Source organism: Maylandia zebra, linkage group LG23, assembly GCF_041146795.1.
Source record: "Maylandia zebra isolate NMK-2024a linkage group LG23, Mzebra_GT3a, whole genome shotgun sequence".
In the NCBI taxonomy this organism is placed as follows: Eukaryota; Metazoa; Chordata; class Actinopteri; order Cichliformes; family Cichlidae; genus Maylandia; species Maylandia zebra.
In genome coordinates this window covers 19,488,419-19,612,766 of record NC_135188.1, presented here as the reverse complement: position 1 = coordinate 19,612,766, position 124,348 = coordinate 19,488,419, and the positions used below count along the sequence as shown (strand labels likewise).

Genomic DNA, 124,348 nt, shown 5'->3' with positions numbered 1-124,348 from the left:
AGGGTCAAGGCCAGGTTTTTTTTTAAATAAAGAGCTTACAATTGCATGTTTAAAACCAAAACTGGTATTTATAATAGCAAGGACTGAGGTTCCAATTGAAGGGAAAACCTCTTTAAAGAGCCATGCAGGGATCACATTCATGGGAGAACCAGAAGGTTTAATTTGTCTAACCATCTCGTTAAGAAGTGTAATTGAGATGGGTTCAAACTGCTATAAGGCAGCTGAACAGGGACTAAACGTGGATGGGTCATATGTAGGAGGTACTATTGCTGACCTGATGGACTCAACCTTGTTTACAAAAAAAGAAAGAAACTGATTACATCTATTAGCAGAGCCTTCCAGGATGGCAGACTGGGGCACATTTAAAATAGAACTAATGGTCTTATAAAGTGCACGGGGATTATGACAATTTGATGCAATGACCTGAGAAAAATGGCTGTTTTTCTCATTTTTCACTGTATTTTGATAGCATTTCCAACAGTCCTTTAACATTTCAAAAGAAACCTGCAATTTGTCCTTCTTCCACTCTCGCTCTGCTCTCCTGCATTGACGTCTGACCACTCGGGTGGATTCATTTAACCAGGGCTGGGGAATACGTTTAGTGCACCTTGTTTTTCATGGGGTCATAATGTTTAGGGTCTCAGTACAGGTTTCTTGGAACTGCAAAAGCAGCTCATCCAGACTAAGTCCTAAAGTAATTTCAAGGTCAATAAAAGGATTTTTTTCTATAAAAGTTGAGGAGAAGAGAGCACCCAGCTTGCGCCTGGGTGGAGCGCAAGCTTTAAACTCATGCACAAGAGAAATGTCAAATAAAACAGGTTTTGATTAGAAAACACGGAATCCCCAATTTCCAAATTAAAAACAGATAAACCACATAATAACACCAGGTCAAGAGTGTGCCCCTGCTGGTGTGTAGGGCCTTGTATAGACTTTACAAAGTTAAAAGACTGAATAAGATTTAAAAACTCCTGAGCAAGCAGTCCATCAGAGCCACAGACATGAATATTAAAATCACCAACTATTAAAATCCGATCATATTTAGGCACAATGTCAGCCAAGAAAAATGAAAAGTCATTTAAAAAGTTAAACTTCGGTGGTCGGTAGATTACTGCACACACAACCGGTTGAAAATGGACCGGGCATTTATTAAAGCCATCCTCGTTGGAGCTGCAGTCTGGGTAGAAGTTGTGTATGAAGCCCAAGTTAATGGGAGCAAATTCACAAAGTTTATTCCACGACGTCCAAGACGTGAAAACCACCGGCGAGCAGGCTCACGTCCACCCGAGCCTACGACAGGTACCAGACAAGGGGCAACAGGATCCAGGAGACGCCTTGAGATACGATGGAACAGACTACACCCTGGGGCGCCTCTGTCAGTGCGCCCCAGGGCAGCTGTGGCTACAATGTAGCTTGCCATCACCAGTGTGTGAATGTGTGTGTGAATGGGTGGATGACTGGATATGTAAAGCGCTTTGGGGTCCTTAGGGACTAGTAAAGCGCTATATAAATACAGGCCATTTACCATAATCCACTGGAGCAGTCACTAGAGAAAAAGTAAGGCAAGCTTTAAGCTTCACTAGCCGACCGGCACGTTTACCGCGGCGTCTGCGACTATGCATCGGAGCAGGAGGAAGCGCTCCGCGTAGCAGGTAAGCAGGAACATCAGCCAGGGGTGGTGGATACCCTGTTGTTTGTCCTTGCTGATTAGTCAGAAAATATTGAAGATCCAAAAGTTTTTGGCATTCATATACCAGTCACAAGTTGATTTGGGTGGCGCAAATTGTAAAAAACAAAACAAACAAAAACAAAATTGACAGAGATAGACGGCAAGCCACACACACCGGCGCCATCTTCTTCAGCAAGTGTGAGCCCTATTAGAGATTTTACAGATATATTTCCAAAAGTTGATTTTGTTCATCTGGACGTAGCGTTTTCAGTGGGAGAAATGTTTCCTCACTCATCCAAGTGACTTCTTCAGTCTCAGCTGACTGCAGGTTTCCCCAATCTTATAAACAGTACATTTGCACAATGGCTGAAACTAGCACTACTGATCATCATCCACTGGAGCATAAACTGGGTGTCATCAGGACGCTACAACACAGAGCGAACACCATCCCCACAGACACAGCGGCCAGGGAAGCAGAAGAACATCCCATCAAGAAGGCCCTGAGTAAATGTGATTATCCCAGCTGGACTTTTGTCAAAGCTGAGAGGTTAAAGAAAGCTCCAGCCGATCCAGGAGAGAAGGAAAACCGCTGCCTAAGTGAAAACCTGTAGTGATCCCGTATGTGTCAGGAGTATCGGAACAGTTGAGACGCATTTTTTCTAAACACCGGGGTCAAGGAGGCCATTTATGTGAAAAGGGCAAGACCCTCTCTGAATCAAAGAGGGGGCCTAAGGGTGCAACTTTTGCCATCTTACAATGCTGTGATTGGAGCCATTCCCCAACTCTCTGTGAATGCTACTCATGGCCATTGATCAGTGGGCTTTGGTCAGTGGGCATGTAAATTTGCATAATTATGATGAAGGAACTGACCTCCCAGCCCATTGTTCCTTCAGTGGGCTGGTTTCAGTTATTATTACTCAAATGTACTAAGGTTGGGGTAACCTGCAGTCAGCTGAGACTGAAGAAGTCACTTGGATGAGTGAGGAAACCAGCGATGTGAACACGCTACGTCCAGATGAACAGAATCAACTTTTGGAGATTTACTTACCTGGATGATTGAGCATGCATCAAGATCAAGTTTGCTGACGACACTGTTGTTGTGGGCCTGATCTCCGACAACATCGAGACTGCCTACCTGGGGGAGATTAGGAACCTGGAGAACTGGTGCCAGGAGAATAACCTTCTCCTAAACGTCAGCAAGACTAAGGAGCTGATCGTGGACTTCACTACAAAGCAGGCAAGGAATTACAAGCCCCTCGTCATCAGTGGCACGCCAGTGGAGAGAGGGGACAGTTTCTGATACCTGGGTGTCCACATCACTCAGGACCGGTCATGGTCCTGTCACATCAACACCGTGGTTAAGAAAGCGTCTCTTCTTCCTTAGAAGACTTAGAGACTTCCATCTGCCACTGAAGGTGCTCAAGAACTTTTACTCCTGCACCATCGAGAGCATCCTGACGGGAAACATCTGCACATGGTTTAGGAACAGCACCAAGCAGGACAGACGAGATCTGCAAAGAGTGGTGCGCTCGGCCGAACGCATTCAATCAGAGCTCCCTGACCTGCTGTCCATCTACACCAAGCTGTGCAAGACCAAAGCTAGGAAGATTGTGATGGACCTCTCCCATCCCAACAATGGACTCTTCTCACTGTTGAGGTCTGGGAAGCGCTTCCGCTCTGTTAAGGCCAAAACAGAGAGAATGAAGAGGAGCTTCTTCCCCCAGGCTATTCGGGCCCTGAACCAGGTGTAGGACTGGACTCTCCCACACACATCACATCACCATAAGACTGGACTCTCACACACATTACATCACCACACACACTCTGGTTTTTCTTCATGCACACTTCCTGTAATTTATAATCTATTTCTGCTATTTGCACATTTTTACTCTAAATTTCTAAGTTAAATCTGTTACAAGATTACAGCTACAAGCATATCACCTCATGTCATACTGTGTATGGTTGTGTGTGTGAAAAATTGGAATTTGAAAAATGTACAGGTATATTGTTTGTACCTAGGCCAGCCCACTATCAGAACATTCTTGTTATTACTAATGTCACATCTTTTGCATGCACTATTCTCACCATGAACAGTAAAGACAGAAAAAAAAAAAAAAAAAGAATCACACACTAGCCCGTAATTTACCTTCTTTATCAAACAGTCTAATTACTACGGTGGCCCCTAGAGACAAAGCACGTACAAACTCCAAAACACTTGCAAAATCCAAAACACGTACAAACTCCAAAACACTTGCAAAATCCAAAACACGTAAAAACTCCAAAACACTTGCAAACTAAAAAACACATGCAAACTCCAAAACACGTACAAACTCCAAAACACATGCAAAATCCAAAACACGTACAAACTCCAAAACACTTGCAAAATCCAAAACACGTAAAAACTCCAAAACACTTGCAAACTAAAAAACACATGCAAACTCCAAAACACGTACAAACTCCAAAACACTTGCAAACTCCAAAACACTTACAAACTCCAAAACACTTGCAAACTCCAAAACACTTGCAAATTCCAAAACACATGCAAACTCAAAAACACTTGCAAACTAAAAAACACTTACAAACTCCAAAACACTTGCAAACTCCAAAACACATGCAAATTCCAAAACACATGCAAACTCAAAAACACTTGCAAACTAAAAAACACTTACAAACTCCAAAACACTTGCAAACTCCAAAACACTTACAAACTCCAAAACACTTGCAAACTCCAAAACACGTACAAACTCCAAAACACTTACAAACTCAAAAACACTTGCAAACTCCAAAACACTTGCAAACTCAAAAACACTTGCAAATTCCAAAACACAACGGAAGTGCTCCAGGACGCTAGGGGCAGTGTTGAGCTTTTGTTACCTAGTAACTACACAAGCCAGGAAGTACCAATGACCGGATTTGGGGTTTGCAGCCTTAAAGGCCGCATTTTAAGGCCGATTAAGTCACAGCGACAAGAGAAGGCTGTCCCAATTCAAAGGCTGCTCTACATGCGGCCCTCAAATGCGTCCTTAATTTCCCTGAATTTTAAGGATGGGTCAGTGTAGCCTTCATGGCCCAACATATCCCAGACTTCATAGTGCGGCGGTGGTGTGGATAATTTTGCAGAAAAAAAACGGTGGAAGTGGAGTGGAGGAAGAGTAAACTTTCAGAAGTAAGTACTGAATATTATGTCACTTATTTATGCACAAATATTTTTTTAATGAAGAACATTAAACCATTATTGTTGGCCACATGTCGGGAAAGTTATGTGACATTAGTCATGTCTGTACTTTCAGAATTAACTTGGTTTTAAAGCCTGTAATTTTAAATATATATATATATAGTCGACCTTATTCTTACAGAGATTGTGATGATTTTGTGGATAATTAAAGTCAGTCATATATCCACAAACACAACAAGCTGAAAGTCAGTGATGTTGCTCGGTTTGCAGTCCTGAATATCACGGCACAAGTAGGATTCACTGCACTGTTAATGTTAGCTATGTTATATTGCTGCCTCTGTTCGGTGGTGTCGAGCCAAACGGACTTTAACGTGTGTTTGAACGAGCTGACGGTTCACTCGTTACGCTGAAAGAAAGATGCTTTAATCGCAGGAGTCACACATGTGTTCACTGTACCATCTGGGAACTCTTCTTGTTTCGTAATAACACAAACACTAAATCCTCCTTCTTTTGTGCTGTTTTGTAGCAGTGTATACACCTGAGACTGTCACCTGTCTGTCTGTCCTGCATTCGCTCTCTTTTTCTTTCTCTCTGATTGTGGAATAAAAGTATGAACATGTGTTTATAAGTTACACTTGTGTTTGAATCCTGCAGCTTATCACACATTTGATTTCCATGTGTGACAACTGCAAGTGTCCAGAGTGAGGACAGACTGAGGGACCCACTGCTGCACATCATCTGTGAGGCTTTGCACCCCTGATGATCCACCAGGACAAACTCAGCAGTGTGTGAGGAAGAGGAGGAGGAAGAGACAGCAGCAGCTGACAGATGGAGAGAATAGACAGACTGTTCCCTGTTTGTGAAGGACTGCTAGAAAAGTTTAAAATAACAAATTGTCTGTCCTGAATCAGTCTTATTAGGTAATGTTCAAATAATTTTATCATTCCAGTGTTTTCAGTGTGGGAGAAAGCAAGGCTGGACTGGGACAAAAAAAATCGGCCCGGGCATTTTGACTAGAGACCGGCCCACCAGGATAAAGATTGAAAATGTGACGTCATTGAGGGGTAAACCGCAAAGGATTCTGGGAACTTGTGGCAAGAGGTACTAGCGCACGCAGGCTTTCAATTGAACTCAGTTACACAGCGATAAAAAGAAACCCAAAAAATGGCAAGAAGCCGTTGTATTATTAACTGCAATAGCCGGTCGCATGACAGCCACGGGAAGCCGACGGGTAAAGAGATCGTTTTTTTTTAATCGGATTATGTCGTTAAAGAGAAATTATTTAAGCCATGTTTCCGAAGTAAGAGCCAACGGATGGTCTGGATATACCAAATATAACGTCTCAGAACACTCCAGCTCACATGTTAGTCTGCTCCAAGCATTCCCACAAAGGTCAGAGTTTTGTAGTAGTTAATACGTCATTTTTCTTAACATAATTGGTGATATAGGTTACAAGCAAGTCTGGCGTTGAACAGAAATTGTCGCGCTATGCTCCTTAATTTATTGTGCATAAATAGTGAATTGTCCTGACACAATATTGCGTTTCGCTTCTGTTATTACCATGGTACATTTACAAAAACATATACTTTTATTCACAGGATAAAACAGTTGTTTTGTATCACTAATTGTCCAGTGCGATTACAACATACAATATTATTGTCACTGCTACATTTCTGTGATGCTACCAGAGATTATTTCCACTACTAATTAATTACTGTTGAGCTCAAAGGTTATATTAATAAACGGTTAACGAATGTGTACGAATGACGACGATTTGTGAGACTGGTAAACTTACCTTTGTTCCTACGATGGTCTTTCGTTCTACACGGTGCATTTCAAGGTCCTGTACCCATCCGTCGGTAAACTGTACCTGGGCTTGTTGCAGTGACCTGAAGTTACTAAACTTCATGAGTGTATGCACTCACTCCAAGAACCGTATAATTATAAATATGAGCGTGGTGAAAGTTGGGCAGCACGCTAACGTCTTTTGTCCCTCTGTGTGCTCGTAAGGGTCTGACCCTTTCACTCCTTTGATTTTTTTCCTCGTATCTTTTCTTTGACTTTTCATCAAGTCTGTCTTTGTATGGACCGGCATTGTTCTCCTTTTGTTTTGTACATTCCTTTTTTGTGCGGCAAAGAAAAAACAAGAAGGTATGAACGTTTTGCGGTGCTGCAAATGCTTGCATTTGATGCGGTACTTGGATTGTTTTGCCACGAGTTCCCGGCATGCAATGCGCGAAAATCACGTGATTGCTAAACAAGGGGGAGGGTGCATCCGGCCTCCTCGGCTGTAATTGGTCCAGCCCAGAGTCGATCATGACCAATTGGCCAATCCAACACCTTTCATTATATATACACCCTTCCTAAAAAAAAAATAAAAAAAATCCATCGGCCCATAAAAACAAAAAATCGCCAGCGGCCCACTGGGCAAATGCCCGGTATGCCCGATGGCCAGTCCAGCTATGGGAGAAAGTACTCAGGGCCTTCAAGTTACACACTATGAAAGGCAGCAACAAGTTTAATATTCAGAAACATAAAGTATGTATCAGCAGCAGAATGGAGCTAAAAATAAATGTTTGTTTCAGTTCTATGAAGCTTTGAGTATGTTTGGATTAGTAGCACTGCTGTGTTTGTTGCATCATATTGCTGTAATTGTTTATATTGTCATGAATCGCCGTGCGGCAGGCAGGAGTAGGACCCAAAATGCAGGACTCACAGGCACGAGGGAATAAACTCAAAAGGCAGCTTTATTGCTGAAGAGGCAGAACATAGGAAATACAAAACTAAACTGGGAAAACTACAAACTAAGAATTCACAGAGAGACACAGGGAGATCCACACACGGCATGAGGGACGACGTCACGCTGAACAGAGGGAGACGCAGACAGAAATACACAGAGGGTTAACGAGGGAAGTGGGAACACACGGGGAACACAGGTGACACTGATAATCATAACGAGACAGGGCGGGGTGAACTGAACACTGACGGGAGAGGTGAAACAGGAAGTACAGAGGTTCAGACAGGAGGAGAGAGAGCACGAGTAGAACACCAACGTAACAGGCAGGGGAGACACGGAATAAACACGAAAGGGGACGAGGGCTCATAAATACATAGAGGGGCACACATGGGGGGAGAGAGAGCACGGGGAGAACTTAGACATAAAGGGCAGGGGAAACATGGAATAAAACATGGAGAGACGAGGGCTCACAGATACACAGAGGGGCACACAGGGGGTAAAAGCCATGAAGGGAAAATACTTAGGGAACAACACAACAGGGCAACTCAGAAAACATGGTCTAAATAAGGAACAAAATACAAACATACAAGGAACCTAAGAACACTGGGCCAACATGGCCCAGGACCATGACAGTACCCCCCCCCTCAAGGGCTGGCTCCAGACAGCCCAAACACAGAAAAACAAAACCAAACAGAAAACAACCCAGGGCGGGCGGCGGGGGCTCAGGACGGAGGGCCCGGAACAGAAAACAAAAGAAGAGCACAGCAAACACCGGAGCCCAAGAAAATAACCCAAACACAGAGCAGTTCAGGGGGCCGACCGTGCGCAAGGCAACGGCGGAGACGTGGAAACAGTTCAGGAGGCCGACCGTGCGCAAGGCAACGGCGGAGACGCGGAAACAGTTCAGGAGGCCGGCCGTGCGCAAGGCAACGGCGGCGACGCGGAAACAGTTCAGGAGGCCGGCCGTGCGCAAGGCAACGGCGGCGGTGAAGGAGACGACGGAGCAGTTCAGGAGGCCGACCGCGCGGGAGGCGGCGGCGACGATGACAGCGCTGGTCCGGGGGCCGACCGTGCGGAAGGCGACGGCGGCCACCCAGGAGAAGAGGGTCCGGGGGCCGGCCGTGCGGAAGGCGACGGCGGCCACCCAGGCGAAGGCGGTGCAGTTCAGGGGGCCGGCCGCGCGGAAGGCAGCGGCGGCGGCTCTCCAGTGTCAGGTGTACTGGCCGAGGCCCGGTGGGCACAGGACCAGTCGAAGCACAGGCTGAGGCTGCAGCAGACGAAGGCTCTGAGGAGGCTGCAGCAGACGAAGGCTCTGAGGCCGGGCCAGGCGTAGCAGAAGCAGAGGCTGAGGCTGGCCCAGGCGATGACGAAGCGGTCGCAGATGGCGGCTGGACAGGCTCCTCGGGCCCTCCAGCTGATGCGGCGTGAGGCTGAACGGGCCCCTCGGACCCTCCAGCGGAGACAGGAGGCTGAACGGGCCCCTCGGACCCTCCAGCGGAGACAGGAGGCTGAACGGGCCCCTCGGACCCTCCAGCGGAGACAGGAGGCTGAACGGGCCCCTCGGACCCTCCAGCGGAGACGAGGAGGTGCTGGCCGGGCTCACTGGAACCCCCAGCGGACGAGGTAGATGGCGGCGTGGGAGCCACGGAGTCCTGGATGAGCTCATCCGAGCTTCCAGCAGGAGCTGATGTAGAGCCAGAGAGGTTTGGGACCCCTGGCTGAATGTTAAGCCGAACAGAAGACCGTATCGCTATCGGGGACTGGGCCAATGGTTCAGGTGCGAGCTGAGCTACTGGAGAGGCGGATGAGAGTGGGAGCTGAGCTACTGATGGTGGTGAAGTAGATAACTGCACGGGGGACTGAACTGAGGGCGTCTGCACTGGCACAGGGGACTGAACTGATGTCTGTTGTAACGGAGGTGGTGAGAGTGGAGTAGGCAGTGGAGTAGATGACTTCACAGGAGAATGAACCAGAGGTGAGTGCACAGGAGATTGAGCTAGAGGTGGTAGTGATAGTTGAGGGGAAAGTGGAGCTGGTGATTGAGTGGATGACTGTGCTAAGGGATGCTGCACTGGGGACACTGGAGACTGCACTGGGGACACTGGAGACTGCACTGGGGACACTGGAGACTGCACTGGGGACACTGGAGACTGCAGTGATGGTTGTAGTGGAGGTGTAACGGGTGAAGGAGTGGCTGAAGTGGCTGTGGGTCGGACGGCTAGTGGCTCAGCTACGGGGTATGGTAACGGCAGGGCTATGGGTTGAATGACTGACTGAGTAGCAGCCTGAGTGGCTGGGTGTAGTGACGGTTGTGGTGGAAGAGAAACAGGTGGTAGTGTGGATGATGGAGCTAAGGGCGACTGAGTGGCAGACCGAACTGATGACTGAAGCGATGGTAGAGGTGAAAATGGAGCTTGTGGTGGAGTTAATGGCTGAGCTAGCGGGGACACAGGAGACTGAACTGAGGGTGGCTGCGAGGGAGCTAACTGAACTGAGGGTGGCGGCGAGGGAGCTAACGGGGCTGTGAAGGGCTGCGAGGGAGCTAACGGAGCTGTGAAGGGCTGCGAGGGAGCTAACTGAGCTGTGAAGGGCTGCGAGGGAGCTAACTGAGCTGTGAAGGGCTGCGAGGGAGCTAACTGAGCTGTGAAGGGCTGCGAGGGAGCTAACTGAGCTGTGAAGGGCTGCGAGGGAGCTAACTGAGCTGTGAAGGGCTGCGAGGGAGCTAACTGAGCTGTGAAGGGCTGCGAGGGAGCTAACTGAGCTGTGAAGGGCTGCGAGGGAGCTAACTGAGCTGTCGATAAGGCTGATGATTCCTCTACCAACTGAGCTATTGATTGGGCTAAGGATTGAAATAAGGTTTGTAGTAAGTCAGGCTGTGGATGTGACTGTGCTATGGGAAGCGAGGCTGAATGTGGTGGAGGTGGCGACTGAGCTTCGGGCCGGGCGGCTAACAGAGCTTCGGGCCGGGCGGCTAACAGAGCTTCGGGCCGGGCGGCTAACAGAGCTTCGGGCCGGGCGGCTAACAGAGCTTCGGGCCGGGCGGCTAACAGAGCTTGGGGCGAAAATGGTGGTGGTGGAGTTGGTGTCTGGGCTACAGGCGGCTTCTGAGCAGGAAACACAGGACACTGAGCTACAGGTGGCTGCTGAGCAGGTGACACTGGAGACTGAGCTACAGACGGCTGCTGAGCAGGGGACTGAGCTGAAAGCGGACGGGCAGCTGACTGAATAAACATAGCTCCAGAATAAACAGTTCCAGATGAAACAGTCTTAACTCCTGGGTCCGAAGGAGCATCAGAAGCACAGTCTTTTGAACCAAAGTGGAAACGATCGCTCTCAAAATAAATACTGTCATTTTCTGGAACAGGAGGAACAGAAGATCTAGAGTTCATGAAGCCGACGTTAGCGGCCTTGGGGGAAACGGTACGTTTATCCCTCGACACAGAAGGCGAATGTAGGGGGACTTTGTCACTCACCCTAGGCGGTTGGTCGAGAAGAGTCCCAGGCTCCTGCTGTGAAGTGGAAACGCTGGGTGAGTCGGGCGGCACGATAATAATCCCTAACATCTTGTAGAAGGCTTGTGCAGGCGTGAGCTGATTGCTTGCAGGCTCGTAGTAATTAGTGATGTGACGTTCTGTATCGAGGCTTCGGAGCGTGTGTCGAGTAATGGAGGGGGCGTTTCCGCGAAGCGCGTATCGAGGCTTGCTTCATTTATGGGAGGAGCTGAAAATGATGACGTCCGAAGCCTCGCTGCCCGGCTGTACCACGTGACTGGTTCGAACTTTGCCGCGAGATATGACAGCGATATAAAGCCCTCAGACTTCATTCAAAATGTGGGTGTTTGATGGAGAGTTGCGGTTAGTGAGAGTTTGGAGACAGTTTGGAGGTTTATGAGAGTGAGGAGAGAAAGTCAGGAGAGAATGGAGCCAGCTAAGAAGAGGAGGATGTCCTCCCCTGTGTGGGAACATTTTGATCTTATTCCTCCCAACAAGGTATGTAAATTTCTACAGAAGATGTATTTTCATAATACTGATGGTGCAATACAATTTATGTTAAGCTGTCTGTACTTTTGTACAAGGTGAAGTGTTTGCTATGTGCCAGGGAGCTGGGATATAACAACAACACCTCATCCATGCTTAGGCACTACAGAGCTTTGCATGAGAATAAGGGGGACACCGATTGTGGAGCAAGACCAGGTGAGCCATCAAATGCAATGATAATATAGCATGCTGTAATGTTACTAAATGATATAACAATATTATACAACTGTTATAAGTTACGTGTGTGATATTTATATTTGTGCTTTATCTTTATTGTCTTTCCTCAGGAGAACAATCTCAAATAGATGAAGACCTGGTCAGCATGGTGATTGAGGACTCACAGCTATTTAGCATTGTGGAGGACAAAGGATTCAAAAGATTTGTTAAATCATTAAATCCCAGCTATGTTCTCCCCACTAAAAAGGCCATAAAAGCAGTGAAAATGTAGTTTTTACAGAATAAAATATGAACAAGCAGGACTGAGGCTCAAAGCCTCAGTGTGTAGCTGTCCATACCTCAACGTTACAAAAGCACAACTACTGTCCACACCCCAACCACACCTCACCTCACAGTAAATGATCATTTCCATTTCAAGCATTTCCAAATAATCATTTTCCATACTGCCACTATAAATATACACAGTATACTGCCATCACTACAATATACATGTTTTACACACTCCTTTTGTTGTTGACATTTACAGGCTGTGTGCAAAATGCCACACTCTTCAAATTCATGCCACCTATTATTTTTTACGTCCAGTAGGTGTCCTGCTAGAGCAAATGAAGCTTCATGAAGCTTCGCATTGGGGTGAACCAATTGGATGAAAAGCTTCAGTGCTTCATGGGGCTTCATCTGCCCATCACTAGTAGTAATCCTCCCGGGACCGGCTGGAGCGTTTTCTGCGAGACCTGGGCGTCCGCGGAGAGGAAGCAGGTGAGTGGACCGAAGGGTAAGCAGCTAGTGAGGAGCGGCAGCACGGAGGCCCTCCAAGCGCTAGCCGAGTCCCGTCAAAACGGGAGCTGCGCTTCCACGGTGAGTCCGCTGGATCCATTACTGGTGACGTCGTACTGTCATGAATCGCCGTGCGGCAGGCAGGAGTAGGACCCAAAATGCAGGACTCACAGGCACGAGGGAATAAACTCAAAAGGCAGCTTTATTGCTGAAGAGGCAGAACATAGGAAATACAAAACTAAACTGGGAAAACTACAAACTAAGAATTCACAGAGAGACACAGGGAGATCCACACACGGCATGAGGGACGACGTCACGCTGAACAGAGGGAGACGCAGACAGAAATACACAGAGGGTTAACGAGGGAAGTGGGAACACACGGGGAACACAGGTGACACTGATAATCATAACGAGACAGGGCGGGGTGAACTGAACACTGACGGGAGAGGTGAAACAGGAAGTACAGAGGTTCAGACAGGAGGAGAGAGAGCACGAGTAGAACACCAACGTAACAGGCAGGGGAGACACGGAATAAACACGAAAGGGGACGAGGGCTCATAAATACATAGAGGGGCACACATGGGGGGAGAGAGAGCACGGGGAGAACTTAGACATAAAGGGCAGGGGAAACATGGAATAAAACATGGAGAGACGAGGGCTCACAGATACACAGAGGGGCACACAGGGGGTAAAAGCCATGAAGGGAAAATACTTAGGGAACAACACAACAGGGCAACTCAGAAAACATGGTCTAAATAAGGAACAAAATACAAACATACAAGGAACCTAAGAACACTGGGCCAACATGGCCCAGGACCATGACATATATGCTTTATATATTCTGAGGTAAGTTGATCTATAGTGTTACATCATATTCTGTAAGGATGTTATGTGTTTGTATACTTTCTGCCCAGTTTGACCCATTTAGCAGAAGTCAGCCTGTTTAAGGCTCTGATATCTATTCTGTGTGACTTAAAGCAGTTATGACATGGTCTTATTTTCTCACCCAATAAAGGAATATTTCAAATATCAGTCTACTCTTCATTTTATCAGTAACAGTTATCACAGCTTGTACATTTTCTTTTTATAAATATATGTAAGCAATGAGCCAAATTTAGTAATGCCAACATACTGAAGGAACAACATTTGTCTCTTATATATGATACACCTATATATGCACTGTCAAAGATACTTGTCTTTGAGTGAAGATTTAAGGTGATAAGAAATATAAATAACTGCAACTTGAATCTGTACTGAAGCTCAGTATTTGACACAGAGTTCATGTTCACTGCTGTAATAGCTAATAATGATTAATATAATAACTATAATATTGGCCATATTATATTTACATTACCAAAGTGATATGACTTTAGTCTCATGAACAACATCAGCTAATTCTTATTTACTAACTAACTGTTCAGTACAGAAATGAAGCCCAAAAATCATGTTTTACTGTCCTGTGGTCTCAGCTTCAGATACTTATCAAATCACACAAAGCTCTTGTAGAAACAAACAAACAAATGAACAAAATATGTTCTCCCTCATTTCTGTCAAACCAGGTTGTATGACACGTTTCCAGCGGTTAGTATCATGGTTGCTAGGCAACCTGGGAAGCGCGACGGAGACTAGACCGTCCCATACAGACAAACTTGCCGTTTATTTTGCAAATCGAGCTCAACACTGCCCCTAGCGTCCTGGAGCACTTCCGTTGTGTTTTGGAATTTGCAAGTGTTTTGGAGTTTGCAAGTGTTTTGGAGTTTGCATGTGTTTTTTAGTTTGCAAGTGTTTTGGATTTTGCAAGTGTTTTGGAGTTTGTACGTGTTTTGGAGTTTGCATGTGTTTTTTAGTTTGCAAGTGTTTTGGATTTTGCAAGTGTTTTGGAGTTTGTACGTGCTTTGTCTCTAGGGGCCACCGTAAATTACACTGAACTGACTGACTGAGAAAGAGTTTTCCAGGCACACGATGGGGTTTTGAGTGCTCCAGTTTTTCTCTTTTCTACAAAGAGAACATTGCACAGTGAAAACATCTGTGTCTATTTTCTCAGTTCTGTGTGCACACACCGGTTGACTTTAAATTAAACACTATTTTAAAGAAAACCAATTCATCAATTTTCCAAGTACAGCAGGGGGTCACCAGCACGCTTCAAGCTGCACTCTTTACAACTTTAGAACTCTTTACAATTTGAGGACTTGGTGTAGTAGTTAGCATGCAAATAAGCTATTTTCCGTAAATCTGCCTGTGCAGACTAGAGATGGACCGATCCGATATTACGTATCGGTACCCAGCCAACATGTGTATATATATGGGCCCCACCTGGTTTTTGCTCGGGCTGGATGGGTACCATGTGAGCATGGGCTCAAACTGGGCTTTTTGTATGGGGCCTACTTGGGTTCTTCACATTAAACTTTAACATATTTGGCACAACCTCAGTCTATCACTTTTGCTACCCTTACGTACAGTCAGATGTTCTTTACCCTTCATTTTTGACCCTCTTAGTATTTAGCCTTGGCTAGCAAATGTACTCAAAGTCCACATTGAGACCTCAAGATGTTATGTGTTATCAGACACTACAACCCAGCTGTCAAGTGAGACTATAGGAACTTTGGTGTTTTTGAACATTCAATGTTACTCAAAACACTCTGCACACTATTCCAAATAACTGGTTTGAAACTGGTTACTTTTTAATTTTAGATTTCATTTTATGTACTTAATGTGAACTCTGCATGGTAGGCTGCATGGTGAAGCTCAGATAAGATAAAATAAGGATTTCATGATTCTTCTTAGGTAAATTCACTTGTCACAGCAGCAATAATAAGTGATTAAAATGGACACAAGAGTAGAAAAAAAGAAAAAATACGAATAAAAAACCTAAGATAAAAGTGAATTACACAGACAAAATCCAGATTTGGCATTTGCAAATTAAGGATTACTGGTAGTTCAAACAATTAAGACTATTTACTTGAGCAAACATGCAGTTGAGGATTTTTAGTAGATCAGACACACTCTACTGTATTAGAGAAAAGACAGTTAGCTACATGGAAGATGGATGTTTTGGTTAATCAGATCCAGTAAAGCTCCTGAAGTATATTACCGATCTGTTAAAATGTTACTCTTCAAACTTGTGCCCTCAAAGTATATAACCAGAAATAATTTATATTTTCTTTGAACTAGTGGAAAGGAGAGGGAATGGGGTCTTTCAAGCAGTCACACTTCAACTGTGAAACTCCCTTGTCCTTATGGTGTATTGACACTATTGAAACTTTTCAAAAGCAGTCTAATGTTAGAAGAGCTTTTAGGTAAACTGTTATTCTTCCTCTTATCATTATTATATTTTTATTAATTATATTTTTATTATGATGCTGATTTGGGTGACAATTTTTGATAAATATTATATATTACTTTTTAAAACATATTAACCATCCCTATGCTTAAAAAACTTTTAAAAATACAATTGTTCTTTTAAACTTGTGCATTGTTTGACTTTTAAAATATTTGTATCAGGGGTAAAACAACTTTTTAAATAAAGTTGTTTTTAATGTGAGCAGCTCCTATTGGCTCGTTTAAAAAGAGGGAGGAGCAGATTGCACCGCCTAGCGTCTAGTCTTTGCGGTCTTTCGTCTGTTGCGGCCTTTTCTCTCCCTGGTGTTTGAGATAGTGATGTGCGATACCAGTGATTTCCTTTTCGATCCGATACCAAGTAAAATTCAAGGTGGTATTGGCGATACCGATCCGATACCGATACTTTTTAACATTAAGTTTTTCTACATTGTATTTCAAATTTTAGCTTCAAATTGATTACAGAACATCAGACTACTTTTTTTTTTTACTGTTTAATAATGCAGAATTATTATATACATATAAAAAAACCTGAAGTTGTGTGCTATTTGAACACATAATTTAACATGTCATTTAACCTTTATCTTGTCTGGACATGTCAACAAAAACATTCAACATAATTTAACATGTCATTTAACGTTTATCTTGTCTGGACATGTCAACAAAAACATTCAACATAATTTAACATGTCATTTAACGTTTATCTTGTCTGGACATGTCAACAAAAACATTCAACATAATTTAACATGTCATTTAACGTTTATCTTGTCTGGACATGTCAATAAAGACATTCAACATAATTTAACATGTCATTTAACGTTTATCTTGTCTGGACATGTCAACAAAAACATTCAACATAATTTAACATGTCATTTAACGTTTAACTTGTCTGGACATGTCATCAAAAACATTTGACAGTAACACTTTCCCTTATTCACAGGTTTTTGTTTAGGAACAACAGCATATTTACAGTTTTCCCTCTAAGTCTGCTCCGTTTTTTGCTCACAACCTCTCCTGCTTTTGAAAAGATTCTCTCTGCAGGTACAGAAGAAGCAACAATTCCTAGGTATCTCACTACAAGTCTGCTTAGGGATGGGAAGGTTTGTTCATGTTCTTGCCACCAAACCAATGGATTCTTATCTCGGGGAATCAGTTTTTCCTCTGAGTACCGGCGTATTTCAATGAGTACATCACTGGAAGCTGACCGGTGATGTTGGCTTGACACAACCTGCATGTCAAAATCTGTCCATATCCCTCCTTTTGTTGCAGCTGGACCTGCGGGTGGAGGACTCGGGATAGACCCTGAAGTAGAAGGCCCTGAGGCAGAGCTAACAATAGGCGTTGAGCTTACAGTTAGAGTGGGAGCAGACTGTCCTGTCTGATAGACTTCTTGCATTTCAGTGTGGAGATGTTTCTTTAATACTTCAACATTGTCTTTGTCACGAAAACCAAGGTGTTTAAACCTAACATCCAGAAATGTACTTGCAGCTAGACAGTGAATGCTCTCAATACCCCTGAATCTGCGCTGGCATTGCTGTGCCAGCTGTGTGGCAAGGGAGCTGCCCTGATGTTCACAGGCTGCTACAGCCCTGTGAATGAGTGACACAAGTGGAATCACTTTGGAGACTGAAACATGTTTTTCAGATGAAACTTCTTGTGTTACTTCTTCAAACGGCCGTAGTACAACAACTGTTTCCTTGATCAGGGATAATTCTCCCGCATTTAAGCATAGTTGATTCTTCCCTAAAAGGCAGAGGGCTGTGGTCACGGCTTCATTTTGCTCACAGAGCCGCTCCAACATGTAAAAGACAGAGTTCCAGCGGGTATCTACTGACTGAATTAGCTTGTGCTCTGCCACTTTCAACTGTTGCTGAATATCCCTAAGCTTCTCAGTAGCCTTTGTGCTGTGGTGAAAAAAGGACACAATCGCACGGCATTTTTCCAGCACCTGCACCACTTCTGGGACAGCTTTTACACTGTCCTTTACAACTAAATTCAGTGTGTGCGCAAAACATGGAAAATGCCTCCATCCAGCTTTGTGCACTGCAGCAACCATATTTGCACCATTGTCTGTGACAACTGCAACCACCTTCTCAGTTATGCCCCATTCTTCTGTGATTTGCTTAAGTGCTGAGATGATATTATCTGCTGTATGCTGCCCATGGAAAGAGTGGGTTTCCAGGACAAATTCTCTCATTTGCCAGTTTTCAATGAGATGGCATGTTACAGTCAAATATGCCTCTGTGGACACTGAGGTCCACATATCAGTGGTGAGAACAACACTGGAAGCATTTTGCAAAGATGCTCTTACTTTGTCTTTACATTCATCAAACAAATTTACAAGATGAGTCTCAGTCAGTGATTTTCTTCCTGGGAGTTTATATTTTGAGTCAAGAGCGCTCACAAATCCCTGGAAACCCTGGTCCTCCACTATGGACAGAGGCTGGAGGTCCTTCACAATCATCTCTACAAGGCATCTTGTGAGTGTTGCTGCTCTTGGGGAATCATCTACAAAGAAAAGAAAATACAAAGGGCAAAACAAAAGATGGGGTATACTGCACTGAATGTTTAATCTTTTTAGAGTCATGTATGCAGTCTGTTAAAATAGCCTAAGGGGAAAGGAATTGATAGTTTACATATACTTGCTGTTTTACATAGAATGCTGTGTGAATGAAATTGTCAGTATAATACATAATTAAAGGAATAAATAAGTTTGTCAATACCTGCATTTTAAAATATTCAAATAACTCAGCCAAAAAAATTAAACTGAGTGAAAATAATAATAAAGCTAATAGATAATAATAGTATCTATAAAACGTTTCTCTTATCTATGAAATAATCTTCAACTGAATTTTTATGTTTTAAAGATTACAATGCCTGTTTTACTGCAAGTACTCTGTATATTTTAATGCGACCTAGCCTGTGTACCCAGCATTTTCCTCCTCTGTACCTGGATAGTGCCTGCCTGCAGCACTAAAGGACTCCGCGAGAGACGTCTGTCTCGCCCTAGCAGCACCTGTCCCTCTCCTCTCCTCCTCTTCGGTTCGCCTCAACATGACCTGATCATATTCTGTGTTATGATTAATTCTGAGGTGTTTTACGAGGTTAGTGGTGTTGCCACAACACCTCACTGTCTTGCCACATACATCACAAACCGCATCTTGGCTGTTTGTGGAGGTAAAATATGTCCACACATGACTTCGCTTGCGTTCGGCCATTGTTTTGAGTGCGCAAGTGCGCACGCCAAGGGGCTGCGAGACATTTATACAGCCGTATTTCGCACATGACTAAGAAAGGCGGAAGAGGAAGTAGTTCCTTCAAATGTAGATAATCCGAATGTTATAGTTTCTATCCACTGTGTTCCTGTTGATGATAAACTAGATATTTACCCTAAATTACTAAAATATCGATATTTTAATGGGAGAATCGATTCTAGAACATAAATGACTGGTATCGGAGGAATCGATATTTCAGGATCGATCCGCACATCACTAGTTTGAGAACGTGGAGGACAAAAGGATACCAAAGAATCGAAAACTATGACAAAGGTAAATACTTAAAGTTTGATACGTTTTCATCAATGGTTATTTTAGTAACTTTCTACAGTCGTCCTAAACGGTATAAGGGGGAGAAGCATAACATCTTTAGCTAGCAGGTAGAACTGGGTTAATTTACTGCATTGTCTTTGGCAAACATAATTTAAAGTTAATTACAAAACTCTTACTGCCTATATTCTATTCAATAAAGTTCATCTTATCTTATTCTGTTTTCATTGCACCATTCTCTCTATACAGTTTTTGAATTTACACACTATAACGTACACGGCAGTTTTTTTTTCTGTGCTTCTGCAACTGTTTCTTAGGTTTTCCTATAAGGTTTTTGTAATTAATTAAAAAAAATTTATATTATTTTTTTGGCTTTAGTGGATTCCTGCTCAGCTAACTCGGCCATTATGCACTACCCAGTAAACAAAATGGCTGTATCTTAAAGTATCTTAAATGTCTGAACATGAGCTAGTCATACCATGTTACGTAATATTCATGTGGTAATATTCATGGTTTTCTGATCTGAATACGGTAATGTTACCAGATATGCATTGTACTATAGGAAAACGGTGGTGGATCAGTGTGTAAAAAGCCCCCAAAAGAAACACACAGATTCTTTAGCTCAAACACTGTCTGATCACTCTCTTAGATACTGTGCTGTTCCATCTAGTTATTGGTTACTGAGAAATGTTAGGTCATTAATTAATTAAGAGAGTGCAGCTGTTCAGATCAGATGGTGAAGTAGGAAAATGCAGAACATGTTATTATAGCTGAATGCTGTGTAAAATACTAGTAATAAATCTAACTCCCATTTATGGCTTTTACTACTGTGGGGCTAAATAAAAAATTACAGACATAATGAAATCTGCTACAATTACATAGCTTAAGTTTAAAACAATTAGAATATATTAAGCATTTTTTTGCTCTTTTTTTTTTAAATTCTTTTTGCTAATAATGGACTCAATTTTATTATCAACTTCAAAGACCTATTAAACTTTTAAACCATTAAATCCAGGAAATTAGATGCCCGTAAATGTACGAGACCCTCTTTATGGCTAGTATCCCCAAATATTTAATAATCCTTTCTAAAAGTACACAAATTTTGTTCTTTTCAATTAAGACCTACCATAGAACCAAGTTCGCCAGAGCTTATATTATATTTTTACATGCTGTGGAGCCATTTTTGGGAGCATTTCAAGTTGCTATACATCAATACAACCATTATAGCCCAGATTTTAATAATATGTATTCATTAAGTGCATAGTAATTACATAAATTGCAAAAAAGTGCAATAAACTACAAAAAAATTGAAAATCGTTTTTGATTTTTTAACATATATTTGTAGTTAGAGAAATTTAAGAGGCTTATCCCTCAAAACTGTAAATACAAAAAAGTTGCACAAAATAGTTTCCTACCACAGGAAATTTATTTTGAGTGTCTTCATAGTTTTATTTTTGAAATACACCAATTTTTATATACTGCAGGAAAAACGAAAATAAATATTATAGTGCAAATTTGCAAAAAAGCAGCATATGCATCAAAATAAACTATTTCCAGCAGTGCAATATGAGTCCTAAGCATCCCAGAAACGACACAGAAAGTCATAAAGTCAAAGATAACTTTTAAAAGAGCAGTATAGGCCCTGAGGCCCTGATCGCAAAAAAGACTACATTTCCGCGAAAATGACGTCACTTCCGGTTTCGGGCAGGTAATGGCGGAAATGCAAAAGTTCGCGCTGACGTCTATTCCAACGTAGGAAGTGTTTTGAACAGCTGATCAGATCGGTAAAGCGTGTTTCTGGAATATTATGTTTTTGTTCCTGCAAGCGCTTTTTATGCAGTTTTTGCAAAGCTTTATGTGGAAGGAAACCGTGACCTAGGACAAGCTGATGGCATCAGATGTAAGTACAACTCCTCCGGTTTCATATGCAAAAAAAATTTTTGCGCTAGCTTACGTGGTTGCAGTGCTACTGGGATTTAAAAATAGTTACGCATAACACAGCGTTCCCGCTCCGATCGGCTCTAAAGGGTTAAATAATAATAATAATGGATTGGATTTATATAGCGCTTTTCAAGGCACCCAAAGCACTTTACAATGCCACTATTCATTCACTCTCGCATTCACACACTGGTGGAGGCAAGCTACAGTTGTAGCCACAGCTGCCGTGGGGCAGACTGACAGAAGCGAGGCTGCCATATCGCGCCAACACCAGTAGGCAAGTAGGGCAAAGTGTCTTGCCCAAGGACACAACGACCAGGACAGAGAGCCCAGGGATCGAACCGACGACCTTCCGGTTACAGATGCGATTCCCAACCCCCTGAGCCACGGTCGCCCATAGTGCATGTTTAATGCATTCTTGAGCAGGTAAAAATTCCACTAAATTAGTTTTTGCATATTTTTAAGTATAATCAAATTTTTATAGTTTGCGAGTACTTTTAATTTGGAGATTTTGCCACTTGATTTGAAGTTTGGATAGTGCTTTATAGTAATTTGTAAATGTTTTGAACTCATCTGGCTTCTTAATAATTTAATAAAAAATTAACAAGCCATGTAATAATTTGAAAACCACTAGGGACTACTTATAAAAAAGTAATTCCTTTTTTACTTAAAGGAATTTAGGATTTATGTCTGTCAAGTCATTTGTTCTGGCATAAGTCACCATTTTGATATATCTTCCTGTGACTTTAAAGTCTGTCAGCTAGTTAGATACATTTTTGCACTGCTAGTGTTTGCTGCTTGAATTAGTCAGTTTATCATATAAACACATGCAGTGCCTTTCAAACCTTTAATTACACTGTTCATTTTGTGCATTAGTAAGAGAATCTTTTATATTGAATTATCCTGGGAAAAAACAAAAATGTTTGTATTTTCTCATGCACTTTCTTTCATTTCCTTATCACGTTTAGATTCTTCAAGATCACAAGCACCATCTTTGACATGTAAGTAACTTTCATATTATTTGTATTACTTATTATTATTATTATTTTTGAAAAGTGATGGTCTTTGGGGCATCCTTTTTTTTTTTTTACTGGTATTACAGTTTTTTCTGAATGCTTAAACCCTAACTGTGATTCCTGTAGCACAATCTCTAAAACTATTCAGACTTATAGCAAAACCACTCACTGAGTTTGCGAATGTGAAAACTTTTTTAGATAATTAGTTCACTTTGCAATCAGCCTAAGCACTATAATACAGGTAAGCTGTGTGTGCGGAGTACAATGGAGGGAGCAGAAAGAGTGAGAAGTAGAGGAGGCCGAGGAAGAGGACGTGGAGGTGAAGAAGTAGGATGAAGAGGACGACAAGGACAAGGAGGAGCAAGAGGAAGACGAGGAGGGGGGAGAGGAAGGGTTTTTTTGTGCTGCTGATACAACCAAATTTCCCCTTGTGGGACAATTAAAGGATTATTATATTCTATTCTATTTTCATTGATGTCATGTCTACCCAGAAATCTCAAGTTCATCATTTTGCGCTTCCACAATTATTTGAATAAAAAATTAAAAGAGCAGGAATGTTAAAATGAATATTTATTAGATTTTCAAAACAGTTAATTATGGTACAGGGCTAGATTCTAATGAACAGTCTCTACTTTATAATAAAAAACAAACAGAATAATTATTTTATATACCTGTGTATATAAATTTACACAAAGTTCTTCATCTTAATATATACTTTATAATAAAAATAAAAGCATACACAATGGAAAATGGCAAAATTACCCTGAATTGGGCATAATGGACACCAACTAGAATTTGTAAACTGGCAAACTTTTCATTTATGTTGCTGTCACTTAAGCATTTAATAATGTGTGATTAATTAAAGATTATAAATACACAGAAAATATGAACTTCATTGTTTTTAATTTATAAAATATAACATTTTATATTTTTGAACAAACAAACAAGTAACAAACAAAGGAACAAATGAATACATTTTTTAAATTATTCACAGTGGGGTTTTTTTAATCTGCATAATTTGCTTCCCCTTAATTTGAACTTTTACCCTGACCGCTGCCTCCTCAAGTTCATTGTCAAATGGTGTCCAGAGCTCACTGTTGATGAAGAGGCTCTGCCCATCATCCAGAAGAACCTCAAGCTGGTTCGGCTCGTCACTCATGGCCACACCAACGATGAGGACCTCCTCTCTGTCCTCTACTTTTGTCTGTTGACAAAGCATAAGCACATATTTAGCCCTGCAAACATTCCCTTTTTTTTTTATCCAAAAAGAAAATCTATGGTCATCATGTGGTTTCAGTAAGTCACCAAGACATACACATTGTGTTTATACATTTATATGCATGTGTTACATTATGCATTATATGATGCATGATCAATCATGCAGGTAATTAAATCCCAAAGACGTCTTGGGATTATGTTCATCTGGACATCTATATATATGTGTGTGTGTGTGTGTGTGTATAGGATAATAAGATATATATATATATATATAATTATTTCATATTTTGACCCAGACTGAAAGAATATGTAGTTACATTTCAAAACCTAGTTCTAAACATTTGTTGATAAGACAATGCTGTGAAATATTGGTACAAAGGTTTAGCTTCTTCATACCTGAACCTTCGTATAAGTAGTGCTGTGCAGCTGTGGCCCATATGCGGTGCGGTTCAGCTTCATGTGGGAGAGGTTAATCTGGTCTCCCACATTAAAGGTGTGAATTCCTGCCTCCCTCCAGAGGCAGACTGATATGGTATAACCATCCTGAAATCACAAATATGGCAGAAAAATATATATACTTACAGTTTTTTCTGATTGCTTAAGCACATTTTTTGTAACTATTGGCTAATTTTGCAAAACTCTTCACACAAATAAGAAAACCTGTCACCCAATCATCAAAACATTGTAGTTCTCTTGCAAAAGCAAACACAGCTAGATTAACTCTTCACACCTTCGTAAAAATGGTGTTTCCGTATCAAACAGTACACACAAGCCATCATCTACTAAGCACACAATGCACCAACTGCACACTGATGGTATGAATACAAAACACATCTGGCTTTTGCTTTCTCTGTGCACAAGGTAGGCTATGTCAGTTTGAGCTCATACTTCTGTCATAGATCCATAAGCATAGAGGGATCCAAACTTCAAGTTCTGGTGTTTATTCAAACACATCAAAACAAACACAAGTGTTTATTTCCAAGTCTAGGATTATTTGCAATCGCCATAATGACTATATGGGTTACTTGGTCTGCAGTGAACATGCTTCCTCTGCCCCCAGCATCTGGTCATCTAGCAATTCTGTAAAGTAACAATTTCAGTATTTTTACATCAATGGTATTGGCGTGTTTCTCATTGGCATATGGCAGTGCTACAAATCTTTGTGACTGTACTAACCGATTCTCATTTCAAGATGTCCTTATGGTGCTTGCTACAGTGTAGCGGCTCGAGTTAGGCTGGACCCGTTGGCCAGCTACCCTCAGGGTCATTCCACGGTTGATTACATGGTCCACTATTGTAGCTCTGATGTCATCAGCAATTCTATTTCTTACTCTTCCTACCCTTCCTCTCCCCCCTCCTCATCTTCCTCTTGCTCCTCCTTGTCGTCCTCTTCATCCTACTTCTTCACCTCCACGTCCTCTTCCTCGGCCTCCTCTACTTCTCACTCTTTCTGCTCCCTCCATTGTACTCCGCACACACAGCTTACCTGTATTATAGTGCTTAGGCTGATTGCAAAGTGAACTAATTATCTAAAAAAGTTTTCACATGTGAAAGTGTGCCAGACAGTTGGCAAATTAGTGTTAATGATAGCCATACATGTGTATACTTTTGCTAGGAGTGTGTTGGAAATTTGGTAATTGAGTGTTGTGCAGTGAATTGTGCCTACAGTTTTGCATAGTGTGTGTTACAAAATTGCAAACTGAGTGCAAAGCAGTTTTTGTGCTTTTAGTTTTGCAAACTCAGTGAGTAGTTTTGCTATAAGTCTGAATAGTTTTAGAGATTGTGCTACAGGAATCACAGTTAGGGTTTAAGCATTCAGAAAAAACTGTAATTAAATAATCCCAAATCCAGTAACTAGAAAAACAAAGCCCACAGCCTCATACACTCTGCTCATGTACCAGCAATGTTAAATTTGTCACATTTGTTTAACCAATTTCAATATAAAACTAAAATTGCATCATTACCTCCTTTAGCTGGAGATTTTGCAAGGGAACGTGCTGTTTTCCTGACACTATGTCCTTTATTGCAGAAAACTGAAAAGTAAATTGAAATAGGGCTGCTCAATTAATCGAATTTTAATCTCGATTACGATCTGGGCTTTCAACGATCATTAAAAAAGACTGAGCCGATTATTAGCCCCTCCCTCATGCTTTACTCTCGCGCTGCTCCGTGTGGCAAATCGAGAGCACATGTCACAACAATTAAGAGCAGCGGTCCCCAACCTTTTTTGCGCCACGGACCTGGCAGTTTATGCCCGACAATATTTTCATGGACCGGCCTTTAAGGTGTCTCGGATAAATACAACAAAATAAAACTAGTACCAGTACCGAAAAAAAAAGATGATTTATTCATAACACATGTGAAAAGACCAAGGAAAACCGAGTAAACGATAAAAACGATAACAAAATAACGCTGAAAACCGATAAAACCCCTGAAAACACCTGAGCCTCAACTCTCGCGGCCCGGTACCAAACAACTCACGGACCGGTGCCGGTCCGAGGCCCGCGAGTTGGGGACCGTTGATTAAGAGGACCCGAGGGAAGCTCGGAAAGCTAAGCAGAAGTTATTTGGAGAGGAGAGTGACTGCCGTTGGTTGAAAAGAGAGGTAAAACAAACTTCAGTGGTGTGGAAACATTATGGGTTCGCGGAGTCAGACGTGGATCAAGCAGACATAGTGTGTAAACTTTGCTACGGTGTCGTAGCTGCACCACAGAGCAACACTGCAAAGTTCACTAAACATAGATGTTTACATTTTTAATTTATTTTTTATATTGCAAACATTTGCACTGTTATCAGTATTTGCACACTATTTTATATTATTTTTTGACAATCTTTAAAGTCATTATTCAATACATTGTTAAATAAATATCGTCAAATAATTGAGATCTCAATTTCAGTGAAAATAATCGTGATTATCATTTTTGCCATAATCGAGCAGCCCTAAATTGAAATAAAATATCAATAATAGTTAGTGTATTGATATGTGGTAGGTTTTTATTTCTTCAGTAAGATTTTTAGATTATATTATTGCTGTTATTAAGTATTCTTCATTGAACTTATCAGAAGCAGTTTATTAGGATGTTTTTCATGATTATGAAACAGCTTGAAGGAAATCTTTCTACAAACAATACATTTGTAACTTAGTTGGATTCTTAAGTGACAGCAACATAAATGAAAAGTTTGCCAGTTTACAAATTCTAGTTGGCATCCATTATGCCCAATTCAGGGTAATTTTGCCAGTTTCCATTGTATCTCCTTTTATTTTTATTATAAAGTATATATTAAGATGTCTGTGAAGGTTCTCAGTCATCCAGGTCATCGTAGTCAAAGGAGCTTGCAAAGAAAAGCGTCTGGACTTCTTCTTTAAAGAAGTCCAGACGCTTTTCTTTGCAAGCTCCTTTGACTATATATTAAGATGAAGACCTTTGTATAAATTTATATACACAGGTATATAAAATAATTATTATTCTGTTTGTTTTTTATTATCAAGTAGAGACTGTTCATTAGAATCTAGCCCTTACAATACAAATGTATGCAGACACAATGCAAATTGGCTGCATAAATACCAGAAACGGTCTTTGGAAAATATTTTTTAAAAATTGTGCTTAACAATCTTAACAGAATTTAGTCTCTGCTTGACAGCAAAAATTATTTTTAACTGTAAAAAAATACACGCAATAATGGGTTATTTGGAAACCTAAAGCCATGTAAATTCTGATGGAACCACAAATACTTACCTCCACCACCTCCCCTTGGACTGTGATGAGCCCGCCACTTGTGGAGCCCATCTTCAGAGCTGTCAGTGGAGCAGGAGGATGTAGAAGATGCTCTGCTTCGGTGAAACGATCCTCACTAACAGTTAGGTTTGCAGCCCTAAAAAATTGGGTTCGTGCAGTTATATTTATATTGTATGGTGGGGCCGTGCCCCTGAGTTCATACCCCCTCATTATGTAGCATCCCCCCCTGCTGGATTTTAGAGGAGAATTCCTCAAATATTGTGACCTTGGTCACAGTCTGGGTATCTGTGATGGCTGCCACAGTGTTCTTTTTGGTATTCAGGGGTGTAGCTGTCCCATCTTGGAAGTGCCAGCTAGTGACCCTCAGCTGGTCGCATGATCTTAACACTTTGAAGTGCAGTGGGGGTGGCCGGAAATACGGTGTGTCAGGGCGAGTATTTAGAAGCTTCATCAAAGCCATTCTGAAAAAAAGGCAACACAAAAAATATTAAGAAGTTAATACATTTCTGTTACAACCAAGGGTCATATAATATGGTAACACCTGTAGATTTTGTGCAGTCTCTTTGCTTTCTGATGTCAAACAAAAGTCAGAAATACCTTTCTGAGGTTCCCGCTTAAAAATGACAGGCCAAAAAACCCAGGCCTGTCTAAAAGTATTTTTCTGATATTAAATACAATGTTGGTTTTAAAATAAAGCTAACAGTTCTAAGATTTCATTGAATTAATGCAAATATTACAGCAAAGAGAGTTGGTCAAAGTAACTGAAGACTGAACTCATACTCATAGAACCAATGAGATGTTTTTTCTTACCAAATTTTTATTCATTTATTTTTTATATTTTCTAGCATATAATGTCCTTTGAAAATATGCTGGCAATACACTCCAGAAAATAAGGAATCATCACATGAATATTCTCTGTGCAAAGATTGATGCTGCTGAAGTGAAACACAGTGAAACAACAGTTTTAGTTTAGACAAAGCTGGGTATTCATAATTTGTGAATAGCTTCTTTGGCTCTAAATTTATGAACAAGAAATGATTTAACTTTATTTAAATGCCTAAAATGTTTGTTGGAGATCCCCCCCCACCTCCACACACACACACACACACACACACACGTAATGGACTTGCATAGTTCCTGTGGCTGTGGTTCTTTCTATTGGTCCCCTTTGTTAATCATTTGAGCCAATAGAATGACAGTAATCTAGTACGCTTTCATGTCAGTCACAACCTCTGTAACCGCACAGAAAATGGCCTTTTTTTGACGAGTAATGGCTCTGAGGCATTGTGGGAAATGAAGTTATTCAGAATATGGTTTCCATTAGGTTTTTGTTTAACTCTTTTAGCTTAATTCCTATTGGTTATTCAGTTTTTGTATAGCTTAATTGACAAAGTGCTAGAAAGTGTTGTTGCCAGGTAGGGCTGCCACAAACGATTATTTTGATAGTCGACTAGTCACCGATTATTTTTGCGATTAGTCGACTAATCAGATCATCATCCATTGGACGTAAAACGTACAGCTTATTGCACCAGCAGCATCTGCTCTTATATAACTATCATTAGCTTACAGCTTTAAGTGTTTCAGGTCTGTGCTAACTAAAAATAAAGACAAGATGATAGTTTATTAAATTTTAATGAAATCTGCAGATTGTTTTGGTGAAGTTTAATAAACTCCTTGCTATCTAAAATATAACAGGACACCGGAGTAAATTCTCGAGCATCTCACACTTCTGATAATCAGCTGTCTGCTTGACGTTTATTCAGCTGTGTAACAACAATAACTTTAATCTCAGCCAAACCGATTTACTCAGGAACAAATAAAATACTAAAAAAAGCCAAACAATAACATTTTTAAGTTATCTAAGTGACTCATATGTTTAACCTGAGTAGCGAAAGACGGCGGTGGGTTTGAAAACGATTTGGAGTCCGGTGTTCTCACGGCTCTAGTGAGCCTAGCCCCCGGCTAACTATCGAGCTAGTGGGTAACAGACGTCTCCGAAAACATCTGATCGCTTTTGAAAATATGTGGTGTCTTGATAAACTGAGCAGATATTTGAGGTTTACACAGCTACATTCTCGTAAGAAAATACGTTAAACGTTTATTTTGTGACCCAGAAAGAATAATAAGAGTAATATTAAAACTAACTAGCTGCTGTAAACTGAGCTGGGCTGCGCTATGAATTCTGGGACACTGCTTCTTCTTCGGGGTTTAATGGCAGCCGGCATCCTTGTACATGCAGTGCTGCCATCTTCTGTTTCAGTCCGTTATTACACTCTTAAATCCTTAAATCCTACTAGCTTCAAACGATGCGTCGACTATTAAATCAGTCGTCGACGATTTTGATAGTCGACGTAATTGTGACTAGTCGACTAATCGTGGCAGCCCTATTGCCAGGGCAGAGTGCCAGCCTTAAGCAAAGTTAGAGACTCACAGCTCAAACTTAACATCTTAAAGTTTATAAAACTGTTATAGATCTTGAAGATTTGTCAAATTCGTTAAGATCTTAATATTTCATATAAAAAATTAGGACTGAAATTATTTTTCATTAATACATTTAGATCTTTTTTTCAATTAAACACCCATGAGACAATAAGTTCATCAACTATGACACCCACTAATATATTACTGTCAATAGTAAATGTGAATTTATTGATAATGAATTTCTCTGCAATAGAAACGTAACATAGGAAAAAGAAAGAAAAGTCAGATTAAGTTTTGGTACTTTGACAGTCTTTATATTGACAGCAAGTTAAATGGCTAGATCTTGTGTCTTGCCCTATATTGTATTATACATATTATAAGGGTAGTAAAAAAAACACCCTCAAAATTCAATCCGGTTGTTCAGTCTTACTTCACTAGCCGTGTCTGGACCTAAACTCCATATATCAAATGATCACTGTGGCATTACTGAGAGTTGAAAAACTGTCTAAAGTCTTTCATCTTTAATAAAATGATCAGCGTTCTGCTCTACCAGGTGTAACAATTGAGTTTAACATCCAGGCATCCATGAAAACAATTTATGACATTTCATTCATTCATTTCATTTATTTATTCATTTTCAGGCACAACAAATACCTATATTGAACATAAAATACACAAAACAAAAATTGCCTGAAAAAGGAGTGGGACGAAGAAAACTTATTAAATCCCACCCCTATACTCACTCATCAACAAAAAAAACAATAAACTTCCCGCAGCTACGCCCATCATTGCATACAGACCCATCAACAGCTCCGGGCACATACAAGCATCTAAGCGGCAGCTCGCAACCAACAATTAGAGCCTTCATAACTGAATACAGAATATATAAATTATAAATTGCATTACCACAGGTAACAGGCAGTAATAACTACAAGTAACAAACACACATACATATACATACATATATATCTACACACACAAGTACATATATGTACATACATACGCACACTTTATTTTTTATTTATTTTTTTATTTTTTTTATTTTGGAATCCATACCAGCAATGGTAAGAGGACAGACATTACAGAGCACACTAAAACCCAGCATTGAGTATACTGTGACCAGACCAACTGTTTGTAGAGAAATTTAAATCTATGAATATTTTTGCATTGTTTCAATTGTAAACTCAGACTGTTCCAGATTTTCACACCACATACAGACACACAAAAGCCTTTACGGGTTGTTCGAGTTCTGGGTAATTTGAATTCTCCAAAGCCTCTCACATTATAAACCTTTTCTCGAATTTCAAATCTAGTTTGTAAATTTGCCTGTAAAAGTTTAGTAAAAGCTTTATACAAAATTATGGATGTATTGTAATTAACCAGATCCTGGAATTTAAGTAACTTTGCCTGAAGAAAGAATTTGTGAGTATGATCTAGATAACCAGCCTTGTGAATAATACGCAGTGCTCGTTTCTGTACTGTGACTAATGGATTAGTTGTATTTTTATATGTATTTCCCCACACTTCCACACAATATGTAAGATATGGAAGAACCAGGGTACAGTACAGAGTACGAAGTGCATCTTTATCAAGGAATTGTTTCACTTTGTTCAAAACTGCGAGGCTTCTAGAAATTTTGGTTTTTATGTGTCTGACGTGGGGTTTCCATGAAATTTTGTTATCAATTATAACTCCCAAAAATTTGTTTTCACTCACATTATCAATTGGTACACCTTCAATGATAATTGGTAATTCTATATTATATTTTAAATTACCAAAAAACATTGCTTTAGTTTTATTTATATTTAATGATAATTTATTTATGTCCATCCATTTTTTTATTAATTTTAGCTCCCTGTTTACGGTCATTACAAGATCAGTATAATCATCGCTACTGAAAAATATGTTGGTGTCATCTGCGAACAGTATGAGTTTAAGTACTTGAGAAACATCAAAAATATCATTTATGTATACATTGAAAAGTTTTGGTCCCAACACTGACCCTTGGGGAACACCACATGTAATACCAAGTTTCTCTGAATGGTAATGCCCTATGCTAACATATTGTTCCCGACCCGTTAGGTAACTTTTTAACCAGTTACCAGCTTTCCCTCGAATACCATATCTTTCCAATTTATCCAGTAAAATTGAGTGATTGATTGTGTCGAAGGCCTTTTTGAGATCAACAAAAATACCAACTGCATATTTATTTTTATCCAGTGTATCAGTAATTTCTTCTACTGCCTCAATTATCGCCATTGAAGTGGTTCTTTGCGTTCTGAAACCATACTGACCAACAGTATGGTCAGTATTACTTTCTTTTTAAAGTAATCGAATGGAAAAAAAAAAGAAAAGAAAAAAAGAAGACATTTAACGGAGTTAGAAGTCGGACACTTACGTTTTATGAAGTTTTTGAGAACAGTAAGAGCCGTCTGTGTCCCTCGAAGTATCTTGGAAAGATTCAGAAAGATCAAATAAGGTTCCCGGCGGTCTTTAAGTTACCACTTGTGACGTAATCTGTTGTCACCCGCCCTGATTGGCTAACTACGATTGTGTTTCGTGATTGGACTGCCTTGTGCTGATTTTATGTTATCACTGTTTTCGGGGTTTTTTGTTTGTTAACTCGTCTAATTTTAATTATGGAATTATCATTACTATTTTATAAGTCTCAAACGTAAAATTTGAGATTAATAAAATGTGTTATAGGGCTTTGGAATTGACGTCACGCCGCAATGCATTGTGGGAGCATGCCACCATTTTATCAGGCCACGAATCAAAACAAACACACTCGTTTGGACGGAAGATACAAACCGTACTTAAAAGCAGCTCAAAACAAAAAGAACTTTATAGACTCAGATTGTGTCGGATGAGAAGAGACAGTACTTGCAAAAAATAGCGTGCATTGGAAATGTGGACCCGTATGTAAAAACGGCAGTGGAGCAGAAACCCCGAAGCCTGATATATTTCCGTACCTGTGGAGTCAGCGCATACACAGCGAACCATTTCGCAATTATAAATGTCTGGAGGCGCACATCCGATTAACCAATGGTTGGTTACAAGATTTGGCTATTATTAGACTCCACGTCGTGAATACGTCATCATTCAATCAAAGGTAAGTCAGCTTGAGTACTGCCAGTAAAATGCGTTAGATTTCCCTCCAAACATTCATATTAGTGCAGCATAAATTCATTCATGAGGGGAAATTACAGTGAGAACATGTTGAGGCTCTGTTAGATGGATAACATAGTGAGTTCAGTGCACTGATATGACTGATATGTAAGCCCAGCATTACAGTGCCTCTGTGCTGGGCAGACACTGTGCGATTTTTGGCCCATTTTGAGCCGTTTTTTCAGTCGTGCGGGCGTTTTGGTGATCGGCCCGATTTTGGCCTGCATCGTGCATCGTGTAGTATACGTGGGGTAACGGGAAGCGATTAACACCTCACGACCAGCTCCCGATTATCAATCGCTTGGTCCTACCTCGGGACCGTTGTGAGGGTGTCACCGCAGCTTCTCACACTTCGCACGCGCAAACACAAATGTCAGCGAAAAAGATGGAGCAGCACGGCTGTGCAGCGTGTGATCTGGACACAAGCGATGGAGGCACAACTTGTAGAACTTTGGAAAGCTCACCCGAGCCTTTTCGATGTGGCCTCACAAAATTATCACGACCACAACAACCGTGAAAATAGTTGGATAGACATTGCTGCTCAATCACAGCTGCCTGACGTTTTTCATTAGCAATTTAGCAAAGTTGATGGCAGTGGTGTGCGTGTCTGTGTGAGTGAAAGACAGAGAGGGGGAGCGAGCGACAGAATTTCTGTTATAACCTTCATTTTATGGATGCACAGTGTGAGCACTCAGGTCGCATCAGAGCATCGGGCGGTATAGTGTGAGACCCTGCATCGTGACCTACGATCTTCTAACCCCTGCGAGTCAACCGTACAGTTTGACCAGGAGCTGAATCGCGCGACTGACAAAATCGCACAGTGTGAGCCTTGCTCTTTCTATCAGAAATGAAGCTGCAGGTTGTCTCTTCACACCTACACCGAGACAGAGCAACAGTGAGACAAACCCAAACAGCACTGAGATTCATATTCAGGCCTGACCCTTTAATGTTCTTTTCTAACCTGCAATAAATAATATGTTATATGCTTGTTTGATAAGTATTTTTTTTAAAAAAATATTTGTTATTGCTTTTTTTCAGGGGTTGGAACCAGGACCAGCTATTAAATGGTCATCACCAGACCAAGGCTCAATCGAGTCATGGAAGGAGGAATCAGGTGAGATAGTAAGCTGCTGTTATATACAATATTAGTGTACAACAGTCAGGTAACATGCTCCAAGCACAATAGAAAGTGCAATGTTTAAATATAATTAATATAATTATATATACATCCTACAGCAGCTATTCACAAAAGTAAAGACAAATAAACATAAACAGTAAAACTTGTAAACAGACCAAAAACTGTCAGACGTTGACAATCCAGTTAAAAGTGATTTAAGTGATGAATAAAGTGCTCTAACTTTAAGTGCTCAGGTGCAAAACTATTGTGTGCGGGGTAGTTTTTAAGTGTATATATTGTTGTTGTTGTTGTTGTTGTTGTTGTTATTATTATTATTATTATTATTATTATTATTATTGATATTATTATTATTATTGTCATTATTACACAGATGACTTTCACAGTGCCTCATTTTACCCTCATATTATTATGTGAGGCATTTAACAGAAATAAACTGTACAACGACTTGGCTGGTGACCCACTTCACATCTCCTTGCTAAACACTGGAGAATCATGCAAAGACTTTGGTGTAATAGATTGACCTCTAACAGCAACCATGGGCATCAGTGATGAGAAAACCTGTGTTGAGACAGCATTGGTGAGTGTGCTTTGTTACCAGCAGCCCAAATTAGCCACAACATCTGTAAACATTTACCAAGATCCTCTTCTTTACCTGCCACTGCTACTCTACACTGTGAGTACAGGCTGGACCCCATAGAGTGTGTGCATGTCTGCAGTGAGGATGAAAGCACAGACGACATGGCAAATAAGATTGAGACAGCAACAGGAGAACAGGCAGCCGACCAGGAGTGGCATCAGTTCCAGAGGCCAAGATTACATCTTCATGTTTAAGAGGTTTGTTATATGAGGGGTGAAACTGTGCAGAGAGAATCCTCAAAGGAACGAGACAGACTGCAGACGTGAGCACAGGGACAGACATGGAGTTTAACGCAGCTGGAGAAAACTGCAAATTGAAAAACTTTAACTATAGGCCTCATGGCCTCGTTGTCCACCCTGACGCTCCCTGGCTTGGTTCCTCACGAGATGGGTTGATCTTTGATCCATCTGCACAGCCACCGTTTGGACTGCTTGAGATAAAGTCTCTTTATGTGAGGAATTATGTTCACTTCAGATACCTTCAACTAAGAATGGCACCCTGTCTCTCTGTAAAAGTCACTCGTAACGACTATGTTGACACAAAGTTAACAGCAGCATCAGAGAGAGCGTGGACTGGTATTACTTTCATGTTCACACTCTGATGCACTTCTCTCTTAAAAATTATTTGATTTCTATTGTGTGGTCTTAAAAAAGTATAGGTGATTTAAAGATGCCAAGTTAAATGTTCAGTATGTTGGTCACACCAAACACATGCACTCTCCAGTTTCTTCTTCTCATCTAATGCAATCTTAATGGTAAATCAACAGGGTGCTTGGTTGCATAATTAGCTGTGCATATGTTGAAATAAATGTAGGTTTTCTTTATTCTTGGCAGGAAAAACATATATCCAAGTGTAAATCAGTGCAATTCATAAATGTGATTATATAACCATTACTAAAATAGCCAAAGCATAGTTCCAATGTTTACATTTGAGGGGCTACAATCACTAAAATCTGAATTTCATTAAAACCATTTTTTACATTTACTTGTTAAAAATTGTTGTTTGTTATCAATAATTAGAGCTCTAATCATTTACATCATATATAATCTACCTGAACCAATATAAAACTATTTACTATAAAAATAGTGCAGTTACAAGCACTGGTCTGAGAGGTGCAGCTTTCAAAACATTTTGTTGAATTCAATCAGTGGAATAAATACAAGACTACAGCTGCTGCAGAGGTCTCGTAGCTTTAGTATATGAGGTGCCCTATCTACCAGATGAGCAATCTAAATGCCAAGTGAACTGTGCAACTTCACTGACAGTGAAATCTTTAGCCAAAGTTTTAACCAGGGGTTTGTTTTGATAATACTTAGGAAGCAGACTTGTGCACTGCCAGCACCGTTCAGAGGGATAATGGTGTCAAATATTTTGATCGCCTTGATGCTTCTAATTGCTCTCTCCACATGTATTATTAGACGTGAAATCTTCTAAGTGAATAGTGTGGGGTAATAAATCTTATCATTCGATTCAGGGTAGTGTGGGATTTGTACTGATGAAAACATTTTATCCCTGTATTCAGACATGAATGTCAGAACACTGAAAATACACTTGGAATCATGGTTCCAATCATCTCAGGAGAAATGCATATCCCAATTGCATTGAGTAAGGTGCACCAATTTTATGATGATTTTTTTTTTTAAGAAAATAAATGTGTTGACATGGTTTTTCTGCCAATTTTTCACAAGTAGTTTTGAGATAACGTCATCTTGTTCTGTTTATTTATTTATTTATTTATTTTCAGTTTTGTGTCATAACTGTCATAAATGTTCACTAAGATATGACATTTTTAACTAGATATATTTTTTGCTATGATATAGTATTTGTGATTGTTATATTTCTGCTGAGTCACGCTGTTTTCTAAAGTTGTTACTTTTCTGCTAAATTATAGTATTTCTGCTACAATGTTATAGTATTGTATACCAAGTTATACTGTTAAACCAATTCTTCCAAATTGTTATGTTTGTGCTAAATATTAACATTTCAGCTGAATTACAATACTTCTGCTATTTTATACTATTTCTTAGTAAGTTACAATATTTCGGCCAAGTGTCATTTCAGCTAAGTTTTTTAATTTTTGCTAAGTTGTTATGCTTCTGCAAATTGATTAAAAGTTCAACTACTTTTCAAATATTTATTTCAGCTTCTTCAGCTGTTTTCAGCAGACAGCTTCAGCTTTACAGCATCCACACTGCATTTTCGCAGGAAATGCAAATTTTTCTAGTTGTGTGGATGCCCTCAAGGGCCACAAGATGCCACAAGAAGGATGATGAAATTCCTCATATTACCTGTGGAGTACAACATGCTTGGACGACATCGGGAAAAAAAGTTCAGAGATTTGCGTCTTTTTAATGTTGTGTATGGTAAGTTAGTTTCACTTGAGACATTTGAACTTTAGAAAACTAAACTTTTTTAATAAAGTGTTTGAAAGTGTAACTGAGATTGGTTATCATGCAATTTGTATATATTTTTTGAGGCAATAAAGTGAAATAAACATTGTTCTTTGCAAATCATCACCAAATGAAGTAAGCTAAGATTAACAGCAGCACGTTTAAGCTTGATAAGCTGTTGTTAGAATTTATTTAATATTACTTTCTACTCGAGGATCTTTTTCTACTAGCTGACGGCTGGTAACTGTGCAGGGGCGGATCTAGCAAAGTTTAGCCAGGGGGGGCGATAGGGCATTAACAGGGAAAAGGGGGCACAAAGACATACTTTTCTTTCTTATTCTCATTTAAAATGTTTAGCTTTTAATAAATAATTATCCGAATCTTACACCCAAAGTTTTAATTTGATGTAAAATGAATAGAAGTCAATTACTGTATATAGCAACACGTTCTCACTCCCAACTCGTCAAACGTGTGACGCATGGTCAGGCCCCCTCTGCTGCACATATGGACGCGCAGGGTACCCCTCTCGCGTCGGGAATTGACGAGAAGGGTCCTCCGATTGAAGAGATGTTGTCGGTATATTTAGACATTTTCCAAATCACATTGTAACGACCTATACTGAACACAATAAATTATATAATGCAGGCAACTATCTGAGAGAAAATTACTGCAGATAAAACTAATTACAGGCTGTTATTTGTGTATCGGTTCTTGCATTGACGGAGTGAGCGATGTATGCTGGGTAATGGCACAGCTAGCGATTGGGTGAATTTATTGCACCGGTTTTATAAACTGTTCTACAATCCTTTTGATATTTGGAAATCTGCCGATCATTCTGCTACAGCTGTAAGATATCTTCTCCAACTCCTCTGAATACATGCAGTCATTTTACCGTCTGCTTTGGCTAATCACGCTCTTACGTATTAAATTAAATTAAATGCCTAATAAAAAAGCTGTTCTTTTTTAGTAGGCAAAAACATTTTCGGCAAAAAAGCAGTATGCAAAAACATTTTCGGTGCTGTTAAGGAATTCACAGCGACTCACTTGTTTATTTTTGAGAAAGTTTATTTTTTTATCATATCAGATGAGCGGCAGTGACGTCAACGTACTCGATCGTTGTTCTTTTTTAGTAGGCAAAAACATTTTCGGCAAAAAAGCAGTATGCAAAAACATTTTCGGTGCTGTTAAGGAATTCACAGCGACTCACTTGTTTATTTTTGAGAAAGTTTATTTTTTTATCATATCAGATGAGCGGCAGTGACGTCAACGTACTCGATCGTACCACAGGTAAGTGCGAATCTGAATCTGTAGATTTTTTAAAATTATTTTTCTTATTTAAAACCAAAAAGAAAAACCCGAAACAGTGAGCTCACAAAGCTGCTTTTAGCAGTTCCATGGGTTAAGATTAGCAATGTCGTGGAACAGCGAATGACTTAACATTTAATAGCATATATGTTACCACACCACATGTGCTGTAAGTTAGCTAAATTCATTTCTGTTAGCCAATCAAGTTAAGCTTATCATATATCATCATCCAGGGTACAGTGATAGAGAATTGTGTGCTGACGTTTGCTGTTGTTGCCACTTTGTAAAGTTTGAGGGTTCTAATAAGGGTCAGTGTTGCCAGATTGGGTTGATGCTGAAATTGAAGATAGACGTTATCTATCAATCTAGCTCTCTCTTTATGGCTCTCTCTCTCATTCTGGCTCTCTCTCTCTCTCTCTCTCTCTCTCTCTCGATTTTAAACGTAATAACAGCATTACATAATCATTAAATAGCAGACCGATCATCTATGCTGCAAATGAAATACAAATGGACACTAAACAGGGTTTATCTAAATCGTTACAATAGTGTTTAATGTATATATTTATTTATAAGGTGCTTCTGAATTCTGAATACTTTTTTTTTTCTAAACAGGTTCTTCATCAATCAGCCTATTATTGATTGATTCCGATTCCTTCCTACATCTGCTTTTTGAAGAACTCCTAAAGGCACTTTTAAGAGCCACGTCAGTCTGTTTGTATCTGTTCTTACTGCTGTCCTTATTGGTCTGTCTCTCTGTTTCTGCCTCGCTCTGTTGGTCTCTGTCTTGTTTGATTATTCTGTTTGTGTGTGTGTGTGTGTGTGTGTGTGCGTGCGTGCGTGCGTGCGTGCTTGTTTGTTTGTTTGTTTGTTTGTTTGTTTCTGTGTTTGTTTGTTTGTTTGTTTGTTTGTTTGTTTGTTTGTTTGTTTGTTTGTTTGTTCATCTTTCTGCCATGAGTGACTCCGAAATTCAAGATCCTTTAAGGATCCTAGATAATCTGACTGATCAGCAGGAACAAATTGATGAGCTCCAACACCTCGATGACATGCTTGGTGAGCTGAAGCAAGAGGTAGCTCCTGTACCTGTGAAGCCACCTGAACTAACAGTAAAATGGAAAAAAAGAGACAAAGATGGAAACCAACTCTATGCGAGGCCAAGATCAATCCGGAGTCAATTACATAAGGGTCAGTACTCTTTCATACAAGATAATTTGAAGATATAGATTGTATGGACACAAAACCATAAATTTAACGTATTAATTAATTTAAATATTTGTAAAGACAAACAGGAAAGTAATTTGTTTGTTTTGACACAAAAGGACATTAAATAAACCACAGACTTATCTCTTAAAACTGAATGATCCCCCCCTAGCAAGTATGGCATTCATTACGTTATGTTAGTCCAGTAACAAAATGTGGCTGACAGTTACCTCCTCACAAGGATTTTGGTAAAAGATATTGGTACTTGGCAGCACAGTGGCACATCCAAAAATGTCCTGATTTCAATTCCACTATCAGACCAGGGTCTTTGCGTGTAGAGTTTGCGTGTTCTTCCCTTGTTTCTCTGCTCGCAGGTTACCTGGTTTACTCCCACAGTCCTGAGATGTGGAGTTTGGCTAATTGGTGATTCTAAATTGTTTCTGTGTTATAAATGTGGATTTGATTTGTGTTTTTGATATACTGTTGATGTTTTATACAGCTGCCCACAGTCAGAAGACCAATTCTACCACTAATAACAGTCACTGTGAGGTGGCATTTGCCCCAGAGACTGTTGGTATGTACTCCACTGTGTCTTCACTAGATCAAAGCAGTATGTTCATGTGTTTGCAGCAATTGCTAGCATATTTATAGCCATCAAGCTTTACTCTCATAGCTACTCTGTCCATTACACTTTTATAATTTAATCAATTTTAATAGAAAGTTTTTTTGTTTTTTTTAACAGAGCGCTTTCTACAAGAACTCCAGAGCTCACTGAATGATTCTTCAGACGATCACCATGAAGCACCACCACCAAAAGCTCCTCTTTTGGCTTCCTTGAACTGGAGCACAAGAAAAACTCTTTTTTCCGAGAGTTGGAGGGCCAAAAGACCCCATCTGGTGAATACCAGGGCAGCTCAAGAAAGTGTGTCGGAACATATATGCCAACAATGTGGGAGCAATCCAGCTGTGCTTCGTTGTCGTGACTGTCTACCACGCCCCCTTTTTTGTGATAAATGTGATGTTATCACGCACACCAGATATGTCCTTCACAATAGACGTGCCATGACAGCCGGATTCTTCCAGCCATTGCCTCCAACAACTTACATTGTAAATAAGACCCTTTGCCATGATGGTAAGTTCTGTGACTAAACTTATTATGTTTACTGTTTATACATTTCCCTTACGCTCTCTCTCTCTATCTCATTTTTTAAAAAAGTTGATGCTTCCTCAGCTCTCAACTACACTGTTAGCTTTGAGCTGTTAAGTTGTTTTTTTTTATTGTTTCAAGTAAGGCTCAGTTGGTCCTACCATATCTTAGTCACATTTCAACGTTTTACTTCATAGTTAATAAACTTATTTAAATCATATGTTACGCATACATGTTGACTTCTTTAGCACGACTTGTACCTGTGGAGAGCCCAGTCACAATCTGCGGCTGTCCACCAGAGTGTTTGAGGGTCAGACCAGGAAAGGTTGTTGCTGTGGTCACAATGAATGGTAAGAAGAACTTCATTTTGTCCTGACTGACAACCATCTGTAAATAATTCACCTAAAACTAAACCCTCACAAGCATTGTTGCAGTATATTCTGAGACAAAAAGAAGACCTAACCCAAAGATAATAAAATTTTACTCTGGAGTCATGAGTTTTTCACTTTTCTAGGCCGTTACAATCTCAGCATGCCAGAGCTGAGGTGTGAGACATGTGAAGCTTCTTGGACTGCTGGAGTAGATGACCTAAATCTAAGTGATTACTGGCCCGCTACCCTTCACTTTTCTACTTTGTACGCAACAGATGTCTTCTTCACATTTGAAGAAATGAAGATGGCATCACCCGGACTCTCCTGCAAAGCATTTTTAAAAATGCTTGATCAACGAACTCTCCACTTTGGCCGTGTGAGCATTTTAGTTTATGCATCCTTTACAGTATGGTTCTTCTGTGTTATTCAGGATTTAAAAGTCACTTGTAGCGTAGTTGTTTTCTGTTTATGTCTTTCATTTTAAACCAGACGGGAAAGATCTCTGCAGATGGCTTTCAGAAAAGTTTCTTTGAGTGGGAAGCTGTGCGATATGAATTAGACAAGATTTTAAAGGAGGATCCCTTCACATGTCATGCATGTGCCCCAGACATGCTTGCAATTTCAGTGGATGGAAACCGCAAGCATTACCGTTTCAAGAATGCAGCCAGGTACAGCAAAATATGTGTAATACCAACGTTTGTTTCAGACAATGTGACTATAAGGTGCACCAATTAACTTTGGACTTACTTTGTATGACACCATAAAGTATACTGTATTGCTATTTTGTTCAGATCTGAGGAACTGGGCATCTTTGAAGACGCCTTCATAGCAAAGGATGAAGATGTGGGAAGATTTGTGGACTACATACACAGCACATCCAGACATGTAAGATTGAACGCTCTAATTACATAGACATAATTATGTTAACCTTTAACACTCCGTTGAAGAGATTGTGAAAAGACATTGTCACCAGCTATTTAATGCATTTTAGGTCTCCGGACGAGGTGTTTGTGGAGGGGAGTGGTCAGCAGCCAGAGAGACCTCACATAGATCCAGCAGCAAGGTGGATGAGGAGGGACTGGAGCTTGCAGTGTGTAGGCATGGAGTGCTGCTCCGTGCTCTAAATATGTACAGGGGTGAAATTTTTGCTTATCCCTTGTACCTGCAACAAAAGCTGGCCAATAGACATATCACTTTTTTTTGTATGGATGTTACCTGCAAGTATTGGCCATATCTTGAAAGAGTAACAAAAAGCTGTCCAGAACTCCAGCACCTTCTTAGCATGAAGCCATTTCTTTCAGTCTTTCATGCTAAAGCCCACGATTTCAAATGTGAGGTATGAAATTCTGACTTTAATGACTTTATCTGAACAATTGCACATCAACATTTTGTGTAATTTTTATTTTATCTGTGTGTGTGTATGTGCATCTGTGTGTGTGTGTGTTTTTTTTCCAGGTGAAATGGAGTGGAGCATATCAAGATGGGGCTGGTTTGACTCTAGGGGAGGAGGTAGAGCAATGTAATGCCTTTTTGTCAAGGATTGCAGTTACCACAAAACATATGTCCAAAGCAGGTGAGAAGGCAAATCCTGCACTAGTTAGATTTTAAGTGTGTAATTATGATGAAAGTGGTAACACTACGTTTTCGGTGTTTGCAGGACGGAGTGACATGCTAACTCTTATGGCCATGCGCTGGAATCAACAAAAGCTAGACCAGTTGGCCACCTCTCTGACCCATCGATATCAGAAGGTAATGATATTGTTACTTTATTTTTAGATGATTACTCCTCTGTGTTCTTATTATTTGGAGTAAACATGTGTTTAGTGTTTTTTGTTTGTTTGTTTGTTTGTTTTTTAATCTCAAATTGACAATGTAGGCCACAAAAGCTCTTCTAACCCAGCTTCAGAACCTGGAGTCCTTAAAAGTCCAATTAGCAGTGACTGACAGTCAACTGGATGAGTGGGTCAGTGATGTAAAGGATTGGGCAGAAGGTGAGCAAAAACTGATTCAAAAATGTGATGCAATTGTACAATGATTTTATGTAAGTGTAGCTGTGTTATTTCTTCTAAGCAGCAACAACAAGCACAAGTGATATTGATCCCTTGGTGAGCAGAATCGAAGTGCTCGTAGCGAGCATAAAGAGACGATCCCAGCGTCTGTACAAAGACACCGATGGAAATAAAGCACGTGCCAAGATTCGTCGCAAGATCAGAGAAGAGAAAGGAATCTTGACTTCTGCTGTGGAAAAATACAACAGAATGTTTCCAGACAAAGAAACTCTGTGCTTGGAAGAAATTCTGTCTGGTGACACAAGCTGGCCGTGGCAGCGGGCACACAGCGGTAGTTGTACATATATGTTGTCTACTTTCAGCATATCTGACATATAATGAAACCCTAAGCTTCAGGTGTTGACCTAAAATCATTTATGACTTCAGACATTCTTTGTGAATTGATTTATAACTTTGTTATAAATGCATTTCAGACTCTGTCAGCCTTACAACAAAGAGAAGGGCATTTGATATCATCATGGCAATAAGAAGACTTGAGGAGGAAAAGAAGATTCTTGTTACAGAGATGGACCATCACTGGAAATCTCTTTCAAAATATGATGATATCCTGAAAGAGCTGTCCGGCCTGTTTTCCAGTGAGATATTTAAAAGTATGTATTTAAGTAATGCATACAAAACACTGACTGTTTCTTAAGGCATTAAAGCAGACTAAATTATATGTTCTATTTTTAAGGTTCGCATTGTGGCCTAAGTGAGGAGGGTTTGAGAGGTCTACAGAGCATCATCCTCAGAAAACGACAGAATGTGAAACAAAACAAGCTGCACGCAAGACAGTGTTACATGCAAGTTTTGTCAGGAGCAAAGAACATTAACCTTGATCATACTTCCGACGATGACTTTTACAGTGACTCTGAATTTTCTGATTAAAGCCGGTAATAAATATCTGTAATATATCAGTTTGTCCTCAAAGTTATATCAACTTCCTACCTTGCAGGTTTAATGCTGGGGGCCCCAATTTTTTAAAGTTGGCCATAGAACAGTCATTGACAGTGCATTCCCAAGACTTCATCACATCAATGCATATAGTTTTTTACAAAGACAGCTGGCACATTTTTATTTAATGTCATTCGTAGAGCTAAAAACTACCCTGTTACACTGTTTTTAAACATGCATTTTGGTAATACATAATAGTACACTGTTATGTATCAGAGGGAGATTTTGTACTTTTTACATTTTTGTCATGTTAAGTTACTGTAATATATTTTTGGCTCACAGAATTTACAAGACATATTGAAATGTGATTGATAGAACTTTGTAAGCAAATTTCAAGTATGCTTGTCACAGGTGAGAGTTTTCATTCTTGAGTATTTTGATGTACATGTTAAGGATATTTTCATGGTATTTATCATTCGTATCAACAGTATCAATAATGTTTGAGTGCATTACTAGTACTTGTGCTTATTTTTAAAATAATAATACTACAGTACAGTAGTCAGTTCAGCTGATTCTGTCACAACAACCCTGATCCACAAATTAACTTTTGGATATATAACTTTTTTTGTTTAGTTCCAGTTGTACAGCGATGTGCTCAACCATATTTTTTTTTAAATTTAGAGTATTAATTGATCCAGTGGTTACTAAGCCTACAGTGTCTTGGGGTGGACCAACATCATTGTCATTTTACCCCCACCAAATTTCATTAAGTTGTCTGTATCACTGTAGTTTATTTGTTTTTATATTACCAATGACCACAATCAAATAAAGTTGAAAAATAACTGTCAGTTTGATGTTTTCATGCAGTTTCAATGGATCATTTTGTCACCACAGTTAAAATTTAGCAACATTTATATTTCCATGACAAAGACATAAAACACATTTCTGTTTAATATAGTTATGACTGTAGACTTGATATGTAAAAACTGAAAATGACTGCCAATCATGTAAGTCATTTGTGAAAAAGAACTTAGAAATCTATTTCACAAACAAAAACAATTTCTTATTATGCAACCCTTTCAATACTATAGCCCACACCAGATCAAATTTAGGTATTTGTGACACATACAGCACATACATTTATTCCACAAAAGGAATAGATGGATGGCCACTATGGAGAAAGGCAGTCCTGAAACTTCATCAGGAGGACAAATCGTTGTGTGCATCAACTTCACAGTGTCTTTTGGTCTTTTATCAAAAGATATTTTCCATTTTTTAGTTTCTTTTAAAGTTCTTGGTTAGGTTTAGGGATTAAAGACCAAATCCAGATTATAATATAAAAATATTGTGACACATCATCAGTAGTGGGCCTTGGATTCATTGGGTGTTTTGGCCCTTACCAGTAGACACCCTCATAAATGGAGGCCCTGCCAGGGTTGATCAGGCCCCGGGGTGTGTCACTGGTTGATGTGAAATTGTCATTTCTCTTCTACTTTTTCCTATTTAGTTTTCTACAATTTATTTTCTTCTATCACTTCACTGCAAAACGATAAGTACTATTTAGGTCTTTAGTGCTTAAAGAGCCTCACTTCTTAAAGAGATAGAAAAGGTGAAAGAGAAAAGAGATAACATAGGAGAGAGGAGAGCCGGAACTGGGGCATGTGATCTGGCATCCCATACCTCCGCGCCCAGATCGGGCTGTACCCTCTACATCTCCACTGCCTCCCACAAACAGGAAAAAGAGCTGAGGGTAGAAGCAAAACGTTTTTTTCATTCCTGCCTTATGTTTCACTACCATGAGGTTAACTGCACAGCCCCAGGAGCCCTGAAACAGCTGTATCAGTCAACAAGGCTTCAGGTCTATCACAGTACAAATTGTAGTGTCATGTTTTCTACCCTTTTGATGCCCCCTGCTTAGGTAGCTCCACCACAGTTTGATCAATTCTGGGCATGTGTGTTGCGGATAGCTGACTGCCCAAGTGATCTCAGCCCTCTTTAACCACAGCCAGTGATTGGCCCACTCAGCAGTGTTAGCTAATTTTCTTATAACCTGCAGCAGCACCTGTCCTCTGGCTCCAATCTCTTTAAGCAGTTTTGCTATTGTACTGGCCCCTAACCATAAATAGTAGTTCAGGTCGTATCTCTCTACAGAAACAGCTTAATTCTCTTTCTCCTATGACGGCCAATATTTGTTAGTAATCTTCTAAAGCCAAAAATGACATAGTCCCAATATACAGGGTTAAGTGCTGTTAGAGCTCAGAGGGTTGACTTAAACCTCTAATAATAAATGTAGTTAAAAGACTCAAAAGAATGTTGTCAGTGGTAATGGGACAAAGCCACATTCAATGTTGATTTTAATTTGAAAATATGTGTACATAATCTAACATGCTTATTATTTGTGGGGACATCACACTTGAAATGATTACTGGAAGTGCAATTTGACATTTTCTGTGTTCTATGTATACATTATATGTGCAAAGCAGAAAAAAAAATATTTGCATAGAGAATGAAGTTATATAACAGTGTAGGTGGATCAAGGCCAAGTCAATGTTGAGCATCTAAGAAAATTATGAAAGTTGATACTGCTAGTAATGGAAACTTTCAGTCTCAACATCAAACAGTACTACAAGTTCTCACATCTCAATAGACCTTTGATTTTTTATTTTACTTTTCATTGACAGTACTCAGTACAATTTCACCAGCCTTCATACTTTAAACTAAACAGAACACCTGTTTACAATAACAACTTCATATGAGAAACAAAGGGAAACAGACTGATGGGTTTTATGGATTGAGTTGCTAGCTGCTGGTCATATTCACCATAACAATTATAACAGCCTACACTCACTTTTTAAAGAATGTAGCAAATATAAATGCTGTACAAAAACATTCAAGTTAAGAACACAGAACTACTATTGTAGTTAACAACATAATATAAAGTCTTTTTTTACGTAACACAATGCATTTTAACAAGTATAAATATTTGTCTAACATTTCTAAACAATCAAACTGCTGAAAATGAACATATCCAGTCTGTGAACAGAGAAGATCAACGTGACATCTGGATGTATGGACCTTTGGTTCCATATATTTCTGAAAGTGTTCCTTGTAGACAGTACACAACTTCATTTTTCAGACATTATATCTTACTTGTTTGTAACATGGAAAAAAAACATCACAACATCATAAAAAGACTTCCTCAGTGGCTGAAGGTGGTGGCACATCTGGCATGGCAAAGTGGTGTTGAAATTCACTGGCTGGCTCCCACGTGTCATCCCAGATTTTCCCACTGGAAAATATAATTATTGAAAGAAACAACACCAAAAACATTAATATCATGTTGGGGATTACTTCGTGCTTTTTATGTTTAACACCAGAGGTGGAACATGATAAAGACATTTCCTTAAGTACTGTACTAAAATGCAAATTGTCATTTTTATGGATATTTTCAACTTCTGCTACACTATTTGTAATTTAGATGGATTACAAACAAAACACTACTGTACAGTTACACTCGACACATATGAAAGACTTAGTTATGGTTTTTCAGTTGAACAGTTCATAATATCCTTTCTGTGAAGTGAAAATAAAAATTGTTCAAATGTGATAATTAGTTTCTTTTGGATTATTATAAAGGCTGTTGTTTACTCTTTAATTTGTAGAGATTCATTGCTGTCACACAATTGTAATGCTAGCAATACAGTATGCAAAACAACTGAAAGCTTTCACAGTGTGATATTAGTACTTCTTTGGAAAGTTCAGAATCTGAATACTCCCTCCACTGCTTAGGCGATTTATCCTTTGGCACACATAAATCTGTGTAAGACATGGACAAATTCTCTCCACTTTGTCAAAATCCTGATAGCTTTTATATATTTCTTACAATTAATGTGAGTGCTCTTATGGCCCCAGCACAGTCCAGCTGGAATTATTCCCAGTACTTTTGCATCTAAGTGAGACACTACGTGTGTTTTCTGAACAGTTTCAAATATATTTCTTATTAAATTTGTTATTTTATGATTCGACAAAGATGGCAAAAAACTTTGCAATAATCCTTAATTGATTAAATAATTGAGATAGGATAAGAAAAAAAGCGAGAAGTAAGACGTGACAAAACACCTGGTTTTCCATTTTCATTTGTGCTCCAAAAAGGTAATAGATGGAAACAGAACATTCTCAGAGAATGAAATATCAAGAGCTTCTTACCAAACAGAGCAAGGCAACCAACGCACTTTTACTTCTGTGTTCCCCTAGACAGAAGGAATCAGAGAGGCAATCGTTAAATAACATGGTTAATGGATAGGTGTCTTCATAAAGCTTGTGTGTATTCCAGTGTGCACACCTGAGACACACACAGACCCATGTAAACACACTTTGATAGATGTGTAGGTATGTGTATGTAAGGCATTTCTGTTTATAAAAAAAAAAATAATAGGATTTTGAAAAGCATGTATCCAATTGTGGCATTCACAAAAAATTATTTTGATCACAGGTTTAGTTAACTGCGTCTATCTGTTTTTGACTCTGGCTATGTTCTTTTCTTCGGAAAGTTTGACGTACTTGATACATCATACACTGACATAATCAATATCATCCCATTATGAATTATCTACTATTTATAGTGAGACAGGGCTGATCAGCATATATCAGGATCTATAAATTGTGCTTTCTATGATCCTGATTCAACAAGAACAACTGAGGATATAGGCTTACACAGAAAAAAATATGATCCTTCCTCATATACAGTCATTTCTATGTTAGCCATGTAGGTTTTTGTAGCAAGATGTAGCAGTATTCAATGTCTGTGATTAATTTTGCAGAATTGTTTAAGAACAAACACATGAAATACAATACAATCTTTTAATGTAATTCCATTAATCATTTCCCTTCACTAATCTCAAAAGTACATTTGAATTTACCCATGTAGCACAGTTCATGGCTGTAGTGCATGGATGAAAACAACTTGAGATAGGCTTACTGTAAAAAGTCTACTGAAAAGCAAATTAAAACATTTTAAGTATTACCTCATTTATCCTGCTCTCAGTGACTTCTTCAAACTGGAACACCTTCTGCCTACTACATCTTCGACAGCCTAAGAAATGAAAGTTTACATTTAAAAAAAAACATAAGACTCTGTATACACAAGAAATCAAATATGAGTTTTCACTCAACAAGTGAAAATCTGTAATATCCTCCTGATTGCCATACTCCATTTCTCCTCTGGGGTCAAAAAGTGAACCCACCTCAGTTGAGTTTTTTTTTTAAAGTACATACCATAAATTGTGAATCAATTCTGTGTAAAAACTTAGTTTCACTTAGGACCAACAAATTAACAAAAAAATTCACCCTTCATTTTGCAATTGAGTGCCACCAGACCTTGTTTATATAAATGCATACACTATTTGTTGAGAGAAACTAAAATGTTCTCTCAGTGCGTTTTAGTTTTCTCAATCCAATCAAGTTGAATTACAAAGTCCTCTTAACTAAAGTAAGGGATTGACCATATTTAATTATAGTCTTTTTATAGTGTACACCAAAATGCAGCTAAATAACTAGTGAATAATACTTTGCAATGGTTTGTTAGTTCTCTAGGACAAGATATGTATCATTTTTGGGTAAGAAACTTAAAAATCTCAAGACATAACATGCAAAGCAATACTTACTCTTTCTCTTCTTATTTTCATGTTGGCCACCCTCACTTAAGGACTGGGAGATCGCGTGGCTAGCAGGTGGATGAAGAGACTGCAGAGATGGCTGGTCTGCGGGTTTAAAAGGTGGTGGAGAGGTGGGAGAGGTTGTTTGTGAGGTGCTTCTGTCTCTCTTCTTTTTTTGGAAAGACTGGGAGCATGGAACAGAAGAAGGAGATAAAGGAACAAGATTGAGAACAAAAACAGTCTCTGTCTGCTCGTCTGACAGGCTCTTTGGGTGCTCCTCGAGGAGCCTAGAAGATTGATGTTCCTGGGTGGTCATCTCAGGCTGCTCCTTGGCGAGGCTCTCTGCTTGCTTGTTGATCAGGGTCTCTGCCTGTTCTTCACTGGGGATCTCTGCGTGCTCTTTGATGTGGGTCTGTTTGTCGGCACAATGCTCCTTGGTGGCATTCTTGGACTGCACAAGCTGCTGTTCTGTGGGGGTATTGGGGTGCACTGGTGTGGAGGTTCCTATAAAACACATTTACTTTCATAAAAATATTTTTCAAAAAAAGGCCTTATATTTAGCAGGAACTACACTTTGGCTACGTTCACACTGCAGGCGAAAGCGCAGCAAATCCGATTTTTTTGACCCTCTGCGACCCATATCCGATCATGGTCTGACAGTGTGAACGGCACAAATCCGATATTTTCAAATACTATTTGGTTCACGTTCGTATGTGTTACTGAATCCGATACATAGCTGATATTTTAGAAAGCGACTGATGTTTGAACGGTCCTGTCACATTAAATCGATCTTCCACGTCACTGACACAAGACAGACGCCAATTATCAGCGCCAGAGAAGCACCACAGAAGACATCATGAACGCTTCCTGGCCATCCAGCTAAACTGTTGGGAAGACAACGTTGGAGAAACGTGAACATTTTATTTGCAGATTCTGACAGAAATCTGAAACTACCCTTTGAAGCACCGCTCCTCTCTAAAACAGCAATAAGGATCATTATTAGGCCATATGTAAATAACAAAATAACTTAAAGCAAAATTGGGAAACATACAGTCTCAAACAAGTCTTTATAATAAGGTCCATCAGTCAAAAAATACTGTTTGGTCTGGGTATAAACAGAGCGCAATGTGTGTGACGTCTTCTTTTGCGCATGCGGCCGCTTTGGGCGTTCACACTAGAGTGCGTTTGCTGTCACATTTTATTTGTAGTGTGAACAAGCAGACAAAAAAATCTGAATTGAGCATTAAGACCTGCAGTGTGAACGAAGCCTTTGATAACATATCCTTCAATGGTTATTTAATGACCTTAAAATATACTTACACAATTTGCTTAAAGATTAATGAAGTATTCTGATTGTGAAAGCAAGTTGAGACGACTTGTTGTGAAAAGTTGCTATATAAATTAGCATTAATTAACTGGACTGAAAGTATACAACAGACTTCACTCTTACCCTTAGACAGTATAAATTCATAAGCCCTCTGCATCTTCTCCAGGAAATTTCTTGTAGTAGAAGTGGGGTCCAAATGGGTAATAACATCTGCTACCCACTTATGTGAATTCGTGTCTTTTTTGCCAATAAATAAAATGGGCTTGTAGCCTATAGACTCAAGTTTCTGCACCTGAAATTAATAAAAAAAAATAGTTGGCACAAATTAGTCAAACACAGCCTGTTGTTAAATGGTAAACGACATGACTCTTATATAGCGTTTTCCTACTCTCGTGGAGCACTAAAAGTGCTTTATACAACATGCAATATTAACCCATATTCACACCAGCTTCTTAGAAGTTTCCATTTAAGCATTCACACACAGCGATCGTGGCTCAAGAGTTGGCAGTTCGTTTTGTAATCGGAAGGTTGCCGGTTCGAGCCCCGGCTTGGACAGTCTTGGTCGTTGTGTACTTGGGCAAGACACTTCATCCGTTGCCTACTGGTGGTGGTCAGAGGGCCCGGTGGCGCCAGTGTCTGGCAGCCTCGCCTCTGTCAGTGCGCCCCAGGGTGGCTGTGGCTACAATGTAGCTTGCCATCACCAGTGGGTGGATGAGTGGATGAATGAATGTAGTGTAAAGTGCTTTGGGTTCCTTAGGGACTAAGTAAAGCGCTATACAAATACAGGCCATTTACACATTCATACTGATATGAATACATACAGCCACCACTGATGTATTACAGTTAAAGTAATTGTTTGTCTTTAGCAAAATGTAGATAAAATATTGTTGCATGTTCTCAAAAGCACATATGATGAGCTGTGTTAATGTGCCAGCAACATCTTATAACAACTTAATGATAATATATGAAACAAAATTTTTTTTACTTACTGCAATACGGGCAGAATCAATTATCCGGCAAACATTTCTGTTTTTCAAGACAACTTCTGCCCACTGGCTATCCAATGATTCTGCTTTTTCTTTTAGCTTCTTTTTGCTGGACAGACTTCCGAAGCAGACATAGCAGGTTCTTCTGCTTGCCTGATTGGGAGTCTGGCAAAATGTACAGGGCCTGAATTTGGGGCGTGTCATGTTGAAACAAAGAATAATTACAGACAGAAAAGGCAGCAGACAGACAAAAGGCAAATTATAGGTTAACAAACACACTGACAACAAGAAAAAAGCTGAAGAGTTAAAGAGACAGAAATGCGGATAGAAACAGAGAGACAGACCAATAAGGACAGCAGTAAGAACAGATACAAACAGACTGACGTGGCTCTTAAAAGTGCCTTTAGGAGTTCTTCAAAAAGCAGATGTAGGAAGGAATCGGAATCAATCAATAATAGGCTGATTGATGAAGAACCTGTTTAGAAAAAAAAAAGTATTCAGAATTCAGAAGCACCTTATAAATAAATATATACATTAAACACTATTGTAACGATTTAGATAAACCCTGTTTAGTGTCCATTTGTATTTCATTTGCAGCATAGATGATCGGTCTGCTATTTAATGATTATGTAATGCTGTTATTACGTTTAAAATCGAGAGAGAGAGAGAGAGAGAGAGAGAGAGAGAGAGAGAGCCAGAATGAGAGAGAGAGCCATAAAGAGAGAGCTAGATTGATAGATAACGTCTATCTTCAATTTCAGCATCAACCCAATCTGGCAACACTGACCCTTATTAGAACCCTCAAACTTTACAAAGTGGCAACAACAGCAAACGTCAGCACACAATTCTCTATCACTGTACCCTGGATGATGATATATGATAAGCTTAACTTGATTGGCTAACAGAAATGAATTTAGCTAACTTACAGCACATGTGGTGTGGTAACATATATGCTATTAAATGTTAAGTCATTCGCTGTTCCACGACATTGCTAATCTTAACCCATGGAACTGCTAAAAGCAGCTTTGTGAGCTCACTGTTTCGGGTTTTTCTTTTTGGTTTTAAATAAGAAAAATAATTTTAAAAAATCTACAGATTCAGATTCGCACTTACCTGTGGTACGATCGAGTACGTTGACGTCACTGCCGCTCATCTGATATGATAAAAAAATAAACTTTCTCAAAAATAAACAAGTGAGTCGCTGTGAATTCCTTAACAGCACCGAAAATGTTTTTGCATACTGCTTTTTTGCCGAAAATGTTTTTGCCTACTAAAAAAGAACAACGATCGAGTACGTTGACGTCACTGCCGCTCATCTGATATGATAAAAAAATAAACTTTCTCAAAAATAAACAAGTGAGTCGCTGTGAATTCCTTAACAGCACCGAAAATGTTTTTGCATACTGCTTTTTTGCCGAAAATGTTTTTGCCTACTAAAAAAGAACAGCTTTTTTATTAGGCATTTAATTTAATTTAATACGTAAGAGCGTGATTAGCCAAAGCAGACGGTAAAATGACTGCATGTATTCAGAGGAGTTGGAGAAGATATCTTACAGCTGTAGCAGAATGATCGGCAGATTTCCAAATATCAAAAGGATTGTAGAACAGTTTATAAAACCGGTGCAATAAATTCACCCAATCGCTAGCTGTGCCATTACCCAGCATACATCGCTCACTCCGTCAATGCAAGAACCGATACACAAATAACAGCCTGTAATTAGTTTTATCTGCAGTAATTTTCTCTCAGATAGTTGCCTGCATTATATAATTTATTGTGTTCAGTATAGGTCGTTACAATGTGATTTGGAAAATGTCTAAATATACCGACAACATCTCTTCAATCGGAGGACCCTTCTCGTCAATTCCCGACGCGAGAGGGGTACCCTGCGCGTCCATATGTGCAGCAGAGGGGGCCTGACCATGCGTCACACGTTTGACGAGTTGGGAGTGAGAACGTGTTGTATATAGTGACTATTAAGTCTAATATATATACCCTAGTAAGCTATAGTACTTTTTCCTTTGGGAAGGTACCATCTGTGCAGTCTGCAATTTTGTTGAAGAAAGATGTTGAATCTATTTAATATATCTTGAAAAATAATTGATTTCTGTGCATTTTTTTTCACACTGCATCAAATTAAGGTTGATTACGTCGATTAAGCATCATGAGGTGGAGCGTGAGGGGTGGTTCCCTATTTTTTATTTATTTATTTTTTGTTGTTGCTGGGAGTTGGAACCCTATTAGTTAGGTTGCTTAATATTTACGCTAAGTACTCTTTAAAATACCAGAATAGGGAGGATGGTGTAGGTCTAAGTTTATTAGATTGATCAGTATTGCTGAACTATGAAATTTTTTTTTTTTTGCATACAGGTATAACAGAATAGCTTTAGTGTAGTTGTTGTTTTAAACTTGAGTATGAACTTATACAAAATGCAGCAAGATATTTTTAAAAAACTGTTTTGTTGATTAAAAAACACTATATCGGATTCATATCGGTATCGGCAGATATCCAAATTTATGATATCGGAATCGGTATCGGACATAAAAAAGTGGTATCGTGCCATCTCTAGTGCAGACTAATCCAAGTGTTGGTCTGTCTTGAGACACTGTTTACCCTAAAAAATATATATATGAAAAGGGGGGAATGACATCATCACTGAAATACTTTTCTTTTTATTTCTCTCTCATATATTTCATATATACATACAGTTACAGTCAAGCCCGCAATTATTCATACCCCTGGCAAATTTTGATTTAAAGTTACTGTTATTCAACCAGAAAGTTATTTTTGGACTAGAAATGACATAGGTGTCTCCCAAAAGATAATAAGATGATGTACAAGAAGCATCATTGTGGAAAAAAAAACATTTCTCAGCTTTTGTTTACATTTGAGCAAAAGTGTGCAAGCTGTTCTAAAGTATCCTAATTACCCTGATTAATTGGGAACAGCTGGTTTAATCAAATCAACAGGTGAAAAAAAGCAGCTCTCTGCAGTTGGTTTGTGGACAGTCATGGCTAAGACAAAGGAGCTCAGTGAGGGCCTGCAGCTGTGCATTGTGGCTGCTCATAAGTCAGGAAAAGGCTACAAGGCCATGCTGTATCTAAGCCACTTCAAGTTCCAGTGGCTACAGTGCAAAGTATTATTAAAACATATAAGATGTTCTGAACTGTGGAAAATCTCAGAGGATGTGGTCAGAAGCCAAAAGTGACACCTGTGCTGGCCAGAGGGCTAGTGAGAGAGGTGGAAAAGAATCCACGGATCATCACCAAGGCCATCCTGGTGAATCTGGGCTCTGCTGGTGGCAATGTCTCAAAGCAGACAGTCACTGCACACTGCTGGGTTCCACAGATGCAGACCAAGGAGGACGCCACTTCTCCAGATTAGGCACACAAAAGCTTGCTTGGCCTTTGGAAATGCTCATCTGGGCAAAGAAGACGACTTCTGGTCTTCTATTATGGTCAGATAAAACAAAAATGAATTGTTTGGTCACAATGATGTTTCCTTCATTTGGCGTAAAAAAGGAGAAGCCTTCAACCCAAAGAAAACCATCCCTACTGTCAAACATGGTGGCGGGGACCTAATGCTTTGGGGGGTGTTTTTCAGCCAATGGACCAGAGAACCTAATCACAGTAAATGGCAACATGAATAAAGAACAATGCATGATGATTCCCAACAACATCAGACAGTCTGCAGAGAAAATTGGCCTTGGTCAAACGTGGACATTTCAGCACGAAAATGACCCAAAACACACAGCAAAAGTGGTGAAGAAATGGTTAGCAGACAACAACATTAACGTTCTGCAGTGGCCCAGCCAGAGTCCTGACTTGAATTGAGAATCTGTGGAGGGAGCTAAAGATCAAGGTGATGGCAAGAAGACCCTCCAACCTGAAAGATTTGAAGCTCATTGCTAAAGATGAATTGGCAAAAATACCTGTGGAGACATGCAAAAAGCTGGTCTGCAATTATAAAAAGCATTTGATTGCTGTAATAGCCAATAAAGGCTTTTCTATTGATCATTGAGAAGGGTATGAATAATTCTGGACATAAAAGCTGGAAAATGTTTTTATTTTTCCAGCTTTTTTTTTTTATGATGCCTGTTGTACATTGTCTTATTATGTTTTGGGAGACACCTGTCTCATTTCCGGTCAAAAAAACCTTGCTGTTTTTATATAAAAGTAACTGTAGGTCAAAATGCGCCAGAGGTATGAATAATTAGGGGCTTGACTGTATATACTGTGGAAGAATTTATTTCACTTATGTATCATTCACATTATTTTATTGTATAATGCCTTGGTGCCAATGGATTTTAGCAAGTCTCAAACTCATGCAGTTAGACAGATGGTGGGGGTCTGGTAAGGAAGTTGAGGGAAGCAGACCACTCCACAGGGAGAATCTTTGTCTCTTTGAGACTCTGGGAGGTAGCAAGGGAGTGTGAACCTTAAGGTGTGAAACAGCTGTGTACTGCCTTTTGTTCCTGTAGGAGGTATTTAACTGAGAGCCATGCTAGGCTCAGGAGAGACTCTGCTGATCTTCGCGATGATGCATTCTCTCACCAAGCTTGGTTTACGTTTTTGTGTTTCGATTAAAGAATGTTAGCTATCGCTCACCGCTTGTCTGCAGGCTTTATTAAATGGAAAACTTCCACAACAATACTTACATATACGTCAAATATTTCTCATAGACCTGAAGAGTGTCAGATTAATGTTACAATATGGAATGTGGACTTGTGATCTAAATGTCAGATTGGTGTATCCACAGTTAAGAGTCTTAACTTTTCCACCAGGTCATTCCTGCTGATCTTCAATAAAACGCTCTCCATCACTTCTACAGCTCCGCTTATCTCATACTTCTGCACCATGAGATCCACCATTGCATGCCGCTCTGCCTTCGTAAGCTTGTTTTCTTGGATGGGCTTGATGTTTTTCCACAGCTCAGACTTGAGGTGCCACTTAAAGGTGTCAAAGTCCCCATCATCTAAATCATTCAGGATCTCGAGAAGCTCAGTTGAAACTTTCAGCTAAAAATCAGAGTTTAGTGTTAGTTATTTTCCATGTTACTTAAATTTAGGCAATATTATGTTAATGTAACTTTGTAACAGTTCAGAAGGGACTTCATCCCATCATCCACAAAAAGATGTTATTTGTAATTGATCTGTGTTGGCCTTTTCCTAATCTCCAGTATCTAGACTCTAGATACTGGAGTCTAGATACTGGACTCCAGTATCTAGACTGGAGTCCAGTATCTAGACGAGTGACATGCTTCCTCCTTGCTCTAGATTCTAGAGCAAGGCGGAAGCATGTCACTCGTCCTGGCTGTTCATTGCCGCAGGAGTCCAGCTCCTTGACTCGTTCTTGCCACTGATTAGCTTTCCCACTGTTCTGCAGTTTTGACCTGATTACTGGGTCTAATTCATGACCACTTTTGCAATAAAAATATTATTCCATCTATTATTTCCATCCACAGTAATTATTACTTTGAAGCATGGAAATATTCTTAGGTCAACAGATATGACACTGCAAACACAGAAACAACAGTAACGGGGGAGCCAGGGTAAAAAATCAAATCAACACACAGAAGAGCAGCAATAGTGGGCAGGCTAACAGAGCTTAAAACTCACCTTTGGTGCGACATTCACCTCTGGAGAACCTGAAATAAAAAAGGAAAAGACAATACAAACAAAAATTTACAAGTCCTGAAATATATTTTTGCTGCTATAAAACAGAAAAGAGTCAAAATGGAATCTTACAGACTTTTTTGTTTGTGTTTTTGCTTTTTAAGTTTTGAATTGTGCAAATTTCTTGTAACAGGCAGTGGACCAAGGACAGTTTCAGATCACACTTTCTGATGTGGTTCGTATGATTGGTATGTGTGGTCAGTGTTTGGAAGGTTACTTTTAAAATGTATTCCACTACAGATTACATAATACATGCCCCAAATGTATTTTGTAATGTATTCCATTACGTTACTCAATGAGAGTAACGTATTCTGAATACCTCAGATTACTTAATATATGATCGTGCTTTTACAACTACATGGATGTCCTATTATGTACTATTGGTTCAGACTTGAATTTCAAACACTGTACCTCATAAAATGTTATTTGATATAATCAAGGTCCACTGATCACTGAACACTGGCATGTTAATGATTATGAAACTAACCTCGCAGTCAGTTATAGTCAAATATAAAACTGTTTTCAGTGTGATGATCATAACAGATCACTACTGTCCACAGTTTTTTTTTAGATATTGATAATAAAAACTGCAATGTAGTCACTGTGTCCATCCTTTTATATTTAGAATTGATTGTAAATTGACTCATGGTAAATAAATATAAAAAATAGCAAACTATGATATAACTGGGATTTCAATGTTTTTAAAAAAGTTTAAAATAATGTAAATTAATCTGCTCTGCTATAGGATTTTATAAGTGTCAGTCAGCTGGTTCAGGTGTAGCAGGAGGAGAGTAGTCAGAGGGAAACCTGCAAACGAGCAGGTTTAGGTCACAGAGACTGTTACCGTGGTAACTGACTCACAGTTGACTCTCTTTATGGAGCACACCCAAAACTCTGGACATAACCGATCCTGTGAGTTTTATTTTGTATTATCTCAGCTGCAGACTCATATTTATTTAAGGATGAGAGAGTAGTGTGTGCAGCTGTTTCCTGTAGGCTGGGTGACAGGCACCTGCAGGCCTGGTGGGTGTGGCCCTGCTAGGGCGCTGGCCACACCTGAAGACCATGCCACACACCTGCCGCTGATCAGGCTCATCGGGGGAGCTATTTAAGAGTGTGATGGAGCTCCCACCGGTGTGGGATGATTGTGAGAGACTCCATGTCAGTGTCTTGAGAGCAAAGTCTAAGTTAGTGTATGCCCACAGTCTATTGTTTCCCCCCCAGGAGGAGCGTAGGAAGCCTGAGAGCAGCAATCACTGGGAGTGCAGACACACGGGAGCGGAGAACGTGAGGCAATTGGGAAGAAGACACGGCACAGGAATCAGGGACGAGCACAGGGGTTTTTTTGTGTGAACTGTTTACATCACTGTAAATAAACTCACTGCTCATCATTAAGAATCCTGCATCTGGGTCCTCATTCCCCACTTCCCACGGTCTGCCACACAGACTTTGACACATGCAGCTTTGATATGATGTTAACAACTGCAGTGTATGTGTCGTGTCTTAAGATCAGACAAAAGTGCTTATAGAATGATAACATCGTTGGAAAATCGTTTACTGCAAAAAAGAAAAAAAAGTATAAATCAATGAATAATAAATAAAACTTCTTATATTTATTGTTCGTCTTTTGCACTGAATTAAACTGGAACCTCATGATCTCATTTTTATGCATACTGCACTGTATATGGGAGAGATCACAAAGTTTACTTTGACTTTGAATAAAGTTGCATCTAAAAAACAAAACGACTTTAGATGCAACGGAAGAACTTTCAACCCCAGCAGGGGTCTTAGAAATCCTCGAGGAACGGTGATGTTACTGATTGGTCAGTAAGCATTGATTTTATATCTGCTGACTTCTTATTTGAAACCAAACCTGCTCCAGAGCTGGTTAGGCTCACAAAATGAGTTAACATGGATATTTACTAGTGATGTGACGTTCTGTATCGAGGCTTCGAAGCTTGTGTCGAGTAATTGAGGGAGCGTTCCCGCAATGCGCGTATCGAGGCTTGCTTCATTTATGGGAGGAGCTGAAAATGATGACGTCCGATGCCTCGCTGCCCGGCTGTACCACATGACTGGTTCATGAAGTGGTTCGAACTTTGCCGCAAGATATGACAGCGATATAAACCCCTCAGACTTCATTCAAAAATGTGGGTGTTTGATGGAGAGTTGCGGTTAGTGAGAGTTTGGAGACAGTTTGGAGGTTTATGAGAGTGAGGAGAGAAAGTCAGGAGAGAATGGAGCCAGCTAAGAAGAGGAGGATGTCCTCCCCTGTGTGGGAACATTTTGATTTTATTCCTCCCAACAAGGTATGTAAATTTCTACAGAAGATGTATTTTCATAATACTGATGGTGCAATACAATTTATGTTAAGCTGTCTTGACTTTTGTACAAGGTGAAGTGTTTGCTATGTGCCAGGGAGCTGGGATATAACAACAACACCTCATCCATGCTTAGGCACTACAGAGCTTTGCATGAGAATAAGGGGAACATCGATTGTGGAGCAAGACCAGGTGAGCCATCAAATCCCATGATAATATAGCATGCAGTAATGTTACTAAATGATATAACAATATTATACAGCTGTAATAAGTTACGTGTGTGATATTTATATTTGTGCTTTGTCTTTATTGTCTTTCCTCAGGAGAACAATCTCAAATAGATGAAGACCTGGTTAGCATGGTGATTGAGGACTCCCAGCCATTTAGCATTGTGGAGGACAAAGGATTCAAAAGATTTGTTAAGTCATTAAATCCTAGCTATGTTCTCCCCACTAAAAAGGTCATAAAAAATTTTTACAGAATAAAATGTGAACAGGCAGGACTGAGGCTCAGTGTGTAGCTGTCCATACCTAGCTGTCCATACCAAAAGCACAACCACTGTCCACACCCCAACCACACCTCACCTCACAGTAAATGATCATTTCCATTTTAAGCATTTCCAAATAATCATTTTCCATACTGCCAGTATAAATATACACAGTGTACTGCTATTACTACAATATACATGTTTTACACACTCCTTTTGTTGTTGACATTTACAGGCTGTGTGCAAAAGGCCACACTCTTCAAATTCATGCCAACTAATATTTTTACGTCCAGTAGGTGTCCTACTAGAGCAAATGAAGCTTCAAGAAGCTTTGCGCTGGGGTGAACCAATTGGATGAAAAGCTTCAGTGCTTCATGAAGCTTCATCTGCCCATCACTAATATTTACCCTGATAAATTGCAAACTACTTCCATAGTACGGACAACCCCGAAGTTACCTGGATGAGGCAACATCCTGCTTTGCGGTACACTCTTCTGGTGAAGCGTCTGACAACTGCTACAGGAGACAGGTGGAGAAGGAGGCACAGCTGAAAGTGATTGAGACAGGTGAAGACAATTAGGGTGGGTCTGACAAGAAGAGTGAACAAACATTAGTAGGGGTGAGGGGAGGAAGACAGGACAAAAGACACACTGTGAAAAAGAGACAGATATTAAAGCATGTTGGTGTGGTCATTAGCACTGTTGTCTCACAGCCTGAATTTGTTTCCACTTGGCCGAGGCCTTTCGGTGTGAAGTTTGCATGTTTGCCCCATGTTTGTGTGGGTTCTCTCCGGGGACTCCAGCTTCTCCCAACGTCCAAAAGCGTAGTTAGTGAGGTTAGGTTAATTGGCGATTCTTGATTAAATGCAGAGTTGGCGAATAAACACATAGTGTAGTAAATAAGAAAAGCTCAGAGCATCAATGGATCTCTTAGTTACAGTGAAAACTAAAGGAGCTTTATCAAAAATTAAAGTTTTAAGCCTATTCTTAAAAGTAGGGAGTCCAAACTGGGAACTGGTTCCACAGGACAGCAGATCTGTGATAACTGTGATGAACACTGTACACTCATATGTTTTGAAACTCATCATGTATAATTAATTAGACACCTGTGTCAAATTAAACCCTTTTAGGTAATGGTTTAATTATTGCTACATTAATACGTAATCTAAAACAAAAATCTGCCTCCTGGTTACAGCTCTGAATTGTCATGTCTTGGGGGTTTAATAAATTTGGCAAAATTCCTATCAATGAGAGCTTCTCTACTCCAAGTGTAATGGATGCTGTCTCTCCTGATATCACCAGGCTTTCCCTAGAAAGTTTCCCAGATCATTTTCTGGACACCACTAAGACAGCCATGGATTCAATATGTTACGGGTACCAGAGGAAACTACATTTCAATATTGTTTTGGCAACATTAACACTGATTTAGTATTAATTTTAGTTCAATTGGTGTAGCTGAGTGACCATCCTGCCACTCCAATCGCCCTGTCATTTCCATTTTTCATGAAGAGCTACAGAGAATACGAGGAGTCTTCTTTTTATTTCTATAGTATTGGACACTATGAGAGAAAATGATGTTGCTGCAGGATGAAGCCTTTACCTGCCATATCAATGTCATGCTCCCAGACTTCTTCATTGGTTTGATCTTGAACTGTTACAGTGACTTCTTCTGTGTTTACATTAAAACGGATCTCAAATGTTGCATAGTAGTTTGGTCCAAACTCCATGTCAAATTCAGCTTTCTGAAAACAAGAATCGAGGTCAATGCCTTTATCCATGGCACGTTTATTACAGTTTTTCTCAAATGTTAAAACACAAAAGCCAATCCTGTAACCCAAATGACCAGTAGTCTAAACACATTTACTAAATGTAGCCACCATATTCCAGTACCATAAACACATGTCACATGAAGACACAATTCACAAAACACAACCCTCTGTACTCATAAATCTAAACACATTTTTCCTTGCTAAAACACATGTTGCAAAACAACTCTGCTCATATCCTCAAATGAAAGCCCATGTGATGCAAAATGCTTGCCACAGTCACCAATCTTTGAACACAGGGAACACACCTGGTGTCATTCACTACACACAATGACTCAAAATTGAAGACACTTGTTGCTAATGCTGTACCCACATGTAAAAGCAAGTTCAGAGTGCACAGTATGCTGAAGGTTCCAAACAAACACAAGGGATGAAGGCAGAGTCAGGGGAAGAGGAATTTGATGCAGAGGAGGGAGAAGAGCTGGCCCTGGAAGAAGAGGAGCAGGCCAATGAGGAAGAGGAATTCAAACTAGAAAAATTTGCATTTCCTGCGAAAATGCAGTGTGGATGCTTTAAAGCTGAAGCTGTCTGCAAAAACTAGCTGAAAAAGCTGAAAAGTTGCAGAAATTGTAAAAACTTTGCAGAAGCAACGGAACTTTGCTAAAATGGAATAACTTAGCAGAAAATAAATTTAAAAAACAAGAAGGAACAGCCAACAGATACACACAAACTCAAATATGTATACACAAATGCACAGAAAGAGAGACACACGGAGGGTCTATGCCAGTCAACCAGTCTGAATATATTCTATTTTTTTTCCAAAAATGAGATGCTGCCCTAAAGAGGGTCTCTCTCTCTCTCTCTCTCTCATGCACACACACACACACACACAAAGGGAGAGAGAAGCATGTTTTCAGTCAAGCAGCCTGGGAGCTGCTAAATTTGAATCCACAGAGGCTTACTTCTTTATCCCGCCAAAACAGGTGCACACACGCAGCACAGAGACAGGATTTTTGTAGTCTATTTCTCATAGTGAGGATTCCCCTCAAACAAATGACCATAATTTCCTAACTGTATTGGCCAGAACGGTCATTCTTACAACGTTTTGTTCAGAAGAGATGGGGGAATCGTCAAGTGTTGAAAATTTATCATTAAAATATGAATTTTTAGAGATATATGATATCGATGACTTGTTGGCTTAGAAGCCACGAAGGCCCCAATATGCAAATTTGAATGCCTCAGCCCACATATATGATTGGCTGGGAAGCCGTGCAGGCCCTGATATGTAAATTTGAATGCCTTAGTCCTCACAGAGGATTGGCTGCCTGGGGACCTGGCAGAAATATATAGAAATACTATGATTAAGCATAAATACTACATTTAGCAGAAATACTACATTAAGCACAAATCCTATAATAAGCAGAAATACTATATTAAGCAATATAAATATCCTATAAAAATCCTATAAAAACCAAAAATACTGTACTATGATTTGGTAGAAACACTATAATTAATCAGAAATACTATATTTAGCACAAATCTTATAAAACAGCAGAAATGCTATGATTTAGCGCAATAGTAATAACTTAAACAGAAAAATTGGAAAAGCAAAATGGACAGCTGAAAAAATGCGGAACATCCTAAGGGTCCCTCAAATATACTTGTTGAATGAAAAAAATCGGCAAAAAATATATATAACAGCCACACAATCACAAATATGGACACATATGGAAACACACATGCACAGAGAGACACACACACAAGATCCAAATCAGTCAACCAGTCTAAATATATTGAATTTGAATCTTACAATGAGATCATCCCATAAAAAGGCTCTCTCTCTCTCTCTCTGTCTCACACACTCACACACACAGACACACACACACACGGAGAGAGAAGCAAGTTTCTAGCTCAGTCAAGCAGCCTGGGAGCTGCTGAATTTGAATCCACCAATCAGAGAGGCTGTGTACTTTTTCCCGCCAAAACAGGTGCACGCAGCACAGAGAGACACAGGATTATTGCACAGTCTATTTCTCATAGTGATGACTCCCCTCAAACAAATGACCATAATTTCCTAACCGTAGGGGCTAGAATGGTCATTCTTACACCGTTTTGTTCAGAAGAGATGGGGGAATCTTAAAGTGTTAACAATTTATCATTAAAATATGAATTATTAAAGATATTTGACTGGTAATGCACCATAACTGAGTAGAGCAAAGCAAAAAATGCCTTGACCTGCCCTCAAACAACGCTTTGTAACTCTAAATCTATTTGGAGCATCGATATCATTCTTTCACCATAAGAGACAGCAGGATTTGGTGAACAGTCATGGAAATTTTCAGGTCTCTGTGGAAATCCAACAAAAAGTTATGACGAGAGAAAAAAGTGGTTCATTTCCAGAGTTTGAAATCTGAAGAAATCTGAGCGAAGGACGAATTTGCTACCCTCAAACAAGTCTAACTCATTTCAGAACGGTAATAGGTGAGAAAGAAATTCTTGAATTGTGAGTGTTAGGAGTGTCTGAAGATATACTGGGACAAGCCTCATGTCTTAACTTTGTTTTGTTAAGGAGATATGACGATTCGAATATGCCTCTCATTACAGAAATCAAGCGGTGATTTTGAACAAACTCTCCATTGACTTTCTATGGAGAGTTTTCCGACTTTGTGTTGGTCTGAGGAGATTTGCAAACATTCTATAAGTCCCACAACAATGATGGTGACATTTCCTGAAAGCCAGCAAAAATACCTAAGTTTTGATGTATAATTTGTGGAAGTTGAGTGAAAATTGAGCAAGTAGCAGGAAGTTGTTCGGACATGAAGAGAAGACTGCAAAACCTTCAGTGGCACACTGGAAGCCAAGAGCATAGCAACCATAACAACGCATGTATTTTGTGAAAAATCACAATTTTGCAACTGAAAACTTTAAGAGGCATAAAAGTAAAACGGTAAAAGATTTGAAAAAGCTGATTTATACCTGAATAGCCCAATAATTTGAGAACATTTTAAAGTTTGAATGGTTGCTCTATGTGAAAATATGAGGAAGTAGTTAAGTTTCAAAAACAAGCAAATTTTAGCAGAATTGCAGAAGTTTCCCATTCATTTCAAATTAAAGGAAAAAAGCTTAATATTTTAAAAAGTATAATAGTGAAAAATACCAAAAGACATAGCCGTCATTAGCAGAAATAGCAGAATAGTTTAAAATTTGAACGGTGAAAATAGCACAAAAATTGTGGAAGTAGATCCACGGCGAAAAGTGTACGGAAACATCAAGAAGGAACTCAATAGTGTGGATGCTTAAAGCATCCACACAATGAGAGGAGGAAGAGGAGCGACCAATGAGGAAGAGGAGAAGGCCAACATGGGAGAGGAGAAGGTCCAGGAGGGAGAGCAAGACAACCTCGCACCATCATTACGGACGAGATGCGAGCAACAGCTCAGCGACATGATGCTGCACAGTGATTGTGGTGTGTGTGTGGTGTGAATAACGTAAATAAAAAAACTTCAAACCCTGTTCATGTTTTCAAGATTACTGTTGTGTGCAATAGATTCTGTTTTAGCATTGAATTGTGTTACAGTAGTGTACGTACATGCAGGATTTTCTATAGATTTATACTACTCATATGAAACTCACAAATCTAAATGCCTAATCCTCTGCAGAGATCTACGACGATCCGTTACTGTATAGTTTCTAAAATATGCATTGGCAGTTATGAAACAAAGAACCTTCTCACAAATTGAGCATTGTGTTTTCAATTGTTTTGCTGTAGTGTGTAATGCTGTGTATAGTGTTTACAGTTTTGACAGCTTCGAGCTGCTCTCTTGGTGTGGGAGTTTGAGTTTTGCAGTGGGAAGGTGTGGTTGTGTTTATGTAGCTTTAGAGAAGGGTGTTGTGTTTGGACATTGGGGGACCTGGTGGTAACGTTTGTGACATGTGTTTTAGCATTTGAGAAAAACTGTAAGCTTTAGCAAGGTTACCATTCACAGTGGATCACCAGGGGCCTCTATTTCAGTCATTCCTACTCAGTATATGCGTGTCCATTTTGAACAGGTGACAGTTCTACATGATCCCTTACTCTGTTTGTGGGTTAATTAACTAATAGGCCAGTAAAATGTCTTCTAGTACTTGCATCAAATTTAGCTTAACACTAGAAAATGACTTTCATTCAGCATATCAGTCTACAGCAAAACTGTTTTGGAGTTTAAGGATGTCAGATTTTTTTCAAACAAAGGAGTTTGACTCTTCTTGATGGTTGATATATTTTGTCATGTTTAGCAGCTCAACCTACAAAGCTTTATGTTTTATTGCTAAAGAGAGAATTCAGTGTTCTCTTATTTCTCTTTCTGTATCAGATGAGTATGAAAAACAAAGCTATTAAAATGCCTCCCATCTCTGTTTATATTTGAATTCAACATCCTCCAGGAAGAACTGGTATCCTGTTCTCTACAGTAGTACAGGTAGCACTAGTCATTTTTCTTGTACAATATTTACCTTGGGTTGGATTTTCCTGGCTGTTGGACAGAGAACAGTGTAAGTCTCATTTTTGATGAGTTTACAGTTGGAAGGCACCGGGATGTAAACAGAGTGTGGATGCTGTGCTTTCACCTTAAGGAGACACCAGAACATTTTATTTAGAGGCTTAATTTTCAGTAGAGGCCAAGTGACACATCAGAAATCAGATCACTTTCAACCTCACAAGAATAAAAGAACAAAAATAAAATATTTTTAATGTTTAAATGATTCCATTTGAAAGTTTCTGAGCTCTAATACACAACCATAACCTTTGAAAATAAAAAGCTCTGTGAGTGTGCTCAGCGATATAACTGGAAAGAATTGTCTCTTTCTTTATTTACTGACCTACGGATGCTCAGATTCCCCAAATTATTTCCTCACCATTTTGTAATGTTTTTTTGTTTTTTTTTAATTTCATGTTAAACTATGGGGGAAGGTGGAGACACCAGGTTGCATCCTCTGTCAGAAGAGAGGAACCTTGGAGCACATTCTAAGCTGCTGTCCAAAAGCCCTGTGCAAAGGGAGATCCCAGCAGAGGGCCATCAAATTGGCCACCAACGCAGCAGAAGCGGCATCGAGGTGGTTGTGGATCAAAAGAAGAGAGGCGTGGCATGTAGGGTAGAGCTACCTGGACACAAGCTGGGGCTTGATCAACCCTAGCTGGGTCACCTGGGAGAAGGGGCCTGATTGTTGAAAGACCCGGAACCACTTATGAACCCAGGTTACATCACTGATGTTACCGATGTAATACAAAACTGAAAATTAAACAATTTTCAGTTTTGTATTTCATTACAATTTTACATCTCATAAGTGTGTATACATACAAAGTACATTTTAGTGATTAGTATAAATACTAAATAGAGTTTAGTACAAAATTTTGAAATGCACAAACATCTCAACCATTCCGTTGCGTATGGCGTTATTTTGTGCCTCTATTCTGAGCGCATGTAAATAATTTTTGCAAATACAAATGTTACATCCAAGTCTGTGACTGCACGAGAGGGACTGTTATTGTATGTGTTATGGACAGTGTTGGTCAAGTTACTTGAAAAAGTAATCAGTAACTAATTACTGATTACTTCCCCAAAAAAGTAATCCCGTTACTTTACTGATTATTTTCAAAAGTAATTAATTACTTAGTTACTTAGTTACTTTTTAAAAACACGATTTACAACCTGAAGAGGTGATAAAGCGATAGATCTTTCAGCCCAATTCTACTTTTTCTACATAATCCATCATACAAAATGTAATCAAATGGAAAAGTCTCTTTTTTTTTTTAAACTTGTTTTATCAGTTTTAATCTTTTAACTTTATGCATCAAGCAAAAATTTAATTATATGCAACATTCTCTGACTTGAATAAATTAGTTTAACATTTAAACCTATTTTCTGCACATTCCAGCACATAAAATAAAATATTTTTTGTGTTTACACTCAGTCTTTCAAATAGATGCAAGTAAAACACAGCAGAACATAAATAAAGTCAAAGACTCAGCGGTCATAGCAGGACTATGGTAGGCGGAGGTTTACCCTGGTGCAGGTGTGCCACGGTCAGTTGAAGAATCCGCGACTTTCTCTGTGAGTTTCCCATTACGTCGTTGCGCACTCGGTGCTTGCTTGGAAGTTTAGGGGGGTTTTTTTCGCTATAAAAAGAAGTTTTCTTCCCACGCACGATGGACACTAATGTTTTTGTCACTTTTTATGGAATCAAACTCAAAGTAAGGTCAGTACTTCCACGCTTTAAACGCTGCACGCTCATACTCTCTCCCACAATCGATATGTGATCCATTGTTGATCTGCACACAGCTGTTGTCACTAACGGCGCCCTCGCTTACGTCACTGTCGTGAGACATTCTCGCAAAAAAATCACGGTTTTAGTAACGCAGTAACGCAGCGTTACTACGGGAAAGTAACGGTAATGTAATTACCGTTTTTGCAATAGTAATCCCTTACTTTACTCGTTAATTGAAAAAAGTAATCAGATTACAGTACTGCCCATCTCTGGTTATGGATAATAGCAAACACTGAAATACATTTCTTGCACGCAGCAATAATTTCCTCCTCAAAATTCTAAATTTGTACTTGCAAAAATAATTTGTGTGTGCTCATAAGAGGTACAAAAATAATGCCATAGTCAGGGGCTTCCATTCAATTCAAATATTTGCTTGAAGAACGCTCTCCTAGTGGATTCCAATTGTAACATCACAATCTCAAAGTATACTGGAGTAGCTCCCAAAATCATCATGTATGAAAAAGAGTCTGAAGACAAATGAAATGTGAACATGTGAACAGCATAAAACAAAGTGCAGCTGAACACAGAAAGATGTGTGATACTCGTCATCTCCAGCTGGTGTTTGGGGTTTTGCTCAGCCATCTAACATAATGAAAGCTTAGCTGTGTTCAACTTCCTTCATACACCTCAGGGAAAAAAAGAAAGTAAATGGACTGATTTTTATATCTCACTTTTAACTTGACACACAAAGCACTTTATACACCTAACCTCATTCATACCCATTAATAAAAGCACTTTTGTTTTGACATTATATTTTGCTTGCACTAAAAGTATTGAAAGCGATGAAGATATAGCATTTGATCCAACTTTACCTCGTGCAGAGGGACGTTGCATGGCAGGAGAAAAACATCAAGGTTTTGTGTCTGTGCTCCCATCGGTGTTGCTCTGACAAACAGTAAAACTTGGCCCTTAACTGGATTCTTTATGGTCAAAAACCTCTTTATGAAATCCCAGATAAGCCCAAAGGCAGAGAGGTGGGAGACTTCTACAATCACATGAGTATCTGTGATCTTCAGTGGCTGTAGGACGCTAAATCCATCATCGGAGAAGTTGATGACAGACAGCAAGTCATCAGAGAGCACAGCTGTGAAAACAGAGACAGTTTTTGTCACTTGTTCAAATCTAATTCTGAGGAAATGGCTAAGCACAACTGTCTATAATTTGAACAATAATTGGCTTTATGTGTTGCTAGGTTAGATTTTTTTCTCAGTTGGATAATTTTATTCTACAAAAAATACAAACCCAGATCTCCAGTACGGAGCCCCGCAAGCGACACTGGAGGGAAAAAAAAATGAAGATGAACTCGCAAAGGTTTTGCCCTTGCGGGGTTCCATACTCTAGAGCTACAAAACATCTCAAATGTTTAGACATTTTACTGTTTCATGAAAAAGATTGGCTCATTTTCAATTTGATGGCAACGGCACATGTCAAAAGGTTTGGAAAAGTACGTGGTTCTTAAAAAGAAACAGCTGGAGCACCATGTAGTTAACCAGGTTAACTGACAACAGGTCAGTATTAAAAGAGCTTCTTAAAGAGACCGAGTTTTTAAATTGTGGATCAATTTCAGAATAAACACTGCTGTAATAGTGTTTTGTTGTTTTTCTGTTCCCAAGTCTGCAACCATGACCTTTGAAAATAAAAGCTCTTCAGAGTGGAAATTTGCAGTCAGTACAGTAATTTGTTCACCTTCATCTGTTTCACAATGTGGGAAGTGGAGTTGACGAATTGCATCCTCACAGCCCTTTATCTCAAACAGCGGCCCTGCTGCCATCTTTCCAGTTGATTGGAGGATACTCTGATCCCACTGGATAATCCTGTACAGAACTTCCACCTCCTGAGTCATGTCAAACACCAGTCCAGTCAGAGAACACTGGAAGAGACCCAAACCAGGACACTTGAATCTGTGGGAAAAAAGAAATGAAGAAAGAAGAGAGAAATAGATGCATGGAAGTAAAATACTGTAGCACACAGTCAGTAGATGTTCTATCTACTGTTGCTGCACTGGCTATTTGAATAAATCAGTGCAACTTTAGAGGTTTAGACATTTCTAGATATTAGTGCTGGGCAGCATTTACATTTTTTAAAGAGTGATTAATCTCATGATTCTTTGTGATTAACTGCATTGTCAAAGCAACATTCAATAATGAATTCAAAAGTAGTATATTATGAACTTATTATACCGTATTTTCTGGAATATAATGTGCACTTGAAATGCTTAAATTTTCACAAAACTCAACAGTGCAGCTTGTAATCCGGTGCGCCTTATGTATGAATTCTGGTTGTGCTTACTGACCTCGAATCGATTTTATGTGGTACACAGCGCTCAAAAATCTGTCAAAAAATGTTTTAATTAAGACTTTGGTAAGCTACGAAGCTGCACTGCTTGATGGATTGTCGGCGCATTACAGCTACTGTAGTCAGGAGCCTTGCGGAGCAATCTGGGTCCAAAAATCCATCCGCTTCACGTCCCAAAGTCAAATCAACACTGCGGCGTCACTGAGAGTTAAAAACTGTCCAAATTCTTTCATCCTTAATAAAATGATCAGTGTTGCTGCTTTACTGTCCTGAAGCAGTGCAGCTGTGCACCATTGTTGCACAGCTGTCTCAAGCCCAGGAATATCAGCTTGTCACAGTGTAATCATGCCTTCAATATTTGAGATATGATGCTCAAGAACACACTAACTGGCCTCACACTAACACAGGTTAGCAGAAGATCTGGCATAGACTCATTGAGAGCACTGGTCTTATATGCAGGCAAGCCATTTGCCAACAGGTGCAGATGGTGATTGGAATGAGCCTAATCAGCCTGCAGTTTGTAGATAACCACTTCGCTATGGCGAATGTTAGCTTGTCCTGCTGTCTTGCTATACTGCTCCCACATGCTGCATCTAACATAGTCTTTCGAAAACTCCCGCAACTGCTTGTTTGGGTGGGTGGTTTTCTGGCATCAATAGTGTGTAAAGCATTAAAGTGATATTTCAGGTTTGAAGCACTCCGGTGATAAGAAAACTCAAAATTGCAGTGCTTACAAATGCTGTCTACAACACTGCTGTCTGGAACAGTTTTAGAATAAAAAAGGTCAGTGTAAAAGAGCTGTATCTTTTTTCTGGCTACTACTCCTTTCACCACCTTTTACTTCTCATTAATTGAGCATTTTAAAAATAAATTTTATACTCTAAAGGTGTTTTACACAGCATCTCATGGGACTGGTCATGAATCCCTCATTAAAAAAAGCAGAGAACCACCAGCAGATAACTGTGGGGTCCGGAGAGACTACTTCACCATTTGGACACAAGCTGAGACCTGATGAGCTCCAGCAGTGTCATATAGCATGAAAGTAGTATTTCTAAGTATTGTACTTAATTTGGAAGACTATTACTTGTAGCTGTCAAAATAATGTGATAGAAATTTTTATGCAGAATGATTACCTGTAGGAAATGTTTCCAGATTCAGTTTCCACTTCAGGTTCAAAGATGGATGTAAGCTGGAACATAAAATCCCAATAAAATACACTGAAGTTTTGGTGGTAATGTACCAAAACATGGAAAATTTCAAAGTGTGTGCGGTCTTGGATTCAGAACAATAAAAATTCTGAAACCAAGATTTGAAGATTCACTCTGTTGCAGCAGATATTTAAGCAATTTGATTTAAGGTACCTGCTGAGTCCTGAAATCTTTTTGGACCATCAGCCCAGAGTAGTTTCGATTTTTTCTCCTCACAATGGCCTTTAAGTTACCTAATATAAGAATATGAAGAACCTATTATCATATATTCACTAGAATTCGCTCACTAAAGTTAAAGCATATTTGGGATCTAAATTGGATCAATATTTTGATACCAGGTTCATTGTTTGATCACAATTGTTTCAGGGTCAGAATAATTTTCTGTATAGTCATATAGCTGTGCCAGTGCCTGAGGGGATGCTGAAGTGGACTGTAGCAGAGAAATGTGATTTATTCATTTACCTGTATAGTTCTTGATCGTGCACCCTTCTCATGAATATTTCAGAGTTGCAAGTATGGAGATTGTAGTGTGATATGGACTTTAGGGTGTTTTTGTTCTCCTCATGGTAATTAATCACGACACTTTCCTATGTGTAATTTGGCCCAATTTCTTGTAGTGTAGACTTTTAATAGTCTTTACCAGTTTATTATGACCTCCATGTGATGTTTATATTAGGTGCATAACTAGTGGCTAGCTTAATTACTTTGTGGAGGCGCGTGAACACCATGTCTATCCTGCTATTGACCTGTGTGGCCACTAGATGGCTCTATTGGATTATATTTGAATAGAGCAAGCCCATAATGCAGGTATGTCAAACTCATTTCACACCATGGGCAGCATACAAGCGACTTTGACATTAATTGGGCCAGACCAGTGAAACGACATGAGAAGCGTGTAAAATTCTAGAAAGAGTTCTGGTAATTAGTGATGGTAAATTCGATTCTTTTTACTGAATCGAGTTTGAATGAGTCACTCACCAAAGTGAATCGGGTTTTTTTGAGTCATTTGAGTCACTGAGTCAGTTGACCAGAGAGTGCAAAAAATGTACATTTTCACACAAACTTAATTTGTTTCTCTTTTCATGTAAATCCTACTGCTAAGATGAGTGATTGAAAAAGAAGAACTATTTTTATAGAGCAAAAAAGAAAAAAAAGATTTCTAAAGGGAACATTTATTTTATTTATTTTAATTTTATTTTATTAGTATTTTCCTCAAATGTGTCAAATATATATTTTCTCATCTAAATGTCCACTGAGCTGTGAGCCAGGGGGTCAGTAATGCTCCTTAACACTGGTTGCCAAACAACAAGAAGAAGCTGTGAGCCAGGAGGGAGGGGGTGAGTGAGTCCTGAGTGATTCGCTTACACTACGATTCAGCACAGGAAAGGAGGGGGTGAGTAACTCAAATGTGCTGTTAGCATGTTAGCAGAGCTAACTGCTACTGTGAACCGACGAGCTATTGTCTTGATGTGAGCTTCTACTCAGGGTTTTTTCTTCCAGTTCAGGGCAGAAATGTTTTTGTTAAGTAACTGGCTGTAGTTTTTTCCACACAATTTTAATTATAAGCTAGATATATTTGTACTAATGAAATTAGTTTGCTAACAGCAACAGGGATGAGTCAGTGAGTCAGTTGGGCTTGTGAATCATGATTCACTTGTCAGTAAAGTGATTCTCGAGTATCGAACGATTCGTTCATGATTCGCACATCACTAGTAATTCATTGCCAGATTAAACAATATAAGTTTTCATTATTTCAAAGAAAGAAAAAATACACAGCAAACAGTAAAGAAATCGGGAACTTTCTCTCATTTTGTTTTGTTTTTTTATCGATGACTTTATTACTTTGGTGTAGTATGAATGAGGGAGCTTCTGTATTAGTAGGAAAAGTTGTAAAACAAGGCCGTACAAATAAGTTGGATTTTGATTTGAAAAGACAAAACACCGCGTCACAGACCCAGGACCATGACACTTAGAGCCTTTTGTGGGCTAATTTTGGATCCTTGGCCTTATGTTGGACAACTCTGCCTTAATGTCTATAAAGCTGGAGCAATTTGCTTCAGACAAACTGTTTGGAATAACACTGATTTACGAACTGTTAACAGTTGTTTAACTAACTTAGGATGTTACTGTCATGGTCCTGAGTCTGTCGACTCAGTGTTTTGTGTTTCTTTATGCTTTTGTTTATTCTGAGTATGTATTCTGTTATGATTTGCAATTTGTTAGGGTTTTGTTCTGTGTCTGTGACTGTGACAGACTGTGTTCCGTCTGTCTATGGTGTCACACTGTCTGCTTGTGAATCTGTCTGTTTAGTTCAGTGTCGTGTCTGGTTCTCTGTGTCTGAGTTTCCTGTTTTATTCTGAAGGTCCCCATCTCATGTGAGTGTGTTCAATTTATGTTTCCCCTGTGTGTTGCCCTCCTGTCTCTCATCCCCTGATTACCGGTGTGTGTATTTAAGCCCTGTGTGTTGTCCTGCCTGTTGTTGGTTCGTCTATGTTCCATGGTGTTCAGTTCCTCCGTCTGCGGCGCTCTGCCCTGCACCCTGTTTCTTATGCTCTCAGGTTTGTCATTTAGTTTTCCCAGTTTAGGTTTCTCCAGTCGTTTGTCATTCCTCACTGCCACTTCTGTAAATAAACGTCACTCTCATCACCAGTCAACTGCCTGCATTTTGGGTCCTTTTCCTCCTTCACCACAGGGCTCACCCCGGCAGCCGTGACGGTTATATTCATATGTACTTGTCATGCTCCTGAATCAGGCAACCCATTGTTTATGTTTTTTTTTGTTTTTTTTTGTTTTTTTTTAAGAATTAATATTCTGTAATATTCTTTAGTTGAGTATTCCTTATGGTTCTGTGTCCCGGCTTTCGCTGTGTCCACGTCCCATGTGCAGTCTGTTGTGTCTCGTGCAGGTTTAGTTCTGTCCCCGTGTTTATTCTTCTGTTTCCCCGTCATGTCTTTGTTTTGTTCAGCCAGTCCACATCTCAATCTGTATCTCTGTTTTTGTTTTTTTGTATAGTCCTTTGTCGTGTGTTCAGTGTATTCAATTTTGCTTCCCCTTTGTCTCGTTGTCAGATTAGTCGCAGCTGTGTTCCCCCCTGTTCCATAGCCTCTAGTTAATTCCACTTGTGTATTTTAGTCCTTCCCCTCTTTCTTGGTGTGTCCCCCACAGTAGCTGTGTTCTTGTCTAGTTCTAGGTTCTCCAGTCATGTAATGTCAAGTCTCGTTGAGTTGTTAATTGAGTGTTACTAAAGGACAAGATCAGAGAGGCTAAGGACAATTACAGGAGGAAGCTGGAGTGGAAACTCCAGCAGAACAGCATGAGAGAGGTGTGGAGGGGCATGAAGACCATCACTGGATTCAGGCCAACCAACAGCAGGGGAGCTGAGGGAGGTGAGAATAGAGCCGACGAGTTGAATCTGTTTTTCAATAGATTCGACACCACAGTGTCTGCTCACACCCCCACAACCTCACCTGTAGTCAGCCTGGAATCCAGAGCCACACCACTGTGCCAGCCTCTCTCTTCACATGTTGCCTCCTGTGAGATTCCTCTTTTTTTCTTCTTCTTTTTTTCTTTCTTTACCGGTAGGCGAAGTGATTTTTAGCCAATTATAAGATGAATCTGGTAGTTGGGGTTGCTAAGATACCGTCATTAAGAAGCGGCACAACTAATGTGTCTATGCGAGCTGATTTGCGATGTGCACCGCTGGCCCGGCCATTAATTTTTTTAATGCATCTTCTCGGATTAACTCACTGCGTGTCGTGTCCAGGGCTGGACTGGGACAAAAAAATCGGCCCGGGCATTTTGACGAGAGACCGGCCCCCCAGGTATTAAAGCCATAAAGCCTTTGAATGAAAACAAACGCTGTTGTGACAGTGATGTACAGTCTTGTTGGTTTCTATACATTTTACGTCAGATAAAAACTTTGGTTGTAAGCTTCAGATCATTAATTAATAAAAGCTAGACATTTTAAATGAGAATAAGAAAGTGTTTCTTTGTGTAACAGTTGGTGAAATGTTAGTATTTGACCACTAGGCGGAGCTCTTGTAATGATAATGTAACTAACTCATTTTATTTTGTATGTTTTATTTTTGTGTTGAGCATGTTAACATTTTCCTTTTTTGCCTACCGGATTGGTGTACAGTTAATTTGATACATGGAAAATAGCCGGTTAATTTTGTAAATATAAGGTAAGGGCAGAGGTCACTTCCTGTTTTGGAAAAAAGTCAGAGAAGCTGCGCATGGTGACGGTCTAGCCGTGTAAAAGTCAAGCTAAGAAAGAAGAAATAAGCCCTAAGTTCCAGTTACACCGGTTTGTCTACTTGCAGGCCAAAGTGGTATGTTTGTTTATATTTTGTGAATTTTATATTGTAATATGTTTTAATGCTGAAATATAATTTTCTTGTACATTTGTATTCACCAGTTCTACGGTGTACCTGTACGTTAAGAGAAGCACAGTAAACATCAGTAAAGAAGAACTCTCGTGTCTCTCGTGTATGTGTACAAGCCGGCATAGTAGAACACTCCACTGCTCCGGAGAAGGCAACGAGATGGTTGGACCGACGCTACTAGCAAGAGACGCTACTAGCAAGAGAAGTTACTAGCAAGAGAAGTATCACATGCTCCAGCAAATGCATTGAATACGTAAAGAAGCAAGCTAACAAGTGAAAGATAGTCAAGCAAGCACAAAAGTCCGTGTCTTGGAAGTAACAAAGCACTTGTAAATTGTTATCAAGCCTCAGTTCCATTTGAAATTCAAAGTGACCTTTCATATTAAGGAGCAGCTAAAATCAAGATTTATCAAGTAAATGTTAAAGTCAAGTGAAAATACTATTAAGACAACATGGCAGATGAAAATGAAGATGCAATACAGCCCACTGAAGAAGAAAGTGCTGAGGATAATTTTCAAAATGATGAAAGTAAAGAGCAGACAAATGGAGAAGAAACTCCACAGTGCTCAGTATTTACTGAAGGCACACAGTCAGAAAGCTTACGCAGAAGCCAGCGCACACGCACTCTTACTGAAAAGGGACAATCCTTACAAGAAGCCAAGTTAAATGACTTGACAAACAATTTTGAGCGAGTTTACAAGAAGTGGAAATACCACATAAACTTATTTAAAAGAATGGTGAAGAGTAAAGACATTGAGTTAATACCTGAAGCTGTAAGTGTTATAGACACTAGTATGACTGACATCTGTAACATTCATGATGAGATCAGAAAAATACAAAGTCCTGATATTGAAATGCGCAGAAGATGTGATGTGTGCATGGCTATCAGTGAAACTGCCAGAGCAAAGGCTCGGTGCCTTTTAGAAGAAGATGGTGATCCAAATAGTATACCCTGGCCTGATTCAGAGTCCGTGTATGACAGCAGTTCATCCAGCGCTTCTTCAAGGATCACATATAAGTCAAGGTCTATCTCTGGAATGTCAAAGCAATCATCTCTGGTCACACTACAACAAAGACAAGAAGCTGCAGCTGATGTAGCAGCTACAGAAGAAGTCATTAAAATAATGAAAACACAGCATCAGTGTGAGGAAGAAATCAGAGAACTTGAAGTTGAGGATGCAAGGAAAAGAGCTCAATTTCTAACTGAGAGCACCTCAATAAAGACAAGGTTAGATGAAAAGAGAAAGGAAGTGGAACTTTTGAGAGAATTGCAAAAGCGTAATGCAGCACAAGCAAGACTGAAAGTGTATGCTGAAAGTGTGAATAGTGAGGATGAAGACAAATCTCCTGTTCATTCCCAAGTAAGACAAGATAGTTCCGTCCCGCAACCAAGCTTTCCAAATGTGAACTCGAAACCATTCATCCCATCTCAAGTTAGAGCTCCGCAACAAATTGCACCTCTCCGAGCCTCTGTCCCTCAAACAGCAATTCGTAGTGCAAATGAAACGCCCTCCACTGATCTTGTAAGGATGCTCGCTGAAGCTATCACTGCAAACAGAATCCCAATCCCAGAGCCTCCAGTCTTCACAGGTGATCCACTGCAGTATAATGACTGGAAGTTGTCTTTTCAAACATTAGTTGACCGCAAGAATCTGCCAATTCAAGAAAAGCTATTCTTCCTGAGAAAGTATGTTGGAGGTTCAGCGAAGAAGGCTATTGAAGGACATTTTCTGGTTGGAACAGACACCGCTTATCATGCTGCCTGGGAGATACTCAACGACAGGTTTGGAGATCCCTTTGTGATAGGCAAATCATATCGTGACAAGATTCAGTCATGGCCAAAAATTAACAACAAAGACACTAAAGATCTACGTGAGTTTGCAGATTTTCTAAGCAGTGTTGAGTCAGCCATACCTTATGTTCAAGGTTTACAAGTTTTGCATGACTGCGTGGAAAATCAGAGGATAGCTGCAAAGCTGCCTGATTGGCTAAGTGCACGGTGGAACAGAACGGTGACAGAGTTTCAAGATGAACACAGAATGTTCCCAGATTTTAGTCATTTTGTCAAATTCCTGAATAAAGAAGCAAGAATTGCATGTAATCCTATCACTTCTCTGCCTGCAATAAAGCCAACTGAACAAGACAAGCATGCATTCAAAGACAAGCCCAAAAGAAACTACATGCTGAATGCTAAGTCACTTGGTACAAGCTCTAGTGAAAGGACAAATGTCACATGTCTTTTTTGTAAGAAACCTGGTCACACGCTTCAGAAATGTCACAAGATAATGGACAAGTCAGTTGAAGAGAGAGTAAAGTTTGTGCAGTCTGAAAAACTGTGCTTTGGTTGCCTCAAGACTGGTCATAACTCTAAGAACTGCACTTCCAGAAGTGTGTGTGACAAATGCCAAAAGCCTCACCCAACTTGTCTACATCAAGACAGAGAGAAAAGAGACAAGGAACAAAGAAAGAATAGCCAACAACAATTTAAGGCTAACCAGGAAACAGAGGTTTCTGAAGTACAAGAGCAAGTATCTAACCAAGTTACATCCAACAGAGTTGTGCAACAAAAGTCAAAAGGTTGTACTTCCTCAGTTATCCCAGTTTATGTATCCACTGTGGATGAACCAGAGAATGAAAAGTTGGTGTATGCTTTGCTCGATACTCAAAGTGACACCACTTTCATCTTGAAAGACACAGCTCAGTCGCTCAACGCCATGTTAGAGCCAGTTAAACTCAAGATTTCCACTATAACGTCCAAAACAAAAGTTGTTTCAAGCAGCAAGTTAAAGGACTTACAAGTAAGAGGCATTTACTCTGTAACGAGAATCAAACTACCAACAAGCTATACCAGAGACTACATTCCTGCTAACAGATCACATATTCCCACAAACAAAACAGCAGAGAACTGGTCACATTTGAAACATTTATCAAAGGAGATGGCTCCCAAGCTTGATTGTGAAGTTGGACTACTGATCGGATATAACTGTCCTCAAGCATTGCTCCCTCTAGCGGTGGTCAGTGGTGATCGAGACCAGCCATTTGCACAGAAATCTTTGCTTGGCTGGAGCATCATTGGCTACAGTGACTCTGAAGGTGATTGTGAAGATGAAATAGGAGTAAGCCATCGTGTTATTGTTAGACAAGTCTTGCCAGCTGTAGGACCAGCTCACAAGCTCAAAACGGAAGTTCACTTTGTAAGCAGAAACAAAGTCAAAGAAATACTTACTCCAGCCGAGATACTTAATGTGCTAGAGATGGACTTTGTTGAAAAAAGTGTTGAAGAAGAGTCAATGTCACAAGAAGATCTACTGTTTCTAGCCAAAGTAAAAGAAGGCATAAAACAAAGGCAAGATGGCCACTTTGAAATGCCACTACCCTTCAGACAAGAAAGACCTGACTTGCCAAACAACAAACTTTGTGCAGAACACAGACTGAAGTGTTTAGAAAGGCGTCTCAGAAAAGACGAGCGCTACTACAAGGACTACGTGACTTTCATGCAAGACATCATAAAGAGAGGTGACGCAGAGAAAGTGCCAGAGGCTGAGCTAAATAATCAACCAGCATGGTACATTCCTCACCATGGCGTCTACCATCCGCAGAAGCCAAATAAGATCCGCGTCGTCTTTGATTGCTCTGCAAGGTTCCAGAATACATCGCTCAACGAGCATCTCCTGTCAGGACCTGACCTCACAAATACTCTTGTTGGAGTTCTGTGTCGTTTCAGGAAAGGACGTGTAGCTGTCATGTGTGACGTGGAGCGCATGTTTCACCAGTTTCATGTTGCCCCAAAGGATCAAGATTACCTCCGATTCCTATGGTGGGAGGATGGTAACATGGAAAAGTCCACATCAGTGTTTCGCATGAGAGTCCACTTGTTTGGTGCAGCATCTTCACCAGGATGCGCAAACTTTGGATTCAAGCATGTCGCTGCGCAAGGTGAAAATAAGTTCAGTGAAGCCACGGTGAAGTTCATGCAACGCAACTTCTACGTGGATGACGGTTTGGTGAGTGTGGATTCAGTGCAAGAAGCTATTCAACTTGTAAAGGAAGCTAGAGAACTGTGTGCCACGGGTAAGCTGCACCTGCACAAGTTCATTAGCAACAGCAAGGAAGTGATTGCTGCTATCCCAAAGGAAGAATGTGTAGCAGGAGCAACTGATCTGGATCTGGCACTAGGAGAGCCAAAGATAGAAAGAGCCTTAGGGGTCCAATGGTGTGTAAGCTCAGACACCTTTCAATTCAGGGTGATTGTAAAGAATAACCCCTTCACTAGAAGAGGAGTGCTCTCGACAGTGGCCTCAATATTCGACCCACTTGGATTCGTCGCTCCGTTCATTTTAGTTGGTAAGAAACTCCTCCAAAGAATGTGTCAGGAAAAGCTGGACTGGGACGAGCCGCTTCCAGAAGATCTCAAGCCTCAATGGGAAGCTTGGCTCAGAGACCTCCAGAACCTGTCCTCCATAAAGATATCACGTTGTTATGTCCCATCAACATCTGACCAAGTGAAGCAGTATGAGTTACACAGCTTTTCTGATGCCAGTGTAACCGGTTATGGTGTGTGCTCATACTTGAGAACAGTGACCAAGTTTGGAGAAGTACAGTGCACTCTTGTGATGGGTAAAGCAAGAGTCGCTCCTACTAAAGTGACAACCATCCCAAGATTGGAGCTTTCTGCGGCTGTAGTAGCTACGAGAGCAGCTGACTTTCTAAAGAGAGAATTGGAGATCCAAAATATTCAGGTGTACTACTGGACTGATTCCAAAGTTGTCCTTGGTTATATTAACAACGACGCAAGGCGCTTTCATGTATTCGTTGGTAACAGAATACAGAGAATCAGATCAAGTACAGAACCAAGTCAATGGCGATATGTTGCCTCTGAACAAAATCCTGCAGATCACGCATCACGTGGAGTCATGACAAAAGAACTAGTACAGTCCAACTGGTTCACAGGACCAAGTTTTTTATGGCAAAAGGAACTACCACAAGAAGGTGCTAAAGTGAAAGAGATCAGTATCGAAGATCCAGAACTCAAAGTCACAACAGTATTCGCAGTTAAGGCAAAAGAAGAGAAATCCATTTTAGAACGACTGGAAAAATTCTCAGATTGGACGAGAGTTGTGAAAGCAATAGCAAGATTAAGACGACGTGTAAAGTATGCAAAGAACTCAAAGTAAATGTCCAATGAAAGTACTACGTTGGAAGAAAGGAAAGAAGCCGAGGAGTTCATCGTACAGACAGTTCAACAAGAAGCATTTGGAAAGGAAATTAAGATCATAAAGGATAAGGAGGAAGTCAGACCATCTCACTCAAAACTACTTCAGTTAAGTCCATTCCTTGATCAACACAATATCTTGAGGGTAGGAGGAAGACTTACAAAAGCATCAATCCATCCCAACATCAAACACCCAGCCATTCTGCCAAAGAAACATCATGTGTCGCACCTGCTCATCAAACATTTTCATGAGAAGACGCATCATCAAGGCCGAGGGATGACAGTAAATGAGATACGGTCCAATGGCATATGGGTAATTGGCTGCAGTACTGAAGTATCGTCATTTATATACAAATGTGTCAAATGTAGAAAGTACAGGAAAGGCAATCAAGAACAAAGGATGGGAGACCTGCCACCAGAAAGACTGGAAGCTACCCCTCCATTTACATACAGCGGTATGGACTGCTTCGGACCATTCTGTGTAAAAGAAGGGAGGAAAGACTTGAAGAGATATGGACTCTTGTTTACATGTATGTGCTCGAGAGCTATACATATAGAAGTTCTAGATGATCTCAGTGCAGACTGTTTTCTCAATGCACTCCGTTGTTTCATAGCAATACGTGGCAACGTAGGTCAGCTGCATTGTGATCAAGGCACCAATTTTATCGGTGCAAGAAACGAGCTTCTAACGCAAGCAACTCAAGAGAAAGTCAAAGAGCTGGGAATAACTTTCGTTTTCAACCCACCTGCTTCTAGCCACATGGGAGGAGTCTGGGAGAGGCAGATTCGGACAATAAGAAATGTTCTGAAATCCATTCTTGACCAGTCAGCTTCAAGATTAGACACTTCATCATTGAGAACGTTCATGTATGAAGCTATGGCAATAGTAAACAGTCGACCACTAACTGTAGAGTCTATCAACGACCCTGTAGGACTGGAGCCGTTGACACCCAACCATATTTTGACGATGAAGTCAGCAGTGATCTCACCACCACCTGGAGAATTCGCTAAAGAAGATCTCTACCTCCAGAAAAGATGGAAACGAGTACAATATTTGGCGAATGTATTTTGGACAAGGTGGAGAAAGGAATATCTGTTAAACTTGTAACAGAGAAGCAAATGGAATAAAAACAGAAGAAATGCAAAAATAAATGACATTGTGTTATTACAAGAAGACTGTCTTCCAAGAAATCAATGGAAACTCGCCAAAGTTGTGGAAGTCACTCCAGGAGCTGACGGCAGAGTCAGACAAGTTAAGCTTCTCATCGGTGACTCTACTAGAGACAATAAGGGGAAGCACACAACTAAGACGATTTTAGAGAGACCCATACATAAGACTATACTTTTACTTGAAGCAGAGTAAAGACTCAACATAATGTTTATTGGTTAACCTTCGCTAAGTTCATTGTTGGGTCAAATTCCTTTAGGATCACACATGCTGTTGCGATAGTGTGATGGTGGGAGTGTAACAGTTGGTGAAATGTTAGTATTTGACCACTAGGCGGAGCTCTTGTAATGATAATGTAACTAACTCATTTTATTTTGTATGTTTTATTTTTGTGTTGAGCATGTTAACATTTTCCTTTTTTGCCTACCGGATTGGTGTACAGTTAATTTGATACATGGAAAATAGCCGGTTAATTTTGTAAATATAAGGTAAGGGCAGAGGTCACTTCCTGTTTTGGAAAAAAGTCAGAGAAGCTGCGCATGGTGACGGTCTAGCCGTGTAAAAGTCAAGCTAAGAAAGAAGAAATAAGCCCTAAGTTCCAGTTACACCGGTTTGTCTACTTGCAGGCCAAAGTGGTATGTTTGTTTATATTTTGTGAATTTTATATTGTAATATGTTTTAATGCTGAAATATAATTTTCTTGTACATTTGTATTCACCAGTTCTACGGTGTACCTGTACGTTAAGAGAAGCACAGTAAACATCAGTAAAGAAGAACTCTCGTGTCTCTCGTGTATGTGTACAAGCCGGCATACTTTGTGCCCCCCTCTCCCTGTTAATGCCCTACCTGGCCCCCTGGCAAAACTTTGCTAGACCCGCCCCTGCACAGTTACCAGCTGTCAGCTGCTTAGAAAAGGATCCTGGTGTTATTTGTCTCTCAGAAACAGTTCATAACTTCCCTTCAACTCATTCATGTCACCTAAAAGGTAAACCTGTTTCTCCATCACAGCTCTGATGATTCAGTAAGGACATCTCCTGGTTTCATCTTCATGTTTCCCTCTCACCACATATCCAAACCAACATCATGACCAGCAGCTTTACAGCTGTGGCTCCAGCAAACATCAGCTGATACTAGAAATTAATATTAAATAAATTCTAACAACAGCTGATCAAGCTTAAACGTGCTGCTGTTGTTTAGCGCGACATCCACTGGTTTCCTGTTTCTGGCGCAAAGTGGACGATAAACAAAGAAGAGAGAAAAGCCGATCAGCTGATCATTGATCACTTTCATGATTGAAGTAGCAACAGGAGAGAGAGGGAGAGAATGAGAGAAGAAGAGGCAGCTGTGCAGCGTAAACACAGAGTAACTCCAGCTTTGTGTCTTTTTCATTGTAGCTGAAGTCCGGGACAAACTGTTCTTTTTCACCTCAACATGAAACGCGTAATATTTTCTCTGAATACGAGACGATAACGTCTTTTTACAGAACATTTGGCAACTCTACTAACTAACCTTATGAATTAAATAAAGTTCACCATCAGTAACATCATAGCACCCACCCAGCTGTATAGAAACTCCGTCATGCTAGCTAGCACGCAGCACGAGTTATTGTAACTGACTGTAAAAAGTCAGCACAACGAAAATAAACTCCACCTAAACTTGGTTTATATCTGACCCAGATAGACTGCAGGTCATAACTTCTTTTTTTTTTTTTTTTTCTTTTTTGGCCTGTCCCGTTTGGCTCTTTTGCCATCAGAATTGTTGTCTAAAGCTCTCAGGTTTGTCTCCTGTGAGATTCCTGACACCCCTCCCCCACCCATCACCTTCACTCAATACCAGGTTGAGATGCAAATGAGGAGACTTCACTCAGGCAAGTCTGCTGGACCAGACGGAGTGAGTCCCCTTGTCCTCAAGACCTGTGCCCCCCAGCTGTGTGGAGTCTTTCATAAACTGTTTATGCTGAGTCTGAGTCTGCAGAGGGTCCCGGTGATGTGGAAGACATCATGCCTCGTCCCTGTACCAAAGACGCCTCGTCCCAGTGGCCCCCAGGATTACAGGCCCGTGGCACTGACCTCCCACATCATGAAGACCCTGGAAAGGCTCATCCTGGACCAGCTGCGACCCATAGTAAGACCACATCTGGATCCCCTTCAGTTCGCTTATCAGCCTCGTCTCGGAACAGAGGACGCCATCATCTACCTGCTCAATCGTGTCTACACCCATCTGGACCAGCCGGCGAGCACTGTGAGGGTCATGTTTTTTGACTTTTCCAGTGCTTTCAACACCATCAGGCCGACCCTCCTGGGTGATAAGTTAGCAGCGATGCAGGTGGATGCTTCTCTGGTGTCCTGGATTGTTGATTACCTGACAGGAAGACCACAATATGTACGTCTCCCACAGTGTGTGTCTGACAAGGTGATTAGCAACACAGGGGACTGTCCTCTCCCCCTTCCTCTTCACCCTCTACACCACAGACTTCAGCCACTGCACAGAGACCTGCCATCTTCAGAAGTTTTCTGATGACTCTGCGGTGGTTGGATGCATCAGCAGGGATGATGAGACAGAGTACCGGGCTGTGGTCGACTCCTTTGTCACGTGGTGTGAGCAGAATCATCTGCAGCTCAACGTGGCAAAGACCAAGGAACTGATCGTGGACTTCAGGAAGACCAGGAAACACTAGACCCCTGTTTCAATCCAGGGGGTCAGTGTTGACATTGTGGAGGACTATAAATACCTTGGAGTACACATTGACAATAAACTGGACTGGGCTAAAAACACCACAGCACTTTACAGGAAGGGCCAGAGTCGTCTCTATTTTTTGAGGCGACTGAGGTCCTTCAACATCTGCCAGAAAATGCTGAGGATTTTCTATGAGTCTGTTGTGGCCAGTGCGATCCTCTATGCTGTTGCATGCTGGGGGAGCAGGCTGAGGGTCGCAGATGCCAACAGACTTAATAAACTCATCCGTAAGGCCAGCAATGTTGTGGGGATGGAGCTGGACTCCCTCAAGGTGGTGTCGGAGAGGCGGATGCTGTCCAAGATAAAGACAATGTTGGATAACACCTCCCATCCACTCCATGACATGCTGGTCAGTCACAGGAGCTCGTTCAGTGAGAGACTGAGATTACCGAAAAGCACCACTGAACGACACAGGAAATCATTCCTGCCTGTGGCCATCTCCCTGTACAACGCATCCACTTAACACACTGTTTGCTGCTACAACTACACATGTTTCTTTTCCAACTATTTATTTATAAGTGACTTATGTATGTATGTATATATATGTATATATTGTACTATTCTTAGTTAGCGTATTGTCTGTCTTGTCTTAATGTTGGTTTAAAATGGAGCACTGTAACAAAAAATAATTTCCCCCAGGGATCAATAAAGTATTCTGATTCTGATTCTGATTTGTCGAGTTCAAGATCATTAGCCTTAGTTTGTCTTTGTTTCTTTCATTAAGTATTGGTGTATTTTATTCTTAGTTTGTCCTATTTTAGTAGAATCCTCTGTTCGGATCCAACCCCTGCCTGCCACACAGCTCACCATGACAGTATATTATATTTCATAAAAACTCACATTCCTATGTATGCTATTGTTATGGTACTGTACAAATGCTGGAATATTAATTAATTAGATTGCATTGCCGTCTACATGCATTATAGCTAAGGTGTGTAGGTGTGTGTGTCCTCTTACCTCTCCTCTCTGGGGGAATACTGGAGCGCTGTGTGACTAAGCTAAGCCTTTCTGTATGGCTGTCATCAAGAAGACACACACAAAAGGTCCATTAAGATTAGAGACGCCCTGTAGTGCTGCTATGTTTTTTGCGACAATAAACATCATGGCTGACATCAAACATTAATCACTGCCATCCAATCCTAACCAGAAAACTTGTTTGACAGTACAAGAAGAAACAACAGAAATACAGACAAACAGGAGTAAAAACATCAGTATAGTGACAGCTCATGTTTTTACTACTTTCATGCTCTCATGGTTATTTAATATGTTATGTTACTTATTATTTTATGTTAATGCTATAGCTTTGGAAACATCGCACTTAGAGCATATTTGTAGCTTTCATATTATTTGGATTGATCATTTTTAAACATAATGAATCTGCTTGTGTGTATCTCACTGCTGACAGACACCATCCTGCTGCTGAAGTTTGCTGGTGACACAGCAGTGGTGGTTCATCACATTAGTGGTTTTATAGATGAAATGCGAGATTTTAAACTTGGACTAACAACAGTCTGGAGAAAAACATTTTGTTCTTATTTCATTTCACATTGGTTTAAATTACCTTGTGCCAATTGATCCATGTAGTGAATCTCTGGTTTGGCCCCCCCTGCTAAAAATAAACACAATAAATAATCTTTACAACAAAGTAAAACAGCTGACATCCGTGATCATTACAAAGTACTAACACAGACTAGAATACTTTTTACATCATACATGCTTCCCTGATCTCATATATTATTAGAAAACACTGCATTGCACTTCCATTGGTCCCCAGTTATACAGAAATCCATTAGTTAAACTGCAAGTATGTCTTAAAGACAAATAACTGAATTTAATTTAATTTCCTTCTCGTAAATGTTATCTAAATTCAGAATATAAAATATGATTTTTCATACTTGGGCCAAAAATACAATCTTAAAGATTCCTCACAGTGTTAATAACGTAATGCCATCCAGAGCAAGCATATCATTAGACACCATGTTGAGTATGAGGTGTCCTTCAGTGTGCATATTAAACAAATATGTAGGACTGCTTCCTGTCATTTCATTAATATTTAATATTACTATAATTAGAAACATCTCATCTCAGGGTGAGGCTATGAAACTACTTCTAGCCTGGACTGCTGTAATTCCTTATTATCAGGATGCACTAAAAACTTAGTGAAAAACCAATTATTATTGCCAATTATTTTGTGAATTATTACAGCAATAAAATAACAAATTTAAAATCTAATATGAGCAAAGGCGATCCCACCTTATCACGTCGTCTTATACAGGATGTTATCATGAATAATAAACTATGCCAATTTAAGTTTGAGGCAGTGAACGTGCAGATGGTAGAGCGCTTATTGACATCACTTCCTGACGATATATCCTCCGGTTCTGATAACATAGACAGTAAACTGCTCAAAGTTGCAGCCAAGTTTGTGTCCCTTCCTATATGTCACATATTTAATAAATCTCTGGCATGCAGCTTATTTCCATTGCAGTGGAAAGAATCGAAAATAATTCCGATTCCTAAAAACAAGAATGACATTTTTAATGGTGTCAACAGCAGACCTATCAGTCTGCTACCCATTTTAAGTAAAATTATGGAGAGGATTGTCTACGAACAAATTCAACATTATCTAATAGAAAATCAGTTACTCACTCAGTTTCAACATGCCTACAAACCTGGTTATTCCACCAGTTCAGCTCTCATTCACATGACAGATATCTGGTACAAATACCTAGATAAAGGGAATTTGGCCGGGGTGGTATTTCTGGATTTTAGTGCTGCATTTGATTTAATAAATCATGATCTACTGATAGATAAACTAAAATGTTATGGATTTTCACCAGCTGCTTTGTGCTGGATGGAAAGTTATCTGTCTGGAAGAAGGCAAAAGGTTTATTATAATGGTTATTTCTCGGAGGGCCGCGAAATGAACTGTGGTCTACCCCAAGGCAGCTGCCTCGGTCCACTTCTCTACTCAGTTTTTACAAATGATTTGCCGTATGTTCTGGATAAATCTCATCTTGTAATGTACGCTGATGATTCCACCATGTTTTATTCAGCCAGTAGCCACTCTGAATTGACAAGCGTATTACAACTAGATTTGCTGAACGTGTTTGATTGGATAAGTAAAAACAACATGATTATAAACGTGACTAAATCCAAATCCATGTTAATAGGAAGTAGAGCACGCTTAATCAACAGTCCACAACTAAATCTTTCCATAGCTGGATCGGCATTAGAACAGGTCACCCAGATTAAATTACTTGGTGTTACCATAAACCACCACCTTTCATGGTCTCAGCACATCAATTCTGTTATTAAGAAAATGGGACAGGGCATAGCTATAGCTAGGAAATGCTCCTTTTATATTACTTCTTCAGTTATGAAAGATGTCATTAACGCATTAGTATTATCTCATCTAGAGTACTGCTCAATCATCTGGTCTGCAGCTAATAAGACAGATCTGAATAGACTTCAGTTAGTCCAAAATAGGGCGGCCAGATTAGTGTTAAGGTGTTCATACTATACAAGTATTGACAAAATGCATGATAAACTTTCTTGGCTTTCTGTACAAGCTAGATTATACTATGGCTTACTTGTATTTTTAAAGAAAACAATACTGTTAAACACACCACACTTTTTTTGCGCTCAGTTGCAGTATCCAGATGAAATTCATAATCATGCCACACGATTCTCAACCAACCACAATTTAGTAATTCCTCGTGTTAAAAGTAACTTTTTGAAAAACTCTGTTATATTCAGAGCATCGTTTCAGTGGAATAAGTTGCCTGAGGCAATAAGAGAATTGGCTTCAATTCATAATTTTAAAAATCACCTAAAAGCCTATTTAGGCAGTTTTTAATGTATTTGTAAAAAATTGTAGAGGGTAATATCACTTGTAATGGAAATTGTGTATTTTGTTTGAGTGTTTTGTTTTGTTTTTCTGCTTTTATATAATTTTTAATATTCACATGTTTACATTTCAGTATTGTAAAACTTTACTGTAGATCTAATTGTTGTAACATTTTATTTGGAGATATTTGATGGCTTGGGCCCCAGGAAGACTAGCAACCACTGTTGTGGAAGCTAATGGGGTTCCTTATAAATAAACAAATAAACAAATAAACACACAAAAGGTCCATTAAGATTAGAGATGCCCTGTAGTGCTGCTATGTTTTTTGCGACAATAAATATCATGGCTGACATCAAACATTAATCACTGCCATCCAATCCTAACCAGAAAACTTGTTTGACAGTACAAGAAGAAACAACAGAAATACAGACAAACAGGAGTAAAAACATCAGTATAGTGACAGCTCATGTTTTTACTACTTTCATGCTCTCATGGTTATTTAATATGTTATGTTACTTATTATTTTATGTTAATGCTATAGCTTTGGAAACATCGCACTTAGAGCATATTTGTAGCTTTCATATTATTTGGATTGATCATTTTTAAACATAATGAATCTGCTTGTGTGTATCTCACTGCTGACAGACACCATCCTGCTGCTGAAGTTTGCTGGTGACACAGCAGTGGTGGTTCATCACATTAGTGGTTTTATAGATGAAATGCGAGATTTTAAACTTGGACTAACAACAGTCTGGAGAAAAACATTTTGTTCTTATTTCATTTCACATTGGTTTAAATTACCTTGTGCCAATTGATCCATATAGTGAATCTCTGGTTTGCCCCCACCCCCTGGTAAAAATAAACACAATAAATAATCTTTACAACAAAGTAAAACAGCTGACATCCGTGATCATTACAAAGTACTAACACAGACTAGAATACTTTTTACATCATACATGCTTCCCTGATCTCATATATTATTAGAAAACACTGCATTGCACTTCCATTGGTCCCCAGTTACACAGAAATCCATTAGTTAAACTGCAGGTATGTCTTAAAGACAAATAACTGAATTTAATTTAATTTCCTTCTCGTAAATGTTATCTAAATTCAGAATATAAAATATGATTTTTCATACTTGGGCCAAAAATACAATCTTAAAGATTCCTCACAGTGTTAATAACGTAATGCCATCCAGAGCAAGCATATCATTAGACACCATGTTGAGTATGAGGTGTCCTTCAGTGTGCATATTAAACAAATATGTAGGACTGCTTCCTGTCATTTCATTAATATTTAATATTACTATAATTAGAAACATCTCATCTCAGGGTGAGGCTATGAAACTACTTCTAGCCTGGACTGCTGTAATTCCTTATTATCAGGATGCACTAAAAACTTAGTGAAAAACCTTCAGTTGATCCAAAATGCAGCCGAAAGAGTACTGACAGGGACTAACAGGACAGAGTATATTTCTCCCATATTCTTAGTAGCTTCCTGTTAAATCCCAAGTATAAAGTCAAATATTGCAACAGGACAACGCACCGTTCATATGCCATCACAATCATATTAATGCTTCCCTCCTCCATCCAGCAACACCTGGAACACCTGATTGGAAGTTCCTCCTTACTGGAGTCCTACAGACACTCAGCCTCTTCATTACAGAAACACCTCCAACAACATCCATTCTTTACACTCTGACTGCTGTGTTTGTGGAAACACTCCAACACACACCGCTTCACATATGAACATGGAAATGTGTGTGAAAAAGAGCTGAGCTGACATTAAACATGATGAAGGATTTATTCACAGACACTGAGTCAAAACAACATTTAGACACACATTATCTTTTTTTTTCTTTTTAGATTGTCGGTACAACCTGAGGGACGCTGAAATCAAAGGTACGAGAGAGAAATAAAACTCTTATTTAAATGCATATTTTTGTAAAATTAACTGAAAATTTAAATAATTGAATAGAACCTAAGGGAAATGAAAAAAAAAATAAGACAAAAATGTCAGCTTTGGTGGACCAAATAAAACTAAAAAATTCATATCACTGACAAGAGTCTATCCTCTAAAATACAATAGTTATATAATAACTAATATAAAAATAAATAATCATTACAGGAACACCTTCTCCTAATTTATTCAGAGAAAAAAACACTGGGTCAGACACAACATTAAGAAACAGAATACATCACCCAGTTTGGCGAATGGTTAAAGCCTCATAGTCGGGTACAGCTTGAATCCTCACTCTATGTCTATCTGGATGTACAGGTTGGTTCCTGTGAATAATGATGGAGCAGAGATGTGAGTGCTGAGCTGTGACATGGAGAAGAGTCATGCACAGTTAGAGATGGTCATCTCACCTTTGAGCTTGCTCTCTTCCCACACACTGACCCATGCTGTTGACTTCACATCCACATCAGCTCACACACACTTTCTACCTTCATCTGCAGAGGAAACACAAATCATTCATGTGCACATCAACTGAAATCCTCATTTCCATCATGTGTGCTGTACAAATATCAGCTGCTTCTTTTCTGCTTCATTTCACTGTCAGCTGAATGCAGTCAGACAGCAGTGTGAGCCAGAGGAAGCTGAAACGCTGCAGTGAGAAGAACAAAGTAACGACAGTTTGCTTTTCAAACAAAGAGAAAAACATGAATAAAACCTTCAAATTGTCTATGTATGTTAATCAGTAGTTTAAACAAGACATGTCATCTAATTGGTGGCAGGAGAGTGGACAGAACAGCTGGACAGGTTTTTACCATGAACTATGGAGAAACATTACATTATAGACAATACGACAGCACAAGGAGGTGAGAATAATGAGGAAGAGAGCAAGGAACCAGTGATGTCACACGTGTAACACTAGAATGGTGGCAGAGGAGCTCCAAAGTGTTAACAATCATAGGGAAAATCCGACTACGCTATCCTGGGAATTTCACCGAATATTTAGTTAGAAACTATAATAATTATCAAGAAGGATCTCAGGTCCACTATACTTCAGACAGAGATGTGGTTCAGTATAAAACAACAGTTTATTGACAGCTATTAAAAATATCAGATATAAAGAAGCAATGATTCAGTTGTACGTGTACTGCAAATTCACAGCTGTATCTTACCAGAGGGTGAATGGGATGCCAGATGAGGACATGTACAGAAAAATCACCAACTCATTGTAACACAAAAGCAAATCTACATATCAAACATTCAGAACCCAAATGTACGAACACAAAACAAATTAATAATTTTATAATACTATTCTAAATTATTCTACATACCACTGCTCTAAGTTGATAATTCAGTACAATATGATGCTTCCATATATTCCACATAGGGCTCAAAGGCTTTTCTAAAAACCTGAACAAGTGTGTTGCAGGCAGATCTAGTGAGAAGGCAAAAACAAGGCAAAAAATGACAAAGCAGCACTTCTGTAAACGCAAGCAGTAGCGGTTCTGCTGCAACAGCTTTGAAACCACCCACTCAGGCCCAGACTTCCTGTAATGCATCGTAGAATTAGCATTTACAGTAAAAAGATGACTGTGAAAGAACTTATGCTGAGATGGCGACAAATCAAAGATACATACCGATCAAACTGAGTCGCCCAATGTGCAAGCTACGTGGCCAATAGGAGGCTTCTGCAGCTACAACCCTTAAACACACCTGTTTACTGGGGATGGGAAGCTCGAAACAAATGTTTTGGCACTGAGTCGAGCTTGTGAAGCTCAGATGTTTAAAGACACTGCTCCGAAGCTTGGTTCAAAATACCAGGTCACATGACCACGACTGAACGAGGTTTTCGTGCCCCAGTTTAAACAGGTGGTGTACCTGCTGCTTCCAGACACTGCACTACAGTCATTTGCAATTACTGAATTTGTGTTTTTGATATTGTCGCTTTTAATTATTACAAATGTGGATTTAAAAAACAGTTTTCAGCTCTGACTCCATTTGCTCTGTAGTTTTTTTTTTTCACTTTTAAGAGAAAATGTCATTTCCTTCACTGCAACCTGTTACTCGCATAGTGCGCAGTCATAAAGAATATTTTACTGTTAAAAGAAATGTTAGAAAAACACATGAATACAGCTGATCTACTTCTGAACAGTTTTCATGGCAAACGAGTTTTTTGTTTCGTGTCTTTTATTCCCACTGACCCTTCAGCTGAGAATATCTCATAGACAACACAAGCAGCTTCACTATGACCCAAACTCCAGACTCACAGTAAACAAACATCACACAGTGTTACAGGACACACAGCATCCACAGCAGTGGGAAGGTTCAAAGGTCCTTCACTAGAGGAAGATTTTAATATGTTCTGATCAAATTGACTGTTACGATTGATCAGAATGGGATAAACGTTGCCTTTTAGTAAAGAAGGAATTAAGTCTTTTTTTTCATTTAACTATATATATATATATATATATATATATATATATATATATATATATATATATATATATATATATATATATATATATTTAATTTATTAAAAATACATACATATATATTAAAACCTAACACTGTGCCAGCTTCTAGCTTTTCTTGCCAGTGTGTAGAACAAAGTTGATGACACAGACATTTAGAAAACTTAAAAATCAACCAAACCAAGTTTGAGGGCTGTGAGGAAGAAACAAACCGACTGAGCTAAAAAAAAAAAAAAAAGCATCTGTAAACCTGTGTGGTTATTACAGTGAACACAGCAGTCTGTTCTCTGTATGTTTGACTTTATCAATGGATTTATTGTGACTATCATGAATGTTCACAGAGGGAGGATGTTGCTGAAGCACACTGATCACTACAGTCACAGCTTGTTGTCTTTAGCAGTCCCAATATTTTTCTGGCCATGTTTTAGAATTTCTCTCATAATTACTGACAGTCTGATGTAATAAGTAGTTTTGTTTGGAGCTTTTGCCTGTCTGCATCATTGTTTCACAGAACAGCGTCTTCAAGTTGTACTGAAGGCCCTGTTCCAAATTGGCCAGCATGTATCACTGTGGAGATGGTTTCAGTGTCACGGCTGCCTTGGCAGACGTATGGAGTGGAGAGAAATAGGACCCAAGTGCAGACATTGATAACAAACTTAACTGTGAACACGCTTTTATTTGCAGCGGGGACAGGAAACAAACAAAAGCAGAGCACGAATAAAACCTAAACTAAATAAAACTTAAAGTGGGAGCACCTACAAATATAATACAAAAGAACAAAAACCTGAACCTAGAAACCTGGAACTGAAACATAAAAACCTGAAACAGGGAACACAGAACATAATGAACATGGGAAATGTCACGGGTGATACACATACAAACCAGCAAACAAACAGAGGAAGACACAGGGCTTAAATACACTGAGGGATAACGAGGGAATGAGACACAGGAGGAGAGCACAGCTGGGAGTAATCAAACATGAGACCAAGAGACTATAAATTCTAAATAATAATGAAAGCAAAGACTATTAATAATTCAAAACACAAAACACTGGGTCACCAACCAAGGACTGTGACATTAGGATTGTTTTGAGGCCTCAACACGATTCCAGCACAAATGTTTAAATTGTTTCAGTATCTCACGAAACCTCACTTTGTCCATCACTATTGTTTACTACCAAGTAAAATAATTAAACATATGCCACACAAACATACTAGCAATCAATGGGAGGTTTCAGAGGACATAATCCACAGGTGATCTGATCCGCAGTGACATGTGCATAACTCCTACCTGTAACAGCTAGTGAAGTCAGGTGCTTCACAAATCACGCTTGTGCCAAGTGCTTAGCTCCAGTGAAAGGAACTCTTAATGCTGCAGGATACCAAAACATTTTGGTTCTCCCCTTGTTTGCGCGTGTTCCCTCCGGGTACTCTGGCTTCCTCCCACTGTCCAAAGACATGCAGTTTGTGGGGATAGGTTAATTGATCAATCCAAATTTCCCATAGATGTGAATGCGGGAGTGAATGTGAGCGCGAATGGTTGTCTGTCTCTGTGTATTATCCCTGTGACAGACTGGCGACCTGTCCAGGGTGTACCCCGCCTCTAGCCCTATGACAGCTGGGATAGGCTCCAGCGCCCCCCGCGACCCTGAAACGGATAAGCAAATGGATGGCTGTTCTTTTGTGCGGACAATGTTGAGATGCCTTTTTTTTGGAAAGTCTTACATTAAGAGTTGAACCTGTTATAGCCACAAAGGGTGGGCAGACATTATATTAAACCCTATGGATTAAGAATGGAGTGTTACTCAAGTTCATATGTGTATGAAGCACACTGGGTGAATAATTTTAGTAATACAATGAAGCTTCTCTGTGATTATTGAAGTATTAAGATGATACTTAATGCAACCTTTTCACCAGCAGATGGGGATAAATCACCATCAATCAATCCTCAAACTCCTAAAAGGAGACTATTCTTATTTTTCTTATAATGTAAATAGTGTCTCTACCTTATCTGCAGGATAACAACACAAGGTTTACCTGTGCCTTATTTACCAGTTTAAAACCACACAGAAGCTTCAGTGTTGATCAGTAGCAGTCTTGTCTGTTATCTGTCACCTGCAGGGTCTGACGGGAGGTTTGAGGATCTGTTAGAAAACACGTGGTACTTGTGTGATTTTATAAGTCATCCTTGTTTGGCCTCAGCTGCATTGGAGCTCTACTTATCTCCAGGTTCACCAGAGAAACCATCACTGCACACGATGCTTTCCCTCCGAGCTGCTGCTCTGTGCTGTCTGTGTTCAGGTGAGTGATTTTATTCAAACAAGAGCACAACATCTGTACCAAACTCCAAGACTAACCTGTCTGTGTCTTCACAGCGATGGTTACTATGGCTGAAGAGCTGATACAGAATGATTTAACTCTGACCAGGGTAGCTGGAGAAAGTGTCTCCTTCAGCTGTGGGGGAACTGACCAGTGCAGCACTGCAGTTGTAGACTGGTACCAGAAGAAAGACACAAGAGATTCATTCAGAATGCTTCTTTCTATCAGCACAAAAAATGGTGCAGTTACTAAAGGCTACAACCACCCCGAGGAAGAAGATTTCTCAGCTGTAAAGAAACAGGACGGCTGGGAGTTGGAGATAAAGAAAGTTAAAGACATTCATTCAGCCACCTACTATTGCTGTTGCTCTAAAAGTTCTCACAGTGACAAATGATCCCTGCAGGCTGAACAAAAACCATCAGAGCAAAAGCAAGAAACCACAACCCACATTCACATCTTTCACCTCCATCTCAGTCTGAGACACAAGAACAGAGTTACAGAAATTTCAGCATTTAAATCACACAAATCGAAGTCTTTATATCAGCAAAGAGTGAAATGACTATTTGTAATGAAGGCCGAGAGCTCAGTGGGAAGCTTTCTACTCTAGTATGTTTCCACTAAATAAAGTGGTTTTCAATCAAATTGCTTATTATCTTAACAGAAAGGAAGAAAAAGAAACAAAGTGTTGATGGTTTTAATGATAATATTTCAAAGTTACACTTTTCAGAACTCCTGAAATCACCTCAAATTAAATCAATCATCTCTAATAATCCACAGAGAGATCGGCAGAAGAGAGATCACTCATGCAGGAACGATTATCCATATGTGTAAAGAAAATAAAAAGTGGAACTGAAACATCTTCTACAAACATGTTATTGTGTTGTTATAGTGTGAAGAAATGTTTTCTATGACACTGTAGTTTACACGCATGGCTAAACAAGCAGTTTTCAGACTTTCACACTGATGATTATTCTTCTTCACGCCTCAGATTCAGTGGAAAAATTACAAGACTGCATCACTTGTTAATCAGCAGCTGTATGATCTTCAGCTGCAGGGTGGTTTGAGGACCCGTTTGAAATCACGTGAGCCTCGTCACATGATTTCAAACAGTATCTTATTAATACTTGTTTGGCCTCTGCTCTGTCACAGTGCCACTTCTCTTCAGATTCAGCTGAAGAAACATCACTGCACACAATGTTTTTCCTCCAAGCTGCTGCTCTGTGCTGCCTGAGCTCAGGTGAGTGATTTTATTCAAACAAGAACACACCCTCTGTAACAAACGTTGACATACTAACCTATGTGTGTCTCTGCAGCGCTGTTTACCATGGCCACAGAGCTGATTCAAAATGATTTGACTCTGACCAGGAGAGCTGGAGAAAGTGTCTCCTTCAGCTGTGGGAGAACTGACCAGTGCAGCACTGCAGTTGTATACTGGTACCAGAACAAAGTCAGTGACAAATTCAGAGTGATTATTGGTATTAACAGACGCACTGGTGCGATCACTTCAGACTACAACCACCCTCAGCAGAATGATTTCTCTGCTGTGGTAAAACAGAACAGCTGGGCGTTGGAGCTCAAAACAGTTAAAGTCATTCATTCAGCCATCTACTACTGCTCCTGTTCTCAGAGTTCCCACAGTGTGAAATCATCCCTGCAGGCTGAACAAAAACCATCAGAGGAACAGCAAGAAACCACAGCTCCGTCTCAGTCTGAGAGAGAAGAGTTAGAAAAATTTTCAGTATTTAAATCAGACAAATGAAAATGTTCATACCATCAAAGGGTAAAATAAGTACTTGTAATCAAGGTTGAGAGGTAACTGGGAGTACAATACAATATAATTTTATTTATATAGCACATTTAAAAACAAGGTGTATGCCAAAGTGCTTCACAGAAACCAAATAAGAGCAGTAATAAATACAAGTAAATAAAATAATAAAATAAGTACAAATGGAATATACTAACAGGTGGGAGACATAACTAACCAATGATACCAGGCATAGTAGACACGAGCCGAGAGGCTGAAGGTTAAAACATAAAAACATTAATAAAATCAAAAAAGATAAGTTACAGTACAGTTAAAAATGCAGGGTCTAGGAGGCAGGGAAGGCAAGGCTAAATAAAAACGTTTTTAATCGAGATTTAAAAGATTGAATTGAATCAGATGTGCGGATAGCTTGAGGAAGATTATTCCAGAGGTAGGGTGCAACAGAGGCGAATGTGCGGCCACCTCTGGTCTTAAGGCGGGATCTAGTTCGCACCAGGAGCATTTGACCTGCTGATCTAAGCGCTCTCCTAGGGGTATAAAAGCTGAGGAGATCCTTAAGATAGCTGGACGCTATCTTAAGGACGCTGGTCCACTGCGCCCTTAGTACACTCGGTGCCCATCAGTTAATCAAACATCTTTTATGTGTCTGTACTACTTAGCTACATTGTGTGTGGAACAATACAACTCACCTCTCGTATGGCTACGTCAGACTGGCAGCGATTACTGCAGCCAGCCTCACCTAACCAGCCAAACCGATAGGGGGCGCTGTTTCCCCATTACACTGACATTTGTGGCAAGTGGAATGCCACATAAACACTGTTACATAGGTAGCCATCGTGACAGAAAAGGACCTTTCTGATAGATAAGATTTAAACCATTTAAGGGCACTGCCCGTGATGCCCACCAGATGCTCAAGCCTCATTAGAAGGACATTATGGTCCACCAAATCAAAAGCAGAGGACAAATCAAGCAAAACTAAGACCACACGGCGCCCTGAGTCAGCAATTGAGAGAAGGTCATGAAAGACTCTCAGTAATGCTGTTTCCGTGCTGTGGCGTGGCTTAAACCCCGACTGAAAATTTTCCCCGATATTATTTGCATCCAAATAAGTTTGGAGTTGGGAGTGAACAATCTTCTCTAGGACTTAAGACAGAAATTGGAGTTTGGAAATAGGTCTAAAGTTAGCGAGATCATTCTGACCGAGGCAGCTCTTTTTGAGTATAGGTTGCACTACAGCGTGTTTAAAGGCAGCCGGAACATAGCCCGGTAACAATGACAGGTTCATTAGAGATAAAATACAGGGCCCGATAATGTTAAACCCATCTTTAATAATGCAAGATGGAAGGATGTCATGAACAGCGTTTGTGTTTTTCAGGTGATCAATTATACCCCTGAGAGTGGGGAGTGAAACTGGATAAAACTGATTGAGGTTAGTGGAGCATCGTAAAGCTGGCGCCTGACTCATCACAGGGGGGTGCGAGACTCTTAGAGATAAGATTCTGCCTGTAAAATGATTTAAAAATTCTTCACAAAGTGCTAAGGAAGCCAGTCTAGGTGTTACAGGACAGGGATTAATCAATGAGTTAAAGGTTTTAAATAAAAAATGTGGATTGTGACTGTTATCCGTAATGACAGCTGACAGGAAACCTGCCTAACTGATTTCTATAATTCCAGGCGGGTCCTGCGAAGGATGTCAAAAGACACCTGGAGCTTATCTTTTTTCCACTGCCTTTCAACTTGGCAGCAAATGCATCGTAAAGCATGTAAAGAGTCATTTAACCATGGTTGAGGGCAGCTTCTAAGCTGTTTTAGCTTTATAGGGGCCACAACGTCCAGTAAAGAAGAGCATGTAGAGAGGAAGGAGTTAGCAAAATCATCAACTGGAGAGGGTGTAGAACGATCAATGTCAGGAAAAACAGATTTGGAGAAAGCAGCCAAAAATTCAGCCACAGTCACAGGATTGATTATGCGCACAAGACGTCGAGGACCCTCAAAGTCCTGGACCATTTTGCATAACAGCATCAAAGATGACTGGGAAGTGGTCAGAGATTCCGATGTTGCTGATGTCCCTGATACAGATGTCCAGTCCATAAGAAAAAATCAAGGGTATGTCCTTTGAAGTGGGTAGGTGCATTAACCCACTGGATGTGAATGTTAAAATCGCCAGTGATAAGAACACGATCATAATTTAAATAAAGAGATGCTAAAAGGTCAGCAAAATCGTTAATGAAAGTCTTATTATATTTCGAGGGACGGTAAATCACAACACAGAGAGTCAGGGGGGGACCAGCAAGTTCCAGCACTTGAGCTTCGAAGCTAGGGAACATAGCGGAGGGCAGGTGTCGTACTCAGAATTTATTCCTAAAGACCACTGAAGGTCCTGCCCCCCTGCAGGAAGGTCTCGGCGAGCTAAAAAAGGCACAATTCGGAGGAACAATCTCTGAAAAAGGAAAAGACTCACCAGGACAAATCCATGTTTCCGTCATGAATAATAAATCCAAACCTGTAGCAGTAAAAAGATCGCTCACAATAAATGTCTTATTCGTCAGCGACCTAACATTTAATAGCGCCTCCGAGTCAAAGACGCCGAGTGACAATTGGAAGGAGCCCATTAGGAGCCCTAATCCAACACCGGGCCAGTGAATAAACCACTGGGTTGGCAGGGCAGGCCTGTGACTCAACATGGCAAATCCATCGATGCCTGAACAACCTAAGGGTAAACTGCTCCCAGAAGGTCGAGGGAAGGCAGAAAGCATCCACATCGACGTCGAAGCCAGCTACAAAATGTGCCTTTAGGTAAGCCTTAATGCGGACACGGACACCGCTCTGCTTGCCCCGTTTCCTGTAGCATCTCCTGCGTGAAGGAGGCAGGGGTCGGCAGTATGTTCCTGAGAGGTGATCCGTCCATGGCAGAGTGGTATCTCCTATATTGCCCCACGGGTCCGATCCATGAAAGTGCGACCCGTAAGTATAGGGTGGCCGCAGACTTAGGAAAGTATGCCGGTCATAGGTAATCAATTCAAAGCCACCTGAATAGTATGTAAGCAGAAGGGCAAGAAGCAGCAGAGAGCAGCGGAGAAGGCCTGCAGGACACACTGGCGCCATCATCGCAAAAGATGTGAGAGAGGACTAGAAAGTACTGGGAGTACAGGGGTAAGGTTCACATTTATTGCTTCCATGTTAGTCTGAGAGACAAACACCAGGCTAAAGAAATTTTCAGGATTTAGATCTCCACAAATCAAAGTTAAAACCTTATTATCTTAAAAAAATGGAAAAAAGAAAAAATGGAACAATTTTTTTGGTGGCTTTAGTTCTAAATTTTCAGTGTGTTATATATCCAAACTGCAAATGTTTCTTAATTACCACTAAAACTTTAAAGGTAGACCAACAGAGGGGGGATCACTCGTCCAGGAAAGCTGTCTATATATCTATGAGCAATATGGAAGTGGAGTGCACTCATCTTCTACAACAGTGTTATTGTACTATAATGATGTGAAAATACATGTGAACGCTGATAAGATTCAGATGGTGGTTGGGTTGTCATTTCTAGAGCCTCACTGATATATTGGTTGATTTGACAACATATCAGTATCAGCCTTTAGAGTGATCAATAAATGAACAATTTAAAAAAAAATAGACAAGAAAAGCACCTTTCAATATGTCACAGTGCCACTGTGACAATGTCATGAATATTGATGTTTCACAGTTTGTGCATCAGGGGGCACTCTGCAACCGCCCTGCAGTTTTGTTATTCCACCAGCTGGATCATCAAACACAAGAATCAGAAGAATGAGCAATGGAAACTGAACCAATGAATTGAAAGGGAAAATCCATCCATCTTCCACTTATGTGATTTAGGTTGACGGGGAAAAATGAAATATTTCAAAGCTAAAATCAGAGATCAGGATCTTTGTGGAATTCAAGTTCATTGCATCTCTAAAATAGCAGAATAAGTCACACGGTTGTATGTCCTGTCAGAAACTATGAATTAAAGATGATAGCTTAGAACAGCAAATAAATCCCTCTACAGGAAAATATTTAAATGTTCTTTTAAACGACAAGATGGTTGCAGCTGTCAGTCAGTACCACCCTTACAAGAGGAGGTTGGAGGACCCGTTAGAAGCCACGTGGTACTTGTAAGATCTTATAACTTGCCATTGTTCTGCATCAGCCTAACAGAGCTCTACTTATTTCCTGGTTCACCAGAAGAAACATCACTGCACACGATGCTTTTCCTCCCAGCTGCTGCTCTGTGCTGTCTGTGTTCAGGTGAGTGATTTTATTCAAACACGAGTCCACCATCTGTAACTAACACTGCCATACTAACCTGTCTGTGTCTCTACCCCAGTGATTACTGTGGCTGAAGAGCTGATACAGAATGATTTAACTCTGACCAGGGTAGCTGGAGAAAGTGTCTCCTTCAGCTGTGGTGGGACTGACCAGTGCAGCAGTACTGTTGTATACTGGTACCAGAAGAAAGACACAAGAGATTCATTCAGAATGCTTCTTTCTATTGGTATAAGCAATGGTGCAATAAATCGAGGTTATAACCACCCTCAGCAAAATGATTTCTCAGCAGTGAAAAATCAGGGCAGCTGGGCTTTGGAGCTAAAAACAGTTAAAGACGTTCATTCAGCCATCTACTACTGCTCTTGTTACAAAAGTACTCACAGTGTGAAATCATCCCTGCAGGCTGAACAAAAACCATCAGAGGAAAAGCAAGAAACCACAGCTCCGTCTCAGCCTGAGAGACAACAGTTAGACAAAATTTCAGTACTTTAAATCATAAATCGAAATGTTCATACCGTCAAAGGGTAAAATTAATACTTGTAATTAAGGTTGACAGCTAACTGGGAGTACTGGAAGTACACAATAAAGGTGGATAAGAAAGAAAAAAATGTCTCAGACCGGTTCTATGGGAGGTTTTTCCTCCCATATCATTGAGTTGTATGTTGATGATACTAGTGTTTCCACGCATGGTCTAAAATATTTCAGACTACATCAAGTCCCTTTATGTTCCTCAGTTTGTGTTTGAGGGAGCAAATATTTTTAGTTTTGAAGTCATCACAGTTTTAAGACATTTTGTTGACTGACTTCATAGAAAGTGAAGAAAAGATACGACTGAAATAATAAATAAATTCCCCTCTATATTTGAAGGTTAGTGTTTTGCAAACCTCAGTCTCAGTGGAAAACTGCAACACACGCCTTAGCTGTCAGTCAGCAGCAGCACTGACAGCTGCAGCAGTTAATGGGAGGTTGTAGGAGTTGTTAGAAACACGTGGTCCTCGTCTGATCATATAAATTGTCCTTGTTTGGCCTCGTTTCTATCAAAACATCACTTCTCCTCAGATTCACCAGAGGAAATGTCACTGAACACAACGGTTCACACAATGCTTTTCCTCCCAGCTGCTGCTCTGTGTTGTCTGTGTTTAGGTGAGTTTCAACCCAACAAAAACTACATGTCAGAAACACCATCAAACTGACATTTTCCTCTCTGTGTCTTTGCAGCGCTGGTTACCATGGCTGCAGAGCTGATCCAGAAAGATTTAACTTTGACTGCGACACCTGGCAAAAAAGTCTCCTTCAGCTGTGGAACTTCCCAGTGCAGTGGCAATTAGGGCTGGGCCATATTATACCGTTCACGATAATACCGGTATAATGTTAGGCAACGATAGGAAAATGAAATATCGCGATAGAATATGAGTAAAACGCGCATGCGCAGTGCCTTTGTTTTCATACGCACATGGCCGATTGCTGAGTGAAACAGATGATCCAGAATTGGTTTGTAAAAATGGTGCAACTTCAGTGATGTGGAACTGGTTTGGTGTTTGTCCGTCAGATACACAACAAAGCACATTTTTTGCAGAACATGCAAGCGGCCGTCGTTATTGTCGTATTTGTCGGACTAAGATGCTCTTAAATCTGGGAGTAATCTGGGTCCTAAACTCCTTATTCTTCAGGTCAAACAACACTGCAGCATCACTGAGAGTTAAAAACTGTCTAAATTCTTTCATCTTTAATAAAACAATCAGCATTGCTGCTTTACTAGGTGTAACTATGAAGTTTCCAGGAATCCATGAAAACAAAATTTATTACATTTAACGGAGTTAGAAGTTAGCAGGAAGCTAGCGGAAGTTAGCTCGCTAGTTTCGCTAGTTACCTAAGCATGATATAGCATGTTCTGACTGAGAGATTTCTGAAAAAATTCAAACGTACAGCTCTGCTATCACTTCCAACATAAATGAAGACAGGAAACTAAACAGCAGTGACGTTTGTAGGATTACAGAAGTTGGGCTAACTGGTATATAATGATGTGCTACGTGATCGCTAGCGACACAGCTATGTTAGCATAACATAAACAGTGAAGCTGGAGGATGAACACTAACACTTTTCCACTTATAAAAGTTAACGTTAAGGTTCCTGATAGTTAGAGACAAATGCAATCGCATGGCAGGATGCTGTAAACGGACCGAACTTCAGTCAGGAGAACAACTGAGATAATCCGTCCACAATACGAGGTTAGTCATTAATATACTGCAACGACATGGGAATAGAGCAGCTGCCAGAGAATTCAACATTAATGAATCAATGGTACAGAAGTGGAGGAAGCAAGAAGAATGAGTTTAATAAAGTTTGATTTATCTGACTGCTTTGTTTCGCTTAATGTGCCTTATAATCCCGTGCACCTTATGGTCTGAAAAATACGTACTGCACACTGCAGTTTAATGTTGCAAAGCACCTCTTTTTAACTTCAGTGGATATTATACATGGTTATGCTCAGGATATGTCAGCCCATTTGTACTGGAAATGCCTTTTGGTTAAACCTTCAGCAAGGAATTTGCATTTGCACTGTTAAATTTTTATAAAGCTTTAATGTACATAAAAACCAGCTTCTTGTTTAAGTGAAAATAAATGGAAGGTTGTCTTTTTTGCGCTAGTAATGTTGTGGAGTTGTATTTTGTCTCGCATCAATTATATCGTCAGTTATATCGTTATCGCAAATTTTCAAATATATATCGTGATAAATATTTTTCGCCATATCGCCCTGCTATAGTGGCAATTATGTGCACTGGTACCAGAAGAAAGACGGTGATAAGTTCAGAGTGATTCTTCATATTAACATACGCACTGGTGAAGTCAAGAGTGACTACAACCATGCTCAGAGAAAAGATTTCTCAGCTGTGAAAAATGAGAACAGCTGTGAGTTGGAGATAAATGCAGTTAGCCTCGTTCATTCAGCCATCTACTACTGCTCCTGTGCTCAAAGCTCTCACAGTGACAAAACATCCCTGCAGGCTGAACAAAAACCATCAAAGGAACAGCAGCAGACCACAGCTCAGGTTCACACACACACACACTGACGCAGGCATCACCTTTGAAACCAAAACAACTAGTTTGTATTCTATTTATATAAGAAGTAAAAATAATCAAGACCAAAATTAATTCAAGTAGATTCAAAAGATGACACAATTGGGAGTATCAGATAAACTTGTCTTGTGTGTTCACATTCAGGTCAAAAACAGCAGACTGTAAAAATCCACAGAGATTATCTTCTTCTGACAAACATCAAACAGAAGTGTCTATATTTTTTGGAGAAGCAATATTCCTCTATGAGAACAGCAACTGAGGGAAAACCAAAACACCACAACACAGTGATCACAGCTCCAGAAACCAGAAAGCATATAGCTTTGAAAAAAAAAGAAATGAATGAAAAACAACAGTTTGAATCCAAGATTCTCAAAGTATAGCCAACTGGTCAATCACACCCTTTAGTAACATTATAGTTATGACTGTCATCCTCACAAATGTCAGCCAACGCTAAAAGTTACATCACATCCGCGAGTGCAAGCTGTGCTTTGGTGTCTTTTTGGTCGCTTTGATTGTCCAACTCTTATTTCTGTAACCTTGCACATCTGCACAGAGCATACAGGTTGGTTTCTTTTCCTTTACAGTCATTGCTGCCATGTGCTGGTTCTCTACATTTCCATGAGGACTCCTCATAATAATCATGCTGAGATTTGCAGGCAGTTAAACTACAAAACATGCAGCAAGTTTGTATTTTGTCTGAGGAGATTTTTTTTTTTTTTTTGTCTCTGCCGATGTTTATAATTTTGAACAAACAGAAGAAACCATTTAGCTGGACAGATATTTGTTCTTAGAAACCAGAGGACGACCAAAGTGCATACTAATATTGTAACACTTGTTGGCTGTTTCTAGGTCCCAAAACATGCTCAGATGGGTCGGCTGGTGCAGTTAAAGTGACTTATTTGCACAGTTTTATCTTTGCAGACCGTTCATTGATTCCAGACAATCGATGTCAGCTGTGTCCACCAGGCTCTCCTGACACTGCCCCTGAACCCACTGCAACACCCCTACTGTGCAGCTGAGCCACAGACTACACGCCCCACCACAGCAAATAAGATAAGATAAGATAAGATAACTCTTTATTGTCATTGCACAGTCATACATAGTACAGTAGTACAATGAAATTGGAAAAACTGTCCTACGTCGGCACTACATATAACACAACACGACACGATATGACACATCACAACGTAACAAACAACACAACACAGTATATTAACTTAGTATAAAAAAGAAGAATAAGTGTATGTGTATTGCACACTGTTATTATTGCACATTAATTATTATTGCACCTTGTTATAAATATAAATATTATTGTTATCGTTTTAAACATTGTTACCTCCCCCTAAAAAGTCCAGGGAGGTAGCCAGTCAGGTCAGCTATTTGCATTGATCAGGGCTATTGCCCTGTTGTAAAAGCTGTCCTTGAGTCTATTTGTTCGGGACCTCAGCAGCCTGAACCTCCTGCCAGACGGCAGCAGCTTAAACACCCGGTGTCCTGGGTGTGTGCAGTCCTGTAGGATGCTGCGTGCCCTCTTGAGACAGCGAGTGCTGTACAGGTCCTTCAGGGAGGGAAGAGGATGTCCAATGATTTTTTGGGCCATGTTGATGACCCTCTGGAGTGCCTTTCTGCGTGCTGTGGTGCAGCTGGAGAACCACACACCGATGCAATATGTCAGCACACTTTCAATGGAGCAGCGGTAGAAGACGGTCAGCAGCTCCTTCTTCAGGTCCATTTTTCTGAGGATTCTCAGAAAGTGGAGACGCTGTTGGGCCTTCTTTAAGACCGCAGAGGTGTTAGAGCTCCATTGGAGGTCTGTGTCTATGTGCACACCCAGAAACTTGAAACTGGAGACCCTTTCCACGCACTCCCCGTTGATGCTGACAGGCTGCAGCTCGGACTTCCTCCTTCTGAAGTCAACTACCAGTTCTTTTGTTTTGGTGGTATTGAGGTCCAGGTTGTTGTCTGCACACCAATCTGACAGCCTCTGAACTTCAGCTCTGTATGCAGTCTCATCTCCCCCTGAGATGAGCCCCACCACAGTGGTATCATCTGCAAACTTGATGACTGTGTTGTCTGGGTGGGAACTAACACAGTCATGTGTGTACAGAGTGTACAGTAGGGGACTCAGTACACAGCCTTGTGGAGAGCCGGTGTTGAGGCTGAGGGCTGAGGAAAGATGAGGCCCCACTCTAACTCTCTGTACACGGTCTGAGAGGAAGTCTCTGATCCAGCGGCAGGTGGTGGAAGGAAGTCCAATTTCCATCAGTTTATCTATTAGTCTGTCCGGGAGTATCGTATTGAAAGCAGAGCTAAAGTCAACAAAGAGCAGCCTGAATCCTGTTACAGTGCTACTCCATCAAAACATTGTTGAGAAGGTTAATTCTGGAGGAAAACTGCCAACCTGCTGTTTGGACAAGAATAAACTTGTGAAACAAAGGTCAGCTCAGGTAGCTCATCATCTGGAGGCAGAAGTTATGCAGAATATTCAGATTCATGCAGTTTTTACAACATTAATTCATCTCGACTGAACCAAATCATGGAGCTGAATTACACTAAACAGAAATAACAACATGACCCCTGACAGGTGACAAGATTATCTCTTCATCACGGCACCTGTTAGTCGGTAGGATGTATTAAGGAGCAAGTAAACATTTTCTCCTCAAGTTGGTGTGTTAGAAGCAGAAAAAATGGGTGAGTGTAAGGATTTGAGTGAGTTTGTCAAAATAGTGATGGCTAGATGACTCGCTGCAAAAATGGAAAAGCCCGATTGTGGGGTGTTCCTGCGGGTGGTCAGTTTGTATCAAAAGTCGTCAAAGGAAGAAACAGTGACCACTAACTGAGCATCTGTGGGATCTACGGGACAAACAAGTGTGATCCATAGAGGTCCTTCCTCACAACTTACAAGACTTCAAGGATCTGTTGCTAACATCTCAGTGCCAGATACCACAGCACATCTTCAGGGGTCGAGTGGAATCCATGCCTCACGACTGTTTTGGCAGCAAAAGAGGGACCAACACAAAATCAGGCAGAGTCATAATGTTACGTTTGATCGGTGAATGACATTGCTTTACCTCAGCTGCCACATTCAACATCAGACAGGTTTTTGTACTGGTCTGTGTCACTGTGTGAGGAGACATGATCTTTGGCTCTGGAGCTAAACTGTACGTAACAGGTAAGAACAAATGAAATCATTTTCCTTACGACTTTCAAAATGACAATTTGTTCAAAGCCAGTTTCTGTTAAGTTCGACTTTAAATGTGTTTCTGTAAAGGTCGAAAAAAAACTGAATCTCACTGTATATGTGAGGTATTTATTGGGGGGTTTTCAGCGTGAAAAGTCCTAAAAGTCTGATGTGAGCAGGATTACAACTAATCCTTATCTAAGAAATTTCAACATCCTTTTATTTATTTTTATATTTGTTTGTAAGCTCAAAAAGATAACAGACTCACTGGGATTTGTGAAAGAAAATCATTAAAATTAAACGTGGACATATTTACAGTAAGTCATAAGCTTATAAATAAAATGTTATTCATATTTGAATCTTAAGACACATTTAAGGAAAGTTTAATGACTACTGACTTAATATTATCTCAAATATTATAGTAGATGTAATTTGGAAATTTAGGACTTGACATCATACTTAAAATAAGAAAAGTTTTGAAATTATATAATAAGCTATGTAATTCAGTATTTCATTACATGTAGTGCATTATATAGAATTGATTGTGTATCCTTTGAGGGCTTTAAGCTATTTTTCACATAAACAATAGCAATTATTTGAATAACTACATGAAAAAAATTATGTCTCATGTGAACACAATGAAAAAAGTTCTGAAGTTTCTGATCTAATGATGTCTCGGTCTCTCTCTCTGTGCATACTGGAAATTTCTTAAATGTCATTTTAATGTCATTAAAATGTCATACAAAATATTTAGTTAATCGCAATATAGATTTAAAAAATCCCCTGTACAAATATTTCTTCATAAATGTTTTCAGCTGAAATTACTGTAATATGTATATACTAACCTTGTATATTTTAAGAGATTATAGATGCCAAATATAAAATCATTATGAAAACAAAGATACAATTAAATTCTGACATATTATAAAAACTGATATAGAAATATTCACATCGTATATATGAAATCTTATTTGCAACAGTTTTAGAATAATTACAAACGATATGCTTCAAATATATACAGAAACTATAATGTACAAAGTACGCGTGCTTTCATTATCAATACTGCTGCCATGATATGTGAAGGATGTGATTTATTTTTACATCTATAGATGTGTTACATTGTATTGTTATAATTTAAAATTGTGATAACAGACGTAAAGGACAAAGGAGTTAATTGTATTAAATATTGTGTGTTAATGAAATCAGTTTAACTTTGATAAATATAATTCTGCCTTTAATATTTAATATTACATTGTACATTATAACAATAAATCATCTGAATATTGTTAAGTGTTTAAAATGAGCCATTGCACGGCCGATAGGCACTGATTGGTAGTTTGGTGATTATGAAGCTTCTCAGGTCACACTGAGTGAAATTCTGTGTCTGCTGTCAAACTTCAGCTACGCCGGTAGCAAAGCCCTCGGTGACAGTGTACCAAGCAGCATCCAGTGATCATCTGGAGGAGAAGAGATCCCTGCTGTGTGTGGCCTCACAAATGGTTCCTCCTGTGGTCAAGATCACCTGGAAAAGCCAGAAGCAGGACGGATCTCCGCTGGCGGCGCCCCCTGGTGACACAGAACAGCTGGACATCATAGAGTCCGATTACACTGCCAGCATCTTGTTGATCCATCAGCAAGACGAGAACTCACATACATATGGCTGTTCTGTCACACACGAGGGGGGGACGGTGGAGGGTCAAATAGAGGAAGGTAATGAAAGTTTGTTGCCTTTTCAGCATGAAATTAGCTACGCAGCTACTCAAATGTGACTTTTCTGTTTCAGGAGTTTCTCAAAGTCCACCAAAAGAACTTCCACCAGATACACTTTCCACCAATCAAACTTTAACAGAAGGTCCATCATCAGAACATCCCGTGTCTCAAAAACAAGTAAAACTGCTCTGCCTGGTGTACACGGTGCTGATCACGAAGAGTCTGGTGTACTGCTGTGGAGTCTCTCTGCTCAGGCTCATCAGACGCAGCCGCAAACACGCAGCTGACTGACTGTTTCCTTCTTCTTGGCTTATCGCTTTTCATATCGTTTATCACTCAGGATTTAGAAAAGTCTGTAACAGTGCAGCATTTTGGTTGTTTTTTTACTTTCTTTTTTATTTCAATATTAAAAAAAGAGCTGAAACAGAAAAGGCTGAATTATTAGCTCCCTAGTAGATGATTCATCATTTATAGCATTTGTTTAATTAAAACAAAGTGTTGCCTGCTCTTCAAAGTATTTCTCTGCAATATTCCGAATAAAGCAAACAAAAAAAATCTTGCTTGTTTGAGTTTAATTTTGTAGAAAACTGCGAGAAACAGCAGCACTCCCAATATATGCTGATAGGCAACGAGCAGTGGTAAAAGAAGAACAAATGTTTAATGAGATACAAACAGGATTTTAAAGAAGATGAGAACATGAAACCATAAATCTGTTAGATAAAAAAAAAACATGCAGGTGTGTCTGAGCCTTATTTTTAGTTCACTATCATTGGGACTGCATAGTCATCACATGATGTGATATCATAGTGTGGAAGTAAATGTTCAAAATCATAATGTTCCCTCACAAAATCACAAATTCCTTCCAGATGCAATAAAAATGTTAAACACAATGACCCAATATTTATTTGAATATGAAATTATAAATGTTAAAATAAATTAAAATTAGAGTTCACCTTGATTGGTTTAATTTTGTAAAGGACATATTTAGCAGATGCATTTGTGAACTCTCACCAATGTGTTTGTCATTCAACAACAATTAGTTCTATGACCTAAAATATTATTTAATATGTTCTCCATGATTCGAAGCAGATAAAACTATGAAAGCAAACTCCAGTTTTAAGCTCTGTCCTCTTTCAGACATTGCAAATCAAATGTTTCTTTATACAGATAGTGTGGTTTTCTTATTAAAGGAAACAGAATAAAAACTGTCTAACTAAAGGAACCAAACTATCAGGAACCCGTGGATGTTGTTTTCTGGACTCAGTCTTAAAAACGATATCATCTTTACACCAGCTTTATTTGGACTGTGTGGGGTTTTTTACACATGCACATGTATATCCTGCAGTGTCTGCATATCTATATATCAGTTATGTAAATTATGTGTCATTGTGTGTTCCATGTGAGATTGTTTAAAGCCTCTGAACAATGTCATGATATCAGTGCAGCTGTTAGCGCTGCGACCCCATAGCAGCGTCCTTTAGCTTTTAAAACTAACATGGATCGCTTTTCAACTTTTTAACTGAATCTCTTTCAAACAGCTTAAAGTCTGTCAAATTGTTTTAGTTTTTATAAATTTTCCTTTTATTTGAATTACCCTGAATACTGTATTTACTTTTTCTACTAAACATTCTGTATTAATTTCATCAATCGTACTTCTATTTTTTTGCTAACTTTTGAAAATGACTAAAACTGAAGTATTCTGGTAGTTAAGGGGACAGATGGTCCTAAGAGTCAAGACTACACTACAACGAATTCAAACACCTGACTTTGTTAAAGCTGCGCAGTAAAAATAAATATACTTTAAACAAGCAGCAGAAAACACCAAATGTTGATGAAATATTTCTTGATGCTGACATCTAATTTTCCACCAGCATACATGAGCTAAATACTGAAAGCCCTGATTCCAAACTTATCATTGTTTCATTTAATGTGTTTAGGTGGAGCAAGTAAAAACATGATCAAGTGGAAGTGAAATAAAAACATGTGAGGTGAAGCGCTGGTGTTTGTTTCGAGAAGAACAATAAGTTGTTTGTTTCAGCGGTTTCCAAGTCTGTCTCTGTGTGGTTTGTCTTCTCATACGAGCAGGATGTCCGAGACTCAGCGGTGAACTGTTCTCATGCGATCACTTCATAAACTTTAAATTCCTATAATACTGTTTAACTGTGATTTCTTCCATATTCTTTGCATGAATGGTGCTATTTGCACCAAAAATCTCTCACATATACTTTTAAGTTGTGTTCGTCATTACTGACCACTAAAGTCGAACCTGCATTCATGTGAATAAGCACGTGACCTCGTCTTGAATGTAACACTAGTGTAGCTCAGATTAACCTTAATGCTGGTTTGTACAGCTAACCTAAAATTCATCCTAATGACTGATTTTAATAAACACCAGCTTAGATGTTGTAGGACCAACATTATTAAAGACAAGTTTGTGTTCCCTGTATTGGTTTTGTAGGATGCAGCTGACCTCACTTCTAATGTTTGGTGAAAAAAACAAAACAAAACCTAAACAAACAAAACTTTATTCGATTTCATCATTATAGCACACGGAGTCACTGCAGTGAAGGGGTCTGAATACTTTCTGGAATTATTGTGCAACTGTGGCTGTTGCTGTAACTGTCACTGTGACATTAAAGTGAAAACCCCCAACTCGCACAGAAACCCACACAGCCCAGCTGCTGCACAAAGGGAAGCTCTGATTGGCTGTTGACTTTCTTTTCTGTCCTAATAACCGCTGAGAACAGATCCATATCTGCTGCTGCACCCCTCTATCTCATTCTTTTCCACTGAGCGCTCCACCCACTCAGAGCTGAACTGACCCCGTCTGACCCACCTGCTACATCATTTACTTTTTATTATTCATTTGCTCTTTGTTAATGACTGACAAGGTGTTGCTACATTAAATAAATCGATGGCACAAAGCTTGTATTGAATCAGCTGTTTTGGACAATTTCAAGGTTGATTTAAAAACCTTTAGAACTTTTAATCCAACCACCAGAGCAACGTGTTAGCAGCTTCAAATTAAGAAGCAACACAGATTCTTACAGTTACTTTTTCTGGATGAAATTACATTTTATGTGTGTGTATCTGTGTTTGTTTGTGCATGGTAGTGAACCAAAAATATGTAATAAAAAACCCTGAATTATACACATGAGACGTTATCTATCCAAATAACTGGGGTTTAAAACTTCTAACTCTATATCTTTGTGTCTCACAAGATTATTGATTATTAAACGGGTCATTCATCTCAAATCAACACCGGTCTTCTACTCAACCATCTCAAATTTACATCAAAATGTTGTGACACAAAGTTTGAACATGTATAATGGTTGCTGACAAATTTTAGATTCATAAATCAAATTGTTCTCTCTCTCTCTCTCTCTCTCGATATATATAGATATAGATCTATATAGATAGAGATATAGATCTATATAGATATATAGAGATATAGATCTATATAGATATATAGAGATATAGATCTATAGATCTATATAGATCTATAGATCTATATAGATATAGATCTATATAGATCTATATAGATATAGATCTATAGATCTATATAGATATAGATCTATAGATCTATATAGATATAGATCTATATAGATATAGATCTATAGATCTATATAGATATATATCTATAGATCTATATAGATATATATCTATAGATCTATATAGATATATATCTATAGATCTATATAGATATATATCTATATCGATATATATATATATCCCTTTCTAGCTCTCACAGCTAGAGATTGACGAGGTACAACACAAATGCTACGGCAAGGAGGAGTCAGGACGCCAGGTCAGGGGGGCGATATCATCACCCCCACCCGAGATTGGGTACATAGCCCCAAGTGCGATAGGAGAAGGATCGTTGAGTGCGGGAGGAACTGACCTGAAAAATAGGATCATGGCCAAGCTTGAAACCTGGATCCCCCGTAGCCGGTCACCAAGATTACGTGAAGTACCCTCAGAAGGTCTGCTAGATGATGTTAATGCAGCACTACGGGCAATACCTACAACCACGATTACCGACACTAACAAGCTGATCTACAATACGGCAGCAGTGATCAGTGAGATGCTTGGCTACAAGCTGAACAGCGACAAGGGGCAGTACCCTCCATGGAGAAGGAGGCTAGAGGGCAAGATCAAAGTAGCACGGAGGGAGGTTAGCCAACTAACGGAGTTGCAGAAAGGTAAGACAAATAAGGTGCCTAAGAAATACAGCAAGCTGTCCATACCTGAGGCCTTGGAAACTGCCAAGCAAAGACTCACAGCCTTGGCCAGCCGCTTGAGGAGGTACACCAGAGAGATAGAAGGCAGGAGAATAAACCAGCTGTTCTCCACAGAACCAGCAAAGGTGTACTCTCAGTGGCAAGGGAACAATAAGAGAACAGCACCACCAAGGCTGGAGACGGAGCAATACTGGAAGAGCATATGGGAGAAGGATGCAACCCATAACGGCAATGCTCAGTGGCTAGAGGATCTGAGGGCAGACCACAGCGACCTCCCTGAACAGGGTCCAGTAACCATCACAGTGGCAGATATCCAAGAAAGGGTCTCCAGTATGAAGAGTTGGACAGCACCAGGGCCCGACATGGTTCACGCCTACTGGCTGAAGAAGCTGACTGCACTCCACGAGCGTCTGGCAGCACAAATGAACCAGCTGCTAGTTAACGAGAGACACCCGGAATGGCTAACTGAAGGCCGGACGGTCCTGATCCCCAAGGACCCCAAGAAGGGACCGGTCCCCTCCAACTACCGACCAATAACCTGCCTCAGTACCACATGGAAGCTCCTGTCAGGCATCATATCGGCTAAGATGAACAGGCACATGGGTCAATACATGAGCAGGACACAGAAAGGAATTGGCAAGAATACCAGAGGCGCAAAACACCAGCTACTGGTAGACAGAACAATCAGCCGAGACTGCAAGACCAGACTGACCAACCTGTGCACTGCCTGGATTGATTACAAGAAGGCCTATGACTCAATGCCCCACAGCTGGATACTGGAATGCCTAGAATTGTACAAGATCAATGGGACCCTAAGAGCCTTCATCAGGAACTCAATGGGGATGTGGCGTACAACACTAGAGGCCAACTCCAAGCCCATAGCACAAGTCACCATCAAGTGCGGGATCTACCAAGGAGATGCTCTGTCCCCACTGCTGTTCTGCATAGGCCTGAACCCCCTCAGTGAGATCATTAACAAGACTGGCTACGGATACAGACTACGGAACGGAGCAGTTGTCAGCCACCTCCTGTACATGGATGACATCAAGCTGTATGCCAAGAGTGAACGAGACATCGATTCACTGATCCACACTACCAGGCTATACAGCAATGACATTGGAATGTCGTTCGGACTGGAGAAGTGTAGCCGGATGGTAACAAAGAGAGGGAAGGTAGTCAGAACTGAGGGGATTGAACTACCAGAAGGCAACATTGCAGACATAGAGGACAGTTACAAGTACTTGGGGATCCCGCAGGCGAATGGGAACCATGAAGAGGCCGCTAGAAAAGCTGCAACCACCAAGTACCTGCAGAGGGTCAGGCAAGTCCTGAGGAGTCAGCTGAATGGTAAGAACAAGATCCGGGCCATCAACACGTACGCCCTACCCGTGATCGGGTACCCTGCTGGGGTAATAGGCTGGCCAAAGGAGGAGATAGAAGCCACTGACATAAAGACAAGAAAGCTCCTTACCATGCATGGAGGGTTTCACTCCAAGTCCAGCACCCTGAGGCTGTACGCTAAGCGGAAGGAAGGGGGCCGGGGACTGGTGAGTGTCAGCACCACAGTCCAGGATGAGACAAGGAACATCCAAGAATACATTGGGAAGATGGCCCCAACTGACAGAGTGCTCAGTGAATACCTCAGGCAGCAGAAACCCAAGAAAGAGGAGGGAGACGAGGAACCATCATGGAAGGACAGGCCCCTGCACAGTATGTACCACCGGCAGATAGAGGAGGTGGCTGATATCCAGAAATCCTACCAGTGGCTGGACAAAGCTGGACTGAAAGACAGCACAGAGGCACTAATCATGGCAGCACAAGAACAAGCTCTGAGCACAAGATCCATAGAGGCTGGGGTCTATCACACCAGGCAAGACCCCAGGTGCAGGCTGTGTAAAGATGCCCCAGAGACAATCCAGCACATAACAGCAGGGTGCAAGATGCTAGCAGGCAAGGCATACGTGGAACGCCATAACCAAGTGGCCGGCATAGTGTACAGGAACATCTGTGCCGAGTATAACCTGGAAGTCCCGAGGTCAAAATGGGAGATGCCCCCAAGGGTGGTGGAGAATGACCGAGCTAAGATCCTGTGGGACTTCCAGATACAGACGGACAAAATGGTGGTGGCTAACCAACCGGACATAGTGGTGGTAGACAAACAGAAGAAGACGGCCGTAGTGATCGATGTAGCGGTTCCGAATGACAGCAATATCAGGAAGAAGGAACACGAGAAGCTGGAGAAATACCAAGGGCTCAGAGAAGAGCTCGAGAGGATGTGGAGGGTGAAGGTAACGGTGGTCCCCGTGGTAATCGGAGCACTAGGTGCGGTGACTCCCAAGCTAGGCGAGTGGCTCCAGCAGATCCCGGGAATAACATCGGAGATCTCTGTCCAGAAGAGCGCAGTCCTGGGAACAGCTAAGATACTGCGCAGGACCCTCAAGCTCCCAGGCCTCTGGTAGAGGACCCGAGCTTGAAGGATAAACCGCCCGCAGGGGCGTGCTGGGTGGTTTTTTTTTAATCTAGATATATATATATCGATCGATCGAGATATATATATATATATATATATATATATATATATATATATATATATATATATATATATATATATATATATATAGAGAGAGAGAGAGAGAGAGAGAGATAGATATATATAGATATATAGAGAGAGATAGATATATATAGATATATAGAGAGAGATAGATATCTCTAAATATCTCTCTATATCTCTCTCTATATCTATATCTCTCTAGTTCCCACCAATTGAGCACTGCGTGGCACAACCGACATTCTGTTTTACTTTTGTCCATGACACGCTTACCTTCAGGGTCATGCTTCACATGAAAACCAAGATAGTTCCAAACGCCATATCTGAATGAGGGTGGGGGAGGTTCAATTTCAGGTAGCGTTCAGGCAGTTGCCATGTTGCAACGAGCTTAGCTTCTGTCTTGCTAGCTTGCGCTGTGCTCAGTCGATCTGCGCTCGACAGTGCAACCTAGGCGGAGTAGTCAAACGCAGATCCACTGAGCGCTCAACACAGACAGCATCGTCAGAAGAAAAGTTGATAAAATAAATAAAAATTTTTGTATTGTTCGATACATATGCGTACCGAACCGAAAGCACTTTATCGAACGGTTCAATAGTGATACGAGTATTGTTGCACACATATATATACACATACATACATATACACTTATATATACATATATATACTAGGGGTGCAATGCATTTAGGACGTTTTTTACTCACTTTATGTCTCTTCCACGATGTTATTTCTCTCTCCAACAACATAGGTTACAATTAGATTAGCATGACCAATTATGCAAATTAGGCAATGACGTCATTTAGCAACTTCTAGCAACTTTTAGGACAACCAATAGCGATTTTCCTTACTGAGGAGTTGGCAACACTGTTTGGAACTATTTTGGTTTTCATGTGAGTATGACCCTGAAGGTAAGCGCGTCATGGACTAAAGTAAAACAGCATGTTGGATGTGCCATGCAATGCTCAGTTACAGTGGGGCAAAAAAGTATTTAGTCAGCCACCGATTGTGCAAGTTCCCCCACCTAAAATGATGACAGAGGTCAGTAATTTGCACCAGAGGTACACTTCAACCGTGAGAGACAGAATGTGAAAAAAAAAAATCCATGAATCCACATGGTCTCAAAGACTTTAGAGTCAGACCTGTTACAGATCGTCAACTTTTCCTTAATGTCAGGTGTGTTTCCAGAACCACTAAAAACTGCTGTAATCAAACCTATACTGAAAAAGGACAATCTTGACAAGACACAAATGAAGAACTACAGGCCGATCTCAAATCTCCCATTTTTAAGTAAGATCATTGAAAAAGCAGTTTCTCAACAGCTCAATTACTTCTTAAAACAGAATAACTGCTACGATGCCTTCCAGTCAGGTTTTAGACAGAACCACAGCACTGAAACTGCTCTGACCAAAGTGTTTAATGACATATGTCTGAACACAGACAGTGGAAAAATGTCAGTCCTAGTTTTACTGGATCTCAGTGCAGCATTTGATACAGTTGACCACAACATATTACTCAAACGACTGGAGAACTGGGCAGGTCTTTCAGGAACTGTACTAAACTGGTTCAAAACATACTTAGAAAACAGGAAATACTTTGTATCAATAGGTAACTTCACATCCGAGCAGACAAGTATCACATGTGGAGTTCCCCAAGGTTCCATCTTGGGACCCCCTCTGTTTAACATTTACATGCTCCCACTGGCACAGATTATAAAGAACAACAAAATAAACTACCACAGCTATGCAGATGACACACAAATATATATCACAATGTCACCAGGAGACCGAGGCCCTGTACAGGCTCTTGGTAAATGCATTGAGGAAATTAATGACTGGTTGTGCCACAATTTTCTCCAACTAAACAAAAACAAAACTGAAGTAATAGTCTTTGGCGCCAAAGAAAAACGATTACAGGTCACCAGAGAACTTCAATCTATACATCTAAAAACCACAAACCAGGCGAGAAATTTGGGTGTAGTGATGGATGCAGACCTAAACTTAGAAAAACACATTAAGACAATAACAAAATCAGCTTACTATCACCTCAAGAATATTTCTAGGATAAAAGATCTGATGTCTCAACAGGACCTGGAAAAACTAGTCCATGCATTCATTTTTAGTAGGCTTGATTACTGTAACAGCATCTTTACAGGTCTACCTAAAAAAAATCAGTCAGACAACTACAGCTCATTCAGAACTCTGCTGCTCGAGTCCTCACTAAGACCAAAAAAAGTGGACCACATCAGTCCAGCTCTGAGGTCTTTACACTGGCTGCCTGTCCGTCAGAGGATAGACTTTAAAGTTCTGATGCTGGCCTATAAAGCTCTGAATGGTTTAGGACCAAAATACATCAGTGACCTCCTAACCCAGTATGAACCTTCCAGATCCCTCAGGTCATCTGGATCCGGTCTTTTATCAGTTCCCAGAGTCAGAACCAGACACGGAGAAGCTGCATTCAGCTTCTATGCTCCTTATATCTGGAACAAACTCCCAGAAAGCCTCAGATCAGCTGAAACACTCAGTTTATTTAAATCCAGGTTGAAGACTCACCTATTCTCAGCTGCATTTGAATAAAGCACCAAATCCACACTTTTAAGCTTAAATTTCAAAACTTACACTAACTACTGATCTTATCTATTTCTGATTTTATCTGTTTTGATTTTATATACTGTTTTGTTTGCTTGTTAATTAGTTAAGCTTAAATTTCAAAACTTACATTAACTACTGATTTTATCTACTGTTCTGATTTTATCTGTTTTGAGTTTGTTTGTTTGTTTGTTTGTTTGTTTGTTTGTTTGTTTGTTTGTTTGTTTGTTTGTTTGTTTGTTTGTTTGTTTAGTGGGTTTAGAGCTCTGGGTAGCTCCCCAACTGGGTCTAGACTGGGTCTAGAGAGTGTTTTAAATTCAGGGAATTTAAAATAGAAAGTAGCTCGTCCACAGAAGGACTGGTAGCTCCCCTTATGATAAGGGTTCAGATTGCGCGAACAGGTGTGGGATTAGAGCTCTGGGTAGCTCCCCAGCTGGGTCTAGACTGGGTCTAGAGAGTGTTTTAAATTCAGGGAATTTAAAATAGAAAGTAGCTCGTCCACAGAAGGACTGGTAGCTCCTCTTACGATAAGGGTTCAGATTGCGCGAACAGGTGTGGGATTAGAGCTCTGGGTAGCTCCCCAGCTGGGTCTAGACTGGGTCTAGAGCGTATTTTAAATTCAGGGAATTTAAAATAGAAAGTAGCTCGTCCACAGAAGGACTGGTAGCTCCCCTTACGATAAGGGTTCAGATCGCGCGAACAGGTGTGAAATGTGTGTGTTTAGTTAGTTAGTTTGTTTGCTTGTTTTAATCAATTTTAAATCATGCCTTTTATTTGTTTTTGTTTCTAATGTCTCTGTAAAGCACTTTGAATCACCTTGTTGTTGAATTGTGCTATACAAATAAATTTGCCTTGCCTTGGTAGGATTTGTAGAGAATTTATTTGTAAATCAGGGTGGAAAATAAGTATTTGGTCAATAACAAAAATACAACTCAATACTTTGTAACATAACCTTTGTTGGCAATAACAGAGGTCAAACGTTTACTATAGGTCTTTACCAGGTTTGCACACACAGTAGCTGGTATTTTGGCCCATTCCTCCATGCAGATCTTCTCGAGAGCAGTGATGTTTTGCGGCTGTCGCCGAGCAACACGGACTTTCAACTCCCGCCACAGATTTTCTATGGGGTTGAGGTCTGGAGACTGGCTAGGCCACTCCAGGACTTTCAAATGCTTCTTACGGAGCCACTCCTTTGTTGCCCGGGCGGGGTTTTTTGGATCATTGTCATGTTGGAAGACCCAGCCTCGTTTCATCTTCAAAGTTCTCACTGATGGAAGGAGGTTTTGGCTCAAAATCTCACGATACATGGCCCCATTCATTCTGTCCTTAACACGGATCAGTCGTCCTGTCCCCTTGGCAGAAAAACAGCCCCATAGCATGATGTTTCCACCCCCATGCTTCACAGTAGGTATGGTGTTCTTGGGATGCAACTCAGTATTCTTCTTCCTCCAAACACGACGAGTTGAGTTTATACCAAAAAGTTCTACTTTGGTTTCATCTGACCACATGACATTCTCCCAATCCTCTGCTGTATCATCCATGTGCTCTCTGGCAAACTTCAGACGGGCCTGGACATGCACTGGCTTCAGCAGCGGAACACGTCTGGCACTGCGGGATTTGATTCCCTGCCGTTGTAGTGTGTTACTGATGGTGACCTTTGTTACTTTGGTCCCAGCTCTCTGCAGGTCATTCACCAGGTCCCCCCGTGTGGTTCTGGGATCTTTGCTCACCGTTCTCATGATCATTTTGACCCCACGGGATGAGATCTTGCGTGGAGCCCCAGATCGAGGGAGATTATCAGTGGTCTTGTATGTCTTCCATTTTCTGATGATTGCTCCCACAGTTGATTTTTTCACACCAAGCTGCTTGCCTATTGTAGATTCACTCTTCCCAGTCTGGTGCAGGTCTACAATACTTTTCCTGGTGTCCTTCGAAAGCTCTTTGGTCTTGGCCATGGCGGAGTTTGGAGTCTGACTATTTGAGGCTGTGGACAGGTGTCTTTTATACAGATGATGAGTTCAAACAGGTGCCATTCATACAGGTAACGAGTGGGGGACAGAAAAGCTTCTTACAGAAGACGTTACAGGTCTGTGAGAGCCAGAGATTTTCCTTGTTTGAGGTGACCAAATACTTATTTTCCACCCTATTTTACGAATAAATTCTTTACAAATCCTACCATGTGGATTCATGGATTTTTTTTTCACATTCTGTCTCTCACAGTTGAAGTGTACCTCTGGTGCAAATTACTGACCTCTGTCATCATTTTAAGTGGGGGAACTTGCACAATCGGTGGCTGACTAAATACTTTTTTGCCCCACTGTAAGTGGTCGGCAGGTGCGCATTTGCTGTCAAAATAAAAACGCACACAAGAGAAGAAGTTGCAATGCGTGTTTGCATACATAAGATTTTCTGGAGGAGGACAGACATTTGTTTAGAACTCTTAAAGATGTCGAAGAAGCAAACTCCTTTAAGCAATTACTTTGGTTTTCCTCCACCTCCAAACAAATGTCAGAAGGAGTCCAAACCACAAAAGAAGCACGTATTCTCGGAAAAGTGGTTGCAGGAGGTGAGCTGGCTTCAAACAAATGATGAACGCACAGAGATGTGGTGCGGAATGTGCCGTGAAAATCCAACTCTAGCGGACAAAAACAGTGCCTTTTATATAGACGCAAACGCACGTTGCAACTTCTTACAATATTATACTTTAATGTATAATATTGTAAAGGAAACAAAACAGGAAAACATCAATCAAAAAAAATTGCTCTCTTTTTTATTTGGGCTACTTAAATTTATTTTGGGCTACCAAAAACTGAAGAGTCCCTGCCCGAAGGGCTACCAGGGATTTTGAAATTTTGCGAGCCCTGAGATATATTTATTTATTTTTATTACTTTTTTGTTTCAGCAACATTAAATTTAAAAACTGTACTTTTGAGTTAAAATATATATTTATAATTTTAATAAATGACAAATTAAAAAGGCATGAACTTTTTTTTTGTTTCGAAAAAATATCGAACCGTGACACCAAAGTATCGAACCGAACCAAACCGTGAATTTTGTGTATCGTTGCACCCCTAATAAACATACATATATACACACACACATATATACATATATATATACAAGGTGAACAGCAGTATTACAGATCCCTGCGGAGCTCTTGTACTGTACATCACCAGGTTAGACACAGTACCGCCAGGTCTCACATACTGTGTCAGGTAGTCCTTAACCCATGAGTGGTTGTTAATATTATGGTTATTGAGTTAATTAAATCATTGACCTGCAGATCACTTGACTGGATATTACTCAACTTTAAGAGTTGTACAAGATCATCTAAGGAAACAACACACTTTCAAGTTGCATATTTTGTTACCAGATAAGATTCTTCTAAAGATCGCACAGAGTCACAGAGGAATGAATAAAACACCCTATTCCAGGATAAAGAGGTTCAGTGAATGTGGTGTTGAAGGTGTGGAGGTGGATCAGAGTGTCAGAGGAGACTCTGTAGAAGGACAGAGTGCCAGCAGGACAGTCCACAAACACTCCTACTCTGTTAGAGACAGAGGAGGACACAGTGGGAGACAAAAATGGGAGGAGAGCATGTCTGTTGTTGTGCCAGACAGAGAAACAATTATCAAAGCAGAAGAGACTCCAGGACTGATCATTCTCCCCAAACCTGCAATCAAGCTCGTCTCCTCTTCTTCTGATTCCTCTGTAACTCACAGCTAACTGAACATCTCCTTTCCATTCAAGCTCCCAGTAACAGCGACCTGTCAGGCTATTTCTACACAGCATTTGAGGACACCTGTCAAACCTCTCCGGATGGTCAGGATATGACTGATAGCCCTCATATACCACCTTCCTGCTGTTGTCAGTGAGCTTGAGTTTTCTGTTTGCCGTGTTTGAGTCCAGCGTGAGTTCACATGCATCTAATGGAGATATCAAAAACACAGCAAAGGTTATTCATCTGTTTGGAGTTCATTGAATGTGTGCTTCTTTGCTTTTATGAATCACATTGGAAACAGGCTTACACTTCCTCAGGCCTGGTCTCAACCACTGAACTCCAGTAGGCTCCAACCTAAAAGAAGAAGGGGGGGGGGGGGGGGGGGGGGGGGGGTTATCTCAAGCAATTATTGAAAAAAAAAAAAAAATCCCCTCTCGCCCCTGTGGGCAGTCTATCCTTCAAGCTTGGGTCCTCTACCCAAGCTCAGGAGCTGGAGCAGGTCAGCTGCTGATCGGCAGGTTGGTGATTCGATCCCTGGCTCCCCTAGTTTGCATGCCAAATATCCTTAGGCAAGATACTGGGATCTGCTGGTGAGCCACCGCACCTAGTGTGCCGATTACCACTGTTACCTTCACCCTCCACATCTTCTCAAGCTCTTGTCTATGTGTATATATATGTATACATATGCATATGGTAAATGGTCTGTATTTGTATAGCGCTCTACTAGTCCCTAAGGACCCCAAAGCACTTTACACATTCAGTCATCCACCCATTCACACACAGGTGATGGCAAGCTACATTGTAGCCACAGCCACCCTGGGGCACATTGACAGAGGCAAGGCTGCCAGACACTGGCGCCACCGGGCCCTCCGTCCACCACCACAAGGGTGAAGTGTTTTGCCCAAGGACACAACGACCGAGACTGTCCGAGCCGGGGATCGAACCGGCAACCTTCCGATTACAAGGTGAACTCTCTTGTGCCACGATGTATTCGCCTTGTAATCGGAAGGTTGCCGGTTCAAGCCCCGGCTCGGACAGTATAT

General features: G+C 40.0%; 4 protein-coding genes and 5 long non-coding RNA genes across 12 annotated transcripts in view; 6 read left to right on the top strand and 3 right to left on the bottom strand.

Annotated features, from left to right (window-relative positions):
- Window positions 1-40,901: 40,901 nt before the first annotated feature.
- LOC112431202 (uncharacterized) lies at window positions 40,902-41,658 on the top strand. Its single transcript, XR_003022405.2, has 3 exons — window positions 40,902-41,112; window positions 41,277-41,509; window positions 41,623-41,658. It is a non-coding gene; the product is annotated as an uncharacterized LOC112431202 (long non-coding RNA).
- Window positions 41,659-41,683: 25 nt separating this feature from the next.
- On the top strand, window positions 41,684-42,174 carry LOC143415036 (uncharacterized). The gene is made up of 3 exons (XR_013095642.1): window positions 41,684-41,801; window positions 41,925-42,018; window positions 42,125-42,174. It is a non-coding gene; the product is annotated as an uncharacterized LOC143415036 (long non-coding RNA).
- A 48-nt stretch (window positions 42,175-42,222) lies between these two features.
- On the top strand, window positions 42,223-43,110 carry LOC112431203 (uncharacterized). The gene is made up of 4 exons (XR_013095557.1): window positions 42,223-42,469; window positions 42,589-42,706; window positions 42,791-42,882; window positions 43,010-43,110. It is a non-coding gene; the product is annotated as an uncharacterized LOC112431203 (long non-coding RNA).
- Window positions 43,111-46,720: 3,610 nt separating this feature from the next.
- On the bottom strand, window positions 46,721-53,330 carry LOC143415020 (uncharacterized). Of its 2 annotated transcripts, XM_076880331.1 has the most exons (7): window positions 53,156-53,330; window positions 52,046-52,517; window positions 51,180-51,348; window positions 49,739-50,233; window positions 49,100-49,167; window positions 48,282-48,325; window positions 46,721-47,364 (listed from the first exon to the last, which is right to left on the bottom strand). In XM_076880331.1, exons 2-7 carry the CDS (start codon window positions 52,244-52,246, stop codon window positions 47,259-47,261), a joined length of 1,083 nt encoding a protein of 360 aa, XP_076736446.1. In that variant the 5' UTR covers window positions 52,247-52,517; window positions 53,156-53,330; the 3' UTR covers window positions 46,721-47,258. The 2 variants fall into 2 exon arrangements, with proteins under 2 accessions (XP_076736446.1, XP_076736447.1); XM_076880332.1 differs by lacking the exon at window positions 53,156-53,330 and having other exon boundaries at window positions 52,046-52,723.
- Window positions 53,331-56,644: 3,314 nt separating this feature from the next.
- Window positions 56,645-96,428, bottom strand: LOC143414923 (uncharacterized). Of its 2 annotated transcripts, XM_076879951.1 has the most exons (13): window positions 96,228-96,428; window positions 91,814-91,897; window positions 91,646-91,729; window positions 87,156-87,203; window positions 86,552-86,610; window positions 72,019-72,074; window positions 70,277-70,491; window positions 69,403-69,674; window positions 66,779-66,892; window positions 62,122-62,263; window positions 60,980-61,069; window positions 57,659-57,687; window positions 56,645-57,058 (listed from the first exon to the last, which is right to left on the bottom strand). In XM_076879951.1, the coding sequence occupies exons 7-13, from the start codon at window positions 70,431-70,433 to the stop codon at window positions 56,780-56,782; spliced, it is 1,083 nt and encodes a 360-aa protein (XP_076736066.1). In that variant the 5' UTR covers window positions 70,434-70,491; window positions 72,019-72,074; window positions 86,552-86,610; window positions 87,156-87,203; window positions 91,646-91,729; window positions 91,814-91,897; window positions 96,228-96,428; the 3' UTR covers window positions 56,645-56,779. The 2 variants fall into 2 exon arrangements, with proteins under 2 accessions (XP_076736066.1, XP_076736065.1); XM_076879950.1 differs by lacking the exons at window positions 86,552-86,610; window positions 87,156-87,203; window positions 91,646-91,729; window positions 91,814-91,897; window positions 96,228-96,428 and adding an exon at window positions 72,247-72,295.
- LOC143414934 (uncharacterized) lies at window positions 76,091-76,565 on the top strand. The gene is made up of 2 exons (XR_013095538.1): window positions 76,091-76,424; window positions 76,511-76,565. It is a non-coding gene; the product is annotated as an uncharacterized LOC143414934 (long non-coding RNA).
- On the top strand, window positions 82,823-83,634 carry LOC143414935 (uncharacterized). The gene is made up of 2 exons (XR_013095539.1): window positions 82,823-83,493; window positions 83,580-83,634. It is a non-coding gene; the product is annotated as an uncharacterized LOC143414935 (long non-coding RNA).
- A 7,607-nt stretch (window positions 96,429-104,035) lies between the features above and the next one.
- LOC112430361 (immunoglobulin lambda-like polypeptide 1) lies at window positions 104,036-110,761 on the top strand. 2 transcript variants are annotated; one of them, XM_076879963.1, is made up of 4 exons: window positions 104,036-104,472; window positions 106,244-108,494; window positions 109,905-110,213; window positions 110,287-110,761. In XM_076879963.1, exons 2-4 carry the CDS (start codon window positions 108,458-108,460, stop codon window positions 110,502-110,504), a joined length of 564 nt encoding a protein of 187 aa, XP_076736078.1. In that variant the 5' UTR covers window positions 104,036-104,472; window positions 106,244-108,457; the 3' UTR covers window positions 110,505-110,761. The 2 variants fall into 2 exon arrangements, with proteins under 2 accessions (XP_076736078.1, XP_024654349.1); XM_024798581.2 differs by lacking the exon at window positions 104,036-104,472 and having other exon boundaries at window positions 106,020-108,494.
- Window positions 110,762-121,827: 11,066 nt separating this feature from the next.
- The window catches only part of LOC101480048 (NACHT, LRR and PYD domains-containing protein 3), a 30,678-nt gene continuing 28,157 nt past the window's right edge, over window positions 121,828-124,348 (bottom strand). The window contains exons 11-12 of the mRNA XM_076879946.1: window positions 123,613-123,659; window positions 121,828-123,510 (exon numbers count right to left, since the gene is read on the bottom strand). Coding sequence (XP_076736061.1) covers window positions 122,969-123,510; window positions 123,613-123,659 — 589 coding nt within the window. The 3' untranslated portion in view covers window positions 121,828-122,968. The remainder of the gene's footprint in view (window positions 123,511-123,612; window positions 123,660-124,348) is intronic.

What these genes read in the sequence shown, in the direction of transcription:
- LOC143415020 (XM_076880331.1), bottom strand. Translation starts at nt 52,246, where the DNA reads ATGACACGCCCCAAATTCAGGCCCTGTACATTTTGCCAGACTCCCAAT. An exon ending in TTGATTCTGCCCGTATTGCA is followed by an intron (nt 51,349 to 52,045) that starts GTAAGTAAAAAA and finishes TATTAATTTCAG; the next exon opens with GTGCAGAAACTTGAGTCTAT. An exon ending in TGGTTGCCTTGCTCTGTTTG is followed by an intron (nt 47,365 to 48,281) that starts GTAAGAAGCTCT and finishes TATATTTTCCAG; the next exon opens with TGGGAAAATCTGGGATGACA.
- LOC143414923 (XM_076879950.1), bottom strand. Translation starts at nt 72,276, where the DNA reads ATGGTCCAAAAAGATTTCAGGACTCAGCAG. An exon ending in GCATGACATTGATATGGCAG is followed by an intron (nt 61,070 to 62,121) that starts GTAAAGGCTTCA and finishes AATCACTTTCAG; the next exon opens with CTGTGCCTCCTTCTCCACCT. An exon ending in AGGTGAATGTCGCACCAAAG is followed by an intron (nt 57,059 to 57,658) that starts GTGAGTTTTAAG and finishes TCTGATTTTTAG; the next exon opens with CTGAAAGTTTCAACTGAGCT.
- LOC112430361 (XM_076879963.1), top strand. Translation starts at nt 108,458, where the DNA reads ATGATCTTTGGCTCTGGAGCTAAACTGTACGTAACAG. An exon ending in AGCTAAACTGTACGTAACAG is followed by an intron (nt 108,495 to 109,904) that starts GTAAGAACAAAT and finishes GTCAAACTTCAG; the next exon opens with CTACGCCGGTAGCAAAGCCC. An exon ending in GGAGGGTCAAATAGAGGAAG is followed by an intron (nt 110,214 to 110,286) that starts GTAATGAAAGTT and finishes TTTCTGTTTCAG; the next exon opens with GAGTTTCTCAAAGTCCACCA.